Here is a 124,417-nt window from a genome sequence, read left to right on the forward strand (position 1 = left end):
TCTGTCATTCATTATATTATATAAATATTTACCTGCAGTAGTGTTATATTTTTTTTGTTCATCTCTATCATCTTTATCATCTCTATATTAGCAGACGCAGTACGGTAGTCCACGGCTGTGGCTACCTCTGTGTCGTCAGTGCTCGTCCATAATTGTATACCTACCTGTGGTGGGGTTTTTTTTTCTATCTTCTTCATACTAGTAGTTTAGGAGTCTGCTGACAGTGTCCAGCAGGTCCGTCATTATATTATATATACCTGCAGTAGTGATATATATATATTTTTTATATCATTATCATCTCTATACTAGCAGACGCAGTACGGTAGTCCACGGCTGTAGCTACCTCTGTGTCGTCAGTGCTCGTCCATAATTGTATACCTACCTGTGGTGGGGGTTTTTTTTCTATCTTCTTCATACTAGTAGTTTAGGAGTCTGCTGACAGTGTCCAGCAGGTCCGTCATTATATTATATATACCTGCAGTAGTGATATATATATATTTTTTATATCATTATCATCTCTATACTAGCAGACGCAGTACGGTAGTCCACGGCTGTAGCTACCTCTGTGTCGTCAGTGCTCGTCCATAATTGTATACCTACCTGTGGTGGTTTTTTTTTTCTATCTTCTTCATACTAGTAGTTTAGGAGTCTGCTGACAGTGTCCAGCAGGTCCGTCATTATATTATATATACCTGCAGTAGTGATATATATATATATTTTTTATATCATTATCATCTCTATACTAGCAGACGCAGTACGGTAGTCCACGGCTGTAGCTACCTCTGTGTCGTCAGTGCTCGTCCATAATTGTATACCTACCTGTGGTGGGGTTTTTTTTTCTATCTTCTTCATTCTAGTAGTTTAGGAGTCTGCTGACAGTGTCCAGCAGGTCCGTCATTATATTATATATACCTGCAGTAGTGATATATATATATTTTTTATATCATTATCATCTCTATACTAGCAGACGCAGTACGGTAGTCCACGGCTGTAGCTACCTCTGTGTCGTCAGTGCTCGTCCATAATTGTATACCTACCTGTGGTGGGTTTTTTTTTTCTATCTTCTTCATACTAGTAGTTTAGGAGTCTGCTGACAGTGTCCAGCAGGTCCGTCATTATATTATATATACCTGCAGTAGTGATATATATATATTTTTTATATCATTATCATCTCTATACTAGCAGACGCAGTACGGTAGTCCACGGCTGTAGCTACCTCTGTGTCGTCAGTGCTCGTCCATAATTGTATACCTACCTGTGGTGGGGGTTTTTTTTCTATCTTCTTCATACTAGTAGTTTAGGAGTCTGCTGACAGTGTCCAGCAGGTCCGTCATTATATTATATATACCTGCAGTAGTGATATATATATATTTTTTATATCATTATCATCTCTATACTAGCAGACGCAGTACGGTAGTCCACGGCTGTAGCTACCTCTGTGTCGTCAGTGCTCGTCCATAATTGTATACCTACCTGTGGTGGGGTTTTTTTTTCTATCTTCTTCATACTAGTAGTTTAGGAGTCTGCTGACAGTGTCCAGCAAGTCTGTCATTATATTATATATACCTGCAGTAGTGATATATATATATTTTTTATATCATTATCATCTCTATACTAGCAGACGCAGTACGGTAGTCCACGGCTGTAGCTACCTCTGTGTCGTCAGTGCTCGTCCATAATTGTATACCTACCTGTGGTGGGGTTTTTTTTTCTATCTTCTTCATACTAGTAGTTTAGGAGTCTGCTGACAGTGTCCAGCAGGTCCGTCATTATATTATATATACCTGCAGTAGTGATATATATATATTTTTTATATCATTATCATCTCTATACTAGCAGACGCAGTACGGTAGTCCACGGCTGTAGCTACCTCTGTGTCGTCAGTGCTCGTCCATAATTGTATACCTACCTGTGGTGGGGTTTTTTTTTCTATCTTCTTCATACTAGTAGTTTAGGAGTCTGCTGACAGTGTCCAGCAGGTCCGTCATTATATTATATATACCTGCAGTAGTGATATATATATATATTTTATATCATTATCATCTCTTTACTAGCAGACGCAGTACGGTAGTCCATGGCTGTAGCTACCTCTGTGTCGTCAGTGCTCGTCCATAATTGTATACCTACCTGTGGTGGGGTTTTTTTTTCTATCTTCTTCATACTAGTAGTTTAGGAGTCTGCTGACAGTGTCCAGCAGGTCCGTCATTATATTATATATACCTGCAGTAGTGATATATATATATTTTTTATATCATTATCATCTCTATACTAGCAGACGCAGTACGGTAGTCCACGGCTGTAGCTACCTCTGTGTCGTCAGTCACTCGTCATCCATAAGTATACTAGTATCCATCAATCTCCATTGTTTACCTGAGGTGCCTTTTAGGTGTGCCTATTAAAATATGGAGAACAAAAATGTTGAGGTTCCAAAAATAGGGAAAGATCAAGATCCACTTCCACCTCGTGCTGAAGCTGCTGCCACTAGTCATGGCCGAGACGATGAAATTCCATCAACGTCGTCTGCCAAGGCCGATGCCCAATGTCATAGTACAGAGCATGTAAAATCCAAAACACAAAATATCAGTAAAAAAAGGACTCAAAAATCTAAAATAAAATCGTCGGAGGAGAAGCGTAAACTTGCCAATATGCCATTTACCACACGGAGTGGCAAGGAACGGCTGAGGCCCTGGCCTATGTTCATGGCTAGTGGTTCAGCTTCACATGAGGATGGAAGCACTCAGCCTCTCGCTAGAAAAATTAAAAGACTTAAGCTGGCAAAAGCACAGCAAAGAACTGTGCGTTCTTCGAAATCACAAATCCACAAGGAGAGTCCAATTGTGTCGGTTGCGATGCCTGACCTTCCCAACACTGGACGTGAAGAGCATGCGCCTTCCACCATTTGCACGCCCCCTGCAAGTGCTGGAAGGAGCACCCGCAGTCCAGTTCCTGATAGTCAGATTGAAGATGTCAGTGTTGAAGTACACCAGGATAAGGAGGATATGGGTGTTGCTGGCGCTGGGGAGGAAATTGACAAGGAGGATTCTGATGGTGAGGTGGTTTGTTTAAGTCAGGCACCCGGGGAGACACCTGTTGTCCGTGGGAGGAAAATGGCCATTGACATGCCTGGTGAAAATACCAAAAAAATCAGCTCTTCGGTGTGGAAGTATTTCAACAGAAATGCGGACAACATTTGTCAAGCCGTGTGTTGCCTTTGTCAAGCTGTAATAAGTAGGGGTAAGGACGTTAACCACCTCGGAACATCCTCCCTTATACGTCACCTGCAGCGCATTCATCATAAGTCAGTGACAAGTTCAAAAACTTTGGGCGACAGTGGAAGCAGTCCACTGACCAGTAAATCCCTTCCTCTTGTAACCAAGCTCACGCAAACCACCCCACCAACTCCCTCAGTGTCAATTTCCTCCTTCCCCAGGAATGCCAATAGTCCTGCAGGCCATGTCACTGGCAATTCTGACGAGTCCTCTCCTGCCTGGGATTCCTCCGATGCATCCTTGCGTGTAACGCCTACTGCTGCTGGCGCTGCTGTTGTTGCTGCTGGCGCTGCTGTTGTTGCTGCTGGGAGTCGATGGTCATCCCAGAGGGGAAGTCGTAAGACGACTTTTACTACTTCCACCAAGCAATTGACTGTCCAACAGTCCTTTGCGAGGAAGATGAAATATCACAGCAGTCATCCTGCTGCAAAGCGGATAACTGAGGCCTTGGCATCCTGGGCGGTGAGAAACGTGGTTCCGGTATCCATCATTACTGCAGAGCCAACTATAGACTTGATTGAGGTACTGTGTCCCCGGTACCAAATACCATCTAGGTTCCATTTCTCTAGGCAGGCGATACCGAAAATGTACACAGACCTCAGAAAAAGACTCACCAGTGTCCTAAAAAATGCAGTTGTACCCAATGTCCACTTAACCACGGACATGTGGACAAGTGGAGCAGGGCAGACTCAGGACTATATGACTGTGACAGCCCACTGGGTAGATGTATTGACTCCCGCCGTAAGAACAGCAGCGGCGGCACCAGTAGCAGCATCTCGCAAACGCCAACTCTTTCCTAGGCAGGCTACGCTTTGTATCACCGCTTTCCAGAATACGCACACAGCTGAAAACCTCTTACGGCAACTGAGGAAGATCATCGCAGAATGGCTTACCCCAATTGGACTCTCCTGTGGATTTGTGGCATCGGACAACGCCAGCAATATTGTGTGTGCATTAAATATGGGCAAATTCCAGCACGTCCCATGTTTTGCACATACCTTGAATTTGGTGGTGCAGAATTATTTAAAAAACGACAGGGGCGTGCAAGAGATGCTGTCGGTGGCCAGAAGAATTGCGGGACACTTTCGGCGTACAGGCACCACGTACAGAAGACTGGAGCAACACCAAAAACGCCTGAACCTGCCCTGCCATCATCTGAAGCAAGAAGTGGTAACGAGGTGGAATTCAACCCTCTATATGCTTCAGAGGTTGGAGGAGCAGCAAAAGGCCATTCAAGCCTATACAACTGACCACGATATAGGAGGTGGAATGCACCTGTCTCAAGCGCAGTGGAGAATGATTTCAACGTTGTGCAAGGTTCTGCAACCTTTTGAACTTGCCACACGTGAAGTCAGTTCAGACACTGCCAGCCTGAGTCAGGTCATTCCCCTCATCAGGCTTTTGCAGAAGAAGCTGGAGACATTGAAGGAGGAGCTAACACTGAGCGATTCCGCTAGGCATGTGGGACTTGTGGATGGAGCCCTTAATTCGCTTAACAAGGATTCACGGGTGGTCAATCTGTTGAAATCAGAGCACTACATTTTGGCCACCGTGCTCGATCCTAGATTTAAAACCTACCTTGGATCTCTCTTTCCGGCAGACACAAGTCTGCAGGGGTTCAAAGAACTGCTGGTGAGAAAATTGTCAAGTCAAGCGGAACGCGACCTGTCAACATCTCCTCCTTCACATTCTCCCGCAACTGGGGGTGCGAGGAAAAGGCTCAGAATTCCGAGCCCACCCGCTGGCGGTGATGCAGGGCAGTCTGGAGCGACTGCTGATGCTGACATCTGGTCCGGACTGAAGGACCTGCCAACGATTACGGACATGTCGTCTACTGTCACTGCATATGATTCTCTCACCATTGAAAGAATGGTGGAGGATTATATGAGTGACCGCATCCAAGTAGGCACGTCAGACAGTCCGTACGTATACTGGCAGGAAAAAGAGGCAATTTGGAGGCCCTTGCACAAACTGGCTTTATTCTACCTAAGTTGCCCTCCCACAAGTGTTTACTCTGAAAGAGTGTTTAGTGCCGCCGCTCACCTTGTCAGCAATCGGCGTACGAGGTTACTTCCAGAAAATGTGGAGAAGATGATGTTCATTAAAATTAATTATAATCAATTCCTCCATGGAGACATTCACCAGCAGCAATTGCCTCCACAAAGTACACAGGGAGCTGTGATGGTGGATTCCAGTGGGGACGAATTGATAATCTGTGAGGAGGGGGATGTACACGGTGATGAATCGGAGGATGATGATGAGGTGGACATCTTGCCTCTGTAGAGCCAGTTTGTGCAAGGAGAGATTAATTACTTCTTTTTTGGTGGGGGTCCAAACCAACCCGTCATTTCAGTCACAGTCGTGTGGCAGACCCTGTCACTGAAATGATGGGTTGGTTAAAGTGTGCATGTCCTGTTTATACAACATAAGGGTGGGTGGGAGGGCCCAAGGACAATTCCATCTTGCACCTCTTTTTTCTTTCATTTTTCTTTGCGTCATGTGCTGTTTGGGGAGTGTTTTTTGGAAGGGCCATCCTGCGTGACACTGCAGTGCCACTCCTAGATGGGCCAGGTGTTTGTGTCGGCCACTAGGGTCGCTTATCTTACTCACACAGCTACCTCATTGCGCCTCTTTTTTTTCTTCTTTGCGTCATGTGCTGTTTGGGGAGTATTTTTTGGAAGGGCCATCCTGCGTGACACTGCAGTGCCACTCCTAGATGGGCCAGGTGTTTGTGTCGGCCACTAGGGTCACTTATCTTAGTCACACAGCTACCTCATTGCGCCTCTTTTTTTTCTTTGCGTCATGTGCTGTTTGGGGAGTATTTTTTGGAAGGGCCATCCTGCGTGACACTGCAGTGCCACTCCTAGATGGGCCAGGTGTTTGTGTCGGCCACTAGGGTCACTTATCTTAGTCACACAGCTACCTCATTGCGCCTCTTTTTTTTCTTCTTTGCGTCATGTGCTGTTTGGGGAGTATTTTTTGGAAGGGCCATCCGGCCTGACACTGCAGTGCCACTCCTAGATGGGCCAGGTGTTTGTGTCGGCCACTAGGGTCGCTTAGCTTACTCACACAGCTACCTCATTGCGCCTCTTTTTTTCTTTGCGTCATGTGCTGTTTGGGGAGTGTTTTTTGGAAGGGCCATCCTGCGTGACACTGCAGTGCCACTCCTAGATGGGCCAGGTGTTTGTGTCGGCCACTTGGGTTGCTGAGCTTAGTCATCCAGCGACCTCGGTGCAAATTTTAGGACTAAAAATAATATTGTGAGGTGTGAGGTGTTCAGAATAGACTGAAAATGAGTGGAAATTATGGTTATTGAGGTTAATAATACTTTGGGATCAAAATGACCCCCAAATTCTATGATTTAAGCTGTTTTTTAGGTTTTTTTGAAAAAAACACCCGAATCCAAAACACACCCGAATCCGACAAAAAAAATTCGGTGAGGTTTTGCCAAAACGCGTTCGAACCCAAAACACGGCCACGGAACCGAACCCAAAACCAAAACACAAAACCCGAAAAATTTCCGGTGCACATCTCTAATATCCAGGCGTTTGCAGGGCGGGTATCTGACATCAATTCTGGGACCTCCGTCGCTAGAATCATCGCACAGGATAAGTAACTACAGGGCTGGTCTTGTTTTGCACAAAATGTGTTCGTGACGCTTGGCTGCATATGCGATCGCACACTTGCAAAGAGAAAATACACTCCCCCATGGGTGGCGACAACGCGTTTGCACAGCTGCTAAAAGTAGCTAGCGAGCGGTCAACTCAGAATGAGGGCCACAGTCACAGGTAAACAATAGCATAATGTAAAGCAAAGGAGTCCCCAACTGTGTCTATCTCAGAATCAGGACCTCTGAGGAGTGACCCCGCCCTCTTGGCAGGCCTCTCCCCCTCAACACACCACTGTGGGTAATGCTAACAGTTTGCTTAAGCCCAATTTGTGTTGGGCCCTGCTTATAGCTGACTTACTCCAACCTACATGAGGCCACTTTTCATATATTTCCAGGGCCACTTTACGTTCCCAATCTACTCCTGTCTGGCATGGAAGAAATGTGAATGATAAATCAATGTAAATGTACCAGGAGGTATTGACAAGCCTTTATAACAATTATCTTATACTGTGAATGTCTTACCCTGTTTCCAAGACAATTATTTAATTAATTTAACTTGTTAATTAAGTGAAAGGAGCACATTATATTTTCTGGGAGATGTATGAAGCCGTGGAGAGATATAAAGTTGAGTATTTGCCCAAATCAAACGAAGCTACTAACTACAGGTCTCATTTCATGTACTGTACTAGATAAGTGACAGAACATGATTGGGTAGTTTTGACATCTGCACTTTATCTCTCTCTAAGGCTTGATACATCTCCCCAAGAGTGCGGTATATAAAAAATATGTCTGGCTGCTATACCGCAGGCCAGGAGCACCAGCAGGACAGTAGAGTAACAGTCATATCAGTAATAATTTGTGGACCCTGTGAAATTAGCATTCAGTAAAGACGAGAGACTCAGTCAATGAATACATAAAACACTTTTTAGTTTATGTTAAAAAAAACAGTCGGTTTTGGGGGCTGCACACAAATATTAACCAGCCCCTGAATGTATGTATTGGGGACTACAATGGATATGTGAGATATCTATTGCGTTCCTCCCATTGTGATTACAAAGGCAGCCACCAAAAGTTTCTACAGCAGATGGTAAACTGTGAAACTCACCTAGCTCCAGAATGCAAAGCATTTCTCAGCTTGGCCTGGCAGCTAATGCCATTTCTAAATGGCTTTTGTAGCCTGTGGGCTACATTATTCAATAATTCCCAGGAGAGGGATCCTTGGGATCCCTCTGCATTACTGTCTGCTCTCACATACGCATTCTGACGATTGCACATGTGAACTAGCGCAGCCGGGGTCTAAACTCAGAAGTAAAGTGATTGCATTAGCAATTATTTTACTTCTTATACATTGCAGGGATGGGCATGAGATTGCTACTCATTATGGCATAAAAGCTACACCTCTGGACTCACAAAGAATCATCCTTCAGAACTCAGGAGAGGAACAACCCTCTTGGGCGAAACCTCTGGGGAACCATGGCCTCAGTGGAAGTGGAGGGAACAGATACACCAACTGAAACACCCACTCACCAGTGCATCCATTGCTATTGCTTGTGGGTCTCTCGACCTGGAACAATATTTCTGAAGCTTCTTGTTGAGACGTGATGCCATCATATCTACTTGAGGAATGCCCCAACGATCTGCTACTTCTGCAATGACTTCTGGATGGACATTAAGAGGTCTTCTGGATGGACATGCCCTCCGGGCATTAAGAGGTGTACTAATAAAGGGGTCAGTATGCTATCCCAGCGCATGGGATCCCGGTGGTTGTTATACCGATGCCGGGATCCCACTATAGAAAAGACCGACAGGTGTCAGTAAGGATTGTTCTCCCCTCTCCCAACCCCCCTAACCCTGCCTGTCCGCAGTCTAACCCTAACCTCCCCCCTTTGTGCCTAACCCTCCCGCGGAGGTGCCTAATCCTAACCTCCATCCCTGCTGCCTAAACTTAACCCTCCCTTTCTCGTAGCCTAACCACTCCTGGGGGTGCCTAACCCACCCAACCCACAGCCTAACCCTATTTCCCCCCACCCGCAGCCTAACCCTATCCTTCCCCAACCGCAGCCTAATCCTAACCCCCTGCCTGATACCTACACCTAACCTCCCACCTGATGCCTAAACCTAACCCTCCCTTCCCCGCAGCCTAACCACCCCCGGGGAGTGCCTAACCCTAACCAACCCTACCCGCTGCCTAACCCTATCCTCCCCCCACCTGCAGCCTAACCCTAACCCCCTCTGTCTGATGCCTAACCCTCTCCCCAGCCCCCTAACCTTGCCTGTCCGCAGTCTAACCCTAACCTCTACCCTTTGTGCCTAACCCTCCTGCAGAGGTGCCTAATCCTAACCTCCATCCCTGCTGCCTAAACCTAACCCTACCTCCCTCGCAGCCTAACCACCCCCGGGGGTGCCAAACCCTAACCCACCCTACCCGCAGCCTAATGCTAACTTTCCCCCACACGCAGCCTAAACCTTATCCGCCGCCTGATGCCTAAACCTAACCCTCCCTCCCCCGCAGCCTATCCACCCCCAGGGGGGCCTAACTCACCCTACCCGCAGCCTAACCCTAACCTCCCCCACCCACAGCCTAAACTTAACCCCCCCACCTGACGCCTAAACCTAATCCCCCCGCCTAAACCTAACCCTCCCTCCCACACAGCCTAACCACCCCTGGGGGTGCCTAACCCTAAGATACCCCCCACCCACAGCCTAAACTTAACCCCCACACCTAACGGCTAAACCTAACCCTCCCGTCTGATGCCTAAACCTAACCATCCCTCCCACGCAGCCTAACCTCCCCCTGCGGTGCCTAACCCACCATATCTGCAGCCTAACCCTAACCTCCCCCCATCTGCAGCCTAACCCTAACCCCCCGGCTGATGCCTAAACCTAACCACCTGCCTGACACGTAATCCTAACCTTCCCTCCCCCACAGCCTAACCACCCCCCCTCCGTCCCGTACCGGATGCCTAAATCTAACCCCACTTGCCCAGCCCTAAACCAATGATCATGGGGATACGGGCATCGGTATCCTTGCCCATTTGAAGTTCCAACATCGGGATTCTGAAGAGTGTCGGGATCCCAGTGTCAGTATTCTGACTGCTGTAAACCAGACAGCCGGCATCTTTACCGCATCTCCTAATAGGTAATGTCCGCAGCTCTCCTCCCAGGGCAGCTATTCAGGGATCACCCACTGCGTGTAGACGAAGAGGAAGAGATGAAAAATCATTGTTAGTGGATGAGCAAGCAGAGAGACAAACTGCAAACAGTGGTGTGGTTGTGTAGAGAGAAAAATCACTCTGTGTAAATATGTTACTCTAACTACTGAGGACATGGAAAATGGCTAAAATAAGGACAATTATCCCAAAGGGCTCATTGTTTTTATGCAATACACACATTGGGGGGATAAGTTCTCTCTTATAGTAATTAGTGGGTGCCTTCAGAAAAGAAATTTGACCAGTAAATAATAAAAGCTATAAATTGCATGTTTTGTATTGTCCGCTCTCCCCCACCATAGACCCTATGTTTTGTACTGTGCTCTCAATACCCCCCACCACACACACAATTACACAAGTATGGTAACTTACCTCCTGCATGCTATTCTCCAGTCACTATTCATGCTATTCTCCAGTCACTAATTCCTCTGCGACCCCTCCCGTCGTCTTCAACTGGCACTTTGCAGATCTATTTGCCGGTCACCCGACACTCTGCAAATCTCTTTGCCAGAACTTTGCCAAATGATGAACTAAATAACCAGAATTTCCTGGTCAGACATACTATGTGTATAATTATACTACTACTTTTGCAATGTATCTATTTCATTGACTTTTTATCCAAAACCCAAGATCCTTTCTCATAGAGACCAAAGTTATCTGCTCCAGGTTTTATCCTCCCTAGTGCTAGGAACGTGGGGGTCATTCTGACCCATTCGCTCGCTGCTTTTTATCGCAGCTGAGCAAACTGGTACCCACTGCACATGCGCCGGCCCGTAGTGCAGCCCCTAAAGCTGCGCTGGTAGGGAGCTACTCTTTAAGTGCAAAGGCATCGCCGCTAGACTATCCCGGCATGTATACATAGTTTGTAGCAATTAGTCTGAAATCAATAATATGGTGACCGCGATAATCCCTATTTCCTAGGGTTTCTATATACCGCTCCACTAATAAATATTGCTACGCTACTATACAATCTCCATTAGTGTGATAAATATATTTTAGTATGGTATGCACATTTAGTAAGACATGAGAGACAGGTACGTAGGACGCTCAGGCCGGCATAGTCTATTTTAAACATAACAAACAAGGGATTTTACCTTACCCTGATCATATGAACTTGGAGAATAGATGTATATAATTACCCGACATAGCGGGATTTTCATAGATACATATTGTCTGTGCATGCATTCAATATAACATATGAACAGATTCAGATCATACGAAAAGTGCACCTTATGCTCAATTGAAATATGCATATGATTATATATTAATGCCTGGCCACACAATCATCCAACACAGGGGGGGATTTTAAGCTGCACAGTGCTTTTACATAATTGCTTACATTACCTTTACAAGCACTGTGATCAGATTATATCTGAATACCATGCAAATAGACCTTGTGTGAGATCTATTGTATATCTTTAATACAATATAACATCGGATCTAGTGATCAGAATATATATAGGACTATACAGATATGTGCATGATATATGGCATATCCCTAATATAACAACGGATATAATGGTCGGATTGCATACAATAGTCAGAGGACTCCCAAATATAATGGGAAGATCTGCATACGGCTATCCATATACCTGTGTAACAATAACGTTTTTTTCAGCTAATTGATTGTGTATGACACAGGCATGATGATTTTTGTGAATTTATAACGGAATTAAGTAATCTAATCATCTGCAATTATATATACTTATAGCTGCACGCACACTTGACTATTATTAAACATTTGCTGTGTAGATGAATGAATACAACGAGGAGGTCATACTGAACATAACACCTTTTATAGATAGGACGTAAGCTAGCTGTGTAACATATTTTATTTAGTTTCTATTCATCATTTAAATTAAAGGAAGACACCCTGAGAGCGAAAGGGAGATCGTACAGTGAATTCATTCCTGTTTATGTTATAACAAGGTCTGACACTGAAAAGTGAGAGATCTTGAGAAATGAAATCATAACATATAGGGGGTCATGCCGGCTTCTAAGTCACTATAAGGATCTGACATTATTAAATGAGAGATCTATTGGTGACGTTAATATATAGACTATTATCAAAATACACTCACTACTGTAAACGTACAATACCTGACACTATAAGTGAGAGGTAGATGGACTTCACATCTGACACTATAAGTGAGAGATGATCCACTAATATTTACTGTGGAAATATATGTGAGTGAAACCTGACACTATATGTGAGAGGTATCTTAGACCATATTTCACTATATTTATCTATTACTTTTGTGACAAGAACACTGGAATAGTGTTTGAGGGCAGGTATGTTTGTCCCAGGTTCTTGTCTTACATGTATTAGAAACATGAAAACTTCTAGGAAAATGTTTTGTTTTGTCAGAACCTTTTCAGTTTATTGGAAAAGCTGGATAAGGGCCCTGAAAAAGAGATAGGGCAAGTTCCAGACATTGGGCCCAGTTCGGGTCTTTGGCCTCACAGAGGGCTAATCAGGGCTTTCAGCTGTGCAAGAGCCTTTTAGGGCTGCTAGCCTGATTAGTGTGTGCAGACTGCCTGAGGAGACTGGAGACTCTCTGAAGAGAGAAACAGGCTTCTTTATACAAGTGAGCTATACAGTGTTTACTGGAGAACTCTGTGTTTTTGTTTAGTGATAGTTAGGAACATCTTGTGTTTAGTTAGTGCCGGACAGGCAAGGTATTTTCTTTTGCTGTTTGTTTTATTTTCTGTTTAATAAAACTGGCTGTGGCCAGTTGCACCACAAACTGGACTTGTGTGATTACTCAGCTGCTGCGTGCTGCCATTTACCCCAGGAAACGGCACCTTGTACCCTTACAGTGTAACACTTTGTTTGGCAGAATAGAATCTCCTACACAGAAATATCTAGCATATTAGTCCTATCTTTATTATCACAGATACATCCGGATCAATAGGATTTATATGTCATGATGACCTTCCATTAAATGAACTTGGTATGAAATTGTATAACATTTAGTTGCAGAATACAGATGATTACCATGTTACAAAATTCCATCTAATATTATCTCTGAGCAATGAACCAGGGTTTTTTACAAGAGCACAAAAGTGACACTTTGTTATAAATCCATGATTACATGATATACAGTTGTATCTATTTTTTTCTTCAGGCAACATACTATAATCTTCACAAAAGCACAATGATAACGTGCTCCACAAATATCTACAATATTTATTGAAAGCCGATATATAATATAAGGGATTTGCACAGAGACTTAAATTATAGCGAACAGATACGAAAGAGACGCTCAGTAGTTTTTTAAATATATGTTTATTGTATTTTTCTTTCCTTTACTCAGTGTTGTTATGACATAACAACACTGAGTTGACATCACAATAACTTTAGATTTTTTTTAAATATTTCGCAGTAGTCAGACTTTGTAGACATGAAATAGAACATGTCAATACATATACAATTTTTTAGGATATGAAATAAAAGTTATATTTTATTTAAAGAATTCATTACCCTGTGCACCAAAAACAGATCCTTTCTCCCCTTTTTCACCATTTTTGCTATATGTGTGACCTGTGGTAGCACCCCCATTACTGGTATGATTAATTGGTACAGTATTTAGATTTGGGGTATTTTGTTATATACATTTACATGAGACAGATACGGTCATTCCTGTGCAACAGTCATCCCCCGCTCCCCCCTTTTCCCTTTACTCAAAAGTTTACATACCCTGGAGATTTTGGCCTGATAACATGCACACAAGTTGACACAAATGGGGTTGAAAGGCTACTAAAGGTAACCATCCTCACCTGTGATCTGTTTGCTTGTAATCAGTGTGTGTATAATAGGTCAGTGAGTTTCTGGACTCCTGAAAGACCCTTGCATCTTTCATCCAGCGCTGCACTGACGTGTCTGGATTCTGAGTCATGGGGAAAGCAAAAGAATTGTCAAAGGATCTGCAGGAAAAGGTAATTGAACTGTATAAAACAGGAAAGGGATATAAAATGATATCCAAGCAATTGAGAATGCCAATCAGCAGTGTTCAAACTCTAATTAAGAAGTGGAAATGAGGGATTCTGTGGAAACCAAATCACGGTCAGGTAGATCAACAAAAATTTCAGCCACAACTGCCAGGAAAATTGTTCGGGATGCAAAGAAAAATCCACAAATAACTTCAGCTGAAATACAGGACTCTCTGAAAAAAAGTGGTGTGGTTGTTTCAAGATGCACAATAAGGAGGCATTTGAAGAAAAATGGACTGCATGGTCGAGTCGCCAGAAAAAAGCCATTACTACGCAAATGCCACAAAGCATCCCGCTTACAATACTGCAAACAGCACAGAGACAAGCCTCAAAAATTCTGGAACAAAGTCATTTGGAGTGATGAGACCAAAATTTAACTTTTTGGCCACATCCATAAACATTACATTTGGAGAGGAGTCAACAAGGCCTATGATGAAAGATACACCATACCTACTGTGAAACATGGAGGTGGATCGCTGATGTTTTGGGGATGTGTGAACTACAAAGTCACTGGAAACTTGGTCAAAATTGATGGCAAGATGAATGCAGCATGTTATCAGAAAATACTGGAGGAAAATTTGCACTCATCAGCCCGGAAGCTGCACATGGGACGTACTTGGACGTTCCAACATGACAATGATCCAAAACACAAGGCCAAGTCGACCTGTCATTGGCTATAGCAGAATAAAGTGAAGGTTCTGGAGTGGTCATCTCAGTCTCCTGACCTCAATATCATTGAGCCACTATGGGGAGATCTCAAACGTGCAGTTCATGCAAGACAGCCCAAGAATTTACAGGAACTGGAGGCTTTTTGCCAAGAAGTATGGGCAGCTTTACCATCTGAGAAAATAAAGAGCCTCATCCACAACTACCACAAAAGACTTAAAGCTGTCATTGATGTTAAAGTGGGCAATACACGGTTTTAAGAACTGGGGTATGTAAACTTTTGATCAGGGTCATTTGGGAAGTTTCTGTTGTCATTATGATTTAAAAAGAGTAAACACAGTTGTTTGACAATAAATGGCTTCACCCAACCACTAACCATGAGTGAAAGAAAAGTTTGTGAGTTATCATTCATATTCTCTGACAAATGGCCAGAAAATCACAAATTCTGCTAGGGTATGTAAACTTATGAGCACAACTGTAATCCAATCCTCTATATCAGGCTTTTTCAAACAGTGTGCCGTGGCACACTAGTGTGCCGCGACCAGTTGCAAGGTGTGCCGCGGAGCCAGAGCAGCTTCCTGCACCTTCAGAGTGCACTGTTGGCCCGGGCTCTTCAAGGAGGATCATTCATGCTCCGGCTGTGACCTGTGCCTTGATGACGCGGCAGTGTGATATCATAGGTCACAGCCGCTGCATCTCACCACCCAGCCAGCCCACCCGCCTGTTTACACATCTTCCAGTTCCCACCTGCGTCCACAACTTTCCTTGCCCACCCACATTCACACCTGCCCGCCCGCCCGCTGCTCAGTATTCACAGCGCTCCACTATGAACAATCCCCGCCACTGAGGAACAGGGAGGAGGACAGCTGACCGGTAGGGGCTAATATTTGTTATGTTATTTCTCCTGTGGGGAGCAGTAAGATTTATGGATTTATGGGGGGAACAATGTGAATAATTCATGTGGGGAGCAATAGTATTTATGTAGGGAGAAATTAGATTTATTTATGTGTGAGCAACATGATTTATAGTATGTGGGGAGCAATGTGATTGATTTATGAGGGGAGCAATAGGATTTATGTGGGGAGCAACATGATTTATGTGGGGAGCAATGTGATCGTTTTTTCTGTGTAGGCCAATGTATGTGTGGATTTTTTATCACTGTGAGGCCCAATGTGTGTTTGTTTGTTTGTTTTTTTTTTTGGGGGGGGGGGTTCTGTGGGGAACGGATGGTGTGCCTTGGCAATTTTAAAATATTGTTTGGTGTGCCGCGAGTAGAAAAAGGTTGAAAATCACTGCTCTATATGCTTCAAGGAGGAGGTGCGGCAAAAGGCCATTCAAGCCTATACATCCACCTATGACATAGGCAAGGGACGGGGAATGCACCTGACTGAAGTGGAGAATAATTTCCATGTTGTGCAAGGTTCTCCAACCCTTCAAACTTGCCAAATGTGAAGTCAGTTCAGACACTGCCTGCTTGAGTCAGGTCATTCCCCTCATCAGGCTTTTGCAGAAGCAGCTGGAGAATTTAAAGGAGAAGCTAAAACAGAGTGATTTCCTTAAGTTTGTGGGACTTTTGGATGGAGCCCTTTATTCGCTTTGCCAGGATTCAAGGGTGGTTAATCTGTTGAAATCAGATCACTACATTTTGGCCACCGTGCTCTATCCTAGGTTTAAAGCCTACGTTGTATCTTTCCAGCGGACACAAGTCTGCAGAGGTGCAAAGACCTACTGGTGAGAAAAGTGTCCGCTCAAGCGGAACATGACACTTCAACAGCTCCTCCTTCATTTTCTCCCACAACTGGAGCTGTGAGGAAAAAAATACAAAGTCCGGACTGAAGGAGCTGCCAACAATTACTGACATGTCTACTGCCACTGCATATGATGCTGTCACAGTTGAAAGAATGGTGGAGGATTATATCGGTGACGGCATCCAAGTAGGCACGTCAGACAGTCCGTATGTATACTTGCAGGAAAAAGAGGCAATTTGGAGGCCCTTACGGAAACTTGCTTTATTTTACCTCAGTTGCCCCCCCCCCCCCCCCCCCCCCCACCCCTTCCTCCAGTGTGTACTCCAAAAGAGTGTTTAGTGCAGCCGGTAACCTTGTCAGCGATCGGCGTAGGAGGTTACTTTCACAAAATGTGGAGAAGATGATGTTCATCAAAATGAATTATAAATTCCTGAAGGAATTTATAACCACCACTTGTCTCCAGAAAGTACATAGTGACCTGTGATGGTGGATTCCAGCGGGGACGAATTAATACTCTGTGAGGATGAGGATGTAAACAATGAAGGGGGTGAGGAATCAGAAGATGAGGACGACATCTTGCCTCTGTAGAGCCAGTTTGTGCAAGGAGAGATTAAGTGCTTCTTTTTTGATGGGGACCCAAACAAACCAGTCATTTCAGCCACAGTTGTGTGGCAAACCCTGTTGCTGAAATGATTGGTTTATTAAAGTGTGCATGTCCTGTTTATACAACATAAGGGTGGGTGGGAGGGCCCAAGGACAATTCCATATTGCACCTCTTTTTTTTCCCCCTTTGCAGTATGTGCTGTTTGGGGCCTAGTTTTTAAAACTGCCATCCTGTCTGCCACTGCAGTGCCACTCCTAGATGGGCCCCTTTTTTTTGCCGCCCACTTGTGTCGCTTAGCTTAGTCATCCAGCGATCTTGGTGCAACCTTTTGGCCTAAAAACAATATTGTGAAGTGTTCAGAATAGACTGGAAATGAGTGGAAATTAATGTTATTGAAGTTAATAATACTATAGGAACAAAAAACTCCCAAATTCTGTGATTTTAGCTGTTTTTATGTTTTTGTTAAAAAAATCCAGATTCAAAACCAAAACCCGAAAGGGTGGTTTTGGCAAAACCAATCCAGATCCAAAACACGAATAGAGATCCCGATCCAAAACCAAAACACAAAACCCGAAAAGTGTCTGGTGCACATCTCTATTATTATGCCAGTTGCTGTGTCTCTGTGTAATATATGGTGACCACTATGATGTTCTCTGCATTTTATGGTGGTCACTGTGATGTTCTTGCTATATGGCAGTCATTGTGCTGTTCTCTGCATTATATGCTGGCCACTGTTCTGTTCTCTTCATTATATGGTAGCCATATACAGTAGTTAGAAGGTGACTACTATCTAACTGTGGGGGTGCCAAGCTGAGTCTTTGCTCTGGGTGACAGAAAGCCTACCTTCACCCCTGCTGCATGTTTGACTCTGCACTTCATTGTTATTGGGAGATAACAATCATTGATAACTAAGCATTGGAGAGTGATAAATTGCACAGTAATAAAGTACCAGCCAATCACATCCTAACTGTCATTTTACAGGTTGTTTAAAAATGACAGTTACAAGCTGATTGGTTGGTACTTTATCACCATGCAATTTATCACTCTCCAAAGCTTGATAAATATGGAGCAAACTAAAAGCAATTAGAAGGGGCTGCGCTAGATAGCCAATAATAGATATTCAATAATACCGGTGGTTCCAATTAATACATATTTATTTCATACACAGTAAAACATTTAAAGATACTCATTGCCAGACAAGTAAATAAAACTAATATGGATACATGTAGCGATATGAGAAGTAGTATTAGGAATGTAATTACTAAGGGGTATATTCAATTGAAGTCGAATTCCGGCGTGAATTCCCCAGTTTTTGGATTCTACACTATTCGACAGCCGAAACCCTCCACCCGGGACCATGAATTCGACATATTCAATTAAAAACGGATTCGACACTCCCTCTGTCGAAAAACAGACCAATTGTCGAATAGTGGGCGGCCTGGATTCGACTTCCCGCCGTTTGGAATCCTATATAGGGCTTGTTTACTGCGTTCTCAGCAGCCATTTTGTGAACCTGCAGAGCGGAGTGAGGAGGTGCAGAGTGATTAATTTGTTTGTTTTTGCTGTGGTATCGTTCACACAACCAGCACACTTTAATCCAGGACGGACGGAAGACCTGTCACCCCGGAGGAGAGTCGTTTTTGGAGCAATTTCTACATTTGTAGGTAAGTACCACATGTGGTCTGGCGTTGCATGTAGGTGTTTGTGTAGTATATGGGTGTTGTTCTGAGTGCTTGGCTACTGTTTTGGATGAGGTGTGAGTGCAGTATGTAATGTTTGGGTGCTGGGGGGGTGCCATGAGGTGCACATGTGGCGTTGCTTTGGGGTGTTTGGGGTATGTATATGTGTACAGTTGTGTGTGTGTATATAGGTCCTGTTGGTATTGCTGCAGGTCCTGCTTGTATTGCTACATGTATTTTTTGGAGTTTTGTGTTTGGGGGTAGTTTTTCACGTTTTTTTATTTGCAGAAAATTATATTTTTTGTCATGCTTTAACACTGGTGTATTACCAGCATGACATGTTGGGGTGCAGGGATGCATTTACTGGCCTTTTGGGTTGTTTGGGTGAGGTTTTTAATTTATTTCTTTTTGTGTGCCATGAGGTGTACATGTGGTGCCATGTGGTGTACATTTGGTGCTGCTTAGGGGTATTTGGGGTATGTATAGGTGTACAGGTGTGTGTGTGTGTGTGTGTATATAGGTCCTTTTTGTATTGCTGCAGGTCCTGCTTGTATTGCTGCATGTATTTTTTGGAGTTTTGTGTTTGGGGGTAGTTTTTCACGTTTTTTTTATTTGCACAAAATGTTTTTTTGGTCATGCTTTAACACTGGTGTACTACCAGCATGACATGTTGGGGTGCAGTGATGCATTTACTGGCTTTATGGCTTGTTTGGGTGAGGTTTTTCTATTTTTTATTTTAAATATATGTGCTAATGTGTTTGGTCATGCTTGAGCACTGGGGTCCCAACAGCATGACATGTTGGGGTGTCTATAATGGTTTTTTGGTAGTTTTTTCATATTTTTTTTAGCAGTTTGGTCATGCTTCAGCACTGCTGCACCCCAACATGTCATGCTGCTGGCACATTTACTTGCTTTTTGTCAGTTTGGGCGTGGTTTTTCATGGTTTTTATGTGCTAATGTGTGTTTGGTCTTGTTTGAGCACTGGGGTCCCAGCAGCATGATATGTGGGGGTGCATGTAATTATGTAATGTGGGGTACATATTTTTGGGGTACATATGTAAAAATACTTTTTCTTTTTACACCAGGGTTGTCCAGGTACAAGCACCCCTGATCCCCCCCCCCCTTCTCCCCACCCCTCAGAAGAATTATCGCTGGACAGCACGAGGAGTGTGAGCCGACCCAGGAGGAGGAGATGGCTGAACAGGCATCCAGCGATCAGCCGCGGTCATCAAGGGACCAACCAAAAAGGAGAAAGAAAAAGAAAAGGCTTAGAAAGGTAATTACTGTCAACACCTGCACACACAATAGCATCCAACTTGACACACCCATGGGCTAGTTTGCGCACTGCCAGGCACACCTTACAGTTATCTTTGCGCACTGCCAGGGACACTGACACACTCCCAGGGACATACAGATCATTGTATTAGTATTAATTGTATGTTTTTTATCCCTAAAAGGCAAGAAGCTAGCCAGAGGATCAGTCGGAGGAGGAAGCCTCTGGTGAAGACACAGGACGGAAGAATCCGCGTGGACACAGATACACCGAGGTGGAAAACTGTGCCCTAGTGGATGGCGTCGACAGGTCCTACGACGTTCTGTATGAACCAAGGACACAGACAACAGCAGCAAAGACGAAGAGTAACATCTGGGATGCCATCGCGAGACAAGTCACTGAGGTATCTGGAAACCCCCAGAGCACCAGAAACTGCATGAAGCGCTACAGTGATTGCCGTAGACAGACCAAGAAAAAGATGGGGATTCAGCGCCGACATGAGACAGCAACCGGAGGTGGTCCGGCTCTCAATTTGAAGTGGCTTTACTGGGAGGAAGTTATAAAAAGGCGCATGAACCCTGTCATGTCCAAGGAGTTCGCAGAGGTGTGGACTCCACCCATCCTGCTGTCTTTCCCGAGGAGGAAGAACCACCCAGAAGACGGCAGGAGTACAGCAGTCCAAAAGGAGGCGTGATGGTAAGAATACATTCAGATGAGCTGTACTAAACATTTTTGTTTTTATTTGCTAATGTGTTTGTTCTTTCCCCTAGACACGTGTGCCCAGAGGACATCACCTGCGCGCAGGACATCAACAGCGCGCAGACCATCACCTGTGCGGCAGGCATCAGCAGCGCGCAGACCATCACCTGCGCGCCAGATATCAGCGCGCAGACCATCACCTGCGCGGCAGACATTGTCAGCGCGCAGACCATCACCTGCGCGCCAGACATCGTCAGCGCGCAGACCGTCACCTGCGCGCCAGACATTGTTGGTGCGCAGACCATCACCTGCGTGCCAGACATCGTCAGCGCGCAGACCGTCACCTGCGCGCCAGACGTTGTCAGCGCGCAGACCATCACCTGCGCTCCAGACATCATCAGCACTCAGAGCGTCACCTGCATGCCAGACATCGTCAGCATGCAGACCATCACCTGCTCGCCAGACATCGTCAGCGCGCAGACCATCACCTGCGCGCCAGGCATCGTTAGCGCCCACATCACCACCTGGGCACCAAACTACATCCCCAGCTCATGATCTAACCTCCAGGAGCTCAGAGACTGTGACACAAGAAGACAGTACCCTTGTGGACCCATCACCTGAACTGTTTGAGTCAACAGGGTTAACCAACGAGACTTTTCTAGTGTTTGGTGACAGCCGTGCAGACGCATCCAGCCATACCCAAGAAAAGTCTCCAGAATTGAGGACCAGTGAAGCTCCTGGAGCAGTGGCACCACAGGATGGAGAAGGTTAATATATATTATTTTTTTGGGTGGGGAGTGTATAGTTTATTAACTTTATTTTTGTGTTTTTTCTTTTGCAAACAGAGGTGCCACTGACCATTAGCGGATTCGCGTCAGGGATTGGTCCCTACTTCAGGCCGGATCTCTTACAGGATGAGTCGGACGACGGGGTGTAATTGCAGCAGCCCGCAGTTTCTACATCCCTGTGTGAGTAATTATATAACAAATTGTGAACCTTCAAACATATGTATGATAGAGATGAGCGGGTTCGGTTTCTCTGAATCCGAACCCGCCAGAACTTCATGTTTTTTTTCACGGGTCCGAGCGACTCGGATCTTCCCGCCTTGCTCGGTTAACCCGAGCGCGCCCGAACGTCATCATGACGCTGTCGGATTCTCGCGAGGCTCGGATTCTATCGCGAGACTCGGATTCTATATAAGGAGCCGCGCGTCGCCGCCATTTTCACACGTGCATTGAGATTGATAGGGAGAGGACGTGGCTGGCGTCCTCTCCATTTAGATTATAAGAGACTGAGAGAGATTTACTGGAGCTGACTAGGAGGAGTACTGTTACTGTAGAAGTGTAGAGACTGAGTGGAGAGAGTTTACTAGTGAGGACAGTGCAGTTTACTTTATAATCCGTTCTCTGCCTGAAAAAAGCGATACACAGCACACAGTGACTCAGTCACATACCATATCTGTGTGCACTGCTCAGGCTCAGGCCAGTGTGCTGCATCATCTATTATCTATATATAATATTATATATATCTGTCTGACTGCTCAGCTCACACAGCTTATAATTGTGGGGGAGACTGGGGAGCACTACTGCAGTGCCAGTTATAGGTTATAGCAGGAGCCAGGAGTACATAATATATTATATAGTGAGTGACCACCAGACACACAGTGCAGTTTATTTAATATATCCGTTCTCTGCCTGAAAAAAGCGATACACACAGTGACTCAGTCAGTCACATACCATATCTGTGTGCACTGCTCAGGCTCAGGCCAGTGTGCTGCATCATCTATTATCTATATATAATATTATATATATCTGTCTGACTGCTCAGCTCACACAGCTTATAATTGTGGGGGAGACTGGGGAGCACTACTGCAGTGCCAGTTATAGGTTATAGCAGGAGCCAGGAGTACATAATATATTATATAGTGAGTGACCACCAGACACACAGTGCAGTTTATTTAATATATCCGTTCTCTGCCTGAAAAAAGCGATACACACAGTGACTCAGTCAGTCACATACCATATCTGTGTGCACTGCTCAGGCTCAGGCCAGTGTGCTGCATCATCTATTATCTATATATAATATTATATATATCTGTCTGACTGCTCAGCTCACACAGCTTATAATTGTGGGGGAGACTGGGGAGCACTACTGCAGTGCCAGTTATAGGTTATAGCAGGAGCCAGGAGTACATAATATATTATATAGTGAGTGACCACCAGACACACAGTGCAGTTTATTTAATATATCCGTTCTCTGCCTGAAAAAAGCGATACACACAGTGACTCAGTCAGTCACATACCATATCTGTGTGCACTGCTCAGGCTCAGGCCAGTGTGCTGCATCATCTATATATATTATATATCTGTCTGACTGCTCAGCTCACACAGCTTATAATTGTGGGGGAGACTGGGGAGCACTACTGCAGTGCCAGTTATAGGTTATAGCAGGAGCCAGGAGTACATATTATATTAAAATTAAACAGTGCACACTTTTGCTGCAGGAGTGCCACTGCCAGTGTGACTGACCAGTGACCTGACCACACTGACCACCAGTATAGTTAGTAGTATACTTATATTGTGATTGCCTGAAAAAGTTAAACACTCGTCGTGTGACTTCACTTGTGTGTTTTTTTTTTTTTTTATTCTATAAAAATAAAACTCATTCTGCTGACAGACAGTGTCCAGCAGGTCCGTCATTATATAATATATAATATATACCTGTCCGGCTGCAGTAGTGATATATATATATTTTTTATATCATTTATCATCCAGTCGCAGCAGACACAGTACGGTAGTTCACGGCTGTGGCTACCTCTGTGTCTCTGCACTCGGCAGGCAGTCCGTCCATAATTGTAATACCACCTAACCGTGGATTTTTTTCATTCTTCTTTATACATACATAGTTACATAGACATCTTCTCTTTATCAACCAGTCTATATTAGCTGTAGACACAGTACAGTACGGTAGTTCACGGCTGTGGCTACCTCTGTGTCTGCACTCGGCAGGCAGTCCGTCCATAATTGTATACCACCTAACCGTGGTTTTTTTTCATTCTTCTTTATACATAAATAGTTACATAGACATCTTCTCTTTATCAACCAGTCTATATTAGCTGCAGACACAGTACAGTACGGTAGTTCACGGCTGTGGCTACCTCTGTGTCTGCACTCGGCAGGCAGTCCGTCCATAATTGTATACCACCTAACCGTGGATTTTTTTCAGTCTTCTTTATACATATATAGTTACATAGACATCTTCTCTTTATCAACCAGTCTATATTAGCTGCAGACACAGTACAGTACGGTAGTTCACGGCTGTGGCTACCTCTGTGTCTCTGCACTCGGCAGGCAGTCCGTCCATAATTGTAATACCACCTAACCGTGGATTTTTTTCATTCTTCTTTATACATACATAGTTACATAGACATCTTCTCTTTATCAACCAGTCTATATTAGCTGTAGACACAGTACAGTACGGTAGTTCACGGCTGTGGCTACCTCTGTGTCTGCACTCGGCAGGCAGTCCGTCCATAATTGTATACCACCTAACCGTGGTTTTTTTTCATTCTTCTTTATACATACATAGTTACATAGACATCTTCTCTTTATCAACCAGTCTATATTAGCTGCAGACACAGTACAGTACGGTAGTTCACGGCTGTGGCTACCTCTGTGTCTGCACTCGGCAGGCAGTCCGTCCATAATTGTATACCACCTAACCGTGGATTTTTTTCAGTCTTCTTTATACATACATAGTTACATAGACATCTTCTCTTTATCAACCAGTCTATATTAGCTGCAGACACAGTACAGTACGGTAGTTCACGGCTGTGGCTACCTCTGTGTCTGCAGTCGGCAGGCAGTCCATAATTGTATACTAGTATCCATCTCCATTGTTTACCTGAGGTGCCTTTTAGTTGTGCCTATTAAAATATGGAGAACAAAAATGTTGAGGTTCCAAAATTAGGGAAAGATCAAGATCCACTTCCACCTCGTGCTGAAGCTGCTGCCACTAGTCATGGCCGAGACGATGAAATGCCAGCAACGTCGTCTGCCAAGGCCGATGCCCAATGTCATAGTACAGAGCATGTCAAATCCAAAACACCAAATATCAGAAAAAAAAGGACTCCAAAACCTAAAATAAAATTGTCGGAGGAGAAGCGTAAACTTGCCAATATGCCATTTACCACACGGAGTGGCAAGGAACGGCTGAGGCCCTGGCCTATGTTCATGGCTAGTGGTTCAGCTTCACATGAGGATGGAAGCACTCAGCCTCTCGCTAGAAAAATGAAAAGACTCAAGCTGGCAAAAGCAGCACAGCAAAGAACTGTGCATTCTTCGAAATCCCAAATCCACAAGGAGAGTCCAATTGTGTCGGTTGCGATGCCTGACCTTCCCAACACTGGACGTGAAGAGCATGCGCCTTCCACCATTTGCACGCCCCCTGCAAGTGCTGGAAGGAGCACCCGCAGTCCAGTTCCTGATAGTCAGATTGAAGATGTCAGTGTTGAAGTACACCAGGATGAGGAGGATATGGGTGTTGCTGGCGCTGGGGAGGAAATTGACCAGGAGGATTCTGATGGTGAGGTGGTTTGTTTAAGTCAGGCACCCGGGGAGACACCTGTTGTCCGTGGGAGGAATATGGCCGTTGACATGCCAGGTGAAAATACCAAAAAAATCAGCTCTTCGGTGTGGAGGTATTTCACCAGAAATGCGGACAACAGGTGTCAAGCCGTGTGTTCCCTTTGTCAAGCTGTTTTAAGTAGGGGTAAGGACGTTAACCACCTCGGAACATCCTCCCTTATACGTCACCTGCAGCGCATTCATAATAAAAGTCAGTGACAAGTTCAAAAACTTTGGGTGACAGCGGAAGCAGTCCACTGACCAGTAAATCCCTTCCTCTTGTAACCAAGCTCACGCAAACCACCCCACCAACTCCCTCAGTGTCAATTTCCTCCTTCCCCAGGAATGCCAATAGTCCTGCAGGCCATGTCACTGGCAATTCTGACGAGTCCTCTCCTGCCTGGGATTCCTCCGATGCATCCTTGCGTGTAACGCCTACTGCTGCTGGCGCTGCTGTTGTTGCCGCTGGGAGTCGATGGTCATCCCAGAGGGGAAGTCGTAAGCCCACTTGTACTACTTCCAGTAAGCAATTGACTGTTCAACAGTCCTTTGCGAGGAAGATGAAATATCACAGCAGTCATCCTACTGCAAAGCGGATAACTGAGGCCTTGACAACTATGTTGGTGTTAGACGTGCGTCCGGTATCCGCCGTTAGTTCACAGGGAACTAGACAATTTATTGAGGCAGTGTGCCCCCGTTACCAAATACCATCTAGGTTCCACTTCTCTAGGCAGGCGATACCGAGAATGTACACGGACGTCAGAAAAAGACTCACCAGTGTCCTAAAAAATGCAGTTGTACCCAATGTCCACTTAACCACGGACATGTGGACAAGTGGAGCAGGTCAGGGTCAGGACTATATGACTGTGACAGCCCACTGGGTAGATGTATGGACTCCCGCCGCAAGAACAGCAGCGGCGGCACCAGTAGCAGCATCTCGCAAACGCCAACTCTTTCCTAGGCAGGCTACGCTTTGTATCACCGCTTTCCAGAATACGCACACAGCTGAAAACCTCTTACGGCAACTGAGGAAGATCATCGCGGAATGGCTTACCCCAATTGGACTCTCCTGTGGATTTGTGGCATCGGACAACGCCAGCAATATTGTGTGTGCATTAAATATGGGCAAATTCCAGCACGTCCCATGTTTTGCACATACCTTGAATTTGGTGGTGCAGAATTTTTTAAAAAACGACAGGGGCGTGCAAGAGATGCTGTCGGTGGCCAGAAGAATTGCGGGACACTTTCGGCGTACAGGCACCACGTACAGAAGACTGAAGCACCACCAAAAACTACTGAACCTGCCCTGCCATCATCTGAAGCAAGAAGTGGTAACGAGGTGGAATTCAACCCTCTATATGCTTCAGAGGTTGGAGGAGCAGCAAAAGGCCATTCAAGCCTATACAATTGAGCACGATATAGGAGGTGGAATGCACCTGTCTCAAGTGCAGTGGAGAATGATTTCAACGTTGTGCAAGGTTCTGATGCCCTTTGAACTTGCCACACGTGAAGTCAGTTCAGACACTGCCAGCCTGAGTCAGGTCATTCCCCTCATCAGGCTTTTGCAGAAGAAGCTGGAGGCATTGAAGAAGGAGCTAAAAGGGAGCGATTCCGCTAGGCATGTGGGACTTGTGGATGCAGCCCTTAATTCGCTTAACAAGGATTCACGGGTGGTCAATCTGTTGAAATCAGAGCACTACATTTTGGCCACCGTGCTCGATCCTAGATTTAAAGCCTACCTTGGATCTCTCTTTCCGGCAGACACAAGTCTGCTGGGGTTGAAAGACCTGCTGGTGACAAAATTGTCAAGTCAAGCGGAACGCGACCTGTCAACATCTCCTCCTTCACATTCTCCCGCAACTGGGGGTGCGAGGAAAAGGCTCAGAATTCCGAGCCCACCCGCTGGCGGTGATGCAGGGCAGTCTGGAGCGACTGCTGATGCTGACATCTGGTCCGGACTGAAGGACCTGACAACGATTACGGACATGTCGTCTACTGTCACTGCATATGATTCTCTCAACATTGATAGAATGGTGGAGGATTATATGAGTGACCGCATCCAAGTAGGCACGTCACACAGTCCGTACTTATACTGGCAGGAAAAAGAGGCAATTTGGAGGCCCTTGCACAAACTGGCTTTATTCTACCTAAGTTGCCCTCCCACAAGTGTGTACTCCGAAAGAGTGTTTAGTGCCGCCGCTCACCTTGTCAGCAATCGGCGTACGAGGTTACATCCAGAAAATGTGGAGAAGATGATGTTCATTAAAATGAATTATAATCAATTCCTCCGCGGAGACATTGACCAGCAGCAATTGCCTCCACAAAGTACACAGGGAGCTGAGATGGTGGATTCCAGTGGGGACGAATTGATAATCTGTGAGGAGGGGGATGTACACGGTGATATATCGGAGGGTGAAGATGAGGTGGACATCTTGCCTCTGTAGAGCCAGTTTGTGCAAGGAGAGACTAATTGCTTCTTTTTTGGGGGGGGTCCAAACCAACCCGTCATATCAGTCACAGTCGTGTGGCAGACCCTGTCACTGAAATGATGGGTTGGTTAAAGTGTGCATGTCCTGTTTTGTTTATACAACATAAGGGTGGGTGGGAGGGCCCAAGGACAATTCCATCTTGCACCTCTTTTTTCTTTTCTTTTTCTTTGCATCATGTGCTGATTGGGGAGGGTTTTTTGGAAGGGACATCCTGCGTGACACTGCAGTGCCACTCCTAGATGGGCCCGGTGTTTGTGTCGGCCACTAGGGTCGCTAATCTTACTCACACAGTCAGCTACCTCATTGCGCCTCTTTTTTTCTTTGCGTCATGTGCTGTTTGGGGAGGGTTTTTTGGAAGGGACATCCTGCGTGACACTGCAGTGCCACTCCTAGATGGGCCCGGTGTTTGTGTCGGCCACTAGGGTCGCTAATCTTACTCACACAGCTACCTCATTGCGCCTCTTTTTTTCTTTGCGTCATGTGCTGTTTGGGGAGGGTTTTTTGGAAGGGCCATCCTGCGTGACACTGCAGTGCCACTCCTAGATGGGCCCGGTGTTTGTGTCGGCCACTAGGGTCGCTAATCTTACTCACACAGCTACCTCATTGCGCCTCTTTTTTTCTTTGCGTCATGTGCTGTTTGGGGAGGGTTTTTTGGAAGGGCCATCCTGCGTGACACTGCAGTGCCACTCCTAGATGGGCCCGGTGTTTGTGTCGGCCACTTGTGTCGCTTAGCTTAGTCACACAGCGACCTTGGTGCGCCTCTTTTTTTCTTTGCATCATGTGCTGTTTGGGGACAATTTTTTTGAAGTGCCATCCTGTCTGACACTGCAGTGCCACTCCTAGATGGGCCAGGTGTTTGTGTCGGCCACTTGTGTCGCTTAGCTTAGTCACACAGCGACCTTGGTGCGCCTCTTTTTTTCTTTGCATCATGTGCTGTTTGGGGACAATTTTTCTGAAGTGCCATCCTGTCTGACACTGCAGTGCCACTCCTAGATGGGCCAGGTGTTTGTGTCGGCCACTTGTGTCGCTTAGCTTAGTCACACAGCGACCTTGGTGCGCCTCTTTTTTTCTTTGCATCATGTGCTGTTTGGGGACAATTTTTCTGAAGTGCCATCCTGTCTGACACTGCAGTGCCACTCCTAGATGGGCCAGGTGTTTGTGTCGGCCACTTGTGTCGCTTAGCTTAGTCACACAGCGACCTTGGTGCGCCTCTTTTTTTCTTTGCATCATGTGCTGTTTGGGGACAATTTTTTTGAAGTGCCATCCTGTCTGACACTGCAGTGCCACTCCTAGATGGGCCAGGTGTTTGTGTCGGCCACTTGTGTCGCTTAGCTTAGTCACACAGCGACCTTGGTGCGCCTCTTTTTTTCTTTGCATCATGTGCTGTTTGGGGACAATTTTTCTGAAGTGCCATCCTGTCTAACACTGCAGTGCCACTCCTAGATGGGCCAGGTGTTTGTGTCGGCCACTTGTGTCGCTTAGCTTAGTCACACAGCGACCTTGGTGCGCCTCTTTTTTTCTTTGCATCGTGTGCTGTTTGGGGACTATTTTTTTGAAGTGCCATCCTGTCTGACACTGCAGTGCCACTCCTAGACGGGACAGGTGTTTGTGTCGGCCACTTGTGTCGCTTAGCTTAGTCACACAGCGACCTTGGTGCGCCTCTTTTTTTCTTTGCATCATGTGCTGTTTGGGGACAATTTTTTTGAAGTGCCATCCTGTCTGACACTGCAGTGCCACTCCTAGATGGGCCAGGTGTTTGTGTCGGCCACTTGTGTCGCTTAGCTTAGCCATCCAGCGACCTCGGTGCAAATTTTAGGACTAAAAATAATATTGTGAGGTGTGAGGTGTTCAGAATAGACTGGAAATGAGTGGAAATTATGGTTATTGAGGTTAATAATACTATGGGATCAAAATGACCCCCAAATTCTATGATTTAAGCTGTTTTTTAGGGTTTTTTGAAAAAAACACCCGAATCCAAAACACACCCGAATCCGACAAAAAATTTTCAGGGAGGTTTTGCCAAAACGCGTCCGAATCCAAAACACGGCCGCGGAACCGAATCCAAAACCAAAACACAAAACCCGAAAAATGTCCGGTGCACATCACTACTTACCAGATGCCTCCACCACCAACACCGGCCTCAACATCTACACCAGCACGGCCACCAAGACCAAGACAACGTACTCCACAGCCGCCCAGGACACCGTCGCCACTTCAGGAGGAAGAGGATCCGGACAGCCCTCACACACCATAGCGCGGTCGTATTATTTTCTTTCCAATGTTTTTCATGTTTCCCTTTCTCTCCCTCCCATTAGTTTTTTTTTTTTACTATTGTTTAGATTTGTGTTCTCCTCCCCCTCCCCTGACCGGGCACTACCAAGGAGCTATGTCTAGACATACATGCGCGGGCATGTATGAGTGTGGTAACTGATGAAAGCTCCTTGTGGTTACGTATATGGGGGGTCATTCCGAGTTGTTCGCTCGGTAAGTTTTATCGCATCGCAGTGATTTTCCGCTTAATGCGCATGCGCAATGTCCACACTGCGACTGCGCCAAGTAAATTTGCTATGCTGTTAGGATTTTTACTCACGGCTTTTTCATCGTTCTGGCGATCGTAGTGTGATTGACAGGAAATGGGTGTTACTGGGCGGAAACAGGCCGTTTTATGGGCGTGTGGGAAGAAACGCTACCGTTTCCGGAAAAAACGCAGGAGTGGCCGGAGAAACGGGGGAGTGTCTGGGGGAACGCTGGGTGTGTTTGTGACGTCAAACCAGGAACGACAAGCACTGAACTGATCGCAGATGCCGAGTAAGGTTGAAGTTACTCAGAAACTGCTACGAGGTGTGTAATCGCAATATTGCGAATACATCGTTCACAATTTTAAGATGCTAAGATTCACTCCCAGTAGGCGTAGGCTTAGCGTGTGCAAAGCTGCTAAAAACGGCTTGCGAGCGAACAACTCGGAATGACCCCCATGATGGGCCAAAGAGCATACCACTGATACCACTTTTTTATTTTTTTCAAATAAAAATCCCTTGTGAATTTGTGTTAATTAGGCATTCACTTTTGTGACACTTGGCCATTCACTAGTGTATTTTTTGACTTCTTCATAGGAATGGTTGAAAAATTGTTGTGGACAGTGTTGTTCGTGTTGTGCGTACCAAGGTGAGTAAAGCCATGTTTCAATGTATATATTCAAGAAACTTTGTCCCGCCTGCCCTTGGGGAACAACACAGTCCAGCAATGGGTCATGCTGGACTGTGTGGTTCCACGAGTGCAGGCGTGTCAAAGTGCAGAACACTGACACCACGACTCTGCCACTTTGTCCCGCCTGCCCTTGGGGAACAACACAGTCCAGCAATGGGTCATGCTGGACTGTGTGGTTCCACAAGTGCAGGCATGTCAAAGTGCGGAACGCTGACACCAAAACTGTGCCACTTTGTCCTGCCTGCCCTTGGGGAACAACACAGTCCAGCAATGGGTCATGCTGGACTGTGTGGTTCCACAAGTGCAGGCGTGTCAAAGTGCAGAACACTGACACCACAACTGTGCCACTTTGTCCTGCCTGCCCTTGTGGAACAACACAGTCCAGCAATGGGTCATGCTGGACTGTGTGGTTCCACAAGTGCAGGCATGTCAAAGTGCTGGACTGTGTGATTCCACAAGTGTAGGCGTGTCAAAGTGCAGAACACTGACACCACGACTGTGCCACTTTGTCCCGCCTGCCCTTGTGGAACTGTGTGGTTCCACAAGTGCAGTCGTGTCAAAGTGCAGAACACTGACACCACGACTCTGCCACATGTCCCGCCTGTCCCTTTGGGAACCACACAGTCCAGCAATGGGTCATGCTGGACTGTGTGATTTCACAAATGTTGTTGTGAAAAGAATGTGAACATGACATCATTACAGTAGAGATGAGCGCCTGAAATTTTTCGGGTTTTGTGTTTTGGTTTTGGGTTCGGTTCCGCGGCCGTGTTTTTTGTTCGAACGCGTTTTGGCAAAACCTCACCGAATTTTTTTTGTCGGATTCGGGTGTGTTTTGGATTCGGGTGTTTTTTTCAAAAAACACTAAAAAACAGCTTAAATCATAGAATTTGGGGGTCATTTTGATCCCAAAGTATTATTAACCTCAAAAACCATAATTTACACTCATTTTCAGTCTATTCTGAATACCTCACACCTCACAATATTATTTTTAGTCCTAAAATTTGCACCGAGGTCGCTGTGTGAGTAAGATAAGCGACCCTAGTGGCCGACACAAACACCGGGCCCATCTAGGAGTGGCACTGCAGTGTCACGCAGGATGTCCCTTCCAAAAAACCCTCCCCAATCAGCACATGACGCAAAGAAAAAAAGAGGCGCAATGAGGTAGCTGACTGTGTGAGTAAGATTAGCGACCCTAGTGGCCGACACAAACACCGGGCCCATCTAGGAGTGGCACTGCAGTGTCACGCAGGATGTCCCTTCCAAAAAACCCTCCCCAATCAGCACATGATGCAAAGAAAAAGAAAAGAAAAAAGAGGTGCAAGATGGAATTGTCCTTGGGCCCTCCCACCCACCCTTATGTTGTATAAACAAAACAGGACATGCACACTTCAACCAACCCATCATTTCAGTGACAGGGTCTGCCACACGACTGTGACTGATATGACGGGTTGGTTTGGACCCCCCCCAAAAAAGAAGCAATTAATCTCTCCTTGCACAAACTGGCTCTACAGAGGCAAGATGTCCACCTCATCTTCACCCTCCGATATATCACCGTGTACATCCCCCTCCTCACAGATTATCAATTCGTCCCCACTGGAATCCACCATCTCAGCTCCCTGTGTACTTTGTGGAGGCAATTGCTGCTGGTCAATGTCTCCGCGGAGGAATTGATTATAATTCATTTTAATGAACATCATCTTCTCCACATTTTCTGGATGTAACCTCGTACGCCGATTGCTGACAAGGTGAGCGGCGGCACTAAACACTCTTTCGGAGTACACACTTGTGGGAGGGCAACTTAGGTAGAATAAAGCCAGTTTGTGCAAGGGCCTCCAAATTGCCTCTTTTTCCTGCCAGTATAAGTACGGACTGTGTGACGTGCCTACTTGGATGCGGTCACTCATATAATCCTCCACCATTCTATCAATGTTGAGAGAATCATATGCAGTGACAGTAGACGACATGTCCGTAATCGTTGTCAGGTCCTTCAGTCCGGACCAGATGTCAGCATCAGCAGTCGCTCCAGACTGCCCTGCATCACCGCCAGCGGGTGGGCTCGGAATTCTGAGCCTTTTCCTCGCACCCCCAGTTGCGGGAGAATGTGAAGGAGGAGATGTTGACAGGTCGCGTTCCGCTTGACTTGACAATTTTGTCACCAGCAGGTCTTTCAACCCCAGCAGACCTGTGTCTGCCGGAAAGAGAGATCCAAGGTAGGCTTTAAATCTAGGATCGAGCACGGTGGCCAAAATGTAGTGCTCTGATTTCAACAGATTGACCACCCGTGAATCCTTGTTAAGCGAATTAAGGGCTGCATCCACAAGTCCCACATGCCTAGCGGAATCGCTCCCTTTTAGCTCCTTCTTCAATGCCTCCAGCTTCTTCTGCAAAAGCCTGATGAGGGGAATGACCTGACTCAGGCTGGCAGTGTCTGAACTGACTACACGTGTGGCAAGTTCAAAGGGCATCAGAACCTTGCACAACGTTGAAATCATTCTCCACTGCACTTGAGACAGGTGCATTCCACCTACTATATCGTGCTCAATTGTATAGGCTTGAATGGCCTTTTGCTGCTCCTCCAACCTCTGAAGCATATAGAGGGTTGAATTCCACCTCGTTACCACTTCTTGCTTCAGATGATGGCAGGGCAGGTTCAGTAGTTTTTGGTGGTGCTCCAGTCTTCTGTACGTGGTGCCTGTACGCCGAAAGTGTCCCGCAATTTTTCTGGCCACCGACAGCATCTCTTGCACGCCCCTGTCGTTTTTTAAAAAATTCTGCACCACCAAATTCAAGGTATGTGCAAAACATGGGACGTGCTGGAATTTGCCCATATTTAATGCACACACAATATTGCTGGCGTTGTCCGATGCCACAAATCCACAGGAGAGTCCAATTGGGGTAAGCCATTCCGCGATGATCTTCCTCAGTTGCCGTAAGAGGTTTTCAGCTGTGTGCGTATTCTGGAAAGCGGTGATACAAAGCGTAGCTTGCCTAGGAAAGAGTTGGCGTTTGCGAGATGCTGCTACTGGTGCCGCCGCTGCTGTTCTTGCGGCGGGAGTCCATACATCTACCCAGTGGGCTGTCACAGTCATATAGTCCTGACCCTGCCCTGCTCCACTTGTCCACATGTCCGTGGTTAAGTGGACATTGGGTACAACTGCATTTTTTAGGACACTGGTGAGTCTTTTTCTGACGTCCGTGTACATTCTCGGTATCGCCTGCCTAGAGAAGTGGAACCTAGATGGTATTTGGTAACGGGGGCACACTGCCTCAATAAATTGTCTAGTTCCCTGTGAACTAACGGCGGATACCGGACGCACGTCTAACACCAACATAGTTGTCAAGGACTCAGTTATCCGCTTTGCAGTAGGATGACTGCTGTGATATTTCATCTTCCTCGCAAAGGACTGTTGAACAGTCAATTGCTTACTGGAAGTAGTACAAGTGGGCTTACGACTTCCCCTCTGGGATGACCATCGACTCCCAGCGGCAACAACAGCAGCGCCAGCAGCAGTAGGCGTTACACGCAAGGATGCATCGGAGGAATCCCAGGCAGGAGAGGACTCGTCAGAATTGCCAGTGACATGGCCTGCAGGACTATTGGCATTCCTGGGGAAGGAGGAAATTGACACTGAGGGAGTTGGTGGGGTGGTTTGCGTGAGCTTGGTTACAAGAGGAAGGGATTTACTGGTCAGTGGACTGCTTCCGCTGTCACCCAAAGTTTTTGAACTTGTCACTGACTTATTATGAATGCGCTGCAGGTGACGTATAAGGGAGGATGTTCCGAGGTGGTTAACGTCCTTACCCCTACTTATTACAGCTTGACAAAGGGAACACACGGCTTGACACCTGTTGTCCGCATTTCTGGTGAAATACCTCCACACCGAAGAGCTGATTTTTTTGGTATTTTCACCTGGCATGTCAACGGCCATATTCCTCCCACGGACAACAGGTGTCTCCCCGGGTGCCTGACTTAAACAAACCACCTCACCATCAGAATCCTCCTGGTCAATTTCCTCCCCAGCGCCAGCAACACCCATATCCTCCTCATCCTGGTGTACTTCAACACTGACATCTTCAATCTGACTATCAGGAACTGGACTGCGGGTGCTCCTTCCAGCACTTGCAGGGGGCGTGCAAATGGTGGAAGGCGCATGCTCTTCACGTCCAGTGTTGGGAAGGTCAGGCATCGCAACCGACACAATTGGACTCTCCTTGTGGATTTGGGATTTCGAAGAATGCACAGTTCTTTGCTGTGCTGCTTTTGCCAGCTTGAGTCTTTTCATTTTTCTAGCGAGAGGCTGAGTGCTTCCATCCTCATGTGAAGCTGAACCACTAGCCATGAACATAGGCCAGGGCCTCAGCCGTTCCTTGCCACTCCGTGTGGTAAATGGCATATTGGCAAGTTTACGCTTCTCCTCCGACAATTTTATTTTAGGTTTTGGAGTCCTTTTTTTACTGATATTTGGTGTTTTGGATTTGACATGCTCTGTACTATGACATTGGGCATCGGCCTTGGCAGACGACGTTGCTGGCATTTCATCGTCTCGGCCATGACTAGTGGCAGCAGCTTCAGCACGAGGTGGAAGTGGATCTTGATCTTTCCCTAATTTTGGAACCTCAACATTTTTGTTCTCCATATTTTAATAGGCACAACTAAAAGGCACCTCAGGTAAACAATGGAGATGGATGGATTGGATACTAGTATACAATTATGGACGGGCTGCCGAGTGCCGACACAGAGGTAGCCACAGCCGTGAACTACCGCACTGTACTGTGTCTGCTGCTAATATATAGACTGGTTGATAAAGAGATAGTATACTCGTAACTAGTATGTATGTATAAAGAAAGAAAAAAAAACCACGGTTAGGTGGTATATACAATTATGGACGGGCTGCCGAGTGCCGACACAGAGGTAGCCACAGCCGTGAACTACCGCACTGTACTGTGTCTGCTGCTAATATAGACTGGTTGATAAAGAGATAGTATACTCGTAACTAGTATGTATGTATAAAGAAAGAAAAAAAAACCACGGTTAGGTGGTATATACAATTATGGACGGGCTGCCGAGTGCCGACACAGAGGTAGCCACAGCCGTGAACTACCGCACTGTACTGTGTCTGCTGCTAATATATAGACTGGTTGATAAAGAGATAGTATACTCGTAACTAGTATGTATGTATAAAGAAAGAAAAAAAAACCACGGTTAGGTGGTATATACAATTATGGACGGGCTGCCGAGTGCCGACACAGAGGTAGCCACAGCCGTGAACTACCGCACTGTACTGTGTCTGCTGCTAATATAGACTGGTTGATAAAGAGATAGTATACTACTAATATTATATATACTGGTGGTCAGGTCACTGGTCACTAGTCACACTGGCAGTGGCACTCCTGCAGCAAAAGTGTGCACTGTTTAATTTTAATATAATATTATGTACTCCTGGCTCCTGCTATAACCTATAACTGGCACTGCAGTAGTGCTCCCCAGTCTCCCCCACAATTATAAGCTGTGTGAGCTGAGCAGTCAGACAGATATATAATATATATAGATGATGCAGCACACTGGCCTGAGCCTGAGCAGTGCACACAGATATGGTATGTGACTGACTGAGTCACTGTGTGTATCGCTTTTTTCAGGCAGAGAACGGATATATTAAATAAACTGCACTGTGTGTCTGGTGGTCACTCACTATATAATATATTATGTACTCCTGGCTCCTGCTATAACCTATAACTGGCACTGCAGTAGTGCTCCCCAGTCTCCCCCACAATTATAAGCTGTGTGAGCTGAGCAGTCAGACAGATATATATAATATTATATATAGATAATAGATGATGCAGCACACTGGCCTGAGCCTGAGCAGTGCACACAGATATGGTATGTGACTGAGTCACTGTGTGCTGTGTATCGCTTTTTTCAGGCAGAGAACGGATTATAAATAAAACTGGTGGTCACTATCAGCAAAACTCTGCACTGTACTGAGTACTCCTAATGCTCCCCAAAATTAGTAAATCAAGTGTCTCTCTAATCTATTCTAAACGGAGAGGACGCCAGCCACGTCCTCTCCCTATCAATCTCAATGCACGTGTGAAAATGGCGGCGACGCGCGGCTCCTTATATAGAATCCGAGTCTCGCGATAGAATCCGAGCCTCGCGAGAATCCGACAGCGTCATGATGACGTTCGGGCGCGCTCGGGTTAACCGAGCAAGGCGGGAAGATCCGAGTCGCTCGGACCCGTGAAAAAAAACATGAAGTTCTGGCGGGTTCGGATTCAGAGAAACCGAACCCGCTCATCTCTACATTACAGTGCCCTTTACTTAATTACTTACATTTTTTTCAACAGATATCTACACAAGAAAAGACTGTATATGAAGAACAAACCCTTTTTTTGTTTTATTTAAATTTTATTTTTCTTACAATATATAAAAATTCAACTGTTTTTCTTCAATAAATTATTCAATTTAGAAGTTTTGTGTTTTTACTATAAACAATAAATTCACAATAGGACATTTCTGAAATGCGGTGATATTGAAGGTCTTGTGGGAGGCTGTTGGTGATGACTGAAGTGTCACTTTACATCCAGAGGGGGTACTTGTGAGGGCTACTCCGTAAGACCTGTGGAAGAGAACAGTATGAGGTTCCAGGTATTTGTAATAGTGTCATCCTTTGTGGAAAAGAACAGGTACCAGTAACATTGCAAACAATCAGGTTACATCGGCCTTTGGGGGTAATTCTGAGTTGATCGCAGCAGCAAGTTAGTTAGCAATTGGGCAAAACCATGTACACTGCAGGGGGAGCAGATATAACATTTGCAGAGAGAGTTAGATTTGGATGGGTTATTTTTAGTGATGAGCGGGTTCGGTTCCTCGGAAACCGAACCCCCCCGAACTTCACCCATTTTACACGGGTCCGAGGCATACTCGGATTCTCCCGTATGGCTCGGATAACCGAGCGTGCCAGAACGTCATCATCCCGCTGTCGGATTCTCGCGAGATTCGGACACTATATAAGCAGCCGCGCGTCGCCGCCATTTTCAATCGTGCATTGGAAATGTTAGGGAGAGGACGTGGCTGGCGTCCTCTCCGTTTATTAATGTTGATGCAAATATTTGTGCTTATTGCTTAATTGTGGGGACTGGGGAGCAGCTGTATTATATAGGAGGAGTACAGTGCAGAGTTTTGCTGATCAGTGACCACCAGTTTTATCCGTTCTCTGTCTGAAAAACGTTCCATATCTGTGCTCAGTGTGCTGCATATATCTGTGCTCACACTGCTTTATTGTGGGGACTGGGGACCAGCAGTATTATATAGGAGGAGTACAGTGCAGAGTTTTGCTGACCAGTGACCACCAGTATTATACGTTGTCTGCCTGAAAAACGCTCCATATCTGTGCTCAGTGTGCTGCATATATCTGTGCTCACACTGCTTTATTGTGGGGACTGGGGACCAGCAGTATTATATAGGAGGAGTACAGTGCAGAGTTTTGCTGACCAGTGACCACCAGTATTATACGTTGTCTGCCTGAAAAACGCTCCATATCTGTGCTCAGTGTGCTGCATATATCTGTGCTCACACTGCTTTATTGTGGGGACTGGGGACCAGCAGTATTATATAGGTGGAGTACAGTGCAGAGTTTTGCTGACCAGTGACCACCAGTATTATACGTTGTCTGCCTAAAAAATGCTCCATATCTGTGCTCAGTGTGCTGCATATTTCTGTGCTCACACTGCTTTATTGTGGGGACTGGGGACCAGCAGTATTATATAGGAGGAGTACAGTGCAGAGTTTTGCTGACAGTGACCACCAGTATTATACATTGTCTGCCTGAAAAACGCTCCATATCTGTGCTCAGTGTGCTGCATATATCGGTGCTCACACTGCTTTATTGTGGGGACTGGGGACCAGCAGTATTATATAGGTGGAGTACAGTGCAGAGTTTTGCTGACCAGTGACCACCAGTATTATACGTTGTCTGCCTAAAAAATGCTCCATATCTGTGCTCAGTGTGCTGCATATATCTGTGCTCACACTGCTTTATTGTGGGGACTGGGGACCAGCAGTATTATATAGGAGGAGTACAGTGCAGAGTTTTGCTGACAGTGACCACCAGTATATATAGCAGTACGGTACGGAAGGCCACTGCTCTACCTACCTCTGTGTCGTCAAGTATACTATCCATCTAGATTCCTAGAGATGTGCACTTGAAATTTTTCGGGTTTTGTGTTTTGGTTTTGGGTTCGGTTCCGCGGCCGTGTTTTGGGTTCGACCGCGTTTTGGCAAAACCTCACCGAATTTTTTTTGTCGGATTCGGGTGTGTTTTGGATTCAGGTGTTTTTTTCAAAAAACACTAAAAAACAGCTTAAATCATAGAATTTGGGGGTCATTTTGATCCCAAGGTATTATTAACCTCAAAAACCATAATTTCCACTCATTTTCAGTCTATTCTGAACACCTCACACCTCACAATATTATTTTTAGTCCTAAAATTTGCACCGAGGTCGCTGGATGACTAAGCTAAGCGACCCTAGTGGCCGACACAAACACCTGGCCCATCTAGGAGTGGCACTGCAGTGTCACGCAGGATGGCCCTTCCAAAAAACACTCCCCAAACAGCACATGACGCAAAGAAGAAAAAAAGAGGCGCAATGAGGTAGCTGTGTGAGTAAGATAAGCGACCCTAGTGGCCGACACAAACACCTGGCCCATCTAGGAGTGGCACTGCAGTGTCACGCAGGATGGCCCTTCCAAAAAACACTCCCCAAACAGCACATGACGCAAAGAAGAAAAAAAAGAGGCGCAATGAGGTAGCTGTGTGAGTAAGATAAGCGACCCTAGTGGCCGACACAAACACCTGGCCCATCTAGGAGTGGCACTGCAGTGTCACGCAGGATGGCCCTTCCAAAAAACACTCCCCAAACAGCACATGACGCAAAGAAGAAAAAAAGAGGCGCAATGAGGTAGCTGTGTGAGTAAGATAAGCGACCCTAGTGGCCGACATAAACACCTGGCCCATCTAGGAGTGGCACTGCAGTGTCACGCAGGATGGCCCATCCAAAAAACACTCCCCAAACAGCACATGACGCAAATAAGAAAAAAAGAGGCGCAATGAGGTAGCTGTGTGAGTAAGATAAGCGACCCTAGTGGCCGACACAAACACCTGGCCCATCTAGGAGTGTCACTGCAGTGTGACGCAGGATGGCCCTTCCAAAAAACACTCCCCAAACAGCACATGACGCAAAGAAGAAAAAAAGAGGCGCAATGAGGTAGCTGTGTGAGTAAGCTAAGCGACCCTAGTGGCCGACACAAACACCTGGCCCATCTAGGAGTGGCACTGCAGTGTCACGCAGGATGGCCCTTCCAAAAAACACTCCCCAAACAGCACATGACGCAAAGAAGAAAAAAAGAGGCGCAATGAGGTAGCTGTGTGAGTAAGATAAGCGACCCTAGTGGCCGACACAAACACCTGGCCCATCTAGGAGTGGCACTGCAGTGTCACGCAGGATGGCCCTTCCAAAAAACACTCCCCAAACAGCACATGACGCAAAGAAGAAAAAAAGAGGCGCAATGAGGTAGCTGTGTGAGTAAGCTAAGCGACCCTAGTGGCCGACACAAACACCTGGCCCATCTAGGAGTGGCACTGCAGTGTCACGCAGGATGGCCCTTCCAAAAAACACTCCCCAAACAGCACATGATGCAAAGAAGAAAAAAAGAGGCGCAATGAGGTAGCTGTGTGAGTAAGATAAGCGACCCTAGTGGCCGACACAAACACCTGGCCCATCTAGGAGTGGCACTGCAGTGTCACGCAGGATGGCCCTTCCAAAAAACACTCACCAAACAGCACATGACGCAAAGAAAAATGAAAGAAAAAAGAGGTGCAAGATGGAATTGTCCTTGGGCCCTCCCACCCACCCTTATGTTGTATAAACAGGACATGCACACTTTAACCAACCCATCATTTCAGTGACAGGGTCTGCCACACGACTGTGACTGAAATGACGGGTTGGTTTGGACCCCCACCGAAAAAGAAGCAATTAATCTCTCCTTGCACAAACTGGCTCTACAGAGGCAAGATGTCCACCTCATCATCATCCTCCGATATATCACCGTGTACATCCCGCTCCTCACAGATTATCAATTCGTCCCCACTGGAATCCACCATCTCAGCTCCCTGTGTACTTTGTGGAGGCAATTGCTGCTGGTCAATGTCTCCACGGAGGAATTGATTATAATTCATTTTAATGAACATCATCTTCTCCACATTTTCTGGAAGTAACCTTGTACGCCGATTGCTGACAAGGTGAGCGGCGGCACTAAACACTCTTTCGGAGTACACACTTGTGGGAGGGCAACTTAGGTAGAATAAAGCCAGTTTGTGCAAGGGCCTCCAAATTGCCTCTTTTTCCTGCCAGTATAAGTACGGACTGTCTGACGTGCCTACTTGGATGCGGTCACTCATATAATCCTCCACCATTCTTTCAATGGGGAGAGAATCATATGCAGTGACAGTAGACGACATGTCCGTAATCGTTGTCAGGTCCTTCAGTCCGGACCAGATGTCAGCATCAGCAGTCGCTCCAGACTGCCCTGCATCACCGCCAGCGGGTGGGCTCGGAATTCTGAGCCTTTTCCTCGCACCCCCAGTTGCGGGAGAATGTGAAGGAGGAGATGTTGACAGGTCGCGTTCCGCTTGATTTGACAATTTTGTCACCAGCAGGTCTTTGAACCCCAGCAGACTTGTGTCTGCCGGAAAGAGAGATCCAAGGTAGGTTTTAAATCTAGGATCGAGCACGGTGGCCAAAATGTAGTGCTCTGATTTCAACAGATTGACCACCCGTGAATCCTTGTTAAGCAAATTAAGGGCTCCATCCACAAGTCCCACATGCCTAGCGGAATCGCTCCCTTTTAGCTCCTCCTTCAATGCCTCCAGCTTCTTCTGCAAAAGCCTGATGAGGGGAATGACCTGACTCAGGCTGGCAGTGTCTGAACTGACTTCACGTGTGGCAAGTTCAAAAGGTTGCAGAACCTTGCACAACGTTCAAATCATTCTCCACTGCGCTTGAGACAGGTACATTCCACCTCCTATATCGTGCTCAATTGTATAGGCTTGAATGGCCTTTTGCTGCTCCTCCAACCTCTGAAGCATATAGAGGGTTGAATTCCACCTCGTTACCACTTCTTGCTTCAGATGATGGCAGGGCAGGTTCAGGTGTTTTTGGTGGTGCTCCAGTCTTCTGTACGTGGTGCCTGTACGCCGAAAGTGTCCCGCAATTCTTCTGGCCACCGACAGCATCTCTTGCACGCCCCTGTCGTTTTTTTTAAAATTCTGCACCACCAAATTCAAGGTATGTGCAAAACATGGGACGTGCTGGAATTTGCCCATATTTAATGCACACACAATATTGCTGGCGTTGTCCGATGCCACAAATCCACAGGAGAGTCCAATTGGGGTAAGCCATTCCGCGATGATCTTCCTCAGTTGCCGTAAGAGGTTTTCAGCTGTGTGCGTATTCTGGAAACCGGTGATACAAAGCGTAGCCTGCCTAGGAAAGAGTTGGCGTTTGCGAGATGCTGCTACTGGTGCCGCCGCTGCTGTTCTTGCGGCGGGAGTCCATACATCTACCCAGTGGGCTGTCACAGTCATATAGTCCTGACCCTGCCCTGCTCCACTTGTCCACATGTCCGTGGTTAAGTGGACATTGGGTACAACTGCATTTTTTAGTACACTGGTGAGTCTTTTTCTGACGTCCGTGTACATTCTCGGTATCGCCTGCCTAGAGAAGTGGAACCTAGATGGTATTTGGTAACGGGGGCACACTACCTCAAGAAATTGTCTAGTTCCCTGTGAACTAACGGCGGATACCGGACGCACGTCTAACACCAACATAGTTGTCAAGGCCTCAGTTATCCACTTTGCAACAGGATGACTGCTGTGATATTTCATCTTCCTCGCAAAGGACTGTTGGACAGTCAATTGCTTGGTGGAAGTAGTAAAAGTGGGCTTACGACTTCCCCTCTGGGATGACCATCGACTCCCAGCAGCAACAACAGCAGCGCCAGCAGCAGTAGGCGTTACACGCAAGGATGCATCGGAGGAATCCCAGGCAGGAGAGGACTCGTCAGAATTGCCAGTGACATGGCCTGCAGGACTATTGGCATTCCTGGGGAAGGAGGAAATTGACACTGAGGGAGTTAGTGGGGTGGTTTGCGTGAGCTTGGTTACAAGAGGAAGGGATTTACTGGTCAGTGGACTGCTTCCGCTGTCGCCCAAAGTTTTTGAACTTGTCACTGACTTATTATGAATGCGCTGCAGGTGACGTATAAGGGAGGATGTTCCGAGGTGGTTAACGTCCTTACCCCTACTTATTACAGCTTGACAAAGGCAACACACGGCTTGACAAATGTTGTCCGCATTTCTGGTGAAATACTTCCACACCGAAGAGCTGATTTTTTTGGTATTTTCACCAGGCATGTCAACGGCCCTATTCCTCCCACGGACAACAGGTGTCTCCCCGGGTGCCTGACTTAAACAAACCACCTCACCATCAGAATCCTCCTTGTCAATTTCCTCCCCAGCGCCAGCAACACCCATATCCTCCTCATCCTGGTGTACTTCAACACTGACATCTTCAATCTGACTATCAGGAACTGGACTGCGGGTGCTCCTTCCAGCACTTGCAGGGGGCGTGCAAATGGTGGAAGGCGCATGCTCTTCACGTCCAGTGTTGGGAAGGTCAGGCATCGCAACCGACACAATTGGACTCTCCTTGTGGATTTGGGATTTCGAAGAACGCACAGTTCTTTGCGGTGCTTTTGCCAGCTGGAGTCTTTTCATTTTTCTAGCGAGAGGCTGAGTGCTTCCAACCTCATGTGAAGCTGAACCACTAGCCATGAACATAGGCCAGGGCCTCAGCCGTTCCTTGCCACTCCGTGTGGTAAATGGCATATTGGCAAGTTTACGCTTCTCCTCCGACAATTTTATTTTAGATTTTGGAGTCCTTTTTTTACTGATATTTGGTGTTTTGGATTTTACATGCTCTGTACTATGACATTGGGCATCGGCCTTGGCAGACGACGTTGCTGGCATTTCATCGTCTCGGCCATGACTAGTGGCAGCAGCTTCAGCACGAGGTGGAAGTGGATCTTGATCTTTCCCTAATTTTGGAACCTCAACATTTTTGTTCTCCATATTTTAATAGGCACAACTAAAAGGCACCTCAGGTAAACAATGGAGATGGATGGATACTAGTATACTTATGGATGGACCAGCGACTGCCGACACAGAGGTAGCTACAGCCGTGGACTACCGTACTGTGTCTGCTGCTAATATAGACTGGATGATAATGAGATGAAATCAATATATATATATATATATATATATATATATATAATATCACTAGTACTGCAGCCGGACAGGTATATATATTTATTATGTAATGACTGATGACGGACCTGCTGGACACTGTCAGCTCAGCAGCACCGCAGACTGCTACAGTAAGCTACTATAGTAGTATGTATCAAGAAGAAAGAGAGAAAAAAAACCACGGGTAGGTGGTATACAATTATGGATGGACCAGCGACTGCCGACACAGAGGTAGCTACAGCCGTGGACTACCGTACTGTGTCTGCTGCTAATATAGACTGGATGATAATGAGATGAAATCAATATATATATATATATATATATATATAATATCACTAGTACTGCAGCCGGACAGGTATATATATTTATTATATAATGACTGATGACGGACCTGCTGGACACTGTCAGCTCAGCAGCACCGCAGACTGCTACAGTAAGCTACTATAGTAGTATGTATCAAGAAGAAAGAGAAAAAAAAAAACACGGGTAGGTGGTATACAATTATGGATGGACCAGCGACTGCCGACACAGAGGTAGCTACAGCCGTGGACTACCGTACTGTGTCTGCTGCTAATATAGACTGGTTGATAATGAGATGAAATTAATATATATATATATAATATCACTAGTACTGCAGCCGGACAGGTATATATATTTATTATGTAATGACTGATGACGGACCTGCTGGACACTGTCAGCTCAGCAGCACCGCAGACTGCTACAGTAAGCTACTATAGTAGTATGTATCAAGAAGAAAGAAAAAAAAAAAACACGGGTAGGTGCGGTATACATATACAATTATATATATATTATATACAATTATATATATATATTAAACTGGTGGTGATTAATTAAACTGGTGGTCAGGTCACTGGTCACACTATCAGCAACTTGCAAGTAGTACTCCTAAGCAGACAATCACAATATATACTGGTGGTCAGTGTGGTCACAATGGCAGTGTGGCACTCTGGCAGCAGAGTGCCAGCAAAAGTGTGCACTGTACGTTAAAATATGTACTCCTGCTCTCAGACTCTAACTGCTCCCCACTGTCAGTGTCTCCCCCACAAGTCAGATATACAGTCACACTATCTATCACTTCAGCAAGTAGTAGTACTCCTCCTAATGCTCCCCAAAATTACTAAAGTAAATAATACTGTGTCTCTCTCTACTCTAATCTCACTCTCTATAAACGGAGAGGACGCCAGCCACGTCCTCTCCCTATCAATCTCAATGCACGTGTGAAAATGGCGGCGACGCGCGGCTCCTTATATAGAATCCGAGTCTCGCGATAGAATCCGAGCCTCGCGAGAATCCGACAGCGGGATGATGACGTTCGGGCGCGCTCGGGTTAACCGAGCAAGGCGGGAAGATCCGAGTCGCTCGGACCCGTGTAAAAAAACCTGAAGTTCGGGCAGGTTCGGTTTCCGAGGAACCGAACCCGCTCATCTCTAGATTCTATACCTGTGGTGCATTTTAATTTTGCAGTTTGCTGACAGTGACCACCAGTATATATATATAGCAGTACGGTACGGAAGGCCACTGCTCTACCTACCTCTGTGTCGTCAAGTATACTATCCATCTAGATTCTATACCTGTGGTGCATTTTAGTTTTGCAGTTTGCTGACAGTGACCACCAGTATATATAGCAGTACGATACGGAAGGCCACTGCTCTACCTACCTCTGTGTCGTCAAGTATACTATCCATCTAGATTCTATACCTAGAATAGTGATGTAGTGCAGTGGATAGGGGAATATAGGGGGTAATTCCAAGTTGATCGCAGCAGGAAATTTTTTAGCAGTTGGGCAAAACCATGTGCACTGCAGGGGGCGGGGGGCAGATATAACATTTGCAGAGAGAGTTAGATTTGGGTGGGTTATTTTGTTTCTGTGCAGGGTAAATACTGGCTGCTTTCTTTTTACACTGCAATTCAGATTGCAGATTGAACTCATCACACCCAAATCTATCTCTCTCTGCACATGTTATATCTGCCTCCCCTGCAGTGCACATGGTTTTGCTCAACTGCTAACAAAGTTCCTGCTGCGATCAACTCAGAATTACCCCCCTAGTGCAGTGATATTGGCCCTCATTCCGAGTTGTTCGCTCGTTAGCTGCTTTTAGCAGCATTGCACACGCTAAGCCGCCGCCCTCTGGGAGTGTATTTTAGCTTAGCAGAATAGCAAACGAAAGATTCGCAGAATAGCTAAAAGAAATTTCTTAGCAGTTTCTGAGTAGCTCCAGACCTACTCACAAATAGCGATCAGCTCAGGCCGTTTCGTTCCTGGTTTGACGTCACAAACACGCCCAGCGTCCGGCCAGCCACTCCCCCGTTTCTCCAGACACTCCTGCGTTTTTCCCTGGCGAGCCTGCGTTTTTCCGCACACTCCCAGAAAACGGCCAGTTTCCGCCCAGAAACACCCACTTCCTGTCAATCACACTACGATCACTTCAAAGATGAAAAATCTTTGTTCGGGCGTGAGTAAATCTACTAAGTTTTGTGTTAAAATACTTACCGCATGCGCACTGCGAACCATGCGCATGCACATTTTTGCCTTAATCGCTCCGTTGCGAAAATCGGCAACGAGCGAACAACTCGGAATGACCCCCATAGTGTAATGTATGGGGACACACAGAGGCGCATGTAGCTGAACATGCTGCTGGCGGGGCATGTGACGTATAGGGCATTTGAGGCACATAGGGGAATATTGTCTAACAGTATCCCCTTTTTTTGAAATTTTGGATAATCTGATTATTTTAGTCTGACAGGGTTTGTTTATTTTTTATGAGGTGGTGCCAAATTACTGCCTTGCCCAGGGTAACGAAAATCCTAGTTTCGGCCCTGGATAACCATATACTGATTGCCTTTCTTTTCCTAGAATAGTGCATACATGCCGACATCCTGGCTGATCTCTCCGGGAGAGAGCAGCCAGGTCGGCTCAGCAGGGGAGCAGGGCGGGGCTATGACACAGATAGGGGGCGAGAGGAGGAAAAACAGGGGCGGGCGGAGGCGCAACAGGGGAGGGGTTATCGCGGCACTTCATTTAAGCCATGCCCCCTGCTATGTAATGCCGCGATTACCTGCATTATACAGCAGGGGGCGTTGCTATGATGACGCTATTCAGCAAGAATCGCGTCATCTACTGCCCGGACCGCCCACTTTACTCACTAAGTGGGCGGCCGGGCAGGGGGGCCCCTAAAAAATCGGGAGACTTGCCTGCTCTTCCGGGGGGGCGGGAGGGTCACCCGATTTTCGGTAGCCTCCCGCCCATTCCGGGAGAGTAGGCAAGTATGGAATAGTGACAGCTGCAACTCCAGCTCCTCCATTGGCGCATCCTCCATCATCCATGGCACGTGCCATGCCTGAGTCCCCCTTGCTCACACACGCATGCAGGGGGGTTTCCGAGTACCTAGAAACCCCCCTGGCCGCCGATCCATCGGTGCAGCGCGCTGCTTTTTTTTTATATATATATATATACTTTCACGGAACCTCAGGAAGACTCTCAGGATGCCGTCAGCGTCCAGCTGCCTCCTATTGTACTGAGAGGCTGGCTGGCTGAACGTAGGGGGAGCTAGCTGGAATGTGGTGTGTGTGTGTTTCACTCGTGGGGAGGAGGTCTTCCTGAAAATGGTGAGTTGCCGCCCACGCATGCTTTCTTCCTGTCAATCTTCTTGCGATCGCCGGTGCAATCTCTTTCTTCGTTAGTTCTGTCGCTGCCCGGCGATCCCCGTCGCACCTGCGCATTGCAGTCCATGCGCATGCGCTGTTCAGACCCGATCGCACAGCTGCAAAAAAGGCAGCGTGCGATCGGGTCTGAATGACCCCCAATGTTGTTTGTCCAATCAGTAAAATATAAAAGCAGACCATGGCCTAATTCAAGGTTGATTACAAAACAACATTTTCCTCTAATGGGCAAAACCATGTGCACTGCAGGTGGGGCAGATATAGGGCCTAATTCAGTAAGAATTGCAAATTTGGATCGCAATGCTGGGGGCTGCCCATCACAGGGCAAGGTCGCCCAGCATGCTGACCACCGCCTCCCCCCCTTGATGAAACAGAAATTGCGATCACATCGCAATTTCTGCTTCATCGCCGAAATTAGGGATGACTCCTGCCGGCGCAGTTTAGCTGCGCCCGCAAGAGGCCCACCGTCATGTTCACAATCGCGGCGGTTGCCTGTGACGTCACACAACCTCCATGATCACGCCCCCGCCATGCCCCAGATTGCGCCGCACCATACCTCCAACCCCGCAACGCTCCGTCTCCACCCTGGAAATAGAGCATTGCCCCCCCCCCCCCCCCCCCCCCCCCCGCTTCTGCTTGATTGACAGAGGCAGAGGTGATCGCATTTTCAGCGCCCCCGGCAGAAAGTTCGGGTGCATGCGCAGGACAGGCCCTGCGCATGCGCCTGTGGGGCGATCCCAATAATTCCGGTTGGATCACGCTTTGCGATCCAACCTGAATTAGCCCCATAACGTGCAGATTTGGGTGAGTTATTTTGTTTCTGTGCAGGGTAAATACTGGTTGCTTTATTTTTACACTGCAATTTAAATTTCAGTTTGAACACACCCCACCAAATCTCTCTCTGCACATGTTATATCTGCCCCACCTGCAGTGCACATGGTTTTGCCCATTAGAGGAAAATTTTGTTTTGCAATCAACCTTGAATTAGGCCAATGTTCAACCAGGGGAAACAATGAACAGCTGTCATATAGGCAATGACACAAATATATACAGGCACTTCTGGACAACATATATAATACAACAAAACACAGCACAATACATATTTGGAGTGAAATGTCTAAAGACCAAAATCAACAAATAACAAGACATGACAGTAAGGACACAAAAAAAATAATGCTGGGTACACAACTATAGATATATCTGCAGATGTATCTAAAGCCGGATCGGGCAGTGTGCTGTGCATACACACTGCCCCGATCCGTCGGGGACTGACGTCATGAACTGGGAGGGCATTTACACATGCTCGCCCAGTTCAGCTGTCAGTCACTGCTGGCTGCTGCCTCTTGTGTACGGGCGTCCATACACACACCCCGACATGCCAATATATCTAACAATATATTGGCTGCCGGCTGTGCAGCAGGGCCGACGCGATAGGTCTGTGAACGATGGAGTTCACAGACCTATCGCTTATACACACTGGCCGACGGACCTGCGATATATCGGCCAGTGTGTATGCACCTTAAGTGCTGACAACCTTTGGTATGATCTTTTTCTCATAGGGTAAACAAACAAGTTGAGAAGAAGTACTCACCATTTATCTAATTGATTGGATCAGATCTTAGTTTTTCATGGCACAAAAATGCCTTCTGCACAACAGCATTGTCAGGCATGAGGGGGCAAATGAGATGGACGGCAGCATTCCCTGGTGTCCCTCATGCAATGACATGGGGGGGAAGCTCAGCCCAGCAGCATGGCATGAAGGCTCAGGTGAAGACCATAGGCCTATAACATGCAGACCAGAGGCTATAAACACTCAGTTTTCCCACCATATAGGGAAAGTGTCCATATTGTTCAGGTTCCAGGATGCTAGGATGAAGATACCAGGTACTGTATGTGCTTTAGAGCGTGCGTTTTAGCACCAAGAAACACAACGATTGTTTTAAAAGTAAGTCAAAGTGCCCAATGTGGAAGTATCCAAATACTTGAGCAAGAGGAAGAGCACTGCAGAGGCAATGGACAGGATGTACTAAAGCAAAAATGCAGTAAAACCCCCCAAAACGGGGGTTTTACCGCATTTTCATATTTACTAACACCCTACCGTTTTCGGCGTCCAGGGTATCTCTGGATGGCGATACCCTATAGAAGCCTATGGGCTTCTTTTCACCGACCGCCGCAACCCGTCGTCACCGCCGAAGACGCTGACCCCCCTCCCCCCCGGCTTACCTTCCTCCGGGCTGCCCTGGACCCGGAAGGTAGTCTCCTCCTCTCCCTAGCAATGCAGCCGGACGTCCTTCCGGCTGCAGGGGGAGGAGGAGGTGCCGGGGGCAGCCTGCTGCTGCTTCCTGGCGTCTAGCCAGTGTGGGGACCCCTGGGAGGTGACGGAGACCCCCCGCAGACCACCTAACAGGTATCGCGGGGGGCCTCCGTCACCGCATCGCGATGTTGATCGCATATGTTAGTACATATGCGATCAACATCGCTGCGGTAAACGGCGAGGGGCGGCGATGTATGTTAATACATCCCGCCCAAAGAGAGGCACTTGGAAGCCCTATCCTTTGAGGTGGAGTCACCCTATGGGTGTGATAGAGATAGGGAGAGTGCTTCTGCATGGTGAGACTTCTCAGAGAACCAGAGAGGGAGCCTAGAAATTACAGAGAGGTCATCATTAAAAGAGACATCTATAATGATTGTAAATAAACATGCTTCCATGTAACAAATTATAGGAGACCCAACGTGGGGGGTAGGAACCATGTTTACCAGAGCCCCGGGGAGTGCTCTCTGGAGAGTGATGAAGTCATTTTTCAAACATAGCCTGCAACATGGCAATTAGGAGCTGACTGGCAAGTACTTTATCTCTCTCCACTTTATCACTCTCCAAGGCTTAGTACATCTCTCCAAATGTCTGCAGAAAGTACCAGCTTGTTCAAAATGGAAGTCCCTGACTATTGGGAAGTATTGCATAAGGAAATACATGGATATTGGGACTGAAGCTGTTTCTGCCTGGAAGATTTGGAGAAGAGTGTCTCTTTTGGCATTGCATATTAATTGAATGTCCAATGCGCAAGCTTTTCCAATCCTGACTCTGGAATAGTTCTATCTGTGTATTGATTTATCCATTTTGTAGAGGAACCACTGCACAAAGCAACACTTGATGGGGGAGATTCAAATGTTTGAAAAGTTGGTTGGTTGTCTGTTTTTTCCTGTCTATTAGATAGGAAAAAACAGACTCCCAACTGACTTTTCAAACATTTGAATCTCCACCGATATGTCACCTTATTGCAATGCTATGATATTTGTACAGAAAACTGTTGAAGGTGTGAGAAAAGTGTTGTTTTGCAGGTCATTAATGCTTTACCTTGATCAATATTATTGCTCACTTTCTCGTAGAAGCTAATTTAGTTAGTATGACATGACCCTTCCCTCACAAAACCATGCTGATTCCTATTAATAACCATGGAGGTATCCAAGTACTCTTGTATGCTATCCCTTATTATACCTTCCAGTATTTTTCCCACTATAGATGTCAAACTTACCTGTCTTTAATTACCGAGATGAGTTTTAATTATTTTTAAATATTGGGACTACCGCTGCTATACGCCAGTTCTTCGGTATCATTCCTGATGTAACTGAATCATAAAAAATCAAATATAAAGGCCATGTTAGTTCTGAGTTATGCTCCATAAGAATTAAGAACCCTTGTGTGAAGTCCATCCAGACCAGGAGATTTATCTTAAATTTCATTTAGTCTCTCCTAAACTACTTACTCATTTAACCAAGTACTTAGCAATGGGACGTTATCACAGCTTATGTTGTGCACTACTCCGAACTGGTCCTCTCTAGTGAACACTGATGAAAAAAATGTGTTCAATAAATATGCTTTATCTTTGTCATCATTAATCAAGACACCCGACTCACCCTTTAATGGTCCTATGTTCTCCTTTTTTGACCTTTTACTGTTTATATACTTAAAAAACTTTTTAGGGTTTGTTTTACTCTACTTGGCGATTTGTTTTTTTGTTTTCTATTTTAGCTGCTCTGTTTCTTTTTTTTTTGCATTTTTTTGGTACATTCCTTGTAGTACTGGAATGACCCCTCCTTCCCGTCAGATTTAAATGCTTTGAAAGCATGCCTCTTTTTATCCATTTGTTCCTTAACCTTCTTGTTAAGCCATATCAGTTTGAATTTAATACTCCTGCATTTGCTACACTTGGGAATGAACATATCAGTGTACTTATCGAGCAAAATTTTAAAAGCATCCCACATTTCAGCCGTATTCTTACCATGAAACAAAATTCACATTCAACATCCTTTATTGCTTGTTTAAGCATGTTGAAATTAGCTTTTCTAAAGTTGAAAGTCTTAGTTGGACCGTTATAGTGTTGCTTTTGAAAACTGATATCGAATGTGACCATATTATGATCGCTATTTCCCAAGGTCTCCCCTACTTTAGTGGTTGATATAATCTCCACATTATTAGTTAGCCATAGATCCAGGATAGTCCTAGTTGGTTCCTCGATTACTTGAGACGAGTAGTGATCTTTTAGCATGTTTAAGAACCTGTTACCCCTAGCTGAATTTCATGATTCGGTGTTCCAATTCATGTCCAGATAATTAAAATCCCCAATGATTAGGACCTCACCCAGTCCTGCAGCTTTTTTGATTTGCTGCAAGAGTTGTAATTCTTCAGTCACACTAATATCTGGTGGTTTGTAGAATGCATGTCCCTATTAGTAGCTTTTTTGTATCTTTCCCCCCCACACGAAATCTCAACCTATAATATCTCCAGCTCCCTCATTAATTACTTCCTTTATATACGGTTTTATGAAGGGCTTAACATAAAGACTTATACCCCTCCCTTTTTATTAGTCCTATCTCTCCTGAAGAGAGTATATCCCTCCAAATTTGCTGCCAAGTCGTGAGAATCGTCCCACCATGTCTCCATAATGCCTATGATATAATATTGATCGTTTAGTGCAATCGTTTCTAATTCCCCTATTTTACTTGTTAGGCTTCTTGCATTTGCAAGCAAACACTTTAGTTTAGTAATTCCCTGATCTGTGTTTTGTTGATATTGTTTCTTTAGTTACTTTAGTTTTCCTTGATATACCATTGCTATTTATCTCCCCCCCCCCCCCTCCACCCCCATATGATTTATAGATCCCATTCTGCCCTCTATGATTGTCCCATTAGATCTTTCTAATCCCCTATCACCACAATCTGACTTGGTACCTTGCTAACAGCTATACCCGGTGTGCCAGAGTGACCGCTCCTCTGGTTGCTAGAGGAGACAGTCTCTGCCAAATCTGCACTGCCATTCATATTATTTTCATCCAATCAGGCAAATCTGGTGGGATTTGGCAAGTCAGGTGTGGCCTGCCTCTTCTTACCACTTTTACCTCTTCTATCTGTAACCCAGGCAAATACCGAACAGGATTATATGGAGTGCATTAGAGAACCAGCGGTAAAACAAAGGGGGTCATTCCAAGTTGATCGTTCGCTAGCTATTTTTTGCAGCGCGGCTATCAGATAGTCGCTGCCTATGGGGGAGTGTATTTTCGCTTTGCAAGTGTGCGAATGCTTGTGCAGCCGAGCGGTACAAAAACAGTTTGTGCAGTTTCTGAGTAGGTCTGAACTTACTCAGCCGCTGCGATCACTTCAGCCTGTCCGGTCCCGGAATTGACGTCAGACACCCGCCCTGCAAATGCTTGGACACGCCTGCGTTTTTCCAACCACTCCCTGAAAACGGTCAGTTGACACCCATAAACGCCTTCTTCCTGTCAATCTTCTTGCGATCGGCTGTGCGAATGGATTCTTTGTTAAATCCATCGCCCAACACTGATCCGCTTTGTACCCATACGACGCACCTGCGCATTGCATATGCATGCGCAGTTTTGCCGAGTTTTGACCTGATCGCAGCGCTGCAAAAAATAGCTAGCGTGCAATCAGGTCGGAATGACCCCCAGGGGCCCTAGGCTAGGGGGTGCTGGAAAGGCTATTTTCCAGCACAACCAAAGCTTTTGTATTGTGAGGACATGATATAGAGCAGAATCATTTCCTAAATGTACTACGATAAGCATTGAACCATATGTGTGCAAGTCAAATGATTGGGAGGTCGTTAAGTAATGTCTAGCCATCTATTTTTTTTTTTTTTTACTTTCTATTTTCATTATTAGGCAACATCAAATGACAGAACAAATTCCAATTGCAAGGAAATAATAATATGACATAATGAAAATAGAATATGAACACTACTACAAAGTTAAATACTGTATGAAAGTCACTGTCGCAAGCATTTAACAAAGTCTAAGTTAAACTCAGACACTTTCATTTTATGTATACATTTGGGTAGATAGATAGATTATATACATATATATATATATATAATCTATCTATCTATCTATCCAAAAAGCAGTGTGTACAGGTGCGCTGGTAATTAAAAGGTAATAGTTCTCAGTCCACAGGTAATCCACTCTGGGCTGTAGCACAGGTGTACATCAACACTGCAGCAACTCTCCTTAGAAGGCTCAGAACTCTTATGAGCATTACATAGCTAGAATAGAGAATGAAGAGAGTGTGCTCATAGTGCAGATCAATTTTTATTTAAAAACACAAATGAAATAAAAACATCAAGTAATTCTACAGGACTCGTACCCTGAACAACCCACACTGTGGGCAGGTTAGCAGATGGTATAATACATTCCACAATGGCAAAACTGCATACCACTGACACATGGACCCGGGACCTTACACCTTGCCGGCTGAATATTTTCCAGACCGTACCCATCAGGACACCACGTCACGAACTCAGGGAGCCTGTTCAGTGCAAGTGGAGAAGATCAAGCGTCTGGCAAGCACAGCATCAACATGTTTCATAGATTACTTCATCAGGAAGCTGGCTTGTCAGACATGGAATTAAGTTTATATCGAGACTCAGTGTTCTCCACAGGTGCCGCTAATTAGAGGCTCATCAGCTACTGCCAAACAGCAGCCCACAGACACCAACATTACGGCATTTTAAGCATTTTAAACATACTTTTTCTATCTATAATTGTTTTTGAGATGAGAAAGATCAATAAAAGCACATATATGAAACATTAAATTGTCATGCATAAAGCACACATTCATATTATTAATACCACATTTCAGGTGATCCTAAAAGAAAAAGAAACTGTGGGGCAGATTTATTAAGCCTGGTGAAGTGATAAAGTGGAAGGTGATAAAGTACCAGCCAATCAGCTCCTAACTACCATGTCACAGGCTGGGTTTGAAAAACGACAGTTAGGAGCTGACTGGCTGGTACTTTATCACCTTCCACTTTATCACTTCACCAGGCTTAATAAATCAGCCCCTCAGTCTTTAAACAAGCTTTGATCAATCTTTAGAAACTGCAACATAAAAATAAATTCAGAGGTGGAACAACCGGACAGTTTATTATACTGATCCTTACAACAGCAGGTTTTAATACATAAAAATACTATTTAAACTACTATGCTACATCATAGATCTTCTACCCACTGATTCATACAAGTATATCAACATGTGCTTAGTACTTTCAGATGTTTAGCAGATATTTTGCTAAAACTTATCTCATATCTATACCTCTTATAATTAACATCCTATTCAGAAATCTTAAAGGGACAGACAACCAGCATGAATTGTATCTAAAGAGCTAATTTAGAGATATAACTGATTATTCGATTATCTCTTTCTAATGTATGGGGTAATTTCATAATTTTCATTAAGGCCCCGAGGGATTAGTGTGTCCAGAGATAATATCCAGAAGGTCTCCCTTCTCAATAATAGCTCTTCCCTATTTCCACCATCTTTATTGAGGGCAACATGTTCAATTCCTATGAATCTCCAGTGGCGTGCGGTGAGGTCAGAGGCTGGTGAGGCACTACAGCCATAATGTCTGCCGAATCCTGCCGATGACCCCTACTGCCGCCGAGCCAATGCCCACTACTGCCACTTAGCCGATGCCTGCTGCCACCGCCAATGGCTTACAAACTAGCCCACCATCAACTGACCCAGCCCTCCGCCACTAATTTGCACCTCAGTCCGATGCCGCCAATGCCCGCTGCCTGCCTGCTCATCATACTTGTGATATATTGTAAATTTTTATAGAAAAATATAAAAATTAGTGTTTGGGAAGGGAGTGGGAGGAGGACATGAATGCAATTTTGTTGTCCAGGGCTTCCATTAACTTAATGGAGAAGGATCTGAATGGGTTAAAAAATGTAAAAAAAAAATGCGTGAGGTCCTCCTTCCTAAGTATAACCAGCCTTGGGCTCTTTGAGGCGGTCCTGGTTGATTAAATACTGGGGAAAAATTGGACAGGGGTTCCCCGTATTTAGACAACCAGCACCGGGCTCTTAGACCGGTCCTGGTTCCAAAAATACTGGGGACAAAAGATGTAGGGGTCCCCCGTATTTTTAAAACCAGCAACGGACTCCACTAGCCAGGGACATAATGCCACAGCCGGGGGACACATTTATGTAGGTCCCTGCGGCCGTGGCATTACCCCCCCAACTAGTCACCCCTGGCCGGGGTTCCCTGGAGGAGTGGGGACCCCTTAAATCAAGAGGTCCCCCCCCTCCAGGCACCCAAGGGCCAGGGGTGAAGCCCGAGGCTGTCCCCAGCACCCCTGGGCGGTGGGTGCCGGGCTGATAGCCATAAGTGTGTATAAAAAAGAATATTGTTTGTTTGTTGTGGAACTACAAGGCCCAGCAAGCCTCCCCCGCTTGCTGGTACTTGGAAAACCTCAAGTGCCAGCATGCGGGGAAATAACGGGCCCGCTGGTACCTGTAGTTCTACAACAAAAAAAATACCCAAACAAAAACACAACACACACACAGTGAAAGAAAAAATTTATTAAAACACACTTACACACTCACACATACTTACCTACATCCCACGCCGGTCACGTCCACTTGTCCAGTAGAATCCAATAGGTGGTTCCTGTAAAAATGAGAGAGAGATCACTTACCTACATCCCACGCCGGTCACGTCCACTTGTCCAGTAGAATCCAAAAGGGGTACCTGTAAAAATGAAAATTATACTTACAAACAAAGTAATCCACAGGAGGAGAGAGAGAGCGAGAGAGCGAGAGAGAGAGAGAGAGAGAGAAATTAATGAATATTATGCCCTCGCTGACACGGGAAGACGTTAGCACAGACAGGGGGGAGTGCTGCTGCTAACTGGGATGATGGAGCAGGCTCCCCAATAGTTGTGAGCCTAGTAGCTGTACCCCTAGTAGCTTTGCCCCCTGTAGCAGTGCCCCCAGTAGCAGTGCCCCGAGTAGTTGTGACCCCTGTAGTTGTGCCCCCAGTCGCTGTGCCCCTTGTAGCTGCGCCCCCTGTAGCTTTGCCCCTTGTGGCTGTGCCCCCCAGTTGCTGTGCCCCTTGTACTTGTGCCCCTTATAGCTGTGCCCCTTGTTGTTGTGCCCCTTATAGCTGTGCCCCTTGTTGTTGTGCCCCTGTTGCTGTGCCCCTTGTTGATGTGCCCCCCAGTTGCTGTGCCCCTTGTTGTTGCACCCCCCAGTTGCTTTGCCCCTTGTTGTTGCGCCCCCCAGTTGCTGTGCCCCTGTTGCTGTGCCCCTTGTTGTTGTGCCCCCCAGTTGCTGTGCCCCTGTTGCTGTGCCCCTTGTTGTTGCGCCCGTTGCTGTGCCCCTTGTAGTTGTGCCCCCAGTCGCTGTGCCCCCAGTAGTTGTGACCCCAGTCGCTGTGCCCCTTGTAGCTTTGCCCCTGCTGTGCCCGAAGTAGTTGTGCCCCCTGTCGCTGTGCCCCCAGTCGCTTTGCCCCCAGTAGCTGTGACCCCTGTAATTGTGCCCCCAGTTGCTGTGCCCCTTGTAGTTGAGCCCCCCAATTGCTGTGCCCCTTGTAGTTGTGCCCCCCAGTTGCTGTGCCCCCAGTTGCTGTGCCCCTTGTACTTGTGCCCCTTATAGCTGTGCCCCTTGTTGTTGTGCCCCCCAGTTGCTGTGCCCCTTGTTGTGCCCCCCAGTTGCTGTGCCCCTGTTGCTGTGCCCCTTGTTGTTGTGCCCCCCAGTTGCTGTGTACCTCTTGCTGTGCCCCTTGTTGTTGTGCCCCTGTTGCAGTGCCCCCCAGTTGCTGTGCCCCTTGTTGTTGTGCCCCCCAGTTGCTGTGCCCCTGTTGCTGTGCCCCCCAGTTGCTGTGCCCCCCAGTTGTTGTGCCCCTCTTGCTGTGCCCCAACACAAACACATTAAAAAAAAACACACACACACACACACACACATACTTACAACTCCTGCAGCGCTGTCCTCCGTCCGTCCTCCGTCCGTCCGCCGCCGGCTCGTCTCTTCTGTACTATGGGAGAGACGTCATGACTCATGACGTCTCTCCCATAGTAGCGGCGCTGGCTGCAGCGGGCGCCCACACAGCCCACGGCGCCTGCTGCAGCCGGGAAGGGGGTGATTGGACAGCGGATCCAGCACTGGATCCGCTGGGCCAATCACATCTGGACACTGACAGGGGCGTGCATTCATCGCACGCCCCTGTCATTGCGGCACCAGTATAGGTGCCGCTTGTCCATTCATTTTCAATGGGCTTTCACAGCCCATTGCTGCGCCCCGCCCCCTGCCCGCCCCCCGCTGCCCGGAGTTTTAATGTTAGCAGCGGGAGGCACCTCTCCCGCTGCCTCCCACCCTCACAAGCAGCCACAGGGGGGGGATTATTAAAATAAGGAAAAAAGATATTGATAACAGACTCTGTTATAAATATCTTCTTTTTATTATTTTAATCATTATGACAGGGGAGGCACTGCCTCCCCTGACTGCACGTCCCTGATACCTGTGGTGCATTTTAGTTTTGCAGTTTGCTGACAGTGACCACCAGTATATATAGCAGTACGGTACGGAAGGCCACTGCTCTATCTACCTTTGTGTCGTCAAGTATACTATCCATCTAGATTCTATACCTGTGGTGCATTTTAGTTTTGCAGTTTGCTGACAGTGACCACCAGTATATATAGAAGTATGGTACAGAAGGCCACTGCTCTACCTACCTCTGTGTCGTCAAGTATACTATCCATCCATACCTGTAGTGCATTTCAGTTGTGCGCAGTATATATAGTAGTAGGCCATTGCTATTGATACTGGCATATAATTCCACACATTAAAAAATGGAGAACAAAAATGTGGAGGTTAAAATAGGGAAAGATCAAGATCCACTTCCACCTCGTGCTGAAGCTGCTGCCACTAGTCATGGCCGAGACGATGAAATGCCATCAACGTCGTCTGCCAAGGCCGATGCCCAATGTCATAGTAGAGAGCATGTAAAATCCAAAAAACAAAAGTTCAGTAAAATGACCCAAAAATCAAAATTGAAAGCGTCTGATGAGAAGCGTAAACTTGCCAATATGCCATTTACGGCACGGAGTGGCAAGGAACGGCTGAGGCCCTGGCTTATGTTCATGGCTAGTGGTTCAGATTCACATGAGGATGGAAGCACTCATCCTCTCGCTAGAAAACTGCAGTGCCACTCCTAGATGGGCCAGGTGTTTGTGTCGGCCACTTGTGTCGCTTAGCTTAGTCACACAGCGACCTTGGTGCACCTCTTTTTTTCTTTGCCTCATGTGCTGTTTGGGGACAATTTTTTTTAAGTGCCATCCTGCCTGGCACTGCAGTGCCACTCCTAGATGGGCCAGGTGTTTGTGTCGGCCAGAGCCGGCCTTAGCTATAGGCAGGCTAGGCATTTGCCTAGGGCATTCAAGCATGTCTAGGGGCATCCAAGCATGTCCCTGCAGCATCTCATGCTGAGAGGAACAGTCCGCAAACTAACTGTTACTTTCCAAATGTATTCAATCAGTACTTGTATACACTGCTGTTTACATTTGTCAAAAAAAATGCACACTGTGCCTTAAACTTCCTCTGACATGCTTGAATGCCCCTGACTTGTGAGACCTCAGACAGACAGCAGAAGCCCAGTAAATGCAATTCCTGGACCTGTGACATTTTTACTGACTATATAAGGTTATTACTGGATGGTTTCTTATGATAACACATGTGTATTTTGGAAGACTGCTTCACAGAAACCTGACATCACCTATACTGCTTGTGCACATGGGGGAGGGGGACCCTGCCATCCTGTGTGTGTCCCTTATCCCTGTGCAAACCCCAGGTGTCTGCAGGGACATAACATGGGCAGTGTTCTCCCCACACTTTATTTCCTAGTCAGTCCATACCGTAAAATTCCCCTGCCATCTAGCACTGTAACGTGGTCAGTAAGTTGTGTTGTGCTATTTCTATATGAAACATCAGTGCAGCTTGACTTTTGGACACATCAGACTGGAGGGCAGAGCATTTAGCTCCCACAGTATAAAGTAAAGTGCATGCAGTTAACGGGAGTAACAGACACCAGCAAACACACTGAATAGTGAAGAGAATGGACAGTTTCTACATGTTTGATACTGATCTTTTTGTATAACCAGCAAGTGTGGCAGTATCTGTGGCAGTATATGTGTATTATGGGCATTACTAATGTGGGGCATATGTGTAAGGTGCATTACTGTGTGGCATTATGTGTATTATGGGCATTACTAATGTGGGGCATATGTGTAAGGTTCCTTTACTGTGTGGAATTATATGTATTATGGTCATTACTGTGTGGCATTGTGCAGAGTTGAACTGGCCCACAGGGTAACCCCCCGGTGGGCCCCACTACCTGAGTGTTGCAGGTACAGATGCAGAACTAGCGGCGGAGCTAGGGGGCACCAGACAAAATTTTGCCTAGGGCATCAAATTGGCTAGGGCCGGCTCTGGTGTCGGCCACTTGTGTCGCTTAGCTTAGCCATCCAGCGACCTCGGTGCAAATTTTAGGACTAAAAATAATATTGTGAGGTGTGAGGTGTTCAGAATAGTCTGAAAATGAGTGTAAATTATGGTTATTGAGGTTAATAATACTATGGGATCAAAATGACCCCCAAATTCTATGATTTAAGCTGTTTTTGAGGGTTTTTTGTAAAACCCAAAACACACCCGAATCCGACAAAAAATTTTCAGGGAGGTTTTTCCAAAACGCGTCTGAATCCAAAATACGGCCGCGGAACCGAATCCAAAACCAAAACACAAAACCCGAAAAATTTCCGGTGCACATCACTAGTTATTTTGTTTCTGTGCAGGGTAAATACTGGCTGCTTTATTTTTACACTGCAAGTTAGATTTCAGTTTGAACACACCCCACCCAAATCTAACTCTCTCTGCACATGTTATATCTGCCTCCCCTGCAGTGCACATGGTTTTGCCCAACTGCTAACAAATTTGCTGCTGCGATCAGCTCAGAATTAGGCCCTTTGTCCCAAATGCAATCCTCAATGCGTAAGCATTGCTGTGTCAGGGCATGATTTGAGATGCAGTTTTGCAAATGCAGGAGGGCCGCAGTTTGGACATGCCTTGGTTACTTGGACAAGAGGGAGTTTTGGGCAATACATCTCACCTGAGTGGTGTCTCTGCAACATGGCGGAGGTCCGGGTCCACATCACAAGTAGGACGTCCATGGGATACTGTCGTGTCACTTCACATCCACGCTGGGTACAGCACTTTGGGAAGGCTACTCCGTAAGACCTGTGGAAGAGAACAGTATGAGGTTCCAGGTATTTGTAATAGTGTCATCCTTCGTGTAAAAGAACAGGTACCAGCAACATTGCAAACAATCAGGTTACATTGGCCTTTGTCCCAAATGCAATCCTCCAGCATTTGAGAAATTACACATCCCAGCATGCCCTGACACAGCGTAAGCATTTCTGTGTCAGGGCATGATTTGAGATGCAGTTTTGCAAATGCAGGAGGGCCGCAGTTTGGACATGCCTTGGTTACTTGGACAAGAGGGAGTTTTGGGCAATACATCTCACCTGAGTGGTGTCTTTGCAACATGGCAGAGGTCCGGGTCCACATCACAAGTAGGGCGTCCATGGTACAGCTGGGGTACTGTCGTGTCACTTCACATCCACGCTGGGTACAGCACTTTGGGAAGGCTACTTCGTAAGACCTGTAGAAGTGAAAAAGGATTAAGTACCAGGTAATTTGAGAGCGTTTCTTCCACCCTGGAAAAGAACAAGAGGTCCCAGCAACACTGCGCATACACACAGGTTACTCAGACAAGAGGGAGTTTTGGGCAATACATCTCACCTGAGGGTGGCTCTGTAACATGGCGGTGGTTCAGGTCCACATCACAAGTAGGACGTCCATGGTAGAGGGGGGTAAACTTGCACAATAACTGCGGCAACCCACCAACAGGAAACAACTGGGGATAACAGGACGTCAACGGGACATAAATGGTAATGAGAAGGGCCATCAACAGGACGTGAACTGGACGTCAACACGATGTCAACTGGACGTAGACTGGCCAACTCTGTAATACATAAATAAAAAAATGTAAAAAAATATGACAATCTCAGTTTACATGAAAATACAAATATTACAAGTATACTCACAGGCAGAGGAAAAAAATGTTTCGATAAGCGTCCTTCGAGATTCATCTCCTTCGTCCATACCCACTGGTGGAGAAGAAGAACGGTTCCCGCGGCGGAAAGCCCTGCGATGAAGAGTCACCGGCAAACGGTTTGTGACACATATGTTGTGTAAAATACAACATGCATTTACCATGCCGCAAACCTTCGCCGGTGAGTACAAAAGAGCACCACCGGAAGTGTCTAAACATCTAAACCAGCTTTTAAGTACACCAAAGGCACGCTCAATTACTCCCCACGATGCAATGTGTGTCTCTTGGTACCATTCTTCAGCTTCACCGACAGGATTAGACAATTGGGTCAAAAGCCAAGATTTGTTGGGATAACCCGCATCGCCTATGGGAAAAAGAAAAATGGTGGGTAATATAAAAAAATAATAATTACCTAACAGCCAGCCATTCGGCATTTGTCCGGTCTCAAAATCCTCAAACAGCGATGACTGGTTTAGGATGAAGGAGTCGTGGGATGACCCAGGAAATCCCACAAAAAGATTCGTAAATTTCATATTTGCATCACAGACCGCCTCTATATTCATGGAATGGAAGCGTTTTCGGTTCCAAAAATATTCTTCCGAATTCCGTGGCGGCCTGATGTGCACATGGGTACAGTCAATCGCGCCCAGAACATTGGGAAATTTGTGTTCGGTGAAAAAGGCTAATTTGATCTCAGGCCATCCACTGTCTGTATCTGGAAATCTGATGAACTGGGTCGTCAATTTGCTGAAAGCCCTAATGACCTGGGTTATACAGCGCAACAGTGTCGGCTGTGAAAAACCGCACATTTGAGACAAAGTAGGCTGGAATGTCTGAGGAAGCCGCTGAAGGAAGAGTCGGAGAAATGCGTAATGAGAGGTCATGAGAGGTCAACGGAGTGCCGCTGTGCACGCCATCACACACGTCAGTGAAGAGACCAGGACCACGGAGGACACACAGGCTTTCCCCCTCCTCCCATGTTGTAAAACGCTGGCAGGACCAGTAGGAGTCACTAAAGAGGAATAGCAACAGTGTCGTGGGACCCAGGTAACTCTCTACAGAAAGACTGTGTGACCAAGGGATCCTTTTCCCAACACCTAACAAGGTTACAATATTCAGCTGTTTTGACATTGTTACATTGTGGCATGTGTGGATGAACTTAACTGAAAAGTGCAAGATATCGACATTCATTTTTTCATGCGCAAAAACGAAACAATGTTTTTCCCTGGCCATTACATATTGATCATATGGATTACCCTATGAGGCTACAACATAAAATAGGGGCATTGTGCTATATTATCAGAGCCTAAAAGGACTGTTATCTAGGGAAATAAGATAAAACATTCCCTTTCTGATATTTTACCACAGTATTTTTTACTATTTATTTCATTATTACTGTTTTGTCTTGTTTTTTTATGCTGCAAATTAAAAATTATTGTTTTATTTATACCGCTAGTGGTTATTAATTAAATTAATGAGGAAGGTCTGTCTTTAAGTGATACTAGCAGCGCTCCCAATTTTTCTTTTTGTTTAGGCTGGAATGTGCCTGATGCCAAAAAATGTAACGTAGCCAGCAGTTTCTGGAAACCGCTGACTGCGCGACTGGTCCGTGCCCGAGGATCCAGGTCGGTCTCCAACAGGTCGTACAGTGAATATATTTCACGAGCCGATAAGCGATAATTTTGAATCACCTCAAACTCGGAGAGATCCTCCAGTTCACTTCTAGTGCGATACTGGCATGGATGTGGAAATAAAACACGCACTACTGACTCACCCAATGCAGACATTTGCTGACTTTGATCCTGATGTTCATCAGCCTTTTCTTCCTCCATACTTGCAGCCAACATAAACATCACAATCTGGTCAGAAAAAGGCTCCATTATTGTAGTCAGTAAAAAAAAATAGGATATATATGTTGTAAAACGCAGGGATTGTCTTTAAAAAAATGATTCCGCAAGAGAGCTGACTGTAATGGCTCCTCTCCCTGAAGTCTCAAAAACGGGAGTGAGGAGAGAGGACTGGCTTTGGAGAAGTGTATCCTGGGTAAAACTGTGGAATCATGGGTACATTTCCCTCAGCTGAATAAAGGAAAAAATATTCATTTAAAAAAATCGATTAAATAATACTGTGGGTCATAAATAGACAAACCAAGTAGATAATCCCTTCAAATATAAATAGATATGCTATTAACAATCAAAAAAGCAACAAAAAATACATGTTTTTAAAATTTCTTATCAGCTCATGACAGAAAAAGGAGGCGGAATGAAATTGACGAAATGACTGTCGAAAAGTACTGTTGTCGAATCGACATTCTTCAATTGAATATACTTTTGTCAAAAAGCCGCATTTTTAACATTACACACATGAAATTGTCGAATAGCAAAAAGTTGAACCTGAAATTACAGGTTTTTTATCGAAAAGTACCGTATTGAATTGTTGAATCCAATTCGACATGTTTTTTTGGTCGAAAAAGCCCTGTTTTTCGACAAATTCAGTAATTCAACATCAATTGAATATACCCCTAGATCTGCTACATATGTTACAATTCAAGCTGTGCGTGTATCTTTTTTTCCTCTCATTAGAACACAGTCCAGATGAATAGCTGAAGAAATCTATTATTAATATTAACTGATAATGTTCAAAACAATTTAAACACTGAGGTCCATATGAGCCGCTGTAGATATTATAATGTATAAATACAACCACATAACTTTGGTGGAATTTTCACAGGTAGTCTTTAAACATTTACAGCCGTGTTTGTATGTTAATTACCACTGCTGGGAGCCGCATCTCCCTCTATCCCTGCTGTCCGGGACCCGTTTATAGGTGAGAGGAGAATGTTGAACCCGAGTGTCCTCGGGTAATTAAAACTGTAGATAGCGGTATCCGTGTGAATGCAGCGGCTAACTCCGGCTGATCGCAGCCAATAGGGAGACGGTGGAAACCAGTGCAGCTGTGGATACGGTAGCCGTGTAAGTGCTGCGGCTAGCTCTGGCTGATCGCTACCAGCAGAAGACAGTGGAAGCTTCCAACTGTGAATGGTCGGGTGCAAAAGCCATCACCGGTGAACCTGTGATTGTGGCGGCTTATAATAAGGTCCTCAGTACTCCAGCTAGTGCAGGGAAACCTAAACGCGTTTTGTCACTTCCCGTGACTTTCTCAATAGGTAATGCTCTCCTTGCTCCAAAGTAACCTTTTAATAGAGGGAAATTTACCCATCTGTTATGGATCCTGCATTAGGCTTCCAATCAAGGTTATAATTGGTACATTGAAACATTGAACACATAAAACATATCAATCCAAGTATAAAATAAGTATACACATAAGGAAAATATTTATAAAACAAAGGACCACCAGCATTATATTGAACTCCATTTATAAAAAATATATATTTATTTCAAATCATGGAGCATCAAAAACACTATAATATAATTATCAAAAAGGACACATGACTGACATGATTTCACGGGTCTTCAGTATTACAAGTACCCAAGGTTAACTCTGTGTATACTGAAAACACAATCTCATATTATATACATAGGACGAATACACTCCTATTGGTGTCCATTTACACTAATTAACAAGCGGAGGGACTACAATTCATTATTCTCTTAGAGGGATATAAAAGGAACAACATTACCAAATATAGAGAGATATATATGAAAGCATCAGAAATACTCAGTGTCCAAATGTTTGCTTTCAATTACAAATTCAGTATATGTATATGTCTCTAAACAATTGAAATGTAAATAACATATTATTAGAATAACCATTCTATATTATATATCATTATAGGTCTAAACTCAAAGAACTACCAATATTAAATGGAATAAGACTGCATTCTAATTTCTTATCCAGCTGTCTAATATAAACTAGGGAACAAATCTTCAGATACACCAAACTAAATGAGATAAAAATGGGCATTTGTTTCAAATTTTGATGTGGCAGGAGGGGGACAATTTTTATTAACTTTTTCTTATCCTCTTGATGGTCAGTTAATTTGGGATCCCGTCTGAAGATCGACACTGTCTAGGTCGACCACTATAGGTCGACAGTCACTAGGTCGACAGGGTCTGAAGGTCGACAGGTCAAAAGGTTTTTTTTTTTTAAACTTTTTCATACTTAACGATCCACGTGGACTACGATTGGAAAGGTAATCTTGCCCGAAGCATGGCGAGCGAAGCAAGCCATGCGAGGGGACACGGTGCACTAATTGGGCTTCCCGGTCACTGTACGGAGAAAACGACACAAAAAAACATGAAAAACTCATGTCGACCTTTTGACCTAGCACATGTCAACCTAGAAACCCTGTCGACCTTCTGGCCCTGTCGACCTAGTGACTGTCGACCTATAGTGTCGACCTAAACATTGTTGACCTAGACACTGTCGATTTGATGATCCACACCCAGTTAATTTACTGATCGTCAGCCCTTGACATCCCTATAACTTTCTACAATTCAGTGCAGGACTGAAGGGGTTAACCTATCCACCCTGTACTTGCCCTCTCTACTATCACATTATATAGGAAAGTCACAATGGCTTAACCATCACCTTAATGTCTAGGAACATTTACTGATTGTGAAATAATGACCTCTTGTAAAGTAAGTGATGTCAGCAGTGCCCTCCCTGCTCATCCACACATTCAGTTCTGCCTAATTACTTCCCTGTAATCTGACTATAATGTGTTTGCACTGTTGACTGGAGTTCCATGCAGATGTAGTGTCAACAAGGATCGTGGACCGTAAATGTGCATTTGAATTGCATAGTTAAGACTACAAATCAGGCCTAGCATTTAAACAGCACCAGCCACAATTAATTTCTTCTAAAAGCATTTGGGTTTTGTATTTATTTTGTTTTTTCAATATTTATTTATGCACGTATGTCTTTGTAACATAAGGCAATTACACTTTCTGAAACATAAAGCAATTTTATGAAATTGAATCACCCGACTCTTTAGTAGATGTTTGGCTGGGATGGGGGGGCGGGGGGGTGGGGGGTGCTCTCCAGGGAGGGCTATTTCACCAGTGGTCAAGTTTTAAAAAATAAAAATAAAAAAATGAAGTAAATAAAACATTTTGGGTGAAAAAACATGAAATGACTGTGATAAATCCAGCGATAGTTATGATAGCACACAGTACAACTTGCATTTCTTTCTGAAAGGCCAGGGTAAAGCATAAAAATCAGAGAAACCACCTGTAGTGCCAAGTGTTATGTGCTGTTCTTGTATGGCAGGCTCCTCTTTCTATGCATGTTTGGGCACTCTCAGCTAGGTGGTGGATGAAGACACATAGAACATCAGTCTGTCCGCAGGTGGCATTCTGGCCAAAGGTCCAAGGCAACCTTTCCCTCAGAGGGAGATTCATCTGTTCTGAGAGTGCACGTTGCACTTTATATTATCAATTTGGCCGTGCTGTACATGTTTAATCATAACTGCTTCTGAGTTTCCATTCTATAACCAGTGTATTCTTTGTCCCACATAAGTAAAGACCTCATCACAGTCAAACCCAATTCAGAGATCATTGGGGGTCATTCCGAGTTGATCGCTCGCTAGCTGTTTTTAGCAGCCGTGTGAACACATAGTCGCCACTCACCGGGGAGTGTTTATTTGCTGTGCTAGGGTGCGATCGCTTTTGCAGCCGAGAGATGCAAACGCAATTTGTGCAGTTTCTGAGTAGCTCAGAGCTTACTCAGCCGCTGCGATCACTTCAGCCTGTTCAGTCCTGGAATTGACGTCAGACACCCGCCCTGCAAATGCCTGGACACGCCTGAGTTTCTCCAACCACTCCCGGAAAACGGTCATTTGACACTAACAAACACCTCCTTCCTGTCAATCTCCTTGCAAACGCTGCGCGAACGGATTTGTCGTAGATCCACTTTGCGATCCACGAAGCGCCTGCGCATTGCAGCGCATACACATGCACAGTTCTGACCTGATCGCTGTCTTTTGTATTTTTAAAGAGTTTTTGCTGAGATTATTTGAAGTGTCAAAATGTTGTTTAAAGCATACACTCCGTTTAGTTCAGATGGCAGCTGTTTTTCTCCTCGTGGACTGTTGTTCTTGTCTTGAAAAGTGGATTTACTGCAAAAGGGGGAGAAAAAGCCATCTAATGTACTAAGATATATTGTTCATGCTCACAAAGATTGGGGGAAAAGCAGTAGATTGAACTCACACCAAAAATAAATAAAATAATGCTTATATGGGGTTATTTGTCCCAAACTAGGGAAACTTTCTTCCTTGTTTCCTGAGTCTGAGATTGATCAAATTTAAAAAACATAAAAATGATATATCATAGTGCAACTCTATTATACTTGTGGCTAGTCACAGTGCATAGAAGAAAACAACTTTGTCTTCCAACAATACTACCGTGTTCACCAAGCACATCACCATGTAAAGTATAAACTGTGTACCAGAACTCCACCTTAAAGAGAACCATGATCAACCATGTGACAAACACCACCTGAATATATTTATGCATACCAAATGTGATATTTTTGAGGGGTCATCTGTTGCCTTACAGCAAGCCTGGCTAACCTGTGGCTCTCCAGATGTTGTGAAACTACACATCCCAGCATGCTTTGCCACAGTTTTAGCATTCCCTAATAGCAAAACTGTGGCAAAGCATGATGGGACTTGTAGTTTTACAACAGCTGGAGAGCCACAGGTTGGCCAGGCCTGCCTTACAGGTTCATCCAATATTCAAATGAAAGGTGGAACTTCAACAAATGGATAAGGGAGACCTGACATAGGGCCCGATTCAGACCTGATCGATGTTGTGCGAATTTGCACAGTGGCCGATTATCGAATGACTGTGCATGTGTATGCACCGCAATGCACAGTCGTGACGCCAAACAGTGACAGGAAGGTGAAAAAATTTCAAACGCAAGGCGTTCGCAAGGTGATTGACAGGAAAAGGACATTTGTGGGTGGTAACTGTCCGTTTTAAGGGAGTGTCAGGAAAATTGCAGGTGTTCCCAAGTGTTTTCAGGAAGGGTTTGTGACGTCAGCTCCAGCCCCGATCAGCCTGTTTGTATCGCACTGTATGAGTAAGTCTTGGGCTCTGCACATGTAAGAAGGGGCCGCCTGAGGGTCCCCGTGTTGGTACACTTACCGAGGGCGATCTCTCTACTCCGCTGGGAATACTCCGGGTCCTCCTCGGGGATGACTCCGATTCGCTAGACAGGGTGGCTGCGGGTCCTGGATGATTACTGTCGAGAAAACAGAACCTATATACGCACAGACAGAGAGGAGGGAAGGCGGAACAACCCCAGGCGGGCTCAATGATGGGTCATCATTGGCACTGGGTGCCCGTGAGGTGCGAAAGCACCCGGTGCGACCCTGGACGGAAATGCCCACAACCAGGGGAAGGGGTAGGGGAACGGGGTGACAAACTTACGTAACACACACACACGGAACACTGATTGGCCCACCCGACTCGATCTTGTCCACTGCGTGCCGAGCGATCAGTCTCCTGGGTACCTAGGACGGAAATGCGCAAGAAACAACGCCACAGGTGGGGGTGGGGGACACGCACTGAGCCGGGCCTGAGCAAGCGGCTCTAAGCCCCTGACCGGAACTCGGACAGCCAACCACCTACCTTCGAGGGGAGCCTGACGCGCGTGGGCGGGACTGCAGAACGCTATGCGCACCGGAAGTACCATACAAGAATAAACAGTGACACAACACTTTAAGCCTATGAGATTACAGATGACCCAATACCTACCCTCGGAGAATACAGTGAAGACACAATTTCTACACTAAGAGACTACGGTAGGACACAATACTTAAACTCAGAGAGTACAGTGAAGAACAACAGACAATGCTGAGAGGGGCCTCACTGAGGGCCTACCTTGATCCAGATGAAGGCAGCTTGCGACGAGCTCTGGCCAGGAAAACTACCAGGGCAAAGGCAGCAGCAGGACCAGGAGCAGCAGCAGCAGGACCAGGAGCAGCAGCAGGGCCGGGAACAGCAGCCGGAGACGTATCCACAGCAGCACCCGTCCTCTCCTCTCTCTCTCCTACACGTGCAGCCTCCCCCTCCCTCCTCCCCGCCGGCCCTTACATACCTCCCTGCAGGGGCTTCTGGGCCGGGTGACGTGGCGGCTCCTCATTCGCTGCCCGCGTCGCCCGGTGATGACGCGCCACAGCACGTGGGCGCGCCTGGCGACGCGGGGACCAGGGCTGACATCCGGCCGGGCAGCCGGGAGAAGGGGATCTGCGTCCGCTTCCGGCCGGGCGACCGTGGCCTCCGGCCGGGCGGCACGCAGTGGGGGGTGGCGCCCGTAGCGTCCCACACACAGACTACACAGACTGGAATAATCATTCGATGGTGAGTGAGTTGTGAACGGATTTGCAGATGTCCGCTGTCTGGCGGAATTTTCGCATGGCGTACACATGCATTTGCACACTTGCACATTTTCACTTTTCCTGGGTGGTGACTATCTGATTGCAGACCTCTGCAAATTTGCAGCACAGCGATCAGGTCTGAATTAGACCCACAGTGTTTACAACTATTTATTACCCACAAAAACACACAGATAAAAAATAATGCCTGTATATCAGAACAAATATAAAACTGCTTATTTGAAATCAGTGTTATTTAAAGCAGCATCAAATGGAGAGACTGGTGGACCTCGGTTAGACAACGCGTCTTGGCCCTGTGGTTAATCCTTAGACTTCTTCATGGGTATATCATAAGTAGCCATTACCTTTAAGCCTCTTCAACTATCAGACACAGAGAAGGTAGCGTGATCATCTGGGGTTCTATTGCTTGACCCCATGTTGGCGACTTACAGTTATTGGCATCCAGAACCAAAAGAGTTACCACAGCATTGAGCTGGTTTTGAATCAACTGGACAGAAGGGTGAAAGTAAAGCAAACCTACAAATACAACCCATGTGTGGGAACGTCTGCAACAGTGTTGGAAAAAACTTCCAGAACAATATTTGATTTTGTTTGTAGAAAGAATGCCACGAGTGTGTTTGAGATTTATATCTACAAAAGATGGCTGCTTTGATGAGTCAAACATGTAGATGCAATTTTAATAAACAAAATGTTTCTATGATTTGTCTTTCATCTCAAATTGTTTTTTCTATGCTTTAATTGCTTTATTTTCATAAATTGCTTTAACTGCATACATTTCAATAAAACACTATATATTAAATAAGCTTGCTTAAGGCACAATTATTAATATTATTATTATTATTATTATTATTATTATTACTACAATTATTATATTTTCTTTATAAGATGCCACAGAGATTCTGCAGTACTGTACAAGGGGTAAATGTACAACATATCTGAAGTATAAAGCATAAGTACATTACACAAAACAGCATAGCGTAATAAAAAGCATTACTATATAACATCACATTGTAGGTGAGTAACGGGACAACACATTTATATACATGACAGTTACAGGTAGATGGAACAAAATTGTACTGCAGATAGACAACCACATGAAAGAGACTGTGTGTACAAAGAGGATGGGAAGGAGATAGACCCAAAACAATGGGAATAGATAACCCCACCGATGAAAGCTTACATTCTAGAAGAAGGGCTGAGAGACATTAGGGAAAGGGGAACATGGGACTTTATGGTCCATGTAGAAACTGAGCCAAAAGAGCAGAAAGGAAAGGAAAGGAAGGGAATGGTCAGGAAGGATGGAAAGGGGAGGCTGACGTGATGGGGTAGTACAAGATGAAGAAGCGGATGAGATGGAGACTATAATGAAGAAAACGAGGAGACCAAAGTATGAAGGGAAGGAGAGGAAGGCAAAAGGTAGTAGTAGTGAGCAGGCAGGTTAGCAGAAGTAAAAATGTATATAAATTGAACCCAGCTCTGTAGTACAGACTCTTCTTATGCAAGCTTTACCATATTAAATTAAACAGTGCTAGTGGCTGCCAATCATAAAACATATGGACAATCAGAAGCAAAATTGTACGCTACCAAGTAATTGATCCTAAGGATGACAGGTACGCACAATTTACTTAATTTACATTTTTCCCCCCAAAATGTATCCATAAAAATATTTTATCCTAGGGGTGCCATGAAAAAAATGCTGATACTCTAGGGTGCCATGATTCAAGAAAGTTTGGGAACCACTGGTCATTAGCATCAAATCAAACCACAGCCGTTCCATATTCGGTCACAAAATGTTCTACCCAAAATGTATCTGCAGCTTCCAAAATCACTACTATTGTTTCATCAATCACTAAATGCCAGACTGTTGACAACCTCCACGGTCCTTCTTTGCATTATTTAAACTGAATAGTCATCCGTAGCCATGGTCATCTAATTATATGCTACCTATACATATCCAGCATGGCTATTTACCTTGGGATCTTTATTACAAGCATACATATTACTGAGCCCCCCTTCCTTCATTTCATATTTGAAGTACAAGATACAATATAACCACTTGAGATGAGGCTATTTCAGACTTGGCAATTATCTAGGCATTGCATTCTCTTCCTGTTACCATCTTGCAGATGCCAGTAAAACTGCTCACTGTGTATGAAGAGCGAGACGTTGAATGATGCGGACCCAGTTTACCAGTAAACAGGACATTGATCTCCTCTCCAGAGCACTGCAGATTCCATTATCTTCGGTATGTAATACAAAGCGTCTCCAAAATCTCATTACTTTCCTTCCACCAATCCATTGCATCTGTGGCCTTGCTGTAGAGCACCAACAATCTCTCATTTCTCCTTACCAATTAGCTATTAATCTCTGCTTAACGTACAGATATAATTGACATAATTTAACACTTTCTATACCTCAACACCATGAAAAAAATTCCCTATCAGTGCAATTTGGTTTTTATTAATGTCTGCAGCAAATGTCATATTGCTGAGTACCGTTTAGAATAATTAAATAATCTAGTTAATAAAAATTAGCAAGACCTATGTATTTATTTAACATAATGGCAAGATCAATGTAAAATGTATTTAATTTTTATTAAATAGAAGATGGAATTTCGCAGCAAAACTAAAATATACGATTTCTCACACAGTAAATTTTGTTTCATGCTTCAATTAGGTCACTAGTCCCTAGTGAATGGGTGGGAAGCATTATCATGGCTGCTGGCTCAACATGCAAAATAACTGAATCTGCAGTGTGTAGGATATAATACGGATCATTTATGAACACAGGTGTTGCTGGTTCCAAGAAAACTAACATCAGCACACAGTGCCGTAACTAGACATTTTGGTACCCTGTGCCAGAAAGAGAATTGGTGCCTCCTCACCCCCCATATTTAAAATAAGGACAGTTCGCAATTTCTGTGTGCGTCAAAAATATAGGGGAGCGGCCTTATATGGAAGGGGCATGGCCACATAATGGTACCAATTCACATTACACCACATTACTTATACACATTATGAAATGGTAGAGCCCCTTACACAGTACTTAAAGCCCCTTATGCCAGTAGAGGGGGAGGGGTGTGTGTGGGTGAGGCGTTCACAGTGCTTCCTCCTACCAGGCCCGCCATCAGGGGGTTGCTGCGGGCACAATAGTCCCGGGCCCGGCCTCTCTAACAGAGAGGAGAGGGCCAGAGCCGCTCATGCTGCCGTCTGCGGTCAGCCCGCTGCTCGGCTCCGCCCTCTTTTCGTGCCCGAGATCTGACTGTCACAGGAGGGGGAAAGGATGCTGGAAGCATCAATTGTAAGCGTCCCTCCCAAAATGGCTACTGCCTCATAGGAGACAGTTATTAAAGATACTAGAGGAGGCTCCTCTAGTATCTTTAATAACTGTCTCCTATGAGGTGGCGGCCATTTTGGGAGGGTTGTTTTCAATTGAAACTTGCAGCATCCTCTCCCCCCTCTTGTGACAGTGTCAAAACTCGGGCATGAAAAAGGGGTGGGGCTACTGGAAAGGAGGGGACAGGGCCACACGGGACCAGGCTGGCAGTTACGACAAGGAGAGTGAGTAAGAGAGAAAGTGTGTGTGTGTATGGTTATGTGTGTTAATATGGGGCATTAATATGGTGCAAGGGGCATTAATATAGTGTTGCTCCATATGTGCACAGGATTTATTAATTTTTTTTAAACTTTATATATATATATATATATTTTTTTTTTTTTATTTATTTATTTTTAATAAAGGGGGGGGGGGGGGGGGGGCTGAATATTTTGTCAGTCCCGGGCCCCACAATTTCTGATGGCAGCCCTGCCTCCTACTACATCGTACCTCAATACAGTCCCGCCGATAGGCTTGCAGCAGCCAGCTCACACGCAGAATGTACTACCCTAGTTACGGCCCTGGCTAAATTGTTCTAATCATATGAGAGAATGGAAGTAAGAGTTAATTACAAATTAGCAGAGATTTTCTGTTTGTCTTATTAAAGTAATCACATTAATCCAGCCTTAGAGTAGGATGCAGGAAGAGCTCATAAACTGGAATGTGCATCATATAAAGCCCAGCAAGACCCACTATATGGTTAACATTAAGCCTCTCAATTTTATCAGTCCCTTTCTATTACGACCTGTGAAGATGAGTACTTCCAAGACACAGAACAGAGGAGAGTGAAGGCAATAAGAGGCAATGCAGAGACTCAGCTAGCAGCCCCATGTGTTGGAGGGTAGGTTACTCATTCTCCAGATTAACATATTCAGACAGGGGCGTAACTCCCAGAGGCAATGGAGACGCCTGCCTCTGATCTCCAAGCCCTGAAGGGGCACCTGCATGTACAGCAGCAACTGTGTGGTTCACAACGGGAGCCAAGTGTGACCGCTGCTCTTCCATTGGAGCTCTGCAGTCTACCCACTGCTGCTGCAAACGTAAGCAGGACGCTCTGTCCCAAGAGCCCTGCTAACACCTGCAATAGGGGACAGGACAGCTCCCACCTGGTAATGCCCAGCCTGTGCTGCAACAAGTGACGGTGCACCCAAAGCTGCTGCTGGAATGTGAGACAGTAACCCACCGGTGAACGCTGATTCTGCATGCTGCAGATGGCTGAATCATGTGAGTCTGACCGTGCTCCAACGGCTGTTGTCACACAACATAGCTGGAGCCCTGCCAAATCACTGTGGGCCTCTGTCCATGCAGACTGGCTGAGAGCTTTATCTATATCATTCTGTAAGTCGTGTGTGTGTGTGTGTGTGTGTGTGTGTGTGTGTGTGTGTGTGTGTATATATATATATATATATATATATATATATATATATAGTAACAAGGACCGAGGGGTGTTTGGCTGGAATACAGCAGGTTGTGGGGTTGTGTCCCGGGTGTGGCAGTATATTGAAATGTGTTAGTTAATGAGGGGTATTGCGGCTGAATGGTTGCGAGCTCTCGGGTTGAGTACACCAATGTCGTATAAAGAACATTTGTGTTCAAATCCATTTTCTTGCAGTTTTCTATACATGTATGTGTATAATAAATAAATATATATATATATATATATATATAGATAGATAAAATTCAGAGGGGGCACTCTCCAGACTTTTTTTCATAAATATACCAGTTCATTTATTTGTAATATACTTTACATATTCAGCATAATGGCAAGATTTTCCTCAAGCGCTTTCGGCCCTAGACGGGCCTTCCTCAGGAGGCACTGCACATCAATAGCAACTTCCAACAGGAAAGGAACAGAAATCCAAACATCCAGCAGTGCTGGATGTTTGGATTTCTGTTCCTTTCCTGTTGGAAGTTGCTATTGATGTGCTATTGATGTGCAGTGCCTCCTGAGGAAGGCCCAACTAGAGCTGAAAGCGCTTAAGGAAAATCTTGCCATTATGCTGAATATGTAAAGTATATTACAAATAAATGAACTGGTATATTTATGAAAAAAAGTCTGGAAAGAGCCCCCCTCTGAATTTTATCTACAATTTGGATACTTTGGTATTTGAGTGGACACCCCAGTGTCTGTTTATCACGAAGATGTGAGTGCTACCGCCGGTTGGAGTTATATATATATATATATATATATATATATATATATACAGGGTGAGTATCCCATATCCAAATATCCGAAATACGGAATATTCCGAAATACGGACTTTTTTGAGCGAGAGTGAGATAGTGAAACTTTTGTTTTCTGATGGCTCAATGTACAGAAACTTTGTTTAATACACACAGTTATTAAAAATATTGTATTAAATGACCTTCAGACTGTGTATATAAGGTGTATATGAAACATAAATGAATTGTGTGAATGTACACACACTTTGTTTAATGCACAAAGTTATAAAAAATATTGGCTAAAATTACCTTCAGGCTGTGTGTATAAGGTGTATATAAAACATAAATGCATTCTGTGCTTAGATTTAGGTCCCATTGCCATGATATCTCATTATGGTATGCAATTATTCCAAAATACGGAAAAATCCGATATCCAAAATACTTCTGGTCCCAAGCATTTTGGATAAGGGATACTCAACCTGTATATATATAGTGTGTGTGTGTGTGTGTGTGTGTGTGTGTGTGTGTGTGTGTGTGTGTGTGTGTGTGTGTGTGTGTGTGCGCGCAAAGGTGCATCATAGCATGGGCTTTCGGCTTTCTCTGGGATCAATTTTGTCATGCCCCTTCCTCGCGAGGCATGTGCCTTATGTCCCTATTGGAAAAATGGGGGAGGGGAATGTAATTCTCTTTCTGTCACAGGGCACCAAAAAGGCTCTGCGTGGTCATCCCCCCCTCCCAAAAAAATTGTAAAAATATACATTTGTTGCCCTGAGCAGTTGACTTGGGCCCTCCCAGCAATTCCGGGACCAGGTTCCCTATTTCCAGTGCACTCTGGAATGCCAGATCAGTCTGTAACAAACTGGTCCCCATCTATGACCTTATCATCTCCAACTTCCTAAATCTCCTAGACATTATTGAAACCATGATTTCCTCCAATAATGTCACTTCTCCCTCTATTCTCCTCTGGGGTTCTCACATTCTCTCACACCTGGGGGTCGCTATGGTGGTGGAGTCAGGGTCCTTCTTTCCTACAGGTACTCAAACCAATGCCTATACTTAGAACCATCTCTTACATTCTCTGCATTTGAGGTTCATGCTTTGCATTTCATCCAACCTGTTCACCTTCGAGTAGCTATCATTTACTGTTTCTCTGGCTCTCCACCTTAATTCCTTGACAACTCTGCTTCCAGGCTCCCTCACTTCCTCTCCTCAGACCTTCCTTCCATTATATAAGATGACTTCAATTCCCATCAATGGCCCTCATTCCGAGTTGTTCGCTCACAAGCTGCTTTTAGCAGCATTGCACATGCTAAGCCTCCGCCTACTGGGAGTGAATCTTAGCTTAGCAAAATTGCGAACGAAAGATTCGCAATATTGCGAAAAGACTTCTCTGTGCAGTTTCTGAGTAGCTCGAGACTTACTCTTCCAGTGCGATCAGTTCAGTGCTGGTCGTTCCTGGTTTGACGTCACAAACACACCCAACGTTCGCCCAGACACTCCTCCGTTTCTCCAGCCACTCCCGCGTTTTTCCCAGAAACGGTAGCGTTTTTTCACACACTCCCATAAAACGGCCAGTTTCTGCCCAGAAACACCCACTTCCTGTCAATCACACTCCGATCTCCAGAACGAAGAAAAAACCTCGTAATGCCTCGTGAGTAAAATACCAAACTTCATAGCAAATTTACTTGGCGCAGTCGCAGTGCGAACATTGCGCATGCGCAATTAGCGGAAAATCGCTGCGATGCGAAGAAAATTACCGAGCGAACAACTCGGAATGACCACCTATATCCCCACAGAATCCTCTATCTCTAAACTCCTTACCTTCACATCATAGTTTGGTCTCTCCCAATCAGGGCTGCCATCAGAAATTGTGAGACCCAGGACTGACACATTAGGCATGGCCCTCCCCCATGGGCATATTGTGGGTGGTGCTACAACGTGGGTGGGGTATCAATTGGTGCATAAACTTGTTTTAAAAAGAAATGGCAACGTTTGAGCTGTGGGTGTTATTATAACATGACAATCTATCATAATATATGAAACTATACAAATACAGAAATATACAGTTAGGCCTGGTACACACTAGAATGATGTGCAATCATGCCGATGGTTGGGATGAATTCCCTTCATCCAGAAACTATCACAGATTGGCCGTACATTCTACATGATGTAATGAGCGACGGAACAATACATTGTTCCATCCTACATTATAATGCACAGATGCACAATGTCATTTGATTGACTGTGAAGCACAAATAATCAACCAATATTGTTTATCGTCCATGGGAGAACACGGTTGAGGGTATACACTAGGCAATGTAGATGACCCAAGAGAGAAAACTGCTGCAAATTCACACAGAATACTAGAACCTATACTAAATAGGGAAAGCCACATCGATTCTACACGTTATATAATCTATCTATCTATCTATCTATCTATCTATCTATCTATCTATCGTGGCAGAAGAGGTACTTTGCCACCTGTAAGCTACACACAGGGTCCTGGGGGAGGATGGGAAGTGTGGATGGACTGGGTTCCCATCCATTTGGCCCAGACCAGGTCTTATAGGCTTCTTAGCCCAAGAAGCTGCTTCATCAGCAAGCACCTGGGTGCTGGGTTTAAAGCAGAGTCTCTCCCATGAGTCAGTGCTCCTGAAGGCCGTTAGTGTCCAGGTAATAGGCCTGCTAGGGACAGTGGGATCTGGAGGGCTGGGCCACTAGTGTCAGGATGCCGGAACCTGAAGAGTTCCTTATTAAGTAAGAGGAAGTGAGGCAGGGCCTAGCCTCCCTGGTAGTTTATACTAAAGACAGTGATCTTTGTTTTATGTATATCTTTGTTTTTGAGCTACCTGAATAAAAGGTATTTGTTGTTTTTGCACAAGCCTGGAGTCGGCCGCTGGTGGAATTTTTGTAGCAGAGCACATTCTAGCAAGACTCCTGTTACAAATGGTGCCGAACGTAGGGCCCTTCTGCTAGTCGTGTCACACGTGGCAGAGGACCCAACAGCCGCAAGGTAGCGGCACACATACCAGCAAACTCCAGACCAAGCTGAATTCGTGGGCATCAGTACCAGACCATGGGTGTTGTGAGTAGTGGTTAAAACCAACCCTATGGGCTAAAAATAATGATATGTTTTGTTTAAACTGAATGTGTTTGATTTTGGTGCAAAGGTTTGCATTGGCAGCAAAGAGGTTAAACAGGGTGCATGGCCTGTTCTGTCTTATATGCTTTGCACCATTCATTGAAAGTAGCTGTGCTGATTTGCTCTAAGGGGTTGCAAGCAGCTGATAATTTATGACTGAATTTCTTTTCCAAGCTTATTTTTACCTGTGCCTGCAAAATTTGGTAATGGGAGTCTGGTGTCCCTATTAATTAGCTCATTAAGACCAATCAAGCAAAGTTGAAACCTTTTATAAATGTGGTTCTATTTAAATAGAAACATTTTGTGGCACTATGTGTCCCAGCAATCCCTGAGTTCTAGTTTTAAGACCCTGAAGGGAGAAGTTGTTTATTTGCACTACCAGTGTAAGGTATTTGGGACCACTATGTATATGCTACATTTCAGTGCTTTGCTAAAAGCTTAATCTGTGCTAAAAAGAAAAAAAAAAGAATTTTTATTTTCCCTTTCACTTACAGTTTTCAAAGGTAACAGGATGAATAAAGATTTTCAGATATACAGCATATTCTGAAGTCTCTTCAAATGGATAACAAAAAGAGAATTCATGCTAAAAAAACAAAAGGGGTGACAGTTCTAACACCTCAGGTCAGGAACTATTGACCCTATTAAAGCCCCACAGTTGGAGAGTGAAGTGGAGAGCTTATTGGGGAGTAATTCAGATCTTGGGGAAGATTTTCGCATGGAACCTTTTTTTTGGTGTCACACGATAAGTGACCTTGAAAGCAATGTCCAATTAAAGGACCAGGAGCTAGAAGAGCTTAAGGAAAAATGTGATTTCCTTCAAGAGCAGGTGAACACCTTAACGCTAAAGCTGGAGGAGAAGGAATCACTTTTGTCTGACTCTCTGACCAAATTGGGAAGGAGTAGAGAAGAGATTGCCAAGCTCCCAGGCCAGGTGTCAGAGTTGCAGAAAACCTTGGCAAAGGCTAAACCCAGATCTGAAAACTTTGTAATACATAGCCAAGGACGATTAGAGGAAATCTCCTGTGACCAGACACGATATGGGAGTTTGGTGCTGGCCAATAAGGCTCTGTCGCAAGACTTGGCGGAGCTTCGGGAGGAGGTTTCTAAGCTAAAACCATTGGCTATGCCTAGTTTCAGTTCAGACACCGGCGTGGCTACACCAATTGCTGAAGACGTTATACCGAAGGTTGGGTCAGTGACATTATCAGCTGAAGTGGAGATGCCATCTTCGGGGGAAATGATGCCAACGGTGGTGCAGGCTGCGGAAGAATGGTACCATACTGTATTGGAACCCGGCTATACTGGATTCCCTGTTCCAGGCAGAAGGAACAGGAAAGTTGAGCCAGAGCTGCCAGTGCCTAAGGCCCAGAAGGCTCCCTGCTATGCCACTAGTAAGGCCATCTGCCTGGAAAGTGGAAATGAGGGCCCTTCCTCGGAGGTAGAGCATTTACAGGCACTAATGTCCATTCAGTTGGTATTGCCGTTCCAGAGCATGGAGGAAGCTGCAGCCATTATTGCGCAGTGCACATAAAATCCACGTCAATTTTGCAAGCAGCAAGAGAGAGCCACATCAGATAGCAGTGTTTTGTTGTTAACCCCTAGGACAGCAGTGAGAAGTTCCTCCAGAGCAGGACCCCCTCATTCTCTGGAAAAAGAATGTCGTAGTAGCTTGGGTGAAGAGTGGAACAAAGCCCTGAGTTTAGTGGAACCTGTTCAAGATGGAGCATGGCAGCCACAGGGGCTCACAGAAGATGTGTTTATGGAGACACGAGATGAGGATGTGAGATTCCCGGCTGCTCCTCAGTTGACAGGGAGTGAGGAGGAAGAGGTAATGGAGCTGGGAGAGGTTTACTTGAGGTCAAGTGATCATCACCTCCAAAACAAGAATCCTCTAATCTGCTGGATCTGTGGCAGAATGAGGAACCCCATGAATTTACCTGGACAGATGGCAATTTGATGACTACTCAAGAGCCCATCCTAGAACAGGAAGTCTTATCTGAGCTGGAGATAGCTTCCGTTGAGGTCTTGGAAACCCAGGTTCCTTCTCCTGTTGACGCGATGTATGTTCAGAAGTCAATCCCTGATGGGACATCACAGGTTCAGAAGCCCCTGGTTCTGGACATCCAGTGCACATGTGAGACTTTGTCTGACGAATCACAGACAAAGACTGTACCTTTGGAGGTGTCTCGCCCACGTGAGCTAGTCATGGCTAAGCTAGTGGCAAAACAGGAGTCTACTTCCGAAGTCATCTGGGAACCTGCTTCTGAAGGAGTTCCACTCGTGTATGTGGACAATAAGGTGCAAGAATTCAATCTTGGGGTTGTTGCACCCCGGCATGATCCACCACAAGAGGCTCAAGATCCAATTGCTGAACTGGGACAGTTCATAAAGGACACACTAAGTAAGGAGCAAGAACCTGTCTCAGAGGAATCGGTGCAGAGTACCATTTCTGAGGTTGCTCTACCCAGGGAGAGTTCTCTATATGAGACACAAGAGCTGGAAAACTTGAGGGGAGAGTTCCAAAAGCTGGCCCTAAGTAATAGCCAGCTAAAAGAAACAGTGAAGGAGATTGCTAAACTATGGAGTCGAATAAGAGACCTAGACAAGAGACTCAAAATGGGTTATGTGCCAGTCATAGAACAGCAGGAGACAGTGACTAGGGTCAAAGATAGGAGATCGGAGGACGATGCAGTCACGTTAATGAAGGAAATGTTATCAAAGCTGGAAAGACTGAAGGAAGCATTAAAAGTTCAATAAATTAAATGACTTTCTGAGACTCGGGACCAGTGCCTCACTCTGAGGTAAAGGGTGGGGGCGAAGTTGGACCATGACCTCAGAACAATTAAAGTAGGGGCAGAGAATAGGTGTTACCGGTGCCAAGAGCTTGGCCATAAAAGGTGGAATTGTCCATTTAGGCTAAGACCAGTGAGGGCCGGTGTGACTACTAAGCCCAGAGTGAACTTAAAAACCTTCCCCAGTCCAGAGTTGGTTAAGGTCAGGGTTCATAAACACCCAGACAAGAATGAAGCGACTTCCTCAGTAGCCAGTAAATCCGAGCCCAATAAGGGAAACATCCCTAAAGGTGGAAAGGTGAAGCGGAGGGGAAGTTTAGTTGGCAACGGGAAGTTGTCCAATAAAATGACCACTTTGGCCACTATGCCAAAGTGGAGGGAAAGGGAAGGTGGCACAGTGGAGTTGGTGCCACCAACCTTTAATGGAAATAGATTCCAAGGCCAGTTAAAAGGGCCTCGGACGTGTACTTGGGAGAGGAACTTGGGACCCAGGTGTATGGGCCCAATTTATGTCCCAAAGATTTGTCAGCCCAAAATAATTGTCAAATGTGAAACCTTGCCAATGTCACATGCCACTTTTCTGAGCCAGGAAAAGTTGAGGGAAAGGTTATGTGGCAGGAGAGGTACTTTGCCACCTGTAAGTTACACACAGGGTCCTGGGGGTGGAGTGGAAGTGTGGATGGACCGGGTTCCCATCCATTTGGCCCAGACCAGGTCTTATAGGCTTCTTAGCCCAAGAAGCTGCTTCATCAGCCAGCACCTGGGTGCTGGGTTTAAAGCAGAGTCTCTCCCATGAGTCAGGGCTCCTGAAGGCAGTTAGTGTCCAGGTAATAGGCCTGCTAGGGACAGTGGGATCTGGAGGGCTGGGCCACTAGTGTCAGGATGCCGGAACCTGAAGAGTTCCTTATTAAGTAAGAGGAAGTGAGGCAGGGCCTAGCCTCCCTGGTAGTTTATACTAAAGACAGTGATCTTTGTTTTATGTATATCTTTGTTTTTGAGCTACCTGAATGAAAGGTATTTGTAGTTTTTGCACAAGCCTGGAGTCAGTCGCTGGTGGAATTTTTGTAGCAGAGCACATTCTAGCAAGACTCCTGTTACAACACACACACACACACACACATATATATATATATATATATATATATATATATATATACACACAGAATGATTCAAAAGTCGCAGTACACCCTTTTGTTTCAAAAACTGTGTAGGAAATGGGAAAACTGAATACTCCAGTAAGGTATGGGTGAGGTGGGCTATCTTTTAGGGTATGTACCAAACATGGGCGCCATCTTGAAATCGGCCATCTTGAATCTAAGTCAGTATTCCCATTTCCAGCAGAGATTTTGAAACAAAAGGGTGTACTCAGACTTAGACAAGGGTGTACTGCGACTTTTGAATCACCCTGTATATATGTTTATGTGTGTATGCAGTATATATATATATATATATATATATACATAAAATAGAAATTATATATATACAGGCCAGAACTTTGTGGGCCCCATAGCAACATTTTGAAGGGGCCCTGTCCCAATGCTTCTCGAGAGACACCTCTCCACAGCAGTTTTAAATGTTATGCCCCATAATAATGTCCTAGTTCATTTTCTGATCCACAGTAGTGCCCTAGTTCACATTATGAGCCTGACTCATCTTTGTACGTAAAGTAAAACAAAAGCTTGTAACTTTGTGTCTGGATCAAACCATGTTGCAATGCAAGGGGAGTAAATACATTTATATATTTTTTTTGTGCAGGGTAAATATTGGCTTCTTTTACATGTAGCCCACAAATGTCAGACATCTTCATTTTTACGCTGCTATTTAGATTTCAGTTTGAACACACCCCACCCAAATCCAAATCTCCCTGCACATGTTACACCTGCCCCACCTGCTGTGCTACATAATTTTGCCAAGTTGCTTGACTTTTTGCTTTACTTACAAACATGAATCAGGCCCTGTGTCACATAGTAGGACTGCTATGTCACATTGTAGGGCTGCCAGCACACATTATGCAACACAGTACCTCCAGTTCCCATTATACCATGCAGTCCCCAGCTCATATTAGGCCATGTTACAGTGCTGCCCCCAGTTCATATTATGACAAACTACAGTGCCTCCACTTCATGTTGTGAAACACTACAGTGCCCCAGTTCATATTATTTAACATTATAATATCCTTCAGTTAATTTTATACCACATTACAATGAGCAGGTCCAGGCTCATACCTAGATATATTGCAGGCCACAAGATAAAAGTTTGTAAGGGTCCCTATGTACCTCCCAGTAGCGGATCTTGCTACGGGCACACAGGATTTTTGTCCGGGCCGCCACCTTCCCCTACGGGCATGCAGGATTTTTGCCCAGGGTGCCGTCGTCCGGAGGGTGCCGGCGCCGTGACAAGATCCGCTACTGGTGGTGCCCCCCAGTGCTGTTCTGTGCTGTGCAGTTCACGATGATGGCATCGCACACCGCACGGCATTGTGGGACCGGCACATAGACGCTAGGGGTCATATTTGACCTCTAGTGTCTATGCTGTGCTATGGGAGAGATGTCATGACGTCTCTCCCATAGATCCGAGGAGCGGCGCTGGCGGCCGGAGACGGAGGACAGCAGCGATCGGGAAGCAGGAGCTGGGATTGTGAGTATTTTTTTTTTTTTTTAGTGACCGGCGCTACTGGGGGCACAGTACAGGGGGCACAACTGTTGAGGGCACAGCTACAGGGGGCATAACTGATTATGCCCCTTCTCCAAAGCCACGCCCCTATTTTTTTCGCCCTGGGCGCCACAAGGCCTAGATCCGGCCCTGGTACTTCCCAATAGTGGAAAATATGTATAACACATGTAACTGACAGGGAAGGTGGGACCCAAAGCAGCTGCACTCTCTGTACCTATGGTAGTTACACCCATATATAGAGATAGATAGATAGATAGATAGATAGATAGATAGATAGATAGATAGATAGATAGATAGATAGATAGATAGATAGATAGATAGATAGATAGATAGATAGATAGATAGATCATGGATTTAACTGATTTGTCTGACCAACAGGTTTTGTCCATTTTCCAGTGTTTGGGAGTAAATGGTCGATTGTCATTTGCTCTCATCCATTACCAGATTTTTATTACAACCAGTCAGATCTGACAGGTGATCTGGCAGATAATTCTATAGTGTATGCCTGGCTTTAAATCCCTTTCACATCGCCAAAATAACCCATGTTATTGCCGGGTCGACCCAAGTAGCGGTGCAGTGTGAAAGCGCCTAAGTGAAATAACCAGCCATTTCAACCCTTGATTGGATTTCAACCCTTGATTGGACCCGGGTCGATGTGCAGTGTGACAGGGTCTGCCCCAGGTTAAAAATCAGACCCCGGCTTGCGATGTTAAAGCGGTATAAGTCTGAATCAGCTCAGACACTTCATGTGTCTCAGTGCAAGAAGCATAATCTCCTCATGCTTTAACAATTTCAGCCACACAGAAAGGTGAATAAAGGTTTATGTACCAGGAAAAGCTTCATTTATACAGATCCCTTTTTAATTCCACAGGAGACCTTTTCAAACAGCAATTTTTTTCTTACACATGATCTCAGATGACTAAGAACTGATAACAGACCTGCTTATTGATCACTCTGTACAGATATGGGAGCCAATCAATATCAGGGACATGAGTGACACAGGCTGGACATGACAGTCATGCCATTAACGTCTTCGCTCATGCTGTTAACCTCTTCACTTAGATATAGTTTGCACTAGTAAACAAACTGTGTGGGGGTAGATTGCACTACAAGTGGTTTCTCAATAGTTTCCTAACAAACCCGAAGCAGTGAACTTTAATAAACACAGATGGACTGTGTATGTTTTATTTTAATTTTTAATCTTTCTTAATGCTATATATTGGGGATCGAGTAAAACCGAATCCGCTCATCACTAGCTGTAACCAGACTTTTCGGTGCCCTGTGCCGGAAATATTTGCATCACCCCCACTCCACCCCATTTTTAAAATATTTACATAAGGCACATGCCCTTGTGGGTAAGGGGCACTGCAAGCAAGAAAATGGATTTGGACACAAATCCTCTTTATACCACATTAATGCACTTAACTTGAGTGTTCACTGTTATTCAGTTACAATACCCAGGGCTGTTTCTAGCCAATTTGGAGATCTTAAAAATGCACCCCCCCCCCCCCCCCCCCCCAATCAACATTCAAAAATGCGCCCCCTTCCACCATAGATATAAAGGTCACTAATTTGTCTGCGCGCTCCCGATGAGGAGGCGTGGCCTCACTAAAATGGGAATGGTCTAGCTAAAAGTGGGCGTGGCAAATGCGTCATTCCTTGAAACTCCGCTCACCAAGCGGATTACTAATGACAGGGAGGAGGAGGAGCAGTGTCAGGACATTGAAAAGTGTGATTGCATGGCTCACTTGCCGCTAGAAAGGGCACTGACAATACCCTTTATTAAATAACACATTTCAATATACTGCCATACCCAGGATTTGATCCTGCTAAAAAAGCATGAGATTTCTAACTATATGAAGCTACTTGAACTTTGTAAAAAAAAAAAAAAATCAGCATTGCAAGTGAGCAGATCTTTGTAGTGTGCAGCCGCACATCCAGTCTCTTGGAGCCACACACTGCATAGATCTGCTCAGCTGCAATGCTGATCATTTTTTCACAAAGTACAAGGTGAGCTTCAAATAGTTAGAATTCTCTACCTTTCTATGCAGGTCAGATGGCTCAATAAATAGAGTGTCTGACTGCATTGACACAGGTGATAGGTACGAATCCCAGATATGTCAGTATCTTAAAATGTAATAAAGGACAATGTGACTAAATAACAAAGAGTTAAGTTCATGAATGTTGTATAGGTTTTAGTGATGGAAGGGGTGGGGGAAGGAGACAGGGGCGGTCAGGAGATAACGAGCTTCACAGAAGGGAGAGTGAAAGTAATTAACACAGATAATTGAAACGTGCCACCAACAGCACCCCTTACCATGTGGAGGTATGTGCAGTGGCACACTCAGCACCACCCTAGTTATGGCGCTGCTGACATCGGCATCCCGGCGGTCAGAATCCGAACAGAGCCCTATGGTAAGTACTGGGGTTAGGGTTAGGCACTAGGGGGATTGTTAGAATTAGGCTGCAGAGCGTGAGCGGTAAGGGTTAGATTTGGGATTTTGACCGTTGGCGTTCTGACTGTCAGGATTCTGTGCGCCGGGATATCGATACCAACTTATATAATGCATGCCCCTTGTCTAGTGGTATGGTATATCACTCCAAATGTCTCAAATAAACATGATTTATCTATAGTTCATAAATAAGCTAATCATCTCCTGGTGCATTCATATATTATTACCTGCAGATGTAACTGATTAACCCTATAAGCCTTTACACTACAATAAAGTACTTCTAGAACACACCAGCATGAATGACTGCATGCTGCAGATATAATCATTGCAGAGCAGTGATTGAGCAGTGTGCCCTCTCTGAGCAGGCTGTCCTCAGATGCTGGATACTTGCTATGGAGAAACAACTTGACCCAGAGCTTTCAGTCCGTATTAGTGATGGAAGACAGCAGTACAGTATTGTGAAACTGTCAGCTCTTAACTATGATGCCAATATGAATTCAAGGGTTAATGGTAACAACACACTGTACGTACATGGTTGGATAACCACATCAAATTTAAAGGCAAATAGTAATGATTATGAGTTTTGAAACAGAACTTTTTCTTGTATGTTTTATGCATAGAGATTTACTGGGCCCAATACAAAATTTATTAGAACCCCTAGATTTTAAAAAGCTTATCTATATAGAAATGCTCAGTGCCTGCCCTTCATTTATTATTTATTACTTATTAACAATTTCTTATATAGCGCAGCATATTCCGCTGCGCTTTACAATTAGAACAACAGTAATAGAACAAAACTGGGCAAAAACAGACAGACATAGAGGTAGGAAGGCCCTGTTCGCAAGCTTACAATCTATAGGGGAATAAGCATTGATACACAAGGATAGATGCTACCTATTGCATAATGGTCCAACAGATTGCTAGGTTCTTAATGGGTTGTATGATATGATCACCCAGCAATGTTGGAAGACAAAATGTGAGGTTATGGGGGTCATTCCGAGTTGATCGCTCGCTAGCAGTTTTTAGCAGTCGTGCAAACGCTAAGACACCGCTCTCTGGGAATGTATTTTAGCTTAGCAGAAGTGCAAACGAAAGGATCGCAGAGCGGCTAAAAAAAAAAAAAAAAAAGTTCAGTTTCAGAGTAGCTCCAGACCTACTCCCAGCTTGGGATCACTTCAGACTGTTCAGTTCCGGATTTGACGTCACAAACACGCCCTGCGTTTTTCCTGCCACGCCTGCGTTTTTTTTGAGCACTCCCTGAAAACGGTCAGTTGACACCCAGAAACGCCCTCTTCCTGTCAATAACTCTGCGGCTGCCATTGCAACTGAAAAGATTCGCTAGACCTTGTGTAAAAATACTTTGCCCGTTGTGAAAGTACGTCGCGTGTGCGCACTGCGCCGCAAACGCATGCTTTTTTGCATCATCACTGCGCAGCGAACATTTTTAGCGAGCGATTAACTCGGAATGACCCCCTATATGTGCTGTACAGAGAGGATGTGATTAGAATCATTGACAGGGAACCAAGTAAGCAGAGTGTATTAGGAACAGTTTGGCAGTGCAGAATGCTGAAACAGCGGTTATATTGCAGGTAATCGCAGTTCTCACTGGAGCGAAGTGAAAGACGACTGTCTTCCAATGTGATACTCTCACACAGTCTCATGATGGCTCCACACATGCTCAGTAGTAGCCTCAGCAGCCATCTTGGTCCAGGGAATGAAAGTTCCCTGGAGGAGCAGCAACATGGAGTCTGTAGCATACTTCACTTTCAACCATTTTAACCTGTCTCTTTTGTACCATGGAATTCTGACCTCATAAGGAAGTTATATACAAGCACCAAAGAGTTGAAGCTGTACTAGATCACACAATGTTTGAAATACATATGAAAATTGATAAATGACCAACATATCAGCTGTTGCTCGATCAGTTCTGAACAGTATTTAGTTGGTGGTGCTCCCAGTATTTAAGTAACAAAACTTTAATATTCCCGACATTGAACATGTTTTGTATTCATTGCTGGCACTGTTGCATCTAAGAATTATCAACTAAATAAGCATCAGTTTCTACTTCACAGCCACCTGGACCGTTGGACTAGTCATGCCTTAATCCAACACGTACGCAGTATACAGAGGTTCTGGGAAACCCCCCGCCGCCAAACCCCAACAATGCTGGTCCACCATGAAGGCATTGACGGCTTTTAGAAAAATGATTCTGTGTCTAGGTCAGGCTTTTAGTTGATCACTAAGCTAATGGTACTTTGTTCCCATACATAAACATATGCCGGAGAGTATTGCTATAAAGTGGAGAGGCTAAGGGGTAGCACTGTAATATGTAGGAGCTGGGAAGTAATGCTGTAATATAAAAAGGCTATCGAATAATGCTTTAATGTGGAGGAGCTGGATGATATTGCTCTAATGTGGCGGTGATAGGGAGTCTGTGCTTGTGCTGTAATGTAGAGGGGTTGGATGCTAGTGCTGTTATATGGGGGTCAGTTGAAAAGAAGAAGTAGAAATTCCATCAGCTGTTGAACTCTAGGGAGGTCTTGAGAAGCATCAACCTACTGTATGACACCCTGTATCTTTTGACCTACTTGTAGTAAATAAAATGTAACTTTTTTGACTGGAACTGAGATAGGAGATAAAATTAAAAAAAAGAAATACTGTCTACTGTCTTGTTATTTTCCTCAAAGGAGATTCTGACATAGCCTGGAGGTATATATTGGGTCATTACTTTGCTGTAGAATGAACTTTTGACCAACTGTGAACCAGAGGGTGCTGCATAGTGCTGTAAAATGCAGTTGTATCCCTTTTGGTTCAGAGTATCAGTCACTCTGTGCAGGATGCAGACTTTGGATCCAGTAAAATGCCCCAGGTTATCAAACTTCCTCTTCCATGTATGACAGTTGGTGTCACATGGAAAAAAAACATCCTTTTGCCTAATTGAAGGTGTACAAAAACCTTGCATGAACCAAAGATTTCAAATTGTGATTCTTCGAGTCTTCAGTAATCCAGTGGTGGTGCTTCATGGCCCAGGAAAGCCTCTTTTTCTTATTTTGCCATCTTAGCAATGGCTTTATTACAGCCACTTGACCTGTCAAACCCGAAGCTCTTCCCAGATGAAACTTACATTTGCTTACTTTGACCAGTCTTAAGATGTGCTTGCCTGAAGCTGTTCTGTGAGCTGCCTATCACACAAGCTGTTGACTCTTGGAAACCTGTCTTCTGAATTTGTTGTGACTTTGGGTCTGCCAGACCTCTTCCTGTCAGAGTGTGCTCCAGTTTACAAGCAGGAGCAGGCTGCGCCGAGGGCAGGCTTTCATCTGCCCACTGGATGGTACATTTTAATAAGCCCTGGGGGTGGCACCAGCTGCATGCAGCCACACGCTTCATACTCATGACACCCGGGAGACAGACAGGAGATGCACACTGTCCTGGCTGCAGCAGACAGGTACATGTAGCTTCCACCTGGCTGCACTGCTAGGCTGCTGATCAGTGGAAGGTTCTGGATATTCACCAATCACAGTGGTAGGATTTTTCCAAGCATCAGTTGTTGAATGGCTGGAGTTATCCACTAGTCATTTTGCAGGGGACAGAAGAAGCCAGAAGGCCTGGTAAGTAGCTTGACTGGATCACCCCATAGATGTGAAGTCTGATTATTTTAAAAAGCATGACTTAGCAGGCAACAATGTACAGAGAACCTGGTGGAAAAAGGATCCTGAACATCCCCATCATACTGGGGCCATCTTTGTCTGCAGCTGCACTCAAAGGAAATGACATTTCTCTGGCCAAGGTGTCTCATTTATCCTTCTGCCCATCTGGAAAGAGCTCAGCATTGACAAGTGGGACAGCTCCTTCTCTTACAAATGAGATACTCTTGTTTACCTGGATGTTTTCAAGTTAGTGAGGGAACTGGCATTAAGTCCATCTTGTGGAAAATAAGACTATCTACAAGCTCCTTGGGGTCAGGCACATGATGACATCTGTTCCAGAGCTTCCTGCTGCAACAGTAGGAACCACTAGGTAAACTGTGGCTTCCATAGAGTACATGCCAGTAACATATGCAAATACAGAGAGTAAAGACTGCACTGGAAGATAAATTAAGAGACTGAAAAAATTGTGTCATTTGGTAATTTATTTCATGGCATAAAAACCTACACAGCTATCCAGGAGGCCTTGTGCATTATGAGCCGTTTAAAGGGCAGGATTTACCATGAACTTTAAAGGCAGAAGATGTCAGTTAAGTACTGTTGCAGTCAGTTCCATAGACTGCTAAGAGGCTCCCTTAACACACAGGGCGGTATTCAATTCTTTTCACCACCTTCCACACCCATTCTGTTTCTGCTGACGGGCGTGGTATAATCATTTCAGCTCACTACCCCGGGGTAGCAAGATTTCCCAACCCTTTACGCAGCTAAACCTGATTACTATGGGAGCGATATGCTCGATAACGGGCATCACTTTAGAACGAAGATTGGGTGTGATATATCATTTGAATACCACCCACAGTCTTGAGGAAAAAAATAATTAATTCACTTTTCCTTCCCCTCTCTATCGCCTCATTTTCAGCAAGAGCTGGACATGTAGGCCCCAGAGAAAGGTGTTGTAGACCTAAAGGTAGCGGGAGCTCAGTGGCCCTAGGGAAAAGAGGGAAGGGGGAGTCTATGGCCCAATAAGCCCAGGGTGTAGGGCAGTGATTTTCAACCTTTTTCAAGTTGCGGCACACCAGCCAAGATCTTAAAATTGCCAAGGCACACCACCAGTAACACTCCCCCCCCACAAAAAAACCCCACACATTGGTCTACACGGGGATAAAACACACACATTGGTTCCTGCAGTAATTGAACACATTGCCCCCCCCAGTAGTGCCACACATTTGCCCCCACAGTAATACCACACATTAGCTCCCACTGTAATAATACAGATTTATAGTAATGCCACACACCTACCCCCATATTAATTATACACACCTGCCCCCATAGTAATTATACACGCCTGCCCCATAGTAATTATACACACCCGCCCCATAGTACTTATACACACCTGCCCCCATAATAATGACACACACCTGCCCCCCAGTAATGCCACACACCACACACCTGCCCTCCATAGTAATGCTACACACCTGCCCCCCCCATAATTCCACACATTGCCTGCCTGCCCCCACCCACTGTAATTACACAGATTAATAATATATATATTTTGATATACAGATACACAGTACCTGTACAAAGGGAACCTGAAATATTTCCCTCTCAGTGGGGAGAAGTGACAGCAGGCAGCACGGAGCGAAGAGCAGCAGTGGGCGGGCAGACATGAATGTGACGGCCTGGGTAGCATTGCGCTGCACTTCCGTGAAAACAGGCTTGCTCTCACGGAAGTGTAGCGCTGTGCTACCCGTGCACTGGGTTAGTAAAGTCGGAAGTCATCTGGCGGCAGCGGCGGGTCTCTAGCGGCGCGGAGGGCACCTCTGGCTGGCGGCAGCGGCGGGTCTCTAGCGGCGCGGAGGGTCCCTGGTGGGTCGGGCGATGGCGGCACACCTGGCAATCCCTCGCGGCACACTAGTGTGCCGCGGCACACCTGTTGAAAAACACTGGTGTAGGGGATAAAGGAGCAATTCTCTTTTTTTTAAAGGGCCTGAAGATTGAACCCTTTAATATGCACTTGTTATAACAAGTACAGGGTGAGGCAAAAAAACACCTCCCAGTATTTAAAGGTTAACAAAAAGGCATGGTAAATGCTAATTAATATTTTAATACTTAATCTAAAAGTACATGGAATACCATACAATATTAATTGGTTATCAGTATAATGTTTTCCAAATGGTGGCCTTCATTCGTTATACACATTTGTAGTCGACTTCAGAAGTTTTGCATCACTGGACGCTCACTTTCATTTGTCTGTCTATATTAACAAGCAGAATTATCGTTACTGGGAGGAAAACAATCCTCATCAGCTTCATGAAGGCCTCTACACAGCCAACAAGGACATCTGAAAGCTGAGGTCTACAAGCATCAGCCAAGAACCATTAATGAACTGAAGGCTGCTATACACCAAGAAATGCCAACATCATATTCAAAACCAGTTGAAAACAAACTGTATTCCATGCACGTTTAGATTAACATTTTGAATAGCATTTACCATGCCTTTTTTTGTTGACCTTTAAATCTAGGAGGTTTTATTCATTTATTTTTGCCTCACCCTGTACTTCCTGTTTTCAGATTCATAAGATAAAATAAAATCAGAAGGGCTGATTAAGTGAGATAAATCATACCTCCCAACTTTTGTTAGCAGAGAATAGGGACCCTTGCTCGACGTAGGCACGCGCAACCCAGAAAAGGGCATGGCTTCGGGTGGGAGGGGAGTGTTTTTAGCCGAGTGAGCATGGCCTCTTGACATGAACCCGTTTTTTTCGACATTTTAGTTGCGTGTCCAGCGCTCTCCGAACAGCTAGGCAGCCCCTTTCTCACCTCCACGCACTGCATCTATTCAGAGATCACTCTCAGTGCATTGCAGAGCAGAGCAGCAGGTGATGAAAGGATCCCCCAACTGCTCCCCCACCCGTGGGACACTGCCGCCCGCAGGTGGGACAGCGGGACAGTGTCTGAATAGCGGGACTGTCATGCTGGAATCGGGACAGTTCAGAGGTATGGATAAATGAATGAAGGTGTATCTTGAGAGGGATAATATTCCATTATTCTGAATTGGTGAGCAAACTTTTTCTCCCTAAAATACATGCTCTTTCCACCTTCACTCAGGTAATGGAGATTGAGTGAAGTTCGATAATTTCAATTGGAAACATCTAGATAAATTTTATATTGAACTGTACTTTTTCCAGCAGACATGAAAACATTCCAAATTTTCTGCCACACTTCTGATTAACTCCAAACAAAACTCCTCTTTTTGACACCAGGGGTTAATTTTTTTGGGTGTGGATCATTGGGTCGACAGTGATTAGGTCAACAGTCATTAGGTCGACCACTATTGGTGACTAGGTCGAGACCTGAAATAGATCGACACAGTCATTAGGTCGACGTGGAAAAGGTTGACATGGACAAAGGGCGACAAGAGTTTTTTTTGGGGGTGTTGTTTTCTTCGAAAAATGACAGAGAACCCCAATTAGTGCACTGTGTCCCCTCGCATTGCTCGATCTGCTTGCCATACTTCCAGGTTACCATTCCCAATCGATGTCCACGTGGATCGTAAAGTATGGAAAAGTAAAAAATATGAAAAAATGTGAAAAACTCATGTTGACCTTTTTATGTGTCGACCTTTGCCATGTCGACCTAGTGATCATGTCAATCTAATGACCATGTCGATCTAATGACCATGTCAACCTAATGCATGTCAACCAATAGTGGTCGACCTAATGAGTGTCGATCTAAGTGTTGTTGACCTAAATACCGGATACCCATTTTTTGTACCTCTTCCTTTCGCTGGAAACCTATCGGTGAGCCCCCTGTCCCTGTGGACAGACAAACCGATAACTCCTTTATAAAGCAAAAAATATAGAAACATAATTACTGTGTTTAAACCTTTCTGAGCCTTAACCAGGAGAAATCTGTCTTGAAAACGTCATGACATGACAGAAAATGAGTCTGAAATTGCCCACAAAATGTGAACAGGTCTGGTATCCAAGTGTCAAGTAATCAAATTGATTTGTTCAGCTATATTTGTACATCTTCTATTATGTTATGTTATCCTCTTGACAAATAGTTAATCTCCATCTCTCTTAGGGCAGAGGGTGCACTGACATCATTAGGAGAAGGGCACAGGAAAGTGATGGCTATAGGTGGGAGGAGACAGCCTCCAGTGCCCAGAATAAAATGATGCTCTGAAGCTACAGAAAGTCAGAGACATCTCTTGCCGAACCGTCCGACTCAGAATCAGTAACACCACAGGTGAGGAACACACAGTAGGGGGCGATGAAGAGATTTTTGCTTTTTAATAGACAATATGTTATGCTCTGCTGAATATTACTACTTTCGCATCAACTTTTGTAGGAAAGCCAAGGTATGTTTTAATCTAAAATAAAACTATATTATATGGACATAATTTGTTTTTGCAAGTCCTACAATGTTTTTCCTGTCTCATGTATTATATAATGACATTATTAAAGGTGTGGAGATCACTGGTTCAGCAAATAACTACCTGTAAATGATTGTTTGGCTTGTCGTTGCAGCTGCTGGGATATATCTCCTATTCTTTCAGTAAAATAACATTTTCTTAGGATAACTTGCAGTTTCCATCTGCCAGGCTCATAGTCTTCATTTTGTATCTGTAGACAAATGTTGTTGTTTTTTTTAATCTTTAATTTCTTGTTGCAAATATTAAGAGTGAGCAAATGTAACATCTTCCTGGCTCTATGTGAATGGCTGGTTTTTGATAATTTCTCTTCTAGATAAACTTTACTATTTTTGAAGATAGGATTGGAGGAATTTGTATATTTACTTTTTTCTCAGTAATGTGTTGGTAAAAATGTCTGTAACTACAAAGTCAGTAAAATATAGATACAAGGGTTAGTAAACCTAACACCAAAAAAGCGAACACTGTAATTCAATAATAAAACTCTATGTTCAAATTCACCACCTTATTGTTTAATATGGGTTAATTAAATGTCTGATGCATTTCCATCAAATACAGTAAATATAATATATGGGATAGTAATTAAATAATAAAGTTAATATCCACAATTTACAGTTGAATTTGCCAAGACAGAAATTGAGAAATTACTCACATTTTATCAGTTTTTATTATGTTTTCATGTAGGAAAACTCATTCAAATTAATATCTCAAATTTGTGTGTATACCCAAATGGGATTTTTTTTTTAAAGTATTCTGCACATCCAGGGCTGGCAACCTAACACTTGGTGCATGGTACACGCACAGTTTTTGGAGCCACCTATCCCCACCAGTTAGGAACAGGCTGGCCAGCCCCCCTGTTTCTCTCCAGCTCATTAATCATCTGTATTGCTGTCTCTCCAGTGTCATCCCCCATGTCTCTCCATCTCCAGCTATCCACTCATCTTAACAGTGTCCTCAGCCTCAAACACCCCCCTGCATATATCTCAACTTCAATCCCCACCCTGTGTCTCTCAGCCACCCCAACACTCTGTGTCTCAGCCTTCCGCTATGCCTCTCAGGCTTTCCCTTGTTTCTCTCAGTCTTCTGTCTCTCAGCCTTCCCCTGTGTCTCCTAGCTTCAGCCTTATGTCTCTTTGTCCTCCCCTTATGTCTCTCAGCCTTCCCCACCCCGTGTCTCCCCAGTCAACACTTATCCCCTGCTTTATGCATTGCTAAATCCACTGCTCAGCGGCACAGCTTCATGATGTCAGGGCTCTGCATCAGACAAAACAAACTTTATTGTGCCGCTTACTGGTGGCCAAGCTCCCTCTCTGATGACTACAGCATGGCATATGCAAGGGGGCCACAGGAACTGGACTCCCTAGGTTCCTGAGGGTCTGTGGCCCCTCTGAATCTTAGGGGTCCGGTACTACTGTCCTTTTTGCCCCCACTGTCGCTGGCCCGTACACATCTATAAATCTGGTGATCTAATTTATCATTTAACTATTTATCTGGGCAGGCCTAGTTCTGAATGTGCATGGAGTCAGAATAGGTGTTGTGCTTCTTCCTTAAAATGGTTCTCCAATGTAGAAGATATTACCTATTATTATCAGTAATTTAGGACAATTCAACAAGATACTAGTCCATGATTTCCAGCAGCTATGGAACAATGTATGCCCGTTGTTACTAGTGGGCTTCAAAATTAATTTGAGCTTGCATTCTAAAGCCTACAACTCTGTTCATGGCTTGGACTATAATATCCATTGAGTGGTTTGGAGATATGTTTTTTTATAGTGGAGTGATAGGGACCAGAATTCAGTGAAAACGTAATTTATATGTCCGAAACATAACAAACATTCAGTAGGAAAGAATATATTTTACATAGCTATTTTATGAAATGGACTTTAGAATTGGAAAAAGAAAACTGAACACTAGAGACATAGGGGGACATGTACTAAGCAATGATAAAAGCGGAGAAGTGAGCCAGTTGAGAGTTGCCCATGGCAACCAATCAGCATTGAAGTAACATTTATAATTTGCATGCTATAATATTATACAGAGCAGCTGATTGGTTGCCATGGGCAACTTCTCGGCTGGCTCACTTTTCCACTCTTTTCACTGCTCAGTACATCTCCCCCAGATTTATTAAGCCTTGGAGAGTGATAAATTGCACGGTGATAAAGTACCATCCAATCAGCTTCTAACTGTCATTTTTCAAACCCAGCCTGTAACATGGCAGTTAGGATCTGGTTGATTGGTGGCTAATTGCTGCAATGAAATACTTTATTTTTAGAATCTTGTATTACAGAGATGGACAGGAAGTTATGCGTCAGTGTGCTGCTAGCAATGCTTGCCATAGCCACCCTCTGCAGACCAATGACAGACCTGGAATCGGCAAGGCACAGTCCCCAGCGGAAGAGCTCCTTCCCTTCTGAAGTCAGCAGGCGGGACCTCCTGGCATCAATGACACATGAACAGAAGCAACTGATATCACAGCTTCTTCCTCAGCTGCTTGCAGGTAACTCACCCATATCTCTCCAAATATTTAAAATACTCGTAGAAAAATCTCAATATCTTTGGTTTTGCCAGTGTACATAAAGTGGAACTGTTGACTACAGAAAGCACAGTGAAGGCACTTTGGTGATTGAACCAGTAACCAGTCTATGGGAGGAATTCAATTACTTGAGATGTTTGGCTGTGCACAATGGGGGTCATTCAGAGTTGATCGCTCGCTAGCAGTTTTTAGCAGCCGTGCAAACGCTATGCCGCCGCCCACTGGTGAGTGTATTTTAGCTTAGCAGAAGTGCGAACGCTTGTGCAGCCGAGCTCTGCAAAAACAGTTTGTGCAGTTTCAGAGTAGCTCTGAACCTACTCAGCGCTTGCGATCACTTCAGCGTATCCGGATTTGACGTCATACACCCGCCCAGCGAACGCCCAGCCACACCTGAGTTTTTTCAGACACGTCTGCGTTTTTGCAAACACTACCTGAAAACGGTCAGTTGACACCCAGTAACGCTTAGGCCGCCGGGGCGGCAGCGGAGGGTAACGCCCCCTTCCTTCAATCTTCTAGCGGCCGCCAGTGCAAAGAAAAACTTTGCTAGAACCTGAGCACAACCACAAAGGGCTTTGTACCCGTACGTCGCGCGTGCGCATTACGGGGCATATGCATGCGCAGAAATGCCGTTTTTTCACCTGATCGCTGCGCTGCGAAAATCGGCAGCAAGCGATCAACTCGGAATGACCCCCAATAACCGTCACTAATTTTCCTGCAAAATTATTTTTTATAAATTACTAAAAACTGAATGTGAAGTGCCAGTGTCCAATGTTTGGGGAGGTATTTTTGTGACCATCACAGAAAACTGAAGTCTATGGATTTTCTAGCCAGTGACTTCACTAGTTTACTGCCTGAAAAATATTCTTTAGGTAGGTCTACCCTAACTCCTAGGGGTATTTCTACTAAAGTGCGGGTTTATTAAAGTGGAGATGTTACCATAGCAACCAGATTGTATTTATTATCTTCTACAACACTGGTTCTCAAACTCGGTTCTCAGGACCCCACACAGTTCACGTTTTCTATGTCACCAAACAGCACTGTGTATCACCAACTGTCAGGGCCGGTGCAAGGTTTCTTGACACCCTAGGCAAAACTTTAGCCTGCCCCCCCCCCCCCCCCCCCTCTGCATGCTTACATAGTGGTACGTGGTGGATGCCGTACATGCAGGAGTCTGCAATTGTGGGGGTGGGGGCTAGCGGGCAACATGCGGGAGTCTGCAATCGCTGAAGGGGTGGTAGTCAAAAACACACCTGAGACTGAAATCGCAAGGTGTGTGTGTGTGGGGGGGGAGGATGCGGACAACATGCCAGAGTCTGCGAATGGGCGAGGTGCAGACACTATACCCGATTCTGCAATCGCTTGGGCGGGGGCTGCAGGCAACAGGCGGGAATTTGCAATCGCGAGGGGGGGGGGAACATAACGGAGTCTGCAATAGGGGGGGGGGGGTTGTGTTTTGCGGGCAACATGCCCAATTCTACAATCGCAGTATGTTGGGAGGGGGGGTGCGGGCAACAAGCGGGAGTTTGCAATCGCGAGGGAAGGAAAAGGAAACATCACCGAGTCTGCAATAGAAGGGAGGGTTGTGAGCAACATGCCTGATTCTACAATAGTGTGGGGAGGAGGGGTGTTTGCGGGCAACATGTGGGAGTCTGCAATCGCGAGGGAGGGGTACCTGAGTCTGCCATCCAGGGGAGGGGGGAGACTGAAACATCCCAGAATCTGCAGTCGCGCCGGGGTGTGGGGGGCGGATTTGGTGGTGTGTGCTACATGCCCCCGACTCTGCAATCGTGAGGGTGTTGCGGGCAACAAGCTGGAGTCTGCAATCAGGAGGCGGATGATTAGTGGCGATCGGACATCATGCCCGAGAACACAATTCGCAGGGGGGGGTGGGGGAGAGAATCACGCCCGGGTCCGCAATCGTGGGGGGGTGTAGGCATCATGCCCGAGTCCGCAATTCGTGCAGGGGAGGTGTGTATGTTGTGCGGGTATCATGCCTGTCTCCACAATCATGGGGGGATGCAGGCATCATGCCTGAGCCTGCAATTCCTGGAGGGGTGTGGGCATCATCTCCGAGTGTCCGCAATTCGTGGGGGGGATGGGTTGTGTGGGCATCCAGGGGCAAACGCAGGATTTGTGTGGAAGGTTTACCGTGGGATATAGATATAATATACATCATGTATATAGTAGTCGGTGTGCGGGCATCATTACAGAGTCCACAATTGCGGGGGAGAAGGGGTGCGGGCATCATGCCCGAGTCCACAATTTGCAGGGCACGGGTGCGGGCATCATGCGGGGGTTGCAGGCAGGGTCGGTGCTAGGGTGATCAGCGCCCTCCTGCAAACTATACATTTTGCGCCCTCCTACAAATACAGATGTGGCCACTCTCATCCTACCAGCAAGCAGCCACATTGCGCTGATGACTAGCCACGGCAAGCTGCGTCCCATTCGCAGGAGTGTACACACCGGGGGTGATTCAGAGTTGTTCGCTCGTTAGATTTTTTCGCAACGGAGCGATTAGTCGCAAACTGCGCATGCGCAATGTTCGCAGTGCGCCTGCGCCAAGTAAATTAGCACAAAAGTTTGGTATTTTACTCACGGCATAACGAAGATTTTTCATCGTTCTGGTGATCGGAGTGTGATTGACAGGAAGTGGGTGTTTCTGGGCGGAAACTGCCCGTTTTATGGGAGTGTGCGGAAAAACGCTGGCGTTTCTGGGAAAAACGCGGGAGTGTCTGAAGAAACGGGGGAGTGTCTGGGCAAACGCTGGGTGTGTTTGTGACGTCAAACCAGGAACGAAACTGACTGAACTGATCGCAGTGTAGGAGTAAGTCTCGAGCTACTCAGAAACTGCTAAGAAATTTCTATTTGCAAATCTGCTAATCTTTCGTTCGCAATTCTGCTATGCTAAGATACACTCCCAGAGGGCGGCGGCTTAGCGTGTGCAATGCTGCTAAAAGCACCTAGCGAGCGAACAACTCGGAATGAGGGCCACCATGCGATCCTAATGATAGCGCATTAATGCATACCCGCAGGCACGCTTATTGCAGAAAACAAGTTGCATTTGCCACAATTAGCCTTTAAGCTGAGGAGGGATACAGCTGTATGTCTGCTTGACATGTCTCTTTACTATGTTTTCCTTCATGATGCAGTGTAAACAGTGGAGAAGTTGCCTATGGCAACCAATCAGTGTTGAGGTAACATTTATAAAGTGTATTCTATAAAATTATATAAGCTGATTGGTTGCCATGGGCAACTTCTTCACTGACTTACTTCTCCACACTTTTCACTGCTTCATGAATAGACCCCACAGAAATATGAAAAGAGAGAGAGGGTGATCGGGTGAGTGTTAGAGACGGTGGGTGACAGGAAAGTCAGTAGGTGACAGGGAGAGGGTGACAGGAGAGAGAGCGGACGGGGAAAGGGTAACGGCAGGGAGAGGCAGTGGGAGAAGGGCAGAGAGTGAAGCTAGGGAGAGGCAGAGACCAGTGAGTGGAGGAAGGTGACAAGCAGAGGGTGACATTGAGAGGGTGAGAGTCACTGGGTAACAAGCAAGAGAGGTGATGGGGAAATGGTGAGAATCAGTTGCCAACAGGAAGAGTGTAACAGAAGAGAGGTGACGGGGTGAGGGTAATACCCCTTTTACACCGCCAGCATATAACACGGATTATTGCACATGAAGGTGCATAACCCGTGTTGCTGGCTGGTGTAAAAGGTTCGAGTTGGAATAATCCGGGTCGAGAGACCCGGTATTCCAACTCGGGTGGTTTGCAGGGTTGAACACGTGTTCAACTCGGCAAACTGTGCAGTGTACAGTGAATGTGCGGGCGGCGCTTGGAAATCATGTGATCTCCAAGTACCACCCCCGCCGCGTCACTGGCAATATGCCGGGTTAGTGAGTGCAGTGGGAAAGGGAGCTGACGCAGGGCGCAGCCGGGTAGCACCCTTGTCAGGCTCCCGGCTGTGACCCGCGCTGTTGGTCTAAAAGCGGTATAAGAGTCAGTGAGTGATAGGGAGAGGGTCTCAGGAGAGAGGTGACGGGCGGGGAGAGGCAGTGGGTGATAGGCAGTGGGAAACTGCATTAATTAAAAAACAAAAACACATTAATATGCCACTCCCCCATACAAATGTTTAATATACCGTACCCCCCTCCCCTGCACACATTAATATACCACCACCCCCTCCCCTGCATACATTAATATACCCCCCTGCACACACTAAGATACCACCCCCCTCCCCTGCACACATTAATATACCCCCCTGCACACATTAATATACCACCCCCCCTCCCCTGCACACACTAATATACCCCCCTGCACACACTAATATACCACCCCCCTCCCCTGCACACATTAATATACCACCCCCCCCTCCCCTGCACACACTAATATACCCCCCTGCACACACTAATATACCACCCCCCTCCCCTGCACACATTAATATACCACCCCCCCTCCCCTGCACACACTAATATACCCCCCTGCACACACTAATATACCACCCCCCTCCCCTGCACACATTAATATACCCCCCTGCACACATTAATATACCACCCCCCCTCCCCTGCACACACTAATATACCCCCCTGCACACACTAATATACCACCCCCTCCTCTGCACACATTAATATACCACCCCCCCTCCCCTGCACACATAAATATACCCCCCTGCACACACTAATATACCACCCCCTCCCCTGCACACACTAATATACCCCCCTGCACACATTAATATACCACCTCCCCTCCCCTGCACACACTAATATACCCCCCTGCACACACTAATATACCACCCCCCTCCCCTGCATACATTAATATACCACCCCCCTCCCCTGCACACATAAATATACCCCCTTGCACACACTAATATACCACCCCCCTCCCCTGCACACATTAATATACCCCCCTGCACACACTAATATACCACCCCCCTCCCCTGCACACATTAATATACCCCCCCCTCCCCTGCACACACTAATATACCGCCCCCCTCCCCTGCACACATTAATATACCACCACCCCTCCCCTGCACAGACTAATATACAACCCCCCTGCACACATCAATATACCACCACCCCCTCCCCAGCACACACTAATATACCCCCCCTGCACACATTAATATACCAATCCCCCTCCCCTGCACACAGTAAAATTACCACTTTCCCTCATCAGCAGCAGAATGTACCTGAGTCTGTGCTCCCCAGTATGGTATGGCTTTCTGATAGACCTGCTGGGCTGCTGCTCCTCACGTCTGAAGGCTCCTCTCTAGTCACATGTGCACCAAGTGACTTCCTGTTCCTGTCCATGCAGGAAGCAAACTCAGCAGAGCGTCGGGAGGTAATCGCTCGGCTTCTGTATGAGCACACTGCAGCATGTGGCTCCAAAGGGAAAATAAAAGTGCCCTGGCCCCGAGGAGGGGGGGTGGGGGGGGGGTGGTAAGGGTGCAGGCAACATGCCTGAGTCCTCAAGTGAATATGTGAGGCGCTATCACGGAGGTGGGGGGCGACAGATTTGTAGAGACCGCATTTTCTCATCAGTGTGTTCTGCCGCCCTCCAGTGGCCGGCGCTCATAGGCAGCTGCCTAAGGGCTAAAACACACTACACGGTTGTTGCCGGCCGGGAAAAAGCCGGACGGCTTTTTCCCGTGCCGGCATTGTAGTTAACAGTGTGAGGGCTAGGGTCCCTTCACACTGCACGGCCCCGGCCCGGCTGCCGGGTTGCAGCCGGGTCTCACCACTGGAGGGTCCGGCGGCCGGGCGGCCGCCGGGCCGTCTTTGGAGCCAGTGAACCGTGTGTGTGAAGGGGAGCTTTCACACACAACGGTTTCTTCTGCAGCCGTGTCTGATGCTGCGCATGCGCACAGCTTCACACACGGCTCAAAGCCGTCCAGTGTGACAGACACTGCCGGTTTCTCCCGGATGGCAAAAAGCCGGACAAAGTTTGTCCGGCTTTTTGCCATCCGGGAAAAACCGGAGTGTGTGTTACAGCCCTAAAGCTGCGTAGTGATAGCGCCGGCCCTGCCAACTGTAACATTTTAAACATCTACAGGTGACCTGCAAAACATGGACCGTGTGGGGTCCTGAGGACCGAGTTTGAGAACCTGTGTTCTAGAAGGTGCTAGATAAAGGGGTGGCAAATATTTTAGCTGGGGGATCACTTAACTTAACACTTTTCAGTGAATATATGAGGACCGCACACAAAATATCTTGTATATGAACAGGAGAGCCTTCATTACAGTACTGAATCTACTATAAGCCATTAATAAAAAATAAAAAAAACAGGTTGAAAACAAAAACACAGCATCTAGTATAATGCCTCTCACTCCATGGGCACATTTATCAGCTCCCACCCTCTTTCCTTGGGCACATTTACCAGCTCCCTGCCTTTCTTCCTGGGCACAGTTACCAGCTCACTCCCTTTCTGCCTGGGCACAGTTATCAGCTCCCCACACTCTTTCTCTTGGCACAGTTACCAGCTCCCTCCCTTTCTCCCTGGGCACAGTTACCAGATCCCCTCCCTCTCTCCCTGGACATAGTTGCCAGCTCTCCTCCCACTCTCTATGTACAGTTACCAGTTCCCCACTCTCCCTCCCTGGGCACAGTTATCAACTCCCCTCCCTTTCTCCCTGGGCATAGTTACTAACTTCTCTTCCTCTCTCCCTGGGCACAGCTACCAACTCCCCTCATACTCTCCATCAGCTCCCCTCCCTGTCTCCCTGGGCACAGCTACTAGCTCCCCTCCCTTTCTGTCTGGGTACAGTTACCAGCTCCCCTCCCTGTCTCCCTGGGCACAGTTACCAGCTCCCCTCCCTTTCTGCCTGGGCACAGTTACCAGCTCCCCTCCCTCTTTCCCTGGGCACAGTTGACAGCTCCCCTCCCTCTCTCTCTAGGTACATTTACCAGCTCCCCTCCCTGTCTTCCTGGGCACAGCTACTAGCTCCCCTCGCTTTCTGTCTGGGTACAGTTACCAGCTCCCCTCGCTTTCTGTCTGGGTACAGTTACCAGCTCCCCTCCCTGTCTCCCTGGGCACAGTTTCCCGCTCCCCTCCCTTTCTGCCTCGGCACAGTTACCAGCTCCCCTCCCTCTTTCCCTGGGCACAGTTGACAACTCCCCTCCCTCTCTCTCTAGGTACATTTACCAACTCCACTCCCTGTCTTCCTGGGCACAGCTACTAGCTCCCCTCCCTTTCTGTCTGGGTACAGTTACCAGATCCCCTCCCTGCCTCCCTGGGCACAGTTACCAGCTCCCCACCCTCTTTCCCTGGGCACAGTTACCAGCTCTTCTCATTCTCCCCCTGGGCACAGTTACCAGCTCTACTCCCTGTCTCCCTGGGCACAGTTACCAGCTCCTCTCCCTCTCTCCCTGGTCATAGTTACCAACTCCACTTCCTTTCTCCCTGGGCACAGCTAACAGCTCCCCTCATTCTCTCCCTGGGCACAGTTACCAGCTCCCCTCCCTGTCTCCCTGGGCACAGTTACCGGCTATCTTCCATCTCTCGCTCAGCACAGTTACCAGCTATTCTCCCTCTCTCTCTAGGTACAATTACCAGCTCCCCACCCTCTCTTCCCTCTCTCCCTGGGAACAGTTACCAGCTCCCCTCCCTCTCTCCCTGGACAAAGTTACCAGCTCCCCACCCTCTCTCCCTGGGCACAAGTTACCAACTCTCTTCCCTCTCTTCCTGGGCACAGTTACCAGCTCCCTCCCTTTCTCCCTGGGCACAGTTACCAACTTCCCTCCGTGTCTCCTTTGGCACAGTTACCAGCTTCCCTCCCTTTCTCCCTGAGCACAGTTACCAGCTTCCCACCCTCTCTCCCAGGGCACAGTTACCAGCTCTCTTCAGTCTCTCCCTGGGCACAGTTACCAGCTATCCTCCTCCTCTCTCTAGGTACAATAACCAGCTCCCCACCCTCTCTCCCTGGGCACAGTTACCAGCTTTCTTCCCTCTCTCCCTGGGCACAGTTACCAGCTTCCCTCCTTTTCTCACTGGGCACAGTTACCAGTTCTCCTCCCTCTCTCCCTGGGCATGGTTACCAGCTCCCCACCCTCTCTCCCTGGGCACAGTTACCAGCTCTCCTCCCTCTATCTCTAGGTACAGTTACCAGCTCCCCTCCCTGTCTCCTTGGGCACAGTTACCAGCTCCCCTCCCTGTCTCCCTGGGCACAGTTACCAGCTCCCCACCCTCTTTACCTGGGCACAGTTACCAGCTCTTCTCATTCTCTCCCTGGGCACAGTTACCAGCTCTCCTTCCTGTCTCCCTGTGCACAGTTACCAGCACCCCTCCCTCTCTACCTGGGCATAGTTACCAACTCCACTTCCTTTCTCCCTGGGCACAGCTACCAAATCCCCTCCCTGTCTCCCTGGGCACAGTTACCGGCTCTCTTCCATCTCTCGCTCGGCTCAGTTACCAGCTATCCTCCCTCTCTCTCTCTAGGTACAATTACCAGCTCCCCACCCTCTCTCCTTGGACAAATTTACCAGGTCCCCACCATCTCTCCCTGGGCACAAGTTACCAGCTCTCCCTGGGCACAGTTACCAGCTCCCCTCCCTTTCTCCATAGGCACAGTTACTAGCTTCCCTCCGTGTCTCCTTTGGCACAGTTACCAGCTCCCCTCCATTTCTCCCTGAGCATAGTTACCAGCTACCCTCCTCCTCTCTCTAGGTACAAAAACCAGCTCCCCACCCTCTGTCCCTGGGCACAGTTACCAGCTTTCTTCCCTCTCTCCCTGGGCACAGTTACCAGCTTTCTTCCCTCTCTCCCTGGGCACAGTTACCAGCTTCCTTCCCTGTCTCCCTGGGCACAGTTACCAGCTCCCCACCCTCTTTCCCTGGGTACAGTTACCAGCTCTTCTCATTCTCTCCCTGGGCACAGTTACCAGCTCTCCTCCCTGTCTCCCTGTGCACAGTTACCAGCTCCCCTCCCTCTCTCCCTGGGTATAGTTACCAACTCCCATTCCTTTCTCCCTGGGCACAGCTACCAGCTCCCCTCCCTGTCTCCCTGGGCACAGTTACCGGCTCTCTTCCACCCCTCGCTCGGCACAGTTACCAGCTATCCTCCCTCTCTCTCTAGGTACAATTACCAGCTCCCCACCCTCTCTCCCTGGGCACAGTTACCAGCTCCCCTCCTTCTTTCTCTAGGTACATTTACCAGCTCCCCACCCTCTCTCCCTGGGCACAGTTACCAGCTCTCCTCCCTCTCTCTCTAGGTACAGTTACCAGCTCCCCTCCCTGTCTCCCTGGGCACAGTTACCAGCCCCCCACCCTCTTTCCCTGGGCACAGTTACCAGCTCTTCTCATTCTATCCCTGGGCACAGTTACCAGCTCTCCTCCCTGTCTCCCTCTGCACAGTTACCAGCACCCCTCCCTCTCTCCCTGGGCATAGTTACCAACTCCTCTTCCTTTCTCCCTGGGCACAGCTACCAGCTCCCCTCCCTGTCTCCCTGAGCACAGTTACCGGCTCTCTTCCATCTCTCGCTCGGCACAGTTACCAGCTATCCTCCCTCTCTCTCTCTAGGTACAATTACCAGCTCCCCACCCTCTTTCCCTGGACAAAGTTACCAGGTCCCCACCATCTCTCCCTGGGCACAAGTTACCAGCTCTCTTCCTGGGCACAGTTACCAGCTCCCCTCCCTTTCTCCATAGGCACAGTTACCAGCTTCCCTCCGTGTCTCCTTTGGCACAGTTACCAGCTCTCCTCCCTTTCTCCCTGAGCACAGTTACCAGCTTCCCTCCCGCTCTCCCTTGGCACGGTTACCGGCTCTCTTCCCTCTCTATCCTACTCCTCTCCAGCTCCCCTCCCTTTCTCCCTGAGCACAATAACCAGCTCCCCACCCTCTCTCCCTGGGCATAGTTACCAGCTTTCTTCCCTCTCTCCCTTAGCACAGTTACCAGCTTCCCTCCTTTTCTCCCTGGGCACAATAACCAGCTCTCCTCCCTCTCTCCCTAGGCTAGGTTACCAGCTCCCCACCCTCTCTCCCTGGGCACAGTTACCAGCTTCCCTCCGTGTCTCCTTTGGCACAGTTACCAGCTCCCCACCCTCTCTCCCTGGGCACAGTTCCTGGCTCTCTTCCGTCTCTATCCTACTCCTCTTTCTAGGTACAATAACCAGCTCCCCACCCTCTCTCCCTGGGCACAGCTACTAGCCCCCCTCCCTTTCTGTCTGGGTACAGTTACCAGCTCCCCTCCCTGTCTCCCTGGGGGGGGGGGGGGGGGGGGGGGGCAGGGGGGGGGGCAGTTACCAGCTCCAGCTCCCTCCCTTTCTGCCTGGGCACAGTTACCAGCTTCCCTCCCTCTTTCCCTGGGCACAGTTGACAACTCCCCTCCCTCTCTCTCTAGGTACATTTACCAACTCCACTCCCTGTCTCCCTGGGCACAGCTACTAGCTCCCCTCCCTTTCTGTCTGTGTACAGTTACCAGATCCCCTCCCTGGGCACAGTTACCAGCTCCCCACCCTCTTTCCCTGGGCACAGTTACCAGCTCTTCTCATTCTCTCCCTGGGCACAGTTACCAGCTCCCCTCCCTCTCTCCCTGGTCATAGTTACCAACTCCACTTCCTTTCTCCCTGGGCACAGCTACCAGCTCCCCTCATTCTCTCCCTGGGCACAGTTACCAGCTCCCCTCCCTGTCTCCCTGGGCACAGTTACCGGCTATCTTCCATCTCTCGCTCAGCACAGTTACCAGCTATCCTCCCTCTCTCTCTAGGTACAATTACCAGCTCCCCACCCTCTCTTCCCTCTCTCCCTGGGAACAGTTACCAGCTCCCCTCCCTCTCTCCCTGGACAAAGTTACCAGCTCCCCACCCTCTCTCCCTGGGAACAAGTTACCAGCTCTCTTCCCTCTCTTCCTGGGCACAGTTACCAGCTCCCCTCCTTTTCTCCCTGGGCACAGTTACCAGCTTCCCTCTGTGTCTCCTTTGGCACAGTTACCAGCTTCCCTCCCTTTCTCCCTGAGCACAGTTACCAGCTTCCCACCCTCTCTCCCAGGGCACAGTTACCGGCTCTCTTCAGTCTCTCCCTGGGCACAGTTACCAGCTATCCTCCTCCTCTCTCTAGGTACAATAACCAGCTCTCCACCCTCTCTCCCTGGGCACAGTTACCAGCTTTCTTCCCTCTCTCCCTGGGCACAGTTACCAGCTTCCCTCCTTTTCTCCCTGGGCACAGTTACCAGCTCTCCTCCCTCTCTCCCTGGGCAAGGTTACCAGCTCCCCACCCTCTCTCCCTGGGCACAGTTACCAGCTCCCCTCCCTCTTTGTCTAGGTACATTTACCAGCTCCCCACCCTCTCTCCCTGGGCACAGTTACCAGCTCTCCTCCCTCTCTCTCTAGGTACAGTTACCAGAACCCCTCCCTGTCTCCTTGGGCACAGTTACCAGCTCCCCTCCCTGTCTACCTGGGCACAGTTACCAGCTCCCCACCCTCTTTCCCTTTGCACAGTTACCAGCTCTTCTCATCCTCTCCCTGGGCACAGTTACCAGCTCTCCTTCCTGTCTCCCTGTGCACAGTTACCAGCACCCCTCCCTCTCTCCCTGGGCATAGTTACCAACTCCCCTTCCTTTCTCCCTGGGCACAGCTACCAGCTCCCCTCCCTGTCTCCCTGGGCACAGTTATCGGCTCTCTTCCATCTCTCGCTCGGCACAGTTACCAGCTATCCTCCCTCTCTCTCTCTCTAGGTACAATTACCAGCTCCCCACCCTCTCTCCCTGGACAAAGTCACCAGGTCCCCTCCATCTCTCCCTGGGCACAAGTTACCAGCTCTCTTCCTGGGCACAGTTACCAGCTCCCCTCCCTTTCTCCATAGGCACAGTTACCAGCTTCCCTCCGTGTCTCCTTTGGCACAGTTACCAGCTACCTTCCCTTTCTCCCTGAGTACAGTTACCACCTTCCCTCCCGCTCTCCCTTGGCACGGTTACCGGCTCTCTTCCCTCTCTATCCTACTCCTCTCCAGCTCCCCTCCCTTTCTCCCTGAGCACAATAACCATCTCTTCTCCCTCTCTCCCTAGGCAAGGTTACCAGCTCCCCACCCTCTCTCCCTGGGCACAGTTACCAGCTTCCCTCCGTGTCTCCTTTGGCACAGTTACCAGCTCCCCACCCTTTCTCCCTAGGCACAGTTCCTGGCTCTCTTCCCTCTCTATCCTACTCCTCTTTCTAGGTACAATAACCAGCTCCCCACCCTCTCTCTCTGGGCATAATTACCAGCTTCCCTCCTTTTCTCATTGGGCACAATAAACAGCTCTCCTCCCTCTCTCCCTAGGCAAGGTTACCAGCTCCCCACCCTCTCTCCCTGGGCACAGTTAACAGCTCCCCTCCCTCTTTCTCTAGATAAATTTACCAGCTCCCCACCCTCTCTCCCTGGGCACTGTTACCAGATCCCCTCCCTGTCTCCCTGGGCACAGTTACCAGCTCCCCATCCTCTTTTCCTGGGCACAGTTACCAGCTCTTCTCATTCTCTCCCTGGGCACAGTTACCAGCTCCCCTCCCTCTCTCCCTGTGCATAGTTACCAACTCCCCTTCCTTTCTCCCTGGGCACAGCTACCAGTTCCCCTCCCTGTCTCCCTGGGCACAGTTACTGGCTCTCTTCCACCCCTCGCTCGGCACAGTTACCAGCTATCCTCCCTCTCTCTCTAGGTACAATTACCAGCTCCCCACCCTCTCTCCCTGGGCAGTTACCAGCTCTCCTCCCTCTCTCTCTAGGTACAGTTACCAGCTCCCCTGCCTGGGCACAGTTACCAGCTCCCTTTCCCATCTCCCTGGGCACAGCTACTAGCCCCCCTCCCTTTCTGTCTGGGTACAGTTACCAGCTCCCCTCCCTGTCTCCCTGGGCACAGTTACCAGCTCCCCTCCCTTTCTGCCTGGGCACAGTTACCAGCTTCCCTCCCTCTTTCCCTGGGAACAGTTGACAACTCCCCTCCCTCTCTCTCTAGGTACATTTACCAACTCCACTCCCTGTCTCCCTGGGCACAGCTACTAGCTCCCCTCCCTTTCTGTCTGGGTACAGTTACCAGATCCCCTCCCTGGGCACAGTTACCAGCTCCTCACCCTCTTTCCCTGGGCACAGTTACCAGCTCTTCTCATTCTCTCCCTGGGCACAGTTACCAGCTCTCCTCCCTGTCTCCCTGGGCACAGTTACCAGCTCCCCTCCATCTCTCCCTGGTCATAGTTACCAACTCCACTTCCTTTCTCCCTGGGCACAGCTACCAGCTCCCCTCATTCTCTCCCTGGGCACAGTTACCAGCTCCCCTCCCTGTCTCCCTGGGCACAGTTACCGGCTATCTTTCATCTCTCGCTCAGCACAGTTACCAGCTATCCTCCCTCTCTCTCTAGGTACAATTACCAGCTCCCCACCCTCTCTTCCCTCTTTCCCTGGGAACAGTTACCAGCTCCCCTCCCTCTCTCCCTGGACAAAGTTACCAGCTCCCCACCCTCTCTCCCTGGGAACAAGTTACCAGCTCTCTTCCCTCTCTTCCTGGGCACAGTTACCAGCTTCCCTCTGTGTCTCCTTTGGCACAGTTACCAGCTTCCCTCCCTTTCTCCCTGCGCACAGTTACCAGCTTCCCACCCTCTCTCCCAGGGCAGAGTTACCGTCTCTCTTCAGTCTCTCCCTGGGCACAGTTACCAGCTATGCTCCTCCTCTCTCTAGGTACAATAACTAGCTCTCCACCCTCTCTCCCTGGGCACAGTTACCAGCTTTCTTCCCTCTCTCCCTGGGCATAGTTACCAGCTTCCCTCCTTTTCTCCCTGGGCACAGTTACCAGCTCTCCTCCCTCTCTCCCTGGGCAAGGTTACCAGCTCCCCACCCTCTCTCCCTGGGCACAGTTACCAGCTCCCCTCCCTCTTTGTCTAGGTACATTTACCAGCTCCCCACCCTCTCTCCCTGGGCACAGTTACCAGCTCTCCTCCCTCTCTCTCTAGGTACAGTTACCAGAACCCCTCCCTGTCTCCTTGGGCACAGTTACCAGCTCCCCTCCCTGCCTACCTGGGCACAGTTACCAGCTCCCCACCCTCTTTCCCTTTGCACAGTTACCAGCTCTTCTCATTCTCTCCCTGGGCACAGTTACCAGCTCTCCTTCCTGTCTCCCTGTGCACAGTTACCAGCACCCCTCCCTCTCTCCCTGGGCATAGATACCAACTCCCCTTCCTTTCTCCCTGGGCACAGCTACCAGCTCCCCTCCCTGTTTCCCTGGGCACAGTTACCGGCTCTCTTCCATCTCTCGCTCGGCACAGTTACCAGCTATCCTCCCTCTCTCTCTCTAGGTACAATTACCAGCTCCCCACCCTCTCTCCCTGGACAAAGTTACCAGGTCCCCACCATCTCTCCCTGGGCACAAGTTACCAGCTCTCTTCCCTCTCTCCCTGGGCACAGTTACCAGCTTTCTTCCCTCTCTCCCTGGGCTCAGTTACCAGCTTCCCTCCTTTTCTCCCTGGGCACAGTTACCAGCTCTCCTCCCTCTCTCCCTGGGCAAGGTTACCAGCTCCCCACCCTCTCTCCCTGGGCACAGTTACCAGCTCTCCTCCCTCTCTCTCTAGGTACAGTTACCAGAACCCCTCCCTGTCTCCTTGGGCACAGTTACCAGCTCCCCTCCCTGTCTACCTGGGCACAGTTACCAGCTCCCCACCCTCTTTCCCTTTGCACAGTTACCAGCTCTTCTCATTCTCTCCCTGGGCACAGTTACCAGCTCTCCTTCCTGTCTCCCTGTGCACAGTTACCAGCACCCCTCCCTCTCTCCCAGGGCATAGTTACCAACTCCCCTTCCTTTCTCCCTGGGCACAGCTACCAGCTCCCCTCCCTGTCTCCCTGGGCACAGTTACCGGCTCTTTTCCATCTCTCGCTCGGCACAGTTACCAGCTATCCTCCCTCTCTCTCTCTAGGTACAATTACCAGCTCCCCACCCTCTCTCCCTGGACAAAGTTACCAGGTCCCCACCATCTCTCCCTGGGCACAAGTTACCAGCTCTCTTCCCTCTCTCCCTGGGCACAGTTACCAGCTCCCCAACCTTTCTCCATAGGCACAGTTACTAGCTTCCCTCCGTGTCTCATTTGGCACAGTTACCAGCTCCCCTCCCTTTCTCCCTGAGCATAGTTACCAGCTATCCTCCTCCTCTCTCTAGGTACAGTGGCCCTCATTCCGAGTTGTTCGCTCTGTAATTTTCTTCGCATTGCAGCGATTTTCTGCTAATTGCGCATGCGCAATGTTCGCACTGCGACTGCGCCAAGTAAATTTGCTAAGAAGTTTGGTATTTTACTCATGGCATTACGAGGTTTTTTCTTCGTTCTGGTGATCGTTGTGTGATTGACAGAAAGTGGGTGTTTCTGGGCGGAAACTGGCCATTTTATGGGAGTGTGTGAAAAAACGCTGCCGTTTCTGGGAAAAACGCGGGAGTGGCTGGAGAAACGGGGGAGTGTCTGGGCGAACGCTGGGTGTGTTTGTGACGTCAAACCAGGAAGACAAGCACTGAACTGATCGCACTGGAAGAGTAAGTCTCGAGCTACTCAGAAACTGCAAATTAAAATAATTTCGCAATATTGCGAATACATCGTTCGCAATTCAGCTAAGATTTACTCCCAGAGGGCGGCGGCTTAGCGTGTGCAATGCTGCTAAAAGCAGCTTGCGAGCGAACAACTCGGAATGAGGGCCAGTAACCAGCTCCCCACCCTCTCTCCCTGGGCACAGTTACCAGCTTTCTTCCCTCTCTCCCTGGGCACACTTACCAGCTTTCTTCCCTCTCTCCCTGGGCACAGTTACCAGCTTCCTTCCCTGTCTCCCTGGGCACAGTTACCAGCTCCCCACCCTCTTTCCCTGGGTAGTTACCAGCTCTTCTCATTCTCTCCCTGGGCACAGTTACCAGCTCTCCTCCCTGTGCACAGTTACCAACTCCCCTTCCTTTCTCCCTGGGCACAGCTACCAGCTCCCCTCCCTGTCTCCCTGGGCACAGTTACTGGCTCTCTTCCACCCCTCGCTCGGCACAGTTACCAGCTATCCTCCCTCTCTCTCTAGGTACAATTACCAACTCCTAACCCTCTCTCCCTGGGCACAGTTACCAGCTCTCCTCCCTCTCTCTCTAGGTACAGTTACCAGCTCCCCTCCCTGTCTCCTTGGGCACAGTTACCAGCTCCCCTCCCTGTCTCCCTGGGCACAGTTACCAGCTCCCCACCCTCTTTCCCTGGGCACAGTTACCAGCTCTTCTCATTCTTTCCCTGGGCACAGTTACCAGCTCTCCTCCCTGTCTCCCTGTGCACAGTTACCAGCACCCCTCCCTCTCTCCCTGGGCATAGTTACCAACTCCTCTTCCTTTCTCCCTGGGCACAGCTACCAGCTCCCCTCCTTGTCTCCCTGGGCACAGTTACCGGCTCTCTTCCATATCTCGCTCGGCACAGTTACCAGCTATCCTCCCTCTCTCTCTCTTGGTACAATTACCAGCTCCCCACCCTCTCTCCCTGGACAAAGTCACCAGGTCCCCACCATCTCTCCCTGGGCACAAGTTACCAGCTCTCTTCCTGGGCACAGTTACCAGCTCCCCTCCCTTTCTCCATAGGCACAGTTACCAGCTTCCCTCCGTGTCTCCTTTGGCACAGTTACCAGCTCCCTTCCCTTTCTCCCTGAGTACAGTTACCACCTTCCCTCCCGCTCTCCCTTGGCACGGTTACCGGCTCTCTTCCCTCTCTATCCTACTCCCTCCAGCTCCCCTCCCTTTCTCCCTGAGCACAATAACCATCTCTCCTCCCTCTCTCCCTAGGCAAGGTTACCAGCTCCCCACCCTCTCTCCCTGGGCACAGTTACCAGCTTCCCTCCGTGTCTCCTTTGGCACAGTTACCAGCTCCCCACCCTTTCTCCCTAGGCACAGTTCCTGGCTCTCTTCCCTCTCTATCCTACTCATCTTTCTAGGTACAATAACCAGCTCCCCACCCTCTCTCTCTGGGCATAATTACCAGCTTTCCTCCTTTTCTTACTGGGCACAATAAACAGCTCTCCTCCCTCTCTCCCTAGGCAAGGTTACCAGCTCCCCACCCTCTCTCCCTGGGCACAGTTAACAGCTCCCCTCCCTCTTTCTCTAGATAAATTTACCAGCTCCCCACCCTCTCACCCTGGGCACTGTTACCAGATCCCCTCCCTGTCTCCCTGGGCACAGTTACCAGCTCCCCATCCTCTTTTCCTGGGCACAGTTACCAGCTCTTCTCATTCTCTCCCTGGGCACAGTTACCAGCTCCCCTCCCTCTCTCCCTGTGCATAGTTACCAACTCCCCTTCCTTTCTCCCTGGGCACAGCTACCAGTTCCCCTCCCTGTCTCCCTGGGCACAGTTACTGGCTCTCTTCCACCCCTCGCTCGGCACAGTTACCAGCTATCCTCCCTCTCTCCCTGGGCACAGTTACCAGCTCTCCTCCCTCTCTCTCTAGGTACAGTTACCAGCTCCCCTGCCTGGGCACAGTTACCAGCTCCCTTTCCCATCTCCCTGGGCACAGCTACTAGCCCCCCTCCCTTTCTGTCTGGGTACAGTTATCAGCTCCCCTCCCTGTTTCCCTGGGCACAGTTACCAGCTCCCCTCCCTTTCTGCCTGGGCACAGTTACCAGCTTCCCTCCCTGTCTCCCTGGGCACAGTTACCAGCTCCCCTCCCTTTCTGCCTGGGCACAGTTACCAGCTTCCCTCCCTCTTTCCCTGGGCACAGTTGACAACTCCCCTCCCTCTCTCTCTAGGTACATTTACCAACTCCACTCCCTGTCTCCCTGGGCACAGCTACTAGCCCCCCTCCCTTTCTGTCTGGGTACAGTTACCAGATCCCCTCCCTGGGCACAGTTACCAGCTCCCCACCCTCTTTCCCTGGGCACAGTTACCAGCTCTTCTCATTCTCTCCCTGGGCACAGTTACCAGCTCTCCTCCCTGTCTCCCTGGGCACAGTTACCAGCTCCCCTCCCTCTCTCCCTGGTCATAGTTACCAACTCCACTTCCTTTCTCCCTGGGCACAGCTACCAGCTCCCCTCATTCTCTCCCTGGGCACAGTTACCAGCTCCCCTCCCTGTCTCCCTGGGCACAGTTACCGGCTATCTTCCATCTCTCGCTCAGCACAGTTACCAGCTATCCTCCCTCTCTCTCTAGGTACAATTACCAGCTCCCCACCCTCTCTTCCCTCTCTCCCTGGGAACAGTTACCAGCTCCCCTCCCTCTCTCCCTGGACAAAGTTACCAGCTCCCCCACCCTCTCTCCCTGGGAACAAGTTACCAGCTCTCTTCCCTCTCTTCCTGGGCACAGTTACCAGCTCCCCTCCCTTTCTCCCTGGGCACAGTTACCAGCTTCCCTCTGTGTCTCCTTTGGCACAGTTACCAACTTCCCTCCCTTTCTCCCTGAGCACAGTTACCAGCTTCCCACCCTCTCTCCCAGGGCACAGTTACCGGCTCTCTTCAGTCTCTCCCTGGGCACAGTTACCAGCTATCCTCCTCCTCTCTCTAGGTACAATAACCAGCTCTCCACCCTCTCTCCCTGGGCACAGTTACCAGCTCTCCACCCTGTCTCCCTGGGCACAGTTACCAGCTCCCCTCCCTCTCTCCCTGGTCATAGTTACCAACTCCACTTCCTTTCTCCTTGGGCACAGCTACCAGCTCCCCTCATTCTCTCCCTGGGCACAGTTACCAGCTCCCCTCCCTGTCTCCCTGGGCACAGTTACCGGCTATCTTTCATCTCTCGCTCAGCACAGTTACCAGCTATCCTCCCTCTCTCTCTAGGTACAATTACCAGCTCCCCACCCTCTCTTCCCTCTCTCCCTGGGAACAGTTACCAGCTCCCCTCCCTCTCTCCCTGGACAAAGTTACCAGCTCCCCACCCTCTCTCCCTGGGAACAAGTTACCAGCTCTCTTCCCTCTCTTCCTGGGCACAGTTACCAACTCCACTTCCTTTCTCCCTGGGCACAGCTACCAGCTCCCCTCCCTCTCTCCCTGGTCATAGTTACCAACTCCACTTCCTTTCTCCCTGGGCACAGCTACCAGCTCCCCTCATTCTCTCCCTGGGCACAGTTACCAGCTCATCTCCCTGTCTCCCTGGGCACAGTTACCGGCTATCTTTCATCTCTCGCTCAGCACAGTTACCAGCTATCCTCCCTCTCTCTCTAGGTACAATTACAAGCTCCCCACCCTCTCTTCCCTCTCTCCCTGGGAACAGTTACCAGCTCCCCTCCCTCTCTCCCTGGACAAAGTTACCAGCTCCCCACCCTCTCTCCCTGGGAACAAGTTACCAGCTCTCTTCCCTCTCTTCCTGGGCACAGTTACCAGCTCTCCTCCCTCTCTCTCTAGGTACAGTTACCAGCTCCACTCCCTGTCTCATTGGGCACAGTTACCAGCTCCCCTCCCTGTCTCCCTGGGCACAGTTACCAGCTTCCCTCTGTGTCTCCTTTGGCACAGTTACCAGCTTCCCTCCCTTTCTCCCTGAGCACAGTTACCAGCTTCCCACCCTCTCTCCCAGGGCACAGTTACCGGCTCTCTTCAGTCTCTCCCTGGGCACAGTTACCAGCTATCCTCCTCCTCTCTCTAGGTACAATAACCAGCTCTCTACCCTCTCTCCCTGGGCACAGTTACCAGCTTTCTTCCCTCTCTCCCTGGGCACAGTTACCAGCTTCCCTCCTTTTCTCCCTGGGCACAGTTACCAGCTCTCCTCCCTCTCTCCCTGGGCAAGGTTACCAGCTCCCCACCCTCTCTCCCTGGGAACAAGTTACCAGCTCTCTTCCCTCTTTGTCTAGGTACATTTACCAGCTCCCCACCCTCTCTCCCTGGGCACAGTTACCAGCTCTCCTCCCTCTCTCTCTAGGTACAGTTACCAGAACCCCTCCCTGTCTCCTTGGGCACAGTTACCAGCTCCCCTCCCTGTCTACCTGGGCACAGTTACCAGCTCCCCACCCTCTTTCCCTTTGCACAGTTACCAGCTCTTCTCATTCTCTCCCTGGGCACAGTTACCAGCTCTCCTTCCTGTCTCCCTGTGCACAGTTACCAGCACCCCTCCCTCTCTCCCTGGGCATAGTTACCAACTCCCCTTCCTTTCTCCCTGGGCACAGCTACCAGCTCCCCTCCCTGTCTCCCTGGGCACAGTTACCGGCTCTCTTCCATCTCTCGCTCGGCACAGTTACCAGCTATCCTCCCTCTCTCTCTCTAGGTACAATTACCAGCTCCCCACCCTCTCTCCCTGGACAAAGTTACCAGGTCCCCACCATCTCTCCCTGGGCCCAAGTTACCAGCTCCCCTACCTTTCTCCATAGGCACAGTTACTAGCTTCCCTCCGTGTCTCATTTGGCACAGTTACCAGCTCCCCTCCCTTTCTCCCTGAGCATAGTTACCAGCTATCCTCCTCCTCTCTCTAGGTACAGTGGCCCTCATTCCGAGTTGTTCGCTCTGTAATTTTCTTCGCATTGCAGCGATTTTCCGCTAATTGCGCATGCGCAATGTTCGCACTGCGACTGCGCCAAGTAAATTTGCTAAGAAGTTTGGTATTTTACTCACGGCATTACGAGGTTTTTTTCTTCGTTCTGGTGATCGTTGTGTGATTGACAGGAAGTGGGTGTTTCTGGGTGGAAACTGGCCATTTTATGGGAGTGTGTGAAAAAACGCTGCCGTTTCTGGGAAAAACGCGGGAGTGGCTGGAGAAACGGGGGAGTGTCTGGGCGAACGCTGGGTGTGTTTGTGACGTCAAACCAGGAACGACAAGCACTGAACTGATCGCAGTGGCAGAGTAAGTCTCGAGCTACTCAGAAACTGCAAAGTAAAATAATTTCGCAATATTGCGAATACATCGTTCGCAATTCAGCTAAGCTAAGATTCACTCCCAGAGGGCGGCGGCTTAGCGTGTGCAATGCTGCTAAAAGCAGCTTGCGAGCGAACAACTCGGAATGAGGGCCAGTAACCAGCTCCCCACCCTCTCTCCCTGGGCACAGTTACCAGCTTTCTTCCCTCTCTCCCTGGGCACACTTACCAGCTTTCTTCCCTCTCTCCCTGGGCACAGTTACCAGCTTCCTTCCCTGTCTCCCTGGGCACAGTTACCAGCTCCCCACCCTCTTTCCCTGGGTAGTTACCAGCTCTTCTCATTCTCTCCCTGGGCACAGTTACCAGCTCTCCTCCCTGTCTCCCTGTGCACAGTTACCAACTACCCTTCCTTTCTCCCTGGGCACAGCTACCAGCTCCCCTCCCTGTCTCCCTGGGCACAGTTACTGGCTCTCTTCCACCCCTCGCTCAGCACAGTTACCAGCTATCCTCCCTCTCTCTCTCTAGGTACAATTACCAGCTCCCCACCCTCTCTCCCTGGGCACAGTTACCAGCTCCCCTCCCTCTTTCTCTAGGTACATTTACCAGCTCCCCACCCTCTCACTGGGCACAGTTACCAGCTCTCCTCCCTCTCTCTCTCTCTAGGTACAGTTACCAGCTCGCCTCCCTGTCTCCTTGGGCACAGTTACCAGCTCCCCTCCCTGTCTCCCTGGGCACAGTTACCAGCTCCCCACCCTCTTTCCCTGGGCACAGTTACCAGCTCTTCTCATTCTTTCCCTGGGCACAGTTACCAGCTCTCCTCCCTGTCTCCCTGTGCACAGTTACCAGCACCCCTCCCTCTCTCCCTGGGCATAGTTATCAACTCCTCTTCCTTTCTCCCTGGGCACAGCTACCAGCTCCCCTCCCTGTCTCCCTGGGCACAGTTACCGGCTCTCTTCCATCTCTCGCTCGGCACAGTTACCAGCTATCCTCCCTCTCTCTCTCTAGGTACAATTACCAGCTCCCCACCCTCTCTCCCTGGACAAAGTCACCAGGTCCCCACCATCTCTCCCTGGGCACAAGTTACCAGCTCTCTTCCTGGGCACAGTTACCAGCTCCCCTCCCTTTCTCCATAGGCACAGTTACCAGCTTCCCTCCGTGTCTCCTTTGGCACAGTTACCAGCTCCCTTCCCTTTCTCCCTGAGTACAGTAACCACCTTCCCTCCCGCTCTCCCTTGGCACGGTTACCAGCTCTTTTCCCTCTCTAGCCTACTCCCTCCAGCTCCCCTCCCTTTCTCCCTGAGCACAATAACCATCTCTCCTCCCTCTCTCCCTAGGCAAGGTTACCAGCTCCCCACCCTCTCTCCCTGGGCACAGTTAACAGCTCCCCTCCCTCTTTCTCTAGATAAATTTACCAGCTCCCCACCCTCTCTCCCTGGGCAGTGTTACCAGATCCCCTTCCTGTCTCCCTGGGCACAGTTACCAGCTCCCCATCCTCTTTTCCTGGGCACAGTTACCAGCTCTTCTCATTCTCTCCCTGGGCACAGTTACCAGCTCCCCTCCCTCTCTCCCTGTGCATAGTTACCGACTCCCCTTCCTTTCTCCCTGGGCACAGCTACCAGTTCCCCTCCCTGTCTCCCTGGGCACAGTTACTGGCTCTCTTCCACCCCTCGCTCGGCACAGTTACCAGCTATCCTCCCTCTCTCTCTAGGTACAATTACCAGCTCCCCACCCTCTCTCCCTGGGCACAGTTACCAGCTCTCCTCCCTCTCTCTCTAGGTACAGTTACCAGCTCCCCTGCCTGGGCACAGTTACCAGCTCCCTTTCCCATCTCCCTGGGCACAGTTACCAGCTCCCCTCCCTCTCACCCTGGGACCAGATTTTAGATGACAATTGACAGAATAATCAAGGAATCCAGATGGAACCGGGGTATGCACTGCCAATGATCTCCTGTGTTAAGCTGGTGGGCTGCAAATCTCTCCCCTTTCACTCCTCCAAGGTTTATTCTGTGAATTGCCATCTAAAATCTGGTAGGGAGGCAATTTATACCCCCTTATTTTATATATAATAAAATGTGTTTTTAATGTTACACCATGAGGAGCATTTATCTTGTTACATTCTATAGACACATCTGAGGAACTAAGAAAAATACCTTATTGTGCTTTCAACTCATTATCCTGATGTAAGCATCTATGTTATTCCACAAATTAGGGTGTTGTGTATTTCCAGCGGAGGATCGCAAAGATACCTTTACAGGAATATATCTCCTTTTATGTAAGCATAAATGTGAGCATCTCATTTTATATACTACACTATAGGTGCCTAAAAGTAGTCCAGCTGGGCTGTCACATACCTGTTTAACTCTATTAACCATCTGTTCAGTCACAACCACGTCTGTTGCATGAATAGAATTGATCCCTATGTTGCACACTACAGTGCAATCAATCTGAAAAACATTTGTTTTGAGTGAGGCTCATATCTCTTTCGTATTATTCACAACTTCCCATTGTTTGGGAGATAAGAGGACATGTGTTCTGCTGTTTTCCAGCTGAACAGTAGTAGTGTAAGAAGGAATATAAATGGTTAGAGCACAAACAGCACTATTCTTTACATGGACTAGAATGTCATCCACACAATGTGTTAATATTGGTTGTTTATTGTTTGTACATCACAGAAATGTCCAATGCTGAAGGTCACCTTCACCCCGTGCATGATCGAGATTACGCTGGCTGGATGGATTTTGGCCGCAGGAGTGCAGAAGAATAGGTCCCAAATTCCTAAACTGTGTTTACCTTTTACTGCTGTGAATGCCCCAGTGGTGGAACAATGATTATATTAAATTATTAATCTGAGAAATAAATTTTTGGTTTGGTTTCTGATGAGAATTACAATGTTATTGGGTGGAGAATAGGGCTATCAATTTGTCTCTAAAACAATATCCACATAAAAAAATGAGTGGCAAAATGATATCATTATTTTATTCTTCAGGAATAAACTAATTAAAATGTCACTGCTGGGATGTTTTGTAAGGCAGTGTCATATAATGTTTATTTCATAAGCGAGTCACTTGTTCTATCAAGAATATCCAACCTTTATACTTACATTCTAGTGTATAACGCCATTTTGTAATGTCATTAGATTGTATAAGCATTACATTGTTCCTACAGTTCAAGAAAAAAACAAATCTCCATGAACTTTACCACCTACACCCAAGCACATTTAATATCAATGTGAATAGTTCATTGTATCACTAAAGCTCCCTCAACCTGGATTTTGCTATTACCCACAACCCTTCTCACTAGCACTTCACCCAAGACAGGCGGAAAAGAAATGGCTAAGGACACATCACAGGTTAAAGGCTATTATACTTGTTTTCATTATTCATCCATTCAGCTTTGTGATATATAGATCATATACTCCATTTTAATTACGTTTCTATTGTATATCAATGAAGCACTCCAAAAATATTAAAATGGAATAATAGGAAACTGGTGACCAGTGCCACACACACTACATTATGAGTAACATCCAGATGCCTGCCAGTTATAAAGTATAGCACAGTTGCTTTAAAACCTGAACCGGCCACATCTTTAGATGGAATCTACAGTATATCTGTACTTTTTGGTTCACATGGATGAAAGTCTTGGCCAACAATACAAGCCAGGTGATTCAAAGACAATGCCAGGAAGTAGTTCACTCAGTTTCCATCATCCAAGTCACAACAAATTGAACTCCGTTTAGAGTTATGAAAAATCATCAAGTAGTTCCGATAATACTGATAACCTCTAATGATTTTTCATAAAAGTTAAATCTTTTTTGCTATTTAGCAGTACTATTACTTGTTAAGCAATTATTCAAGTACTCTATGTAAAGTTCCAATTATTTCTAAATAAACATTTCAAATGCCAGCGTTAATATATGCTGTGGACGCATGGCACATCTTATTACCATATACGATAAAAGTGCGCTGTACGTCGCAAACACTATATCCCTTAAGAGAAAGCAAGCAGTCGCACACATAGGCTGAGCTCCAATGCTCAGAGATGTATATATTTGATATTAAAAGGGTATGCACACAATATAACATATGTACAGTATATCATTCAGTTCTAATATATATATATATATATATATATATGGTTACAGAGTTACAATTACATAAGAAGCAGATGTAGTTACATAAGGGTCCGTTACAGCCATCATACTTCACCCTATTTGCTCAATGCACAGTCCTCTCTATCTTTGAATCTGCACCAACAGCAACAAAACAGAGCTTCCTGGGTGAGGGGAAATACCTATATACTGTGTATTGGGGGAGGTACATATCTGGGACTGAGTCTTCTGTTATTGGTCCAGGGGAGGGAGATCTCTCATTCATTGTGTGTTATTGGTCAGTTTGAGGGCATTTGTCCTCGGTCGCTGGCACATGTCTCTTCAGGAAATCCTTTATATTTATACATTTGGTTATAACTAATCGTTGCAATGTGCTACAATCTACTCATAGCTATCAAATCAACACACACATTCTCCTGATCATTTTGACACTAAGCATGATATGTTTAACTTGTTCCGTTCCAATAATACACATATATATATATATATATATATATATATATATATATATATGATGTTATAACTCTCTTATATAAATACATTATAATGTGTGGTGCTTGACATGTTTAATTTATGTATTGTATGAAATATGTGTTGAATATATCTTTGTGGCTTGTCTGTGTGAATGTGTAGGCTACCATATATCGCTGCGCACGCACAGAGACCCATCTGTTTGGAGTTTGCATGTTGTTTGTATGTAATATTTTTGCTGTCAACAGTCCACCTTTGACAGTAGACAATAACTGTCATAACTGTCACACTAAACATAATTACAAAAAAAATATTTCAAACACATAACCGGTGACCTAGACACACGTATGAATTCATTTTGCAAATCAGACATTGACTATATTTGGGGAAGACAGGGAGGAGGATGAGACATACTCTATATGCACTCGGCGGTCACGGGACCACTGGTTGGGTGTGGGATGACATTCAACCTATAGAGTATGCTGGGACAGTGCTATGGCCTATGATGTCTGATTTGAACGAACGTTGCACACATACATGCATCTATATCTTTGTACACTGATGTTTGGATTCGATAGAGGTTTTGCTGGGTAGAGGGAGAAAACACAAATCGTGAAAGAGACATATAAAATTTTCATGGTATATATTCCTGTCACTCCCTGAACATTGTATTCATTTCTGGATCGTATGAACAAGGGTTATTATTTCAGGTAGTGTCCTTCCTAGATAACATAAACCTTCGGAATTCGGAGAGAGACACTCAAACTTTTCTTCCACATATATTAATGAGCTCTTTATCTGCTATGTGTGAATGAGCCATTGTCCGATTGTTCCTGATTACCTCCCAATTTCCTGAAATTAGTGAGATTTAAACATACCAGGGACTTATCTATTGTACTGGTGGATCTTAAGACTAGGGGGTCTAGTTATATTATATTCCTTGTCCACCGGTTCCCCTCCCCCCTACTCCGTGTAATTCAAGCACCTCAGCTAACTC

General features: G+C 46.8%; 1 protein-coding gene across 1 annotated transcript; it reads left to right on the top strand.

Annotated features, from left to right (window-relative positions):
- The first annotated feature begins 74,442 nt into the window (after positions 1-74,442).
- Positions 74,443-121,696, top strand: LOC135057789 (gastrin/cholecystokinin-like peptide). The gene is made up of 4 exons (XM_063963542.1): positions 74,443-74,489; positions 95,258-95,422; positions 97,893-98,102; positions 121,511-121,696. The coding sequence occupies exons 3-4, from the start codon at positions 97,895-97,897 to the stop codon at positions 121,600-121,602; spliced, it is 300 nt and encodes a 99-aa protein (XP_063819612.1). The 5' UTR covers positions 74,443-74,489; positions 95,258-95,422; positions 97,893-97,894; the 3' UTR covers positions 121,603-121,696.
- The last annotated feature ends 2,721 nt before the right edge of the window (positions 121,697-124,417 follow it).

Source organism: Pseudophryne corroboree, chromosome 3 (genome assembly GCF_028390025.1).
Source record: "Pseudophryne corroboree isolate aPseCor3 chromosome 3, aPseCor3.hap2, whole genome shotgun sequence".
Taxonomy (NCBI): domain Eukaryota; kingdom Metazoa; phylum Chordata; class Amphibia; order Anura; family Myobatrachidae; genus Pseudophryne; species Pseudophryne corroboree.

What these genes read in the sequence shown, in the direction of transcription:
- LOC135057789 (XM_063963542.1), top strand. Translation starts at nt 97,895, where the DNA reads ATGGACAGGAAGTTATGCGTCAGTGTGCTGCTAGCAATGCTTGCCATA. An exon ending in TCTTCCTCAGCTGCTTGCAG is followed by an intron (nt 98,103 to 121,510) that starts GTAACTCACCCA and finishes TGTACATCACAG; the next exon opens with AAATGTCCAATGCTGAAGGT.